At 37.2% G+C, this 128,335-nt stretch overlaps 6 protein-coding genes across 7 annotated transcripts; 3 read left to right on the top strand and 3 right to left on the bottom strand.

The window, feature by feature from the left end:
- Positions 1-858: 858 nt before the first annotated feature.
- Positions 859-10,549, top strand: tmem135 (transmembrane protein 135). The gene is made up of 15 exons (XM_059539248.1): positions 859-1,074; positions 2,979-3,106; positions 3,486-3,578; positions 3,831-3,864; positions 6,351-6,416; positions 6,836-6,882; positions 7,092-7,133; positions 7,285-7,452; positions 8,437-8,506; positions 8,725-8,892; positions 9,051-9,114; positions 9,197-9,273; positions 9,811-9,909; positions 10,235-10,302; positions 10,389-10,549. Exons 1-15 carry the CDS (start codon positions 934-936, stop codon positions 10,519-10,521), a joined length of 1,398 nt encoding a protein of 465 aa, XP_059395231.1. The 5' UTR covers positions 859-933; the 3' UTR covers positions 10,522-10,549.
- A 13,084-nt stretch (positions 10,550-23,633) lies between these two features.
- LOC132127470 (ras-related protein Rab-38-like) lies at positions 23,634-28,400 on the bottom strand. Its single transcript, XM_059539369.1, has 3 exons — positions 28,148-28,400; positions 25,451-25,731; positions 23,634-24,782 (listed from the first exon to the last, which is right to left on the bottom strand). The coding sequence occupies exons 1-3, from the start codon at positions 28,356-28,358 to the stop codon at positions 24,630-24,632; spliced, it is 645 nt and encodes a 214-aa protein (XP_059395352.1). The 5' UTR covers positions 28,359-28,400; the 3' UTR covers positions 23,634-24,629.
- A 1,068-nt stretch (positions 28,401-29,468) lies between these two features.
- LOC132127088 (metabotropic glutamate receptor 5-like) lies at positions 29,469-56,272 on the bottom strand. 2 transcript variants are annotated; one of them, XM_059538715.1, is made up of 9 exons: positions 56,131-56,272; positions 53,940-54,678; positions 48,275-48,524; positions 42,287-42,522; positions 41,285-41,531; positions 40,914-41,082; positions 39,579-39,705; positions 34,471-35,410; positions 29,469-31,974 (listed from the first exon to the last, which is right to left on the bottom strand). In XM_059538715.1, the coding sequence occupies exons 2-9, from the start codon at positions 54,622-54,624 to the stop codon at positions 31,092-31,094; spliced, it is 3,537 nt and encodes a 1,178-aa protein (XP_059394698.1). In that variant the 5' UTR covers positions 54,625-54,678; positions 56,131-56,272; the 3' UTR covers positions 29,469-31,091. The 2 variants fall into 2 exon arrangements, with proteins under 2 accessions (XP_059394698.1, XP_059394699.1); XM_059538716.1 differs by having other exon boundaries at positions 53,940-54,918; positions 56,131-56,226.
- A 1,125-nt stretch (positions 56,273-57,397) lies between these two features.
- Positions 57,398-60,459, top strand: kpna7 (karyopherin alpha 7 (importin alpha 8)). The gene is made up of 10 exons (XM_059538717.1): positions 57,398-57,599; positions 57,694-57,834; positions 57,911-57,996; positions 58,078-58,346; positions 58,503-58,585; positions 58,659-58,922; positions 58,993-59,226; positions 59,745-59,927; positions 60,055-60,201; positions 60,304-60,459. The coding sequence occupies exons 1-10, from the start codon at positions 57,534-57,536 to the stop codon at positions 60,391-60,393; spliced, it is 1,563 nt and encodes a 520-aa protein (XP_059394700.1). The 5' UTR covers positions 57,398-57,533; the 3' UTR covers positions 60,394-60,459.
- A 1,363-nt stretch (positions 60,460-61,822) lies between these two features.
- On the bottom strand, positions 61,823-64,826 carry LOC132127074 (cysteine and histidine-rich domain-containing protein 1-like). The gene is made up of 11 exons (XM_059538696.1): positions 64,653-64,826; positions 64,240-64,289; positions 64,073-64,129; positions 63,826-63,983; positions 63,510-63,613; positions 63,365-63,423; positions 63,194-63,264; positions 62,961-63,066; positions 62,629-62,748; positions 62,383-62,445; positions 61,823-62,091 (listed from the first exon to the last, which is right to left on the bottom strand). The coding sequence occupies exons 1-11, from the start codon at positions 64,714-64,716 to the stop codon at positions 61,927-61,929; spliced, it is 1,017 nt and encodes a 338-aa protein (XP_059394679.1). The 5' UTR covers positions 64,717-64,826; the 3' UTR covers positions 61,823-61,926.
- A 357-nt stretch (positions 64,827-65,183) lies between these two features.
- LOC132126942 (protocadherin Fat 3-like) lies at positions 65,184-114,958 on the top strand. Its single transcript, XM_059538573.1, has 32 exons — positions 65,184-65,416; positions 65,806-65,859; positions 66,014-69,313; positions 75,984-76,301; positions 79,261-79,322; positions 82,648-82,962; positions 83,066-83,276; positions 83,832-83,903; positions 84,528-84,664; positions 85,085-85,360; positions 85,738-85,948; positions 86,168-90,262; positions 90,777-90,973; positions 91,138-91,291; positions 92,844-93,077; positions 93,292-93,684; positions 94,311-94,525; positions 94,809-94,946; positions 95,169-95,312; positions 96,742-96,939; positions 98,027-98,304; positions 98,472-99,013; positions 100,109-100,240; positions 101,074-101,231; positions 102,100-102,574; positions 102,688-102,841; positions 105,650-106,434; positions 107,517-107,618; positions 109,731-109,790; positions 112,875-112,913; positions 113,172-113,237; positions 114,112-114,958. Exons 1-32 carry the CDS (start codon positions 65,377-65,379, stop codon positions 114,651-114,653), a joined length of 14,097 nt encoding a protein of 4,698 aa, XP_059394556.1. The 5' UTR covers positions 65,184-65,376; the 3' UTR covers positions 114,654-114,958.
- Positions 114,959-128,335: the final 13,377 nt, after the last annotated feature.

Here is a 128,335-nt window from a genome sequence, read left to right as displayed (position 1 = left end):
CTCCTCAAATGGCGCATCATGGATGATGTATTGTTGCAGTAGGCTAGCTGCCGATCACAATACACACATCTCACTTTATTTGGGGTTTCTAAATGGAAATGCTCCCACACCACAGATGTACGGCATCTCTTCTGGGGAGCTTCCATTTTATCTATCTATCCAAATCTATCTATCTATATATGAATCGATCTATGTATCTAGATATGTATCTATAATCTATGTATCTATATATGTATCTATCTATAATATATGTATTTATATATGTATCTATAATCTATCTATATATGTATCTATCTATAATATATGTATTTATATATGTATCTGTAATCTATCTATATATGTATCTATCTATTAATCTAGCTGTCTATATATATTTATATCTATGTATCTATTAATGTGTCACTATATGTATACTCTGTCTGTCTCTAGCCTCTCAGTCAATGTGTTGTGTAAATTTAAATGTAAGTCTAAATTGCCTATAACTAATCAAATCGCACTATGTCACTATATCACCAAAAATCCGCTATCTCAAAGTCAAACTCCTCTCACAAAAACCCACGAGGTCAAAATGCGTTTGTTTCACTTTTATACAGATGTGCGATTGTGTGGTATGTTCCCGACCGTTCCAATCAAACGCTGATTCGGCGGACCACACCTGATGAAACAATTAGTGAAACACTTCGAGGCTTCGTTTGGTCATAGTCACGTGACATGGGTGTTTCGAATCACGCTTCGGATCAGTGTTTCGACAGATCTGCGCTTCGGGATCTCGCAAAGCTTCGGAACGACTGTTTCGCTTCAGCCATCCTTAGCTTCGAACCATGGTTTCGAAACAAATGGTTCGCAAAGGTTTCGAAGCTTCATGAAGCAGCGCTTCAAAAGCGGCCATCACTAGAGACAGTGGAGGCGCGCTCCCGCGGTGCGCTGCTAAACATGGCTGCTCTCAGTAAGTCCATACCTCACAGCTGCTATGAGATAGGACACACATGGAGTTCCTCATGTACGACCTCCACCCTGCAGGTGACAGCCGGTGCTCTGGAGGTCTCCTTCAAGATATATGCACCTCTGTATCTGGTGAGTCGGGGCAAGGGCGCAGTTAGCCGGGCATCTAAACCAGAGTCCTGCGGGACGGAAAGTTGTTAAGAAATAAACACAAAGACTTCGGTCTCTGCCCGTCATGTTCTATATTTAACAGCATTCAAGGAGGAAAAATGTCGTTAAACTGGTGACAAGGTCAGATAAGCGACAGAGAGCTGCTGAATCAGAGATCAAATTGTCAGAAATTTTTTTTTGTGGATCTTTGTGCAATACTTAGGCACTTTAGCTTTTTGTTTCGTTCTTTTGCATAATGTTGTGAATTAAAATTTTGCGAGTCGCATTGAATTTGATGATCAACGGCCTAGTTTGTATATTACATGTGCAGTCATTCTCATTAAACCAAAACTGTTTACCTTCACCAAAGCTTGTTTGGTGGCGGATTTAGGTTAAGATTTTTTCCAGACTTAAATTGGCTCACATTAAAACTGACCAATAGTTATGTCTGATTCGTGAACAAATAGGATCTTTTCAATGAACCGTTCATAAATCGGTCTGAGCGAATTGCCCCTCATTAAACTGGTCATCATTAGTTACGTTTGTTTGTTTTCTGAATTAACTGTTAATGTAAGGCTGAACATTTTTTATATTGATATGTTTGATATTATAAATGTTACATTTTTTTCTTTTAGACATAACCTATTCATAATGATCAAAGCTGAACCGACCAGTGATCTAAGAGTAGACATTTTGAGATAAACATTTGAATGACTGGTGTGAAGTTATTTTTTATAGCATAAGTTTTAAACCAGTTCTGTTCAAAATAACCAAATTTTTTTTAAGGACACAAGAATGAGCCCTTAAATGGATACTCCACCCTAACATAAAAATTTTGTCATTAATCACTTACCCCCATGTTGTTCCAAACCCATAAAAGCTTTGTTCATCTTTGGAACACAATTCATGATATTTTGGATGAAAACCTGGAGGCTTGAGACTGTCCCATAGACTGCCGAGTAAATAACAGTGTCAGTCTATGGGATAGAGCTGTAATCGGGCCATAAAAGTTAGGCCCGACAGGACCCGAGCCCGACAAGTACATTTTGATTGACAGCTTTCTAAAAGCCCGAACCTGTTTACAGTCCGACATTATTCATTATACATGTTTTAACATAATTTATTCATAACTCGCAAACCGGAGCGCAAGCCCGAGCCCGGCCTGAGGCCGTGTAAGATGATATAAATTAAGCCCGAACCCGACTGAACCCGTCGGGTCCCATCAGGTCCTGTCGGGTTTGGGCAAAGATCTTCAGCTCTACTATGGGACAGTCTCAAGCCTCCAGGTTTTCATCCAAAATATCTTAAATTGTGTTCCGAAGACGAAAGGAGCTTTTACGGGTTTGAAACGACATGGGGGTCGGTGAATAATGACAAAATTTTTATTTTGGGATGGACTAACCCTTTAAGGTTAATTCCACTTTACCTCAGGTTGTTGGCTAAATTCCAAATTAGTAAATATATTCATCACAGAATGTTAACTTTTATTTCCTTGACTGTGATGACTTGGTATAACTGACTTTCAGTTTTTAAAGACTGGACAGAGGGATCATCATTGCGTCAACTTTGGATGCATTATTATCTTCCATTGCAAAACTGCAGTTAATGGCGCAACACCTGAGCTGAAGGGGTTGCAGAGTTCACATTCAATTCAGTTTCGCAAAAACTATGGCTCAGTATCAATAGACAGTAGGTCAGTGGTATTCGGGTGACAAACCACAGAGCATCAGCATATTGCCTAAAGAAACCAATGTGTTACATGAGTTACAGCCAATGTCTTTGCTTAAAATAGAGCACTTAAAGAAAAAAAATTCACAAATGGATTTCCTTGAATAACAGAACAATTCTCTAACATGCACATGAATTATTTTTTTACTGTGTTGTAGATAGCAGCAATTTTAAGAAGGAGGAAAAAGGATTATTACAAGAAAAGACTGCTTCCTGAGATCCTGCAATCTACATCTTTCCTGACCGCAAATGGAGGCCTCTACATTGCATTTTTCTGCATTCTCCGGTAGTCTTTACAAAATTCTGCTAACAAAGAATTCTTGGAAATGTTTGCTGTCCCACGTGTGTGACTGTTCGAACACGAGCAACCTTTGAATCCCTGTCCTTATCAGCCCTTTATAGTCTACGCACGTATCCATACAAATAGGATTGGAAAGACCTTTGACACATTAAATAAATTATGTTCTGAGATTTATGACTGGCATTCTGCATGACTGGACAACTCACTTGATTTGCGAATTAACTATTTTAATCCCTTCTAAATGATACAAATATTCAACCATGATATTGTCCTCAGCTGGAAGCATATCCAGTCCATTAGCTTATGATTATTAATGACCAGCTATTCTTTCCATTGTTGCCTCTCTCTTTCCTCTGTTAATCAGGAAGCTGTTGGGACGTTTCTACTCCTGGTCAGCCGGCTTTGGGGCAGCACTGCCGGCCTCATACATCGCCATACTAATAGAGCGGAAAAGCAGGTTAGCCCTGACATCTCCTCACAGATTTCCTTTGGTCTCGGTTTTATACAAATTTTATACAAATTATCCAAAGTTTAAACCAAATATACACTGAACTAGCATATGTAAATGCACTGATGGAAAAGAGTAAAGGCCCATTCAAACCAAGAATGACAACTAGAACAATAACTACATCAGTTTAGTAAAAATGTAAAAGTGATGCCGCAAAACTTCAATTAGTAGTTCTTATGTTTTGTCTGTTTTCTCATTCAGGAGAGGACTCCTAACAATTTACATGGCGAACCTGGTAAGACGATTCAGCATTGCTTCTTTTCAATTCCGCTGCATTATGTCTTGACAGTTCTTTCATAGTTGCATGACCATTTCCTGGCAGTAGTCAACATCACATCTGCTATCTGTCACTTCTGTTACTTATTCTCGGAAGCAGTGATCCAAATTGTCTGTTTCAATGAAACCTCTGCTGATTTTCATCTTAAAGGGATAGGTCACTCAAAAAAGAAAATTTGATGTTTATCTGTTTACCCCCATGTTGTAGGTGACTTTGTTTCGTCAGTAGAGCACAAACAGAGATTTTTACCACAAACCGTTGCAGACTGTCAGTCTTATAATTGATGTGAATATAACACCCCCCCCCCCCTCCCCCCAAAAAAACAATTTAAACCCTGCGGCTCGTGGCGATACACTGATGTGTAAAGACACAAAACAATCGGTCTGTGCAAGTAACTGACCAGTATTTATATTGATTTTTACCTCTTTGATTCACGCAATGTCCGATTCTCACCCAATTCTCCTGAGCGCGTTGTCAAGCAGACTCGTGAAGCTTCTTTTTGCTTTATGGTATATTGCAGACTTATAAGTGCATTACCAATGGTCAATGGTACACTTGAGAGATAGGTGGCGGTAATGCACTTATAAGTCTGCAATACACCATAAAGCAAGAAGAAGGTAATCAAAGGTAAAAAACTATATAAATACTGTTCAGTTTCTTGCACGCATTAAACGTTTTTTGTCTTTACACATCAATGTATCGTCACGAGCTGCAGGGTTAAATTATTATTTTTTTATTGTATGTTTTAGCCATGATTCTGTAATGAATGAGGTGGATCAGACACATGAGTATTTGTTATACTTAACAAATAGTGGACAATAACCCTCCCCAACATACAAAACATGCCAGAGAGAACCATGCCATGTAAGGTATCTATCCGCTGCATTTTTAATGGTCAAAATGCTCATTTATATTAAATGTTGATACCTATGGATGGTATTCGTGTAACCAGAATATTTAATAGTTTCTTCATCAACATCCAATCAAAGACCATAGGCAAGACATATAAAGATTGTTTGTTTATATCTGGAGTCCCTACTCATGCAGATTTTTGCTACATGCTCTGAGTAGTATTGTACAGTAAAGTTGTTTTCCTTAAACAGGAAAGTAGTGTTCTTAGAATTGACAGACAGTTGACCCTGAGAGGTTAAGTAAATACTTACAGTGGATCTAAATATATATATAATTAATCATAACTAGTTATGATTGATTATTCATATTTCCCTTTTTAGCTGATTCGCTACAATTCCCATCCACTTACATTTATAAGACTGATAGACTGCAACGGTTTTAAAAATCTTGGTTTGCATTCTACTGAAGAAACAAAGTCACCTACATCTTGGATGCCCTGGGGGTAGTGATGCACCGAAATGAAAATTCTGCACCGAAACCGAAAATTTAGGATGCACTTGGCCGAAAACCGAAACTGAAGCCGAAAATGGCTTCTTTTAAAAAAACGTGTATATATATTGCTTGGATTTAATGGATCTGAATTGAAAAATCACAATATAATAATCAAACTTTTATTAACAGTTACATAACAAAACATAAAATATTTTTTACAATAAATATAAATAATAATTATTATTCAAGTTTTATGTTCCATCAAATAAAATAGTTTTTTAAAAATAAAAAATAAAGAGATTTTTGCAGAACAAATGTTACATATTGCAACTTTGGTGTCCTCTCTTATAGGGCTGTCACTTTTGTGAAAAAAAAAATCCTGTTCGATTTTTGAGACAGGCAAAGTGTTCATTGAATCGTTAGTAAATTGCCTATATTTGGCGTTGATCCGTTTTTCAACGCCAAATATAGGCAAATCCACTGACAACTAAACAGGCATTAGGGCGAACGTAAAGAGGGCGCTTGAGACGCGCACAAGTCAGCAATGTGGACTGCCATAACATCAATGAAAAACATTACTGAAGGCTACATTGATATTATTCACTAATAGGCTCTGTGTGTGTGTGTGTGTGTGTGTGTGTGTCAGAACCTGCAGTTGCTGTGTGACGCGCGTTCGCTGCGAGCGTATAGTGACGAGCTGGACGCGCTCCGAGAGAAGGCCGTTAAAATCGATTCCCTGTTTTCGTTTTCGAAACTTGTGTTGGTTGGTCTGATCGATTGTGCAGCTTTTGTGACAAGCTTTTTTTGATTGTGACAGCCCTTTGACATGCTTAATCTTTGATAGGCAGACGCGTGATAACAGCTCGACCGTGAGTGAAACATAAGCGCTTGCTCACGGATGGGAGGGGCGGGTGACATTCATTTTCGGTTTACGTTTTCGGCTGTTTTTTTTATTTCGGCCCGAAACCGATAATGCCATTTCGGCCGAAAATTTCCGGCGGCCTAAATTTCGGTGCTCCCCTACCTGGGGGTAAGCAGATAAACTTCAAATTTTCATTTTTGGGTGAACTATCCCTTCAAGTGCTCTGTGTCATTTCCAGGCAACAGAGACCATTTTCCGGATGGCTGTCACAAGGGGTCTTGTTAAGCCTATGAAACACGGAGAGGTATGTTACATTTCATGATACCGGTCAGAGGTTTGGGGTTAGTACGTTTTTTTTTTTGAAAGAAATTACAGTTGCTGGAAAGTCAGCTTTGCCATCACAAATAAATAGCTTTTTTTTTTTTTTTTTTTGTAATTTCAATTGTAATAATAGTTCACAACATTACTGTTGTACTGTATTTAAAAAAAAAAAATAAATGCAGACTTCTTGAGCAGGAGGCAAAAAACCCCCCACAAAAAACAAATCATACTCACCCCAAGCAAGCAATAGTGCAAATAGACCTTATTATATCATGCACTGAGATCATTTAGTGCTATTGATGCAACACCACTTTACATACTTGTAAAAGCTTTATTACTGTGAACTAACCTTGACCTGATCATAAAGTTTCACGTGATGTCTCGGTCTCATCATTTTCCCAGGTGCTTCTGTTCTGCTTGACCTCATCTATCTACATGTTTTTTTTCAGGTGAGTTGGTCAGATTACTGCCACTCAGTCCTAGCCAAGCCCTAGTTATCTTATTTCTTTAACACATCATCTCATTAGTAGAGGCTCCTCCAAGACTCACTGAGGTCCTCCAGGATCATGATTTTGATGGACAGGCACAAATAAAAACATAGTCTTTCAATTACAAACATTGACCGTTTTAACTTTCTAACTTCTGGTTTTATATTCAGATGTAAAGATGGACTGAATGGCTTTGCATTCTCTGCCTTAAAGTAAGTTTATTTATTGATTTACATGACTTTACGTAGTTCTTAAATTCCCAAGGATTTGCCACTAATCTGAAGGCCCTAGGAAACACTCTGTTAAGAGCATAACCAACTCATGTCAGACTGTTAAAGGAGATTATGTGTCTGGCTGTGGCAGATTTATAGTTGGCAAGGAGGAGATCCCGACACACTCTTGTCTGGCTGAGCATGTGTACGGACCGGGTTCGGAGAGAGATGTGCAGCCACCAGATGAGAGACCAGAGCACACGCCTGCCTCCAGGGGCAGCTGCATCCGAGCATTGACACGCAAACTCCTCGACTCTATGTGAGTGAGAGAAATGCACACAGCAAGCATACATTTCAAACATGATTACAAGACACTGGTCTTTTTGACAGAAAATGTAATTATCTCCAATATAACCAGAAAATTCTTATAGAATTATCCATGAAAACTTACAGTTAAGGTAAACTGTATTGTGTATATATTTTTTTCTGGACATAATTATTTAAAGAATTTTAAAGTCTCTTTAATTCTTGAAAATACAAGGGAAAAAGTTAGCTTACAAAATAATTTAAGGCTTTCTAAGTAAAGATTTTCTAAGAAAATAATTAATTGTAACTATCAGTTTTATTAATAATATTAAATGTTTGAGATCAATTTTGTTTTATGGACTACAGTAAAAAATAAAATGTAAAACCAAATCTCCATATATATTTGTGAGGAAATGACATACCAAACTACACAACACTTACTCAGAAGTTAAAGTTTAGGCTTATAGGATTTTTTAAAACATGTTTTTAAAAGTGACAACCATAATATTGTAAAGTTTATTAAAGTTTGACCTTTTTTTCTGTTTTATTATATTTGGAATGCAATGTATCTATATGATGCAAAGCTGAATTTTCAGCATCATCGATCCAGTCTTCAGTGTCACATGATCCTTCAGAAATAATACTAATATTCTCTCTAAAAAAGGCACTTATTATCAGTGTTAAAAACACTTAATATATTTCTTGTGGAAACAGTGACACTTTTTCTTATTCTTTTTTTTTAGGATTCTTTGAATGGTGTTAAAAAAACATCATTTATGTTTTTATTATAAAAGCATTCATTTCTCTTCTTTCTTTTTTTTTAATTGTGACAAATTATTATACAACAATAGTGGGTAAAATCGTGTTTTACCTTGCATTTGAAACTTGAGTTAATATTCGTTACATCAGCTTTATTTTCATGCATGAATGTTCCCCTGCCTCATAACATATTTTGTGTTTGCATTAATTTTGTGTGTGTGTGTGTGGTACCCTTTAGATGCAAACATGGACCCAGGCATAGATGTTGCAAACACTATCAAGACAACTGCATCTCCTACTGTGTTAAAGTAAGCGTCTGAGACCTCCTAACCTGCCGTCTTTCAAACCACTCATGTTTGTTCTGAGCGTTTGTGTTTGAATGGGAGAGAGAGTATGTGAATGCATAAACGTGTTGTGTTTATCTGGGTTAAAAGCTCTGTCGATAAAGCAGTGCCCTTTGCTCATGACATGAAGTTGCGAGATGTTTTCTGAAGAGCAGCTTCTGAGATGCTTTGTGTTTTTGAAGGGCTTCATCCGAATGTTCAGCGTGGGTTACCTCATTCAGTGCTGTTTGAAGGTTCCATCAGCATTCAGACAGGCCTTTACCAAACCCTCTCGACTGCTCTGGCTGCTCTACAACAAAGAGAACTTCCAGCTAGGAGCTTTCTTGGGATCTTTTGTCAGTATATACAAGGTACTTCATCTCCACTAAGATCCAGTGCTGTTTTTTTTTCTCCGAGACAGCACGTTTCTCTGCAGGTTTTAGGGGGTTTTATTTTCTTTACCTCTCTCACTAACTTTTTTTCAGTTGTGAATTTTCTCTCGCTCTAACTCACTTCTGTTTTATGAAAGGGCACAAGCTGTTTACTGAGATGGATGCGTAACCTGGACGACGAACTCCATGCTCTCATAGCAGGTAAAGAGTGTTTTGAACCCTTTTCCCTTTGCACGGCCATTAGAGGTTCTCATCTCTCCCTTTTTTCCATCTATCTTTTCAGGTTTTCTTGCTGGCACCTCAATGTTCTTTTACAAGAGCACCACCATCTCCATGTACCTCTTTTCTAAACTAGTGGAGGTAGCAATTCTCTGGCTTTTTAGTGATTTTAAAGGAGTAGGTTTTGCTTCTCAATGATTTCTCTGGTGTCTCAGAGAATTGTGAAATAGACCAAATTTAAAGGGTTCTTCAAAAATGAAAATTCTTTAATCAACACTTTTCGTATTTTGAAAACCATTTGAATTTCATCCAGCTACTCTTCATGCAATATCATAACACCTGTGAAAATGCAAAATTGAAAAAAATGCATTTACTTACATGGAAAAACATAGAAATTTGTGTTTATATTAAAATGTATAAACCGGTTTAATATTTGTGTATGTGTGTGTGTATGTATATGTGTGTGTGTGTGTGTGTGTGTGTATATATATATATATATATATATATATATATATATATATTCATTTTTGTGGTCTGTAATTTACTATAAAAACCTTATATATTCAAAATGATTCTTAAACATTCTAACATTCTAAACAAATAACTTCTATATGGGTTGCAATATAAAAAGGCGTATACATAATATATGTGTATCTATTTTATCTTCTATCTTTTTAGACATTGTATTTCAAAGGGATCGAGGCAGGCAAGTTTCCGTACTTCCCTGAGGCCGACACAGTAATCTATGCCATCTCCACTGCCATCTGTTTTCAAGCGGTAAGTTTAAGATGTTTTTAAAATCTACCTAACTAAAAGCACCTTCTGCGTAACCAAGGACACTTTAACACCAAGGGAAAATATAAAGCACATTAAAATGCAGAAGCTGTTTGTGCCCGTGTGACTTATTGATGACTCAGTCATGAACTGAATGAGAATCGCACCGTGTATTTTTCAATTAACGAAACACTGCACCTTTAAAAGCCGAACAAATTAAGTTTGTCAGGTTTTAAATTATGGGGAATAGCTTTTCTGTGTAAACATGATAGAAACATGCCTATAGTTAAATGTGTTTGTTTAACATGTCCTGGGTGGATCTTTTCAGGCGGTTATGGAAGTGCAAAATCTGAGACCATCGTACTGGAAGTTTCTACTGCGGTTGACAAAGGGCAGGTGTGTATTAGTGGAAACTCTGATCAACAAGTCTCATTATGCACGTGAATTCTTGAACGCATCAAGTTATGGATTTCTCTGGCCAGGTTTGCTCTGATGAACAGAAAAGTGCTCGACGTTTTTGGGACCGAGGCTTCCAAAAAGTTCGGTGACTTCACACCTAAACTTGACCCCAGATACATGCTGTGCCCCATTGATATGGACGTGCAGCTGGGCTGACAGGCCCTTGTCTATCTGTGAGATGTCTTCCCATAAACCAACAATGGCATGAAGGCACGGAAAGCTCTTGCACTCAATCTCTCTCTCATACATTCTCTCGCCCTGGCGCTCTATGTCAATTAAATGTGAAGTGAAAGTGTGAAGCCAGTTATATGTTTGTTGATGTGGATCTGACACATTTTGCAATGTAATTACCGCAGGAAAGATGTGACCTTTTGTGTACGCTCTATATCAGCATCGGCTTGTCTGAAGATGATTTGAAGTTGGTTGCTTGTCGGATTTTCAAGGACAGAATGACAGAGCAGGAATGTATTCATGCCAACTCAGCAATTCCTGGACTGCTTGGGATCTGACCTGTGACCTCTGTTTCACAGTCTGCAGCGTTAACTAATCAGCTTTGAGACTATAAATATTAAACTATGTAATTTTTCTTTTTTTAAATCCAGGTAGGAAAGTACAGAGACATTTGTTTACAGAAGGTGATGCTGGATTATTTTTGGCCATTGTCATTTCATATCCTACCAAAAACGATCAAATCAGTAATGAACTGTCTGCCATAGTCAGTATATGCAGGTTAAGCCATGTAAAAAGACTTTACTGACATCAGGGTTGTGTATGATCTCTTCTATGTCTTTAGTGTACAAAAATGAATATATTGAGGCCTTCTCAAGTACAGGTTTTATGCAAAGTTATTAGTACAGAACTAAACATTTATTACCCACCTTTTATTGCAGATTTAATAGTCACAGATATTGTTTCGGGAGAGAAAAGCAGATTAAAACTCATCCTATGGACTTTCTTCGATGTTTGTATAAAAGCAAAAGCTTTATATTAAACAAATTCTGACAGAATAAGCTTTTAAGAATGTTTTATTTAATTACATCTCATGTTATGACAATTTTTTAAATTTATACATTATTATTATTATTAATTCTTATAACTAAACTTTTTATAAGGGCATTTTCTTGCATATAGATGCCCCTCCTAAATGCTGTTTTGAATTGTTAGTTGACAGATGCACTCACTTTAGACGAGTGATAGATTGCAAAAGTAACTGATTCGTGTAAACGTCCACTGGAGGGCGATGTTATACTGCGTTTAAATCGCAGGTCATCCACTATTTCAGTCCATCAATGCTCTTAATAGTTTACAAACATTAATAAGGTTGTTTATTTCCTCTAGCACACATGCATTTGACTGCATTTGGATGTTTAATACCGAATATTTGTTTATTTGCATACAAAAATAATTTAATGTAATTTTATGGTGTCTTAATGTACGGCCTTAAAGGACAATACTGTGTAATTTTCCATCGAGGAGAGGCTTTTCTCATTGTTGCCCTTTGTATTCATTTCACATGACCCTAACGCAGCACAAACTGTCTGCGAAATAGTTACAAATGGTTTTGTCTCGTCCTCTCACTTTCTCATTGTCTTCGTCTACAGAGAAGCTTCTGTGCGAAATGTTTCTCAGACTTCACTTTTCTGTCCAGTCTCCGTCCCTCTGAGAGAGCCAGTCAGTGTGATAGAGACTCTTGTGTAGTCCTGAGAGAGGATCTGCTCATGCCTGCGCACAAGGGAGCGAACAATGATTCATTCGAACTGGCAGAGAAGTGAAAACTCAGAGCCGCCCAAAAAATATTCTTGACCTCTAAAGTACATTTATTCGTTTGCCAGACTTTTATCCAAAAGTGCAACTCGCAGGGCTTAAAGAGCACATTTTATAAGTATGTGTTTTTGGAATCGAACCAGTGACCTTGACATTGCTGACGTCATGCGTATCAACTGAGTTAGATACAGAAATAAAATTGCATTCTTTTAGAAATTAATAACATTTCCAACTCGGTTCTAATGATGGAAAGGTAGTATAATTAAATGTGAGATGCTTTTAAGACTGTCCTTACTGCATCTCCAAGGAGAAATATTTTTTTGATATCGAATGATGATCTAACCCAAAAACTGCTGTTGTGGACAGAACTATACATCTGAAGACAGGTATCCATATCCGTTTTTTTTTTTAAGTTAAAGGCATAATTACAACTTTTAATTGATATAGTCAATTTGGGAATTGTAAACGATTAGAATTATACGTAAATAATAGGCCTATATTAAAATATGAGTTTGCAGAATTAGCGAGAAATGTTTCTTGTAATGTCACATTCAGTTATGTTATAGCCTACCTGAATTATAAACCGGTATTTTCAATTCAAAACGGCGAAATATGACAAACACTTCCAGCAATTTCCATCACATGATATTAGCCTACTGCTGGTCGTTTTATATTTCTATCATAAAACAGTCAAATATTAGCTAGTTTCATCTTCGCCCGCGTCGCGCTGGATTCATATAGCGAAAACTAAAACCAATTCGATTGGTTGAGCACTTGCCTAAACATTTAACTTTTAAAACGTTTTATCATCCTAACAACAAACAGAGCAGCGTACATATAAAATATAATAAGCAAGCAATTTGCCCATTTCTAGTTATTGGAAGGGACCCATCCCCCTCAGTGTCAATTGTGGACTAATTTCATCTGATGGTAGAACCGTCTTTAATTGTGCCAGTATTTTTACAATGACCTTCAGCTTATATCACGTGGTAAATGTAGCAAACTTTCTCCTGATCCACGTCCTTCATGCTGAGATTTCCCACAGGGCCTTTAAAAATACCCGGTTGATCTAGAAGTTTCAGTGAGCACTTTTCAGGTGCTGGCCAATCAATCATGTTCAGCTGTCTCCATGGCAACTGAATCTCATCAAACAGTGCGAAGTACCTCCGAGGATGAGAGTGTGAATATGTGCGGCCAGAGTGTGTGGTATTTATTGAAAATCATCTCCATACTGTACGCGCAGCATCCGAGGACTTCTCTAAATGTGCAGAAGCTGCGACGTTTCACCTTACACGGTTACTAGGAGTGCGGCAAACTCTCTTTGTCTCAGTTCCTGCGTTGCCTCTCTTCTTCACACTTGCCTGGGATCTGATCCAGATGAATCGAACCCAGGTGCAATGTCAAGCTGTCATGTTTGTTAGAAACCGGCGAGAGGAGTGTGTGTGTGTGTGTGTGTGTGTGTGGTTGGCCTCAGATGCACACCTAATCATGGCATGTCCTTTCTTGCCTCTGCCTCCAGGTTGTCAGGATCCATGGCAGAATGAGGCCACACAAACGCTCTGATCAAAGTGATGCAGTTATGTCTGCTTGCTGTTGTATTGATGTCGGTGTAGTCGTCTTGTGTTGGATTGATTTGGCTTGAGAATATTTCACCAGCTATTACCATGGCAGAACACCGTATTGAGTGGTCTGGCTGACTTGCAGGGGTTTTACTATATGGACCGCCACACAAAATCTATAATACAATCTAATCTACTTAAGCCTATTTTAACACATTTATTATATGAGACGCGAGATGTTAATGAGTCTGGCTGGTATCGAGTGAGGAATACTCCAGGCAGACTGTTGAGAAGATTAATACTACTCACCACGTTCATTAACTCATAATCCCTTCCTCATCTAAAGTCTGTTTTGTGAAAAGTAATGGGACATTTTGCATTGCAGCTTATTTGATTTTTAAATCAAACACCCCGAGGAAAGCCAATGTTATTATACAGTGGCCCCTAGAAGTATTTGGATATTAATATGCATGTAAAATATTGTATATTAATGTATATTAAATAACCAAAGAAAAGAAAAGAATTCTGGCTCAAGCAAAAAAAAAAAAAGTATATAGAGAATACAGTTTACTATTAAGATAACATACTGTATGGACACTTTCACGCGGTTAGACAGTTCTTCCTTCCTTCATTGAACTTCCTGCAATTGCGAATATATATCTCACAGTTCAGACTTTTCGTCTCAGAATCGCGAGTTTAGCTATATCTTGCAATTCTGAGAAAATTTGTGTGGAAAAAAAAGTCTCTCAACTGTGAGATACATACTCAGAATTGCTAGATATAAATACAGGACTGTATGAATTAATTGTGAATTTAAGTCGCAATTACATTTTTCAGTTTGCTATCCAGTTGCAGAAACATGCTTCCATATGTTATTTTTAACCCTGAACTCTGGTTGCTTTTAATGTTACAATTATGCTCTTGATTTGATTTTTTTGTTGTTTGAGTGAATGACGTATATTTGTAGACCATCTTCAAGTTTAAAACACTTTTAGCTTTTAGTTTTAGTATCTATTATGAAACTGTGCAGACTTTATGAGAAAAATATTGTAAACAAATCAAAAGCTAAATGCTTTTAATTACTGCTCAATACATCACTATTAAATATTCGATCAGCCCTCTGTAGCTCGTTCATCTCAGAGACTTCCAAATTCATTCTTTCTCTCTTTTAATTACACTCTTTTTCTATTAGACATGTCTGGAGGGCAAGGCCCAAGAGTGCCAAACAGAACAGAACGGGACACATGATGTCCTCTCTCATTCACTGGTGTTCTGTCTAATTACAGGAAAGAGCTGATTACTACACCTCTGCTCTATATGCACAATCCACTAAACCTAAACTGCAGATGGCTCTTATTTCTCTCATAACCGTTTGGATGCAGACTGAATGTCTTCTGATCCCTCATCGACCTAAACAGAGTTAAACATTACACATTACCGCTGTATGGACCTCATAAACCTGCAACACAACCATAAAATCTAGGACAGAATGTCACCCCCACTGACTTTGTCTGGTGCCATGGAGTGGATGAAGAGGCCAAGGCAGACAGGAATGAGCTTATTGGAGCCAGTGAGTCACTAGTGCAGCCAATATAGGGCATTATCTCTGGCCATGACACTGTCCTTGTGTTTTGTGGAAAAAGCTTCTCTTTTCTTGTCTGACTGTAGTCTCACTGTCTTGGGTTCAAAATCCTGGGCTCTAGGCTGGTTTTGCTGCAGCACCTGGATTTTACACTGGACATTAAAAGGTGGCAACTGAGTACAAAAATAGTTTATCTCACAAAGGTTAACAAAAACATCCCTTTTAAATCAAACATTTTGTTCATTTATATGAGTCCAGAAATATGAGTCTTTTAATTAACCATGCATTATGTAAAAACAAAGCAAAAGCTGTCATAACCTGTGCAAATCGATGGGATATTTGTTGATGTGGTTTTTTTGGGGTAAAAAATGTAAATATGATTATATATAAAATAATTAAAATAAAACGCTAAAAATATATATTTTATTTTATTTTATTTTATTTTAATTAATTAATAATTTTTTTCCAGAACACATCAGTGGTCCTCCAGGCAGTGTTATTCTATTATTATTAGCGCTATGGTATTTATTAAATATTTAAAATTGGCTTTTTTTTTTTTTTTTTTTTCATATTTATTTATTTTTAGTAATTTTATAGAATTGTTTATTTTTTTGGTCAGTTTTAAAGCTTTATTTCAGTTTTAATTCTGTTTTCAACATATTCATTATTTATTTTAAATATTTATTTAGTTGCTTATTGTCGAAAAAGTTGTTACACTTTATATTATATTATATTATATTATATTATATTATATTAATATTATATTAATGAAAATTCAATTTTAATTAACAAAAACAACAATGGCACCAGGTTAATGTAATTTTATTCTTTCCTCTTCCAGTTTACATAGCAATTTCAGTTTTATTTATTTATTATTTTTTTACAACAGACATTCTTCCCTTAATTTAGTACTACATGCAGAGCAGACTGGCCTCAGCGCTGTTGTAATTCTCAACCGGGAGCCTACATTGGACAGATGTGCTCTCTGAGCTCTGACGGCGTGTGCAGGCATACTGTACGGTCTGCACCTCATTTAACATGAATCTATATTCTATATTGAGCATTGGCTGCTCTTGATTGACTTTAGTCCGTTGAGAGTCCACTCTGGGGTCTATTTCAAATGTCCCACTTATTGAAGGAAGGAGGTGTGCTAGTCTTGCCTAAAGGAAATGACAGACCTGTCGTTTGAGCAGAATGGCAGACAATAGAGATCCCTGATCCAAAAATGAATCAATGAGTTCAAAATATGAAGCTGGACAATATGAATGCATCATTTTTAAACCAAATCAGTCTTTTTTTCCAAACTAACAAAGGATTTTTTAATCCTTGAAGTTTATTTTGAAGGTCCAACCTAACACTGATAGATCTCATTCAGGAAAACAGAAGCATGTCACACACATCAGCAATAAAGCTTTCAGCCTTCAATCAAGTCCTGTGCTCTGAGCTCTTGACTGATGTCACCACGCGTCCTCCAGCGCTGCACTTTAAGTGTTAGCAGTGTTTTGACTGACACATTTAGAGGGCTGTCAAACGTCTGTCACTTCAGACAGTAGACAGGAAGTGTGTTCATTGTTTCCTGAAATACTCCTGAGAGTTGATCCAATAACAGACACAACCTGCATCACGTCTCCATCCATTTCCTCCTCATAGGAAATTAAACTACAGTCATTTATGCAATAGGAGTGACTCGCCAACCTTATGAGAGATTGACACTTTGACCCATTTAAAGATTGTACAACTAGATTTATAGATTTTTCTGAAGAAATTATGAATGACTCTAGTCCAACTCCATTCCACAATGTTTTGTGTGTGGCTGCAAGGGTATTGCAGTGGTTGCTAGGGTTGCTTTTAGGTTATTAGGATGTTCTGGGTGCATTCTATGGTTGCTATGCAGTTGTTGGAATATTGTCATATATATATATATATATATATATATATATATATATATATATATATATATATATATACACACACACATACAGTCGTGGCCAAAAATATCGGCCCCCTTGGTAAATATGATCTAAGAAGGCTGTGAAAATTCATCTGCATTGTTAATCCTTTTGATCTTTTATTTAAAAAATTCACAAAAAAGTATCCTTTCATTGGATAATAAGAATTTAAAATGGGGGGAATGCCATTATGAAATAAAGGTTTTTCTCAAAACAATATATTTCTGATGTGCAGCAAAAGATAATTGAGTTTCACAAATTGGTGAAGTGGCTTTAGGAAAAGAGCTAGAGCAGTGAAAATTCCCATTTCCACCATCAGGGCAATAATCAAGAATTTCCAATCAACAGAAAATGTTACAAAACTACCTGGAAGAGGACGTGTGTCTATATCGTCCTAATGTGAGGTGAGAAGAAGAGTTTAAGTAGCTAAAGACTCTCCAAGGATCACAGCTGGAGAATTGCAGAAAATAGTTGAGTCTCGGGGTCAGAAAACCTTTGTCAAACAGAACCTACATCACCACATGTTGTTTGGGAGGGTTACAAGAAAATTATCCTAGCTCATCCAAAAACAAACTAAAGCATATTCAGTTATCAGACATGACTAACACTTTAAATGGGACTGGCTTCTATGGTCAGATGAAACTAGAAATGAGCTTTTTAGCAGCAAACACTCAAGATGGGTTTGGTGAACACAGAGATAAAAAGTACCCCATGTGTACAATGAAATATAGTGTAGTATTTTTGATGTTGTGGGCCTATATTTCTGCTGGAGGTCCTGGACATCTTGTTTAGACACATGGCATCATGGATTCTATCAAATACCAACAGATAAAAGAATCAGTAAGTGACTGACTCTGTTAGAAATCTTATAATGGGCCATATTTGGATCTTCCAACTGTACAATCACCCAAACACAAACCTAAAAAACAACACAGTCACTGAGCACAAAACCAAGCTTCTGCTATGGCCATTCCAGTCCTCTGACCTGAACCCAACAGAACATGAGAGGAGTGAACTGAAGAGGAGAAGCACCAACACGAAGCTGGGAATCTAAAGGGTCTGGAGTTATTCTGGATGAAGGAATGGTCTCTGATCTCCTGTCAGGTGTTTTCTAACCTCATCAGGCATTATAGGAGAACATTTAGACCTGTTAAACTGGCAAATGGAGGTTTCAAAAAGTATTGAATAAACGGGGGCCATTAATTGTGGCCAATGTGTATTAGAAAAAAACATTTATTTCATAATGATATTTCCCCCCATTTTAAATTCATATTATCCAAAGAAAGGACAAGTTTTTGTTAATTTAAAAAAAATAAAATATCAAAAGGATTAACAATGCATACGAATTTTCACAGCCTTCTTGATCATATTTACCAAGGGTGCCGATATTTTTGGCCACGACTGTATATACGTAGATGCCTCATTAGCGACTGTTACTATTCGTCATTCACCATAGTAATCACTGAATATTCGAAAGATGCCACAATCCTGCACAGAAGGCTCAATAGCTATGTGATTGCCAGTGAGCTCTGTGTGGTTGCTAGGTTTTGTATATGGTTGATCTGAGTGAGTTCTAGAGTAGCTATTTGGTTGCTAAGGAATTGTTGTCAAATAGTGGGGTTATTATGTGGTTGCTAATGTGTTCTAAGTGGTTGCTAGAGTTGCTTTTAGGTTGCTAGGATGTTGTAGGGTGAATTCTATGGTTGATATGCAAGTTCAAGTCCTGACTTGAGGACCTTTCCTGATCCCAACTCAGTTTGTTTATTTAAATGGAGTTAAAATAAATCAATTTCAACCACTTTGTATTTTTCACAATTTAGTAAATTCAATGAATTTTTTTTCAGTTTACTTTATAATCCAGTTTGTATAAAAATGTCATTTTTGGCAGTATGAGCAATAATAAATGAATAATATTTATATTGGTTCATTAGATTGCATTGTGGGTTTTAGTATTCCATGCGATATTCAGATTTTAGAAAATAAACAGGGCATCTGAGTTTTGCATGCATAAACATGTAGTACATAGTGCACTGCACACTGCAAAAATAGTGTGATGTAATGCTATTCTAAACACGTCTGATATCTTTCTATAGTTTCTCACACACAAAGTTTCTCTGTCCATGAAACCTCCTGTGAAACAGTCTGTTTTCTGACATTTGTTGTGACACTGACTGATAAGATTGGGACACGAGATGAACTACAGTTGGATATATGTTCTCTTCTGTTAGTTTTAATCTTTTATCTTTCTTTATCTCTCTGCCTGTCAACATTTTTCCTCTCACTGTGTGAGTCTGCCTGTGTGCCTACAGGGTCTGAATTGCACTACTGACTACCAGATGGATGGCACTCCAGATATAAATGTACTTCAAGAAGTGAGAAAGACATTTTTGAAACTGCAGTGTCCTTGCACATATTTCCATTTTAAAAGCAAGATATCTCTATTTTTACACATATTTGTGTGTGTGTGTGTGTGTGTGTGTGTATGTATATATATATATATATATATATATATATATATATATATATATATATATATAGCCTATATAATATTATTAATAATATGTAATAAAATAATGTATTAATATTTGTATTATTTTATATTTTAACATTTTGTTTTATAATAACAACAATAGTTATTATAACTGTTGTTCTTATTTTATGATCACTTTCATGTGCAAGGTAGCTCTACTGTGCATTTTTCTTATTATTACATTTATTATTGTAAGATATATCTGTATGCATTTGTATTGCATATAATAAAAATAATAATATAATAGTAATATGTATTATTATATATTAGATATTTCTACAGCATATGTTTTAGTATTTTGTTTATTATTAATATTATTATTACTGTTGTAGTTGTCATTGTTATTGTTACTTAAAAAAAAAATTCTTTAGAATTGTGAAGATGGACCTACTGCCCATTGTCTTTTCATATGCAATATTTATTTGTTTCATTCTTTTTTCCACAACAAAACCTGCTTTAGCATTTTAAATCTAGTTTTTTTTTGAAAATCTTGCTTGATGTTTAGTCTGATCCGATATCCAGTAATCTGCTTTAATCTAACGGTTCCTTATGTAATATAAGCACATCAAAATTTTATTTTCAGGCTGAAGCACTACATTGAATGCAGAGCAATGAGACAAACCACAAACAAAAGCACTAGTCATGGTGTCAAGGTTTTTTTTTTTTTGGCATCATAATAGCTGCATGTTTATCTTAGCACAAACCATAGCAGTGCATTATTTTTTGGACGTATCATGCAGTACCATCATAATCCTTGAAGTGTCTTTGAGTAGCCTACATCATCCCCTGTACACGGTTTTTCCACAGTATGGGGAAAAGTAATGAGAAAGAAAGAGCGATTTCTATCTCTATAATTCTGAACAATGCAAAGTATGTGAGTGGGAGGATGTTTATATGTGCTCATCTCCATCTAACCATTTGGGTTAGGTGTGTGTGTGTGTGTGTGTGTGTGTGTGTGTGTATGTGAGAGAGAGAGTGAATGTAGCTCTAGCCTATATAAGAGAGATTCAGCAGCTGTGTGGGTGTCTCTGTGTGGGATGCTCTCTCCGGCAAAGCTAATATGAAGTGTTCAGAGAAGCTCAAGAGAAGCGCATAGAGCTTTTAATAAACATAGGTAGCCATGCTAATGTCCACTCCCCCATAAACGCCACATTTAAAGCTCTTCTTTTCTATTTCAATAGCACTACCCGAATGCCAATCATGTCATTGAGCATCTTGTTTGATCTAAAAACATCCTGCGCAGGATGTGCAGAATCCGGCCACCCGTCTGTTTCACCCTTCCATCTCGATTTTCTGTTTTCATTGTTATCTCTGCGTATCTGTGTGAGTTGCAGAAATTGACAAAGGCACGGGGATGCTTCAGCAAATGAATTCGGGTGTTTAATTAGACTGTTTTTGAGGAAGCGCTGAGGAGGAATCTGCAGCTGGTATCTGTCACAGTTAGAGAGGAGTAACACCCTCACTCCCTCCATCACATTCACTCGTTTTCTCTCACCCACAATCCTTCTCATTCGCTCACTCGCTGGAATCAGAGACTTATAACTAGCAGTCTGCCTCTAAAGCTAGTTCCGGTGCATAAAGCATTTATATTCTGCTGATGAAATCATGGTAACAACGAAAGGAAGTATTTTAGGTTATTTTGAAATAAACTTAAAATGTAGGCTACTTAAAACGTTTCACGACTTAAACTGTGCCATTGTTGTTGCCTATTTAGAAGAAAATGACTTATTAAGAAGAATTGCCTTAAAAAGGGTATTTTAATTTTCAACTCTATTTAGCATTAAAAAGGGGAGCAATCTAGCGTGGCGCACCATGATAGCACACGCAGCATGGAGACTTCTGTTCGACTTCTGCATTTACATCTGCAAGACATAGTTTTTTAGTGTTTTCTCATCTGCAAAAAGCTACGTCTAGGACATTTCCATTCAGAAGTCAAATAAACGTCTATTAGATGTCTGTCTTTAAGAATGTATGTAAAAGTGACAGATGTGTCAGATGTTTGTACACAGCAGATGCTTTCCAGATCAAGTGATCTTTAACAGATATTTTGTGACAAATTTTGTGTTCATAATGCAAAAATACACTCATATTGTAGCCTAGCGTAATAAAGCGACAACTAACTAAACGCTTTGCGTAAAGGCTTATGAATTAATTTTTTTAGTTTATAAATTAAAACATTAGAGTCATCTAAATGACTCAAAAGTCCCCACCAACAACCCCAACTCCCCTGTTAAGTTCCTTGGTGTAACTTAAAATTCATAGAACAGTTTTTGACATAGGAGTTGTTATACATCTTAGGAAACTCATTGGTAAATTGAAATAGTCTCAATTCACAGAATTTATTTGTCTTCCTGCTTTTTTTTTTTGTAAATAGGCTATGCCCATCAAGTCATCAAGGACATTTTTTTTTTTTTCAGGAGTTCCGCATTACTATCAGAATCATTGTGGCTAACATGAGTCTACCAAAACCAAATAACTTGCCAGTTTGGGGAGAAAACAGTATGTTTAGAATATCTCAGACTAGTTTTAATGAGTCCTTGAGAATAATAGTACCTTACTTTTCATCTCTCTCTCTCTCTTCTCAAGCTCTTGTGTTCAGAGGAATGGCACTCATATGACTATGAGCAGGCCTGTCCATTTTCCAGCAAACTGTAGTCAAATCTAATTCCTGTGAGGAAAGCATATGCAGTCATGCAGTCGCATGCAGTCAATTAGTAGGACAGAGACGTTCTCATAGAGCTGTTGTCCTCGTCCATGAACATCTTGTGTAGCACAAATATACAAACGCACTAGAATCCTCATTCTGAAAGCATGTTTTTAAACTAGAAAAAGTGAGTGCTAGGTGTATTATTGATTAAGTTAATGTGTTCTAAGTGAATTCTCCGAAGTTTGGACGTCTAAAAGTGTTTCAGCTGAGAAGATTTCCAGGAACCTGATATGAAGTGCCTCCGTGCTCTATAAGGAATCGGAACACAAAAGTGTAGCCTGCAGAGGCAAAATAAAAAAAAAAGTGTCATGCAGTTGTCATGGTGATAACACTAGAGTTGAATATAGTTCTGGAAAGAACTACAAGGCTATAATTTGTCTAACCTTCCCAAAGCCCGTTATTCCACCCGAGTGATCATGTTTATGTTGTTATACACCCATTTAAATATAATTGGTGATGATAACTGTTATATTAGTAATGCTAGTCCTGTAAGAATGCAGTCAGTTAACAAAACAAAGGATTTTATTGTATTCAGCTATTATAAATGTACACTTAAAACATTTTTTCATTCATTTGTCGTAGCATAAAAATGTTTCTTTGTTACATTATACTGTAAAACCTCAAAAAAAAACAAAACAAAAAAAACAGACTTTCAAATGTCAAAGTGTTTCTTTATACCTTCACAACATATTGATGAAATAGCTCACGGACTAATACTGTATTTAATGATACAATACAATCCCACAACACAACACCTCCCACAGAGATACAAATAATATCTGAGAATAAAATCTGTGTTTGCAGCAGGTGCAGATGGATATGGAAAGCCAGTAGATCAATATACACATTAAAGGATTTGAATAAAGCACATGGTGATGTAGGGAATCATGGGAGATTTATATAATGTGAATGAGTCATACAGTGAATCATTGCAAAGGAGATGTGAGATGCAGAGATTGAAATAGGAGTGAAAAATGGGATGAAATGGAAGGATGGCAGTAGATAAGAAGAAGGGCCAGGATGTTCAAGGAGACAGAGCGATTGGGAAAGAGGTTGGCAGCTCTCTTTTTAAAGATATAATTTGAGAAATCTGTTTTGCACAAAAAATTAAGAGACATTTAACTTGATTATAAATACATGTTATTGCAGAATATCCTGTAAATTAAAACCACAAAAAGCCTGTAAAGAAGAATTTATTTTAGCATGACACCGTCAATGTGGTAAAACATGTATACTACAGAATAAACAGTAAACTGGTAGAGGTTAAATGCCCTGTCCATTAGATGTTGATTGGATGGAGGCGGACTGAATATTTAATTGAAACTTATGCGCGGATGAATTGTTCATAAGATCAATAACCTTCATTCAGAAATAGGTGAATGTTCCTGGCAACTTTCACAAAAGTAACGTTGCATTAAATTAAAATTAAAAATTAAATAAACAGTTTTTAAAATGAACTGCTTAAGAGTAAACCAAAGAAAAATACTGATGACTCGTCATGAACTACACTAATTTTGTCCAATCAAATGCTCTAGAGTGAACATGCCCCTCCCATAATACTACCTGCCACCAATTAGCAAGTAGCAAACTCTGGTTTGTGAATGTGAAGAAACTTAACCATAACCTCCTGTTTCAAATGTGAAAATGCAAAACCCAAATGCAATATATCTTTAAAATTTTTAGTGACATCAGATCAGGAATATATCTGAAATGCAAATGCAAAACACTTCTGAAAGTGACATTAAAGTCAAAAAAGTATAATGTTATTTTTCATATAACACTGGGGTTATTAAAACTCAGTCCACCAGAACCAGAAATGATAACTATATTTTGATTTACATACTGATAAAACATTTCTGTTTCTGAAAACATAGACAGCTATCTGTGTCTGACAGAAAGAAGTTCTAATCTTTTACCTTGTTCAGTCAAGCATGCCAGTCCAAAAATCCCCAGGTTTTGTTAGACATAAAAAACACAAAAAGACCAAAAAACGAAAAGTGCAGCTTCGGACATAAATACATTTACTCTGTGTTCAAGCTCAAAGTGTCTGTTATTAACAGACAGATCTCTGAGGTTGTTGCGGCTCTTCTGTGGTTGACCATAGTGCTGGAATCGGAGGGATGAGGCTCCCAGGACTACCAATACTGCTGCCATAGATTGCTGCCACCTTCTCTCAGGGTTTGAAACATGTAGAACAAGTCATTTCTTTATCAGAGTGGAGCTGAGGAGAGATGGTATCTGGAACCACTGATTTCAAGATATCATTCTCACTGGCAATTATGTGTTTCACGAGGAAGTTGGCAGCTTCATTAATGTTGACGTTTTCCTAAAATTTAGAGAGAAAGAACATACATTAAACATTTTTTAGACAACCAGATTTCAGATAGTTTGATTTGATCATTTGGAAATAAGACGTGTTTAATGCCAATGCACTTGACCTGTGAACAGTAAGGAATTATTAAAACCCATGAAAATGCTACTAGATGGAAGTCTGATTGGACTCTTCATTTAGTGCTGAAATAAAGAAATAAATCCCTTTGAAACCTCTCGACTGTATTTAATTAGACTGTCCCAATGTACCAACAGTCCATTCTCCCGTTTCCCTCGGCAACTGCTCTGCATGTGAGTGGCAGGTCTAATTAGCAAGCAAATATTAATAACCTTCAATCAGAAGCTTTAATCAAGCACTAAAGGCTCTGACAATACAAGTTCTGTCAAAAGATAGTCGTTAGACCACTGTCAGTGGGATAGAAAGGCTATTTTTATTGTACATATAGGTGGTTAGGATTAGCTAACCCTAACCTTGATACCATGGTACATGAATGCACTAATTAGTGAATGTACCACAATGACATATCAAATTACCATTGTATTAGCATCTGAAACCATCACTATGCCATAGTACTGTAGGTTTTTTTTTTTGTAGAAAGACACAAATATTCTCTGTCATTACGGTTGCTCTGTCTAAAATGATACCAAAATGCTATGCCTTACCTTAGCAGATGTCTCAAACCAGCCCACAAATCCATTCTCCTTGCAGTACTGGTCCATCTTCAAGCTGTTGTCAGTCAGAAAGTCTCTATTTTGGTCGCACTTATTGGCCAGGAGCACAGTGGCGATACTCTGGCCATTTGAAAGTATTAATTTTGAGTCCAGATCCTCCTTCCATTTGGAGACAGCCTCAAGCGTGGTGGGTCTAGAGACATCAAAAACAATGAACGCCCCCATGGCCTCCCGGTAATAAACCCGCGTCATGTTCCCGAACCGTTCCTGACCTTCCAGTGCAGATGGAAAGGGAGAAAATAGGTGTTAAACAATTGGGAAAAGCAGGACACACCAAGCCAAATTTCCCTTCCATTCAAAGGTTTGAGGTTGGATTTTTATTTTAAAGTTCTTGAAAGAAGTTTCATATGCTCACCAAAGCTGAATTTGTTTGGTGGAAAACACAGTAAATATAATGTGTTATTACTAAATTAAAGTCTGCCTAAAACTTTAGAACACTAGTGTACTGAATGCATAAATTGCTTAAACTTTAAGCAGCAGCTCATGGTCAAAAATTCTAAGAAAAAGCCTGTGCCAGGATAAATGTGGCATGATTACATTTAGTATAATGAATCTGCTGGTGAAGAACACATGACTCTTTTTTTTTTTTTTTTTTTTTTTTTGTGAATGCACTTTCCTGCAATGTGCATCGTTCTGGCACATTCCATCTGTGTGCCTTTCTCTTGTCTGACTCTGAATGCAGCCACTCATCTGGGCTGCCAGCATTATACAACATTCCCTAGGACAGCTGTTTCTCTCAGTTCTGTTATTTGTTCAAAATTAGAATCAGGAGGTGAATGTTGATCTCCGTGGGTCTGACAGCAGTCTGCTTTGCACTTGATGGACCACGAAACAAGAAATGCTGTATTAGCTTTGTTAATCCATATGGCCTTTTGAGATACTGCACAGGTGTTATACAATAAAATATGAATGTAAATCATCAGTCAAGTCTAAATGTATATCTTGCCTTTGCTTAATACGTTTATGAACAAAATGCAATTTTCAGGTTTGAATAAGAGTTTTTGCTGCTATTGTTGACTGAAAGTTGATGAAGCAACGTGGAATGCCTATTACATAAAGTGTGTAACTTGACAACTTGGCAAAATTGCTTCCTTTTGATGAAATCAATCACTAATAGGGAAAATGAACTCAGCGTGTTTCACTTCATGAAACTGTATGTCAGATGACTTCCTGGGCAGCAATGAGGAGTTTATGAATCCCACGAGGAGTTTATGACCATGAAAGTATGACTTCTGAGTCATTTCAGGATGAGAGTTACAAAAAGCCAGTCCTAACGATGACAGTATAGTAATGATGAAGAACAAATCCTTCAGCTCCTTGGTCCGGTTTAGAATATCAGTGGTTTACTACTGTACAACTGCATTAGGCATCATACACCATACAACTAGAGTGATGCAAACACAATGGCAGAAAGATATAGCTTCATATAGCCTACAGCTTGAAGGTGTTTTTTATGGTTCCAAAGTAATAAGAATAGCCTGGTGGAAATTAGGTGGAAATTAGGTTACCATGGTATATAAGCTTAATTGTGTTTCTATATTAATTTAGTAAACATTTTAAGAACTACATTGGTTACCTATGTAGGTTATATTTCTTATATGCCTTTTTGTCTTGAAATTGTGCTGTTGTTTCGAGCAGTGCTGTTTTAAAGTGAAATTGGCCGCAGCTGAGGACTGAGAACAGTAAGTGCTGGAAATACACTTGCCCGTGGTTTGTTTACAGAGATTTTCCCACAGTTTCATCCGCGTGCTTCATCTCTCAGTCTGGCTCACATGAGAGACCTCTCCGAGAGGGCACGCGGAGAACCAGTTCTCAGCGGCGCGTGCCTGACACGTGAGGAGGACGATTACAGGAACGAGCAAAAGTTTCTGGTTTGGGAACGTATTTTGTCGCAGATCAACTGACATTTAAATGAACGACGTTAAATCGTAATGGACTAATTTAATATTGACAAAGAGTTGCTCTTTAAAGTTTCACGGATCTCCACCTTACAAACCCAGCCCTTAAAATTAACCATGATTTTACTATAGTAAAAGTGTAGGCCAACATGTTTTAGCGGAATGATTAACGTTTGTATAAACAGTTTTACTACAAATCCCATTTTTAAACCATGGTTAGTGCAGCAAAATCATGGTTACCCTGTTTTTGTTTTGTTTTATTTGTAGCAAAACTAAGGTTAGTTTTCTGTATTTTAAAGTTTAAAGAAATACTATAAGGTCGTCAAATTTCAATTTTAGTGATAAAACTAATCCTATTAAATACAATTTATTTTAAAATAAAATACACATTTTTAACCTATGTACAGCCTATTCCATTAAAATTACGAATAGCCTATTTTTACATTGTACGTTTTAAGTGTACGAAGAGTTATTTATTTAGGTACTTGTGGTTAACCTCTCGGGTTTATTGCAGTAACAATAACTGTAACTATTACATTTTGGCTGAATCTATGGTGGTAACAGTTTTTAAAGAACAACGCATGACTATTTAGTGACAATTTCATCACGTGTTTTGTGTGCTACTTAAAAACAATAGCATTTTTATTTTTTTGCATTTCAGCATATTTTTAATAAATGCTGACACTGATGTCTAGGCTTTGACGCACTGCCATAGCATACTTTCTCTTACCTGCGATGTCCCACAGCTGCAGCCGGACCGTCTCTGAGTCCCAGTTGAGAACTTTGAGCGCAAAATCCACTCCGATTGTCGCTCTGTAGTTAGTGGAGTACGTCTGATGCACATACCGCTTGATGATGCTGGTCTTCCCTACTCCCAAATCACCGATGACAAGGATTTTGTACAAATGCTCTTTCCGATTGCTATGCATCGCTGAGGACATTTGTGTGCCCAGTGTTTATCACACTCACTAGTCATCTGTCATTGAACTTAATCTGGCACCGCCCAGGGCGTGGGGAAACTTGTGACCAGCTGTCAGACAAACTGCTCGTGCATTAAATATACTGCCATTCAGATTTTGTTTACTCATGATGACAGACGCAAAACTATCTATCTATCTATCTATCTATCTATCTATCTATCTATCTATCTATCTATCTATCTATCTATCTATCTATCTATCTATCTATCTATCTATCTATCTATCTATCTATCTATCTATCTATCTATCTATCTATCTATCTATCTATCTATCTGTCTGTCTGTCTGTATGCCTGTCTATCTGTCTATCTATCTATCTGTCTGTCTGTCTGTCTGTCTGTCTGTTGCATGTACTCTAACATAAAGATAGAGAGAAGTACATAAAGGAAGAGACTAAAGGGGGCCTGGAACTGCATTCCACACTTAATCATGGAAACTGTGAAAATAACACAACCATGAAACCTCTAGTCATGGTGCATAGCGTCTCCAAAGACTTCTTTTTGTGATTATATATATATATATATATATATATATATATATATATATATATATATATATATATATATATATATATATATATATATATATATATATATATATCACTCTCAAAGCTTCAAATGAGAGTAAAAATCAGCGCTTCCGATTCAATGTAACAGTGTCAGTCACCAGTTGTCGGGTACAAATTTTACGAATTATAACAATGCAATGAAGTGAAAACAACAACCAGTTTTTAAAAAGATTTGCTGTTTCTGGCATAAGTTAATAAAATAATCTTTCCCAAAGACAAGATCTTCGTGATTAGCTGTTCTGTCATAAGTGACGAGAGCGAATCAAAATAATAGGACACTAACGGACTCATGAGGTCAGAGCAGTGATAGCCAGTCCCTAGCAGGGGCGCTGCACAAGATCCCGGGCCCTAGGCAGTACACACACGCACACGCACACGCACACGCACGCACGCACACACACACACACACACACACACACACACACACACACACACACACACACACACACACACACACACACACACACACACACACACACACTCATATAATTAAAGAAAAAAACATTTGTAATTGAGTCCCCTTTAATAACACTCAGGTGAAACCAATATTTTTACAAGCTTTGAAGAGAGTTAAAAAAGGCTTATTCACATCATAACTAAAACCTCAAAGTAACAGATATATTGCAAGCTACATTCGTCCCACTGTCACAAAGCTTAATCCACTAAGACCATCATATTGAATCAGCACAAATAGTTAGTAGAAAAATACATCACACACACATGGCTGAAACCTACATTCTATGAATGTCTTGTCAGAAAAGGCAAAGAGCAAAAAATGCAAAAGACTTTTAGAAAATGTACAAAAGTTCTCAAAAGAACATTAAGCACTTATTTCAACTAATGGCACTACTTTGCATGCAAACATGTGACTTTAGTACATTACATCTATTCAAGAAGAATACTGCACATTGATTTAAAGAATAGATGTCTGTTGGTAGGTACAATCTTCATTCCTACTAAGTCTAAACAGTTAAACTTAAATAAGTTCATAAAGTTAATACAAAAATCCTGTCTTTAATTGAAGACTTCCATATGGTTTATAGGCTTTGCCAATGGAAACTGTAATGCCCTGTCCACAGTGTAATAAGAATGGGAATTTCGTTTTTGGCTAATCTACTGTATTTATGGATTTGGAACAAAAGCCTGAGTGGATTAAAAAAGGAAATTATTTGCAAATGGAATTATTCTATTTTTTGGAATAGGCCCTGCATTCACATATATTGCTTCATGTATATGTAATCTTTCTCACCCCAAAAATTTAAGTAGTATAAATAGTTGAGTTTTCTTGAATCTCCCATTAGTTTGTATCATTTCTCAAATTCCATCTTTCAAATAAAAGTGAAAGATTTATTATTAAATACTTCGAGTAATACTGGGATATGTTCATATAAATAAATCCAGTCATCTGAAAGACATATTATCTATATTAAAGTGTTAGATTTGTTCAATATCTAAATAAACCTTCCCTTACAATCCCCCCTTCTATTTGATTTATTATGAAAAATATAATAATAAATATGATTTTATCTGAAGTTATACGAAGTGGCAGAACATGCAACCTCTAAACTAGGAAACAACAAAAATGACCAATATTTAAACAAACTACTTTATGCTCAAAGGCTTCATTTGGTCCTACATTCAACCATTTGCGCTTCCGTTGTACGTGAAGAATCATGCAAGACGTTCAGGCATCTTGCAACAAGAGAGATAAAAAAAAGACATCGCCTGGAGCAGGAGTTTTGTCATTTTTCCCACCTGTGTAGATTGACGTCATTGGAATGTTATTAAGTAGCTGTAAAGCCATGAAAACTTGTGGTACACAAACTGACCAACATCAGTAACGTCTTGCCAAGAAGGACCATAAACTTGTCAGAGCGCTCTAGTGCATGAGAGCATTTCAAGTACATCCTTAATTATCTGAAAAGCAGTTTGGTGAAGTGTCTTTCCCTACGCAGATCGGTATTTTGAGGATGGGCTGGATTCCAAGCACCATAAAACGTCCTTAGTGAGTGCTTCTATATTAAGAGTTTACACTCCTTGACATTTACAGCTGGGTTTTGCAGTCTAAGCAGATGCAGGATCTCAGTAGCTGCCTCTCAATCTCCTTCCTGCGCTCCGAATAATCTCTCAGAGCGAAGAGGAGCTCTGGCTGTAGTGGCGAAACACCAGCTGGTCGTATATCGGGGAGCAGGGCTCACACAATGGCAGCTGTGAGGTTGGCGATGTGGGAGATTCACTGATCGAGTCCACGGAGGAGTCCCTAAATGGAGAAGGAGGTGTCAAGGCACCCAGGTCCTCAAAATCAGTGGTCCTGACCACACACGAAGAGTCATAGGTGCTGTCAAAAAGGCTGGCGGGTGAAGCAGGGCTACTCCCACCGGTGATGATGCCCCCAGCGATGCCAACTGCAGAGTGAGGGTTGGTGTTTGCTGCGGCCACCACGTCTGCGTAAGTGGTGACGGTGGTTGGATGTGGCCTTTCTTGCGGGTGGAGACGGAAAGTAGGGGAGCAGGGTCTTGGGACCGGGGCGGTGGCGACGTTTACGCCTGTTCCCGGCGGTGAACCAGGCAGCATCATGCTATTGAGTTCAGTGATGTTGGCTGTGAATCGACTTACCACACAGCTGATCTGATCCATGATGCAGGTCTGGGATGGGGCGCCATGCTGCAAGCGCTCAGTCAGGTATGAGGGTATAGCCACCACTGGTGCGCGCTCTTCATCTCGCTCTTCTATTTCCCGCCTCTGCATCGATGGCCGCTGGCAAACGGTTGGCAGCGGGGAAGGGGTTCGGGGGCAGTAGGTAACAGGGTAGCGCTGGTTTTTCTGAGACCCATCATATGCCAGCTTCACCCCAGATTCCGGAGGCCGATCACAGCCCTTTGAGAAGGGCTTAATAATGGCCGTCTGGTTGGCCTCTTCTTTTTTCTTAATGTGGATTGAGATCCGTTTCCACAGGTTTGGCCTGTAATTTCTCTCGTTCTGTGCCCAGGTCACTGTTTTGCCGTTGGAACTGTTGAAAGAAAACAGCAATGTGTATTTGATTCATTAAACATAAATACACGTTTAAACTTCATAAAAAAATTTTTTTTTTCAAATGTACAAATTATGAAAAAATGTTACGGTTAAACTTTAGAATAGGAAACACTTATTCACTATTAACTACGACTTTTACCTCAATAAATTCCCAATTTGCTGCTTATTAATAGTAATAAACAAATTAGTTAATAACCAACATGTCTGTGAATTATTATTATTATTTTTTTTTTTTTCAAATTGAGCTATGTCTACTAATAATAATCACTAAAATATATAAGGAGATAAAGTGGAAAAAAGGAGCATTGTAATTGATTGTAAAACTGTCTGCCTTTAAAACACGGAAAATTAGATTACATTTATGGACTAGTTTGGATTTATTCAGGCCACAGAATCACCTTTTTTAAAACAGTGAGGCGAGAGTGTCCTCACAATGCTGCTACACTCTTGCTAATGTGTAATACTACACCTTAAAGGCAAGAGAGAATAGATCCTGCTATTAGCCATTCCAATCCATTCATTCCAAGCACAATTACCACCCTCATTCAATCCTATATAAGTCAGACAGGAAATCTCTAACTTCACTTCTCCTAATGCACCTGGGGACTCATCGACCCAAATGTGCGTAACTCCGGAGTTGCTCCAGGAATGATTCACAGGCATACATTATAATTGGTTGGGGCTCTTTTTTCTCTTTCGAGGGGAATATTGGCGTTTTTTTTTTATGTGCTCTAAAATATGCTCAGTTGGGGAGTTGATTCATTTTCAGTGTAAACTCATTTTCATCCTCAAAAGCAAACCTTTGGCAGGCATTACTGGGAGATAAACAGATTTAATATATTTATTTTTCTGAAGCGGCTTCTTCTGCAACTGAGAGCAGTGACTGCACATCATATTCTTTTAAATAAATAAAAATATGGATTTTCAAAACTGACATGAAAAAGAATTGAGACGTCATGCCTCATTATCCTTAAATTCATTTAGTGTGAATTCCATTAAACCAAAGTTTAACCTCTTAAGTGCCACCGACCCATTGGTGGGGTCTCATTGGTCTTTTTATCTTAGTAATACTCATAACTGACATATCATTTGAAAACCTACAACCTCAAAATTCATCCTGTGAAAACCATTTTGAAATCGGACATTGCGTTACCATGGAAATGGTACTTTAATATCTTTTGGCAGTCTCCTTCCCCTTAGTGGGTGGAGTCAGGTGTCATATTACAAAATGTATTATGGATTTTTTTTATTTTAATCAAAACTTTTGATTTAAAAAAAAGGCTTAACAAAATACATACCATCGGAAAAGTCTGAGTCTCAAGATTCCATATTTTGTGATAGAAGTAATATTGATAGAAATATTTAGACATTTGTGACAGAAAAATGCATATAAAAAATTCTATGGAGTTTTGATGGCACCCAGTGGCTGTTTGTGGTATAATGCCCTAAATAAAATCTCTCAGGAATTTTTTTATATCAACTTCAAATTTGGAACATAAATTATTCAGACAAAGCTTTCAGTTTATAGCAGTTTTGGATTCAAAAATAATTTGAAAAATATTTATTTTATATAAAATAAAATAAAAATGGTACAGTGCATTTCTTTAAAAGTGAATTTAAATGTCTTTAACTATTTGATAATTTAATATTTTGAAATGATTCCACTTCTGCAATAATCTGCAGATTGTCTTCTTAAAAAAGAGTCCAACCTTAGGTCTGTGTTTCAAAGCGTCCATGAATTGGAGTAGTTTGAATAGTCAAGTTTAAAGTTTGAATAGTGCACTTTCTCATCTATTGTGGTGAGTTGGGCAGGGCCGAGGGACGTGGGAACAAGGAGGGAGGCCGGCAATGATTGGAAAATCAGTGACACCTGCGACCCACTGCCGGTCAATATATATTCAAAAATGGGGGGTGGCACTAAAAGGGTTAAAAGAACACTAAAGAAAAAGTAAAAAAACAACAAAAAAAACAACAACATATTTTTCAATTCCCAACCTTAGAGAGCTGAATAAATTAATCTCAATTCTGAAATTATGACCAAGCATTTATTGTACAGTTTTATTATTGACTAAAAACTCTTATATTTTTGGTTATTGAAAAAAAGCTAAATTAAATTTTAATTATGTGAAAAAAAATATATAAATAAGTATTGTAATATTAATGAACAAATAATAAATAAAATTAAATATTATGCATAATTAATAAAATATAAATAAACATTTAAAAATAAATATTAGATTTACTAAAAAATTACAACTAAAAAACTAAAAACTATAACTAAACAACAAATTACTCCTTATTAGTAATATTAAAAAAGAAAAACTAATAAAATTGACAAATGCACACACTGTAACAAACTAACTGAAAACCATAATTAAAATTGAAACTTAAATAAAAACTAAATTAAACTGTAATAGTATATAAAAATACTAAAATATAAATTAAATTAAAATAACACTGGCCTCATACTGACCTGACGGTGTCTGTGCCAGAGCCTCCTCGTCTGAACAGTTTAGCCAAGCTGCTAGACCGGCTAGCGGCCGAGGCAGCTTTCCCATCACCCACGTGCATCCTAACAACCGTCGACGTGGTGAAAGCACTGCGTACGTTCCTCTCAGGTTTGGCCAACATGATGTAGACTTTGGGCACAAACATGCAGCACAGCGCAGTGGTAGCGCTGAGGCTAACGGAGAAACACATGGTGATTATCTTGTAGTTTGACCCAAAATAAATTGGCACGAAAGCCAGCCAGATAATGCAGGTGGTGTACATGGTGAACGCGATGTATTTTGCTTCGTTGAAATTGGCGGGGACATTGCGGGTCTTAAAGGCGTAGAAGGTGCAGCTGAGGATGAGCAGCCCGTTGTAACCCAATGGCGCCACCACTCCGAGTGTTGTGGTGTTGCAGATGAGGTGCACCTCGCGTATGGACGGATAGTCGTAGATCACTTGCGGAGGTTCCATGATGAAGAGCGCCACAATGATGCCCAGCTGAATCAGGATCAGGATGAAGGCGATGACCAGCTGGGCACAGGCACTCATGAAACGAGGTTTCTTGGTGCAGATCTTCTTCTTGCTGCCGGCAAGGATGCGAGCGATGCGGTTGGTCTTGGTGACTAGGGCCGAGTAGCTCATGGCTGGCGAGAGCCCGATTCCCAGCCTCTGCAAGTAACAGTAGGCCACGTGCGGTTTGGCGATGAGGCAGAATGTACACAGGTACCCCAAACAGATGCCAGCCAAGATGATGAAGCACAGCTCCCTGCTGGAGGACTTTACCACCGGCGTATCGTGGAACCTGATGAAAACTAAAGTGACGAAGATGGTGGCGAGCAGGCCGAGGCAGGCAAAGACCACGGCGGCGATTGGCTCAGGATCTAGCCACAGAAGGTACTGAACTGGGATTGGCTCACAGCCTAAGGGACATAAATTTGAGACGTTAATGTAATTAGTAGGGCTGATTTAACATGTTAAATGGAAAAAAATGCATTAAAAGTACTTTGAAAATGAGATAGGTTACAAGCTACCCTATTTAAAATCTAATAAGTAGTGTAACTATTTAAATTACTTTATTAAAATAACTAATTTAATTTGATTACTTTTCTAAATTTCTCACAAATGTTTTAACTATTAAAGGCCTGTTTACACCAAGGAAGATAATGATAAAGATAACGATAAAGATAACAATAAAAATAAAGATATAGCTCTAAACTAAAAATCGTTCTCAGTATTAAAGAATAGAAGAGCCCACACCACAACTATAATGATAAATGCACAGAGAAACTATAATTGGAATCACTTTTCCTAAAAAATTTTTTTCCTGCTGATGAATGATAAAAACACTTGACACCTAATCAGAATCATTCCTGCTATAATGAGCTTTAGAATTTAATCCTTCTTCTAGAATTAATATTATAATAATTTAATTTCAAAACACAGCCACCACAAAATTATACTTTAGCACCTCTTTATACTTTGAGATTGTTCTGAGGTTAAATAAAGATTTAAAATCATAATAAGAAAACACTAGCATCTAATATAGCCTTGAAAAATAAACAGTTAATCTTAAAACAACAACAACATATAAACCCAAATAGGAAATAAAACAGTATGTGTCCTATTCTGTCCTAAACTCCTGAAACTTTGGTGTCTAATATTTTAAAGCGGTCAAAGCAATTTGGGAAAGAAATAAATCACATCTGTATGTGTGTAAAAAATATTCAGTTGCAAGTAACTGTAATTAATTTAATTATTAAGACAAAAAAAAATTCTCAGTAACTGTAACAGATTACAGTTACATTAGTTTTGAGTAAAACTTTATTTTTAGGTGTCCTTGTTGCATGTTACATGCACTTACTATTATGATAACAATTAATTATGAATAATTGCATGCAGGTAACCCTAAGCCAAAACCCTTTTCCTAACCCTAACCATATAGTCGTTAATTAATATTACTCAGTACTTAAATTTATAATTACAATGTAAAAATGAAATGTAACATTTTTGTAATTAACTTACAAAATTTAGTTAAAAAACAGTATTTCCAAACAAAGCCACAGCAGAACTGTTTTGCATTTCTTAAGCAACACAGTGGTGTTTCGATATTGAATGAGTCCATGTTTTTGAACTAATTAAGTAAGCCAATGATTCATTGACCCATTCATAGACAGTCACTTGCTTAGTTTGTGAATGAATCAGCTGTTTGAACAAACAATTTGAATGAATGACACTAAATGACTCACTCATTAAGAAATAGCTTACTGGTGGTTTTAGTTTCTGATTCGGAGTATCATTTAATTTCTTTTAATAATCTCATATTCCAATATTTAAAACCATTTATTATCATTATTTATGCAATGTTAAATATTGTATTTGGTCACACTTTTTTTAAAGTCAAATTCTCAATGACTTTTGCCTCAATAAATCCTAATTTGGTGCTTATTAATAGTAAAGTACAGTATTTTCCGGACTATAAGTCGCACTTTTTTTGCATAGTGTGGATGGTCCTGCGACTTATAGTCAGGTGCGACCTATTTATCAAAACTAATTTGACATGAACCGAGAGAACTGAACTAAGAGAAATGAACCAATAGAAAACATTACCGCCAACAGCCGCGAGAGGGCGCTCTTTGCCGCTCAGTGCTCCTGTAGTCTACACTGAAGGCATAGAGCGCACTCTCGCGGCTGTAGACGGTAATGTTTCTCTTGGTTCTAAATATATGCGACTTATAGTCCAGTGCGACTTGTAGTCCGAAAAATACGGTAGTTGTTACATTTAGGTATTTGGTAGGATTAAGGATGTAGAATATGATCATGCAGAATATGTGCTTTATAAGTACTAATAAACAGGCAATATGTTAATAAGAGGGGTGCTTATAAGCAACTGGTTAATAGTGTTAAAAGTGTTTTAAAAAAACATTTTATTTTTGTAAAATATTTATTTCTCAAATTACTTTGTGTAATATCTATTCAATGCTTTTTTCATCTAACACAATAAAGAATGAGAATTTCCTCCCAAAAGAATCATTTAAAGTCTAAAATGATCCTTTTGGGAGGAAATTCTCAATCATTTTTGATGTACAATTAATTTTCAATTAATTACATTAATAATTTAATGAATTAGATTAAAATTTGAATCACTTTTTGAATCAGAAATAAGGCATTACTATGAGTTGGCCCTGAAACTTCAAATAAAATGTTACCACTTGCATAAAGATCTATGTGCAAAGCAAACATAAATTTAGCTAGTCGGTATAGGGCCTATGTCAATGATTATTCAGAATCACTGATGTGTGGCATTAAAATTGTACAGAGAACAATGAACATCCAAATCCTTATGTAGATAACACAGTAAAACTGGTGGCTGAATTACCGTGCAACTTTACAAACCAAAAAAAATAAATAAATAAATTGTGCAAAAATAAACAAAACCATCCATTCAACCAAGCCATGCATTATGCATTAGAGGCTGACAAACAAGAGCTGATATATTTAGCATGTGCGATTTGCATCAACAGACAGTGAATGAGCATGAAACTGAGTCTTGGTTTGGATGGTTTTAATGTGGTTGGTCAAATGATACTGGAGGTTTGGTTCGTCTTTACAGGTCAGATTCATAAACCAGCAGCACCAAAAGCTACTCTGGAAAGTGATGGTTTTGATTATCAAAGGCTTTTGTGAAAGTGCCTTTAGGGCAAGTGGGCGTACTCGGCAGCCATATTTGTAATGCCCCTGGGCAGCTATTTTTAGTCATGCTCTGAAAGCTCTGTAAATGTTTGTCAAAATTACACTTCAATAACATGTTTCAATCAGGAATAAAATATGATACAAGCTGCACGATAAGCTGTGCTTCTTAAGCACTAAATACAGCATTTTTGAGGCTGGCCCAGCTAAAAATCAGGCATTAATGCTCATATTTGAGTATAAACATGAATACTTTACAGTAAGGTTCAATTCATTAACATTAGTATGAATCGACATGATTTAGTTTGAATTAAAAAAAAACTTGGAATCATGCACTCACAATTTATTAGATCAAGGATTCACAAGGTTTTAGTCAGCTGAACCCCTTTACACTTTTCCTGAAAATATTTTGAAATACTTACAAATACTTGATATTATGTAACAACAAATTTGCATGTAGGTTAACGGTCATATGACATGCAGGTAAACAATTTTCATTTATTTATTTATGTATTGATAGAAAGTTTATTTTTAATTATTTAATTGTCATTTTACATTTTTATTACTCAATTAACTATTACATTTTCATCACCAAGACTAATACTACTTTAATGTTAAATTATGAATGCACTATTGTTCATTATTAATTCACATTCATTCATTTACTAATGTTAATTTATACAACTCAGAATATTTTAACTATCTTAGCATATGTAGAAATCAACATAAACCAAGATCAATAAATGTGTTTATGAATTACTAAAATAGCTCATTGTTAATTTATGATATCTAATGAATTAACTAATGGTAAAGTGTTGGAGATTATTATAAAGTGCCACTGTTTACTCTTAAATATTAGTATTACCATATATGCACATTTGCTGAACTAGCCTGAAAAATAGAGTTGAGCTTAAAAAAAAGTAATTGGATGTTTTAAAAGTAATTTTAACATTTTAATTTCTTGTACAGTGAATAAATACAGTAAACACTAGTCCAAAACTACTAAATTAAAAAAGAACCGCAGAAACCCAAACTCAAAACCACCTGCTACTAAATGTCAAACATTGTCATTAAGGCTCTTGCATGAACAGCAGTGCGGCCTCAGCTCTCGGGAATGTACTACATGCTGAGAGACTGCTGCTTCAGGGCTTACGCTTGACAGCAATTCTGGAACATTCTGATGGGGACCCCCGCCAAGTCCAAATCTCTGTTTCTGGCATTAAGTTGCCATGGTCCAGATTCTCAAATAACGCTCTTAGAGATAAATGGGTCTCCAATGTTATTCCATGACCCAGATACTTATATCACACACTGCTTTACGAGATGATAAGCTTATGTGGCTTTGACTTCTGAATGAACTACAAGAAATACTTTGTGCACTGAAGGTGGATGTAGATTCACCTGTGAGGTCATCTGTAGGCCAAGATCCAAGCTCGCACATACGACAGGTGTATTCATCAAACACAAACTCATTTTCTTTACACGGAGTGCAGGTCCAGCAGCAGCTCACCTCACCCTTACGGATAACCTAAGGTGGTCAGAACAGAGATGTCAAGTTATGTAAGTTATAGAAAGAAAATACTTGCTCTCAAGGCTGCCACCACAATGCCAAAGTGTTGTGGGTGGTTTCAGTGCACTTCTATGCGGTTGCTACAGTGTTCGAAGTGGTTTTTAGTGCATTGCTAAACTGTCACCGTCCCGTATACGGGACGCCTAAATTTACTTCAATATATTACAATTATATCCTAATCTAATCATAACAAAATATATATCGTTGGAAAGGTCTAAGACTCCTTAATAGATATTTGACCCCTTTTTGTTGTTAAAAATTATGAAGGAACAGTAAAATATTAATTTATAAAAAGAGGGCACCTCAAAACATATACATCATAACAGGCGTTCTGACCTTTGTCACAAAAAATCTGCTCCGCTTCCTTTTTCCCTATCACATGTTTTAGTAATCATCATAAATTATATGTCATTTGAAAGCTTAAATACTCCAAATTCATCCTATGAAAACCATTTTGAAATCGGACACTGCGTTACCATGGAAATCGTACTTAAAATCTTTTAGCGTGCTCCCCCCCCTTAGTGGGAGGGGTCATATTCCAAATATATTACGGTCTTTTAGAATCAAAACTTTTCATAATCTTGACAAAATACATATCGTTGAAAAGGTCTGAGTCTCAAGATTCCATATTTGGTTCCATATTTTGTCATAGACATAATATTGAGAGAGAAATTGATACATTTGTGACAGAAAAATGCATCCAAAAAATTCAATGGAGTTTCAATGGCACCCGGTGGCTTTTTGTGGTATAACGCCTAAACAAAATTGCATATGAACCTACATTTTTTTTATATCAACTTCAAATTTGGAACACAACTTATTTAGACATATGGCTTTAATTTTATAGCAATTTTGGATTTAAACATATTTTATAAAATATTTATTTTTTATATAAAATATAATAAAAATTAAATAATAAATTTATTTACAGTAAATTTAAACTTCTATAACTTATTTATACTTTCATTTTTTGAAATGATTTCACTTCTGCAATAATCTGCAGATTGTCTTCTTTAAAAAGAGACCAACCGTTGGTCTGTATTCAAAAGCGTTTATGAATTATAACAATTTAAGTGTGAATAGTGTCCTTTCACGTCTATGTTCAAAAATGGGGGTGACAGTTAAAAGGTTAATATAAAAACACATATACACTGACACATTTTCACCTTTATCTGAGCTTTTTCACAGGGATCACTGCACACTGATCTGATGATCGCACTGCTATTGGCCCAAATCTCCTCGTCATCCATCTTCAGCCCACTGTTGTCCCAGCTGCCCACGTTGATGTAGCTATAGTCCTCCTCACTCATCTGTTTAAAGTTCATGATTTCATACCTGGAAAAACACATAAAAGCACTGTTATGGACGTGAAACTGTTAACCCAGCATCATTCATGTTTTGCTCATAAAGCCATTCAGTCTGAAGGAAGGTATTTTTGAAAATCACAATGACTCCAACAAGAGATTGTTTTCATTCTCTTTGAAAGGAGTTTAGAAGCACATTCTTGTGTTTGGAGTAAAATATGAATGATTCCTACCTCCCTGGGGAGTCTCCATTCTCATCAAACAGCACCACTTCTCCCGAGACGCCAGTGAAGTTTGTCCTCATGAGGAATTCTAAGAGTTTACCTCCATCAATCGGCCGCATGGCTTCACACAGACCTGCGTAGCCAGGACACAGAGACTTTTGCATGGCGTGCAGGCCATAAGCCATAGAGTAGATGGCATTGATCACAAATCCCATCTTCGTGTCCTGAGCATACTGGTGTCGGAGCGACTCTTTCTCTATGAGAAAACAAACAACAGAACAAACAATATGTTGAGTTCTAAAGACAATTTTTGTAATAGCTATTCAGTGCTTTCATCTGCTCTATTTACATTATATTTTTGTTGATTGTTATGCATTATTAGATAGATTAATGGATGGATGGACAAGTAGATGAAGCAGTGGAAGGACAAATGGAAGTATAATGGATAAAAAGATTGACAGATAGATTATGTATATATGAATGAACAGATGAAATAATGGAATGAAAGACTAATGAATGGATGAAAAACACAAAAGTACTGGAAGGATGGATGGACGAACAGATGAAGTAGTGGAAGTAAAAAAAAATGGATGGATGGAAGGAAGTATGGAAGACTAGATGGATGGATAGATAGAAAGATAGATAGATAGATAGATAGATAGATAGATAGATAGATAGATAGATAGATAGATAGATAGATAGATAGATAGATAGATAGTGGGAAGACAAATGGATGTATAAATGGGTGAATATATTTACAGATTGATGGATGGATGATGAATAAATGAATTGATGGAATGAAAGCTTGATGTATGTAAGAAGTATAGATGAATTGATGAAACGGCAGATATATATACAGTATGTATGGATGAAGATAGATAAAGAGATGAATAGAGGGATTGATGGACAGATGAATGGATGGATGAACTGATGGAAAGCCAGACATCCAGATAAACTGTCCCAAACTCATGTAATTTGTGGTGAGTTCATGTGAGAACATATTCCACTCACTGGTGCAGGTCTTGTTGTATTTGGTGTTCTCTTGAGGATGTCCCTTCAGCCGACATTGGAAGCGGTGCTGCCAGAACTCAGGGAACCAGGGGTTCCTGTGGTTTGTGTCCGGCTGCAGGTTCAAGTAGTAATCATCAAACCACGTGACGTAAGCAGACTGCAGCTTGATAGTGATTCCCCCAGCTGCCTCCCTCTGGAAGCCATCAGTGACATCATAGCGGTCCGCCCAACCATCGCTGCAAAGTGTGCAAGAGACAAGTGAGTAATGACTGGCTTTTATTTAGAACAAACCCCCGTGAGAGACAGTCAGGGAGCCTCCTGGTCCAAACTGACCCACATGAGTGACAGATGAGTCTTACCTTCTCCTTCCTCATTTCTCATATAAACAAGAAAAATAAACTAATTTTCAGCATACACCCTATCTATATGTTCTCGAACACTTCCTAAACTCATAGCGCTAAATGTTATACAACTCAGCAGTGTGTGGGAGGTATCATTTTTGTTCTCATGGTAGGTAAGGAGAGGCTTTCATAACTTGTCCTTGGAGGCAAAAGCAATGGGAGGGAAGCATAGAGGAGCATGTTTGTAGCAGCTTGAATCATCTCATGGAAAAGAGCTGAACAGATCAGTAAACCCACACGCTGACCCCAGCAGGTCAGCCTCCCTCTGCCCACTGCCACTGCAGGAAAACTTAAAAAAAAGACAACAAAAATGCCAATGCAAAGGCGCCACTGCATTTAAAAGATGTCTGACAGCATTTTAGAGCACATTAAAGCATACTGTAAAATTAGGGTTATGTTTGCAATATATCCATTTGATATTTAGCAACAAGTAGGACATTTCTTGCTTGTTCTTTGTACAATGAGAGCCCTAAAAGAGAGATATTTTAACAGTACATCTTATTTAAACCTCAGATTGAATTTGATTCAGTCATTTGATTCAATCACGTTTTGAACTGTTAGTTTAAATGAATCAGTTCAAAAAAGACTGATTCAGTGATTAGTTTGTGTTGGCATGCAAAGACATTTATGGAATTATTCAAAATTCCAAAGAAACTTCCTTAGATTGAATAAAAACCATAAATCCATCTCAACGCAAACACAATAATAACATTATGAATATCATCAATAATGATAACGAAAATGTTGAGAACTTTTTTTTTTGTTAAAGTCTTATATGCTTTATAGTGAACTAGTCACTATATGACTGTCATTATATTTCATAAATAGTCTAAATCATATTAATAATATTACTTTTACCTGCGCAACAGATAATTTATTATCAGGTATTTAAATATTTGTTTACACTTTACAATAAGGTTCTATTTGTAATTAGTTAACTACATTAAATAAATACAAACTAACAATAAAAAACCTAAAAAGCATTAAATTCAAAAGCAGTATCTGGTAATATTATTTAATGGACCTGAGCTTACATAAACTAACAATGAACAGTTGGAATTTAATTAACTTTATATACCTTAACAAATGTGTTGCTCATTATTAGTTATTGTTAGTTAATGCGGTAACTAATGTAAAATACCTTATTACAAAGTGTTGCCTTTTTAAATTCAACCAGATGTGGTCAGGTTTTATAACATAAAAATATGACATAATAATAAAATAATAAAAGTTTCTATGCTTTATGTCAACTTTCACACAAAAAAAAAATAAATAAAAAATTATGTGGGTGTTTCACATTTTGGATTCTAAACGGATCACACAGTTTTAATCTGTTAACAATTAGCCCACACAGGAATAACACACACAGATTTATGTGGGAAGCTACTGTATTAAAGAAAATAATACCAGATAATAATACCAGATTTACACGAACAAATGCTGCAAAGAAGCTGCAAAGTGAAACTGTTGATTAAATAAGTTAAATTAGTTTTAATTTTTATCCATCCCCAGCAGTGGGGTGTGGTGTGTCGGGGTGGGGGTGGTGGGTCAGATCAGCCCAATAGATCAGCTCTTGTGCACACTTCACTGATGAACACTTTGACAGATAATACAACAGAATACAGAAGTGTCCTCACACTAACTAAAGACAGATGGCTGGGCACAGTCTGCAAACTGCTCATTAGTAAATAACTGAAATTCATTCAGTTGTGAAACAGAGGAGCCTGGACATCACTGTTTCTGTGGCTGTCAATAGGCTGCTGAGTGGGGATGTTGACAAATAGCCTTTGGTAACAAAAATTATTTTTGTAAGGATCAACTCGTACTGCAGTCCCATATGCTAATACAAAATACCATATATATTTTAAACGTATTGTAGATATCTATTTTTGAAAATACATAAAAACATTTTTTTTTGCTAATTTAAATATTTTTTTGCCTTTTTTGTTGCTAATTTACATTTTGCATAAATATTTTTTTTTATGCTTTAGTTACGCATATTTATTCCTATATTTGTTGGACATTATTAAAATACTTTTTAAAAATTATTTGTATTTAGATTGTCAAAAAATATATATATACCAAATGTATACCAAAAATGTTTAATACTGGTCAATTAATATTAATATTTTAATTTTGGAAATGTATTTTCATGCCCCTTGAAATACATTATGTAGTATATTTTGGTGTTACAAACAAAATATATTTTTAATTAGAAGATTAAAATGGTTATAACATATTTAAACAATTTTTTCAATAAATTAATGCTAAATAAAGCAAACATGCATCCACCAAATCAGAAAGCAACCAATATACCAAATAAAGCACACTGAGGTTTTTTTTAGTTTTTTGTTACTGTCTTGAGACTTTTGTAGCCACATAGAGATCAAGAAACTGGAACAGAGACACAGTAGCCATATTCTCACTGAACCAAAGAAAAAAACTCAACATTCCCTACCTTCCCTGGAGCTGGTGTCTGACACCTCATCAAACACACACACACACACACACACACACACACACACACACACACACACACAAACTCGTTCATCCACTCATGCACATGCAAACACACCTCACCCACGCACAAACACCCAAACACACACACACACACACACACACACACACACACACACACACACACACACACACACACACACACACACACACACACACACACACACACACACAACACACTGGCACCCCCATAAACATGGCATCTTCAAGGCTGTGTGGAATGCCCAGAGGCCCAGAATAAAGACCATGACACCATTTTCTGAAATAGATCCTTTTTAAATATTCAGAAACTACATAAATAATCAAAATATAGGCCCCTACCACAAAACAAATTAACTGGCCTGTTAAACTTCACCAAAACAATGATTTTTCAGATGCATACTTTGATGTCATCTGGTTCTAAAGTTATTAAAATGACTCCAAAATATTGGAGTTTGTTTCGGCACTATAAAAATACCCCAAACATAATTAAAAGAGTGCACTTTATGAATTACAAAATGACAAAATTAAAAATTTTACAAAAAAGTTTTTTGCTTTGAAAAAACGTTTTGAAATGTTATTGGTGGTGTTTTTTTATATTGAATATTATAAACAAACAGACAAACAAACAAATAAATAATGATGCACATCATGCTTTATATGACATCATTTAGCAAAAAATAAAAAATAAATTGTTTGTGGGCGTTTCACATTTTGGGATCTACACGAATCACAGTTTTAATCCGTTAACAATTAACTCACAGAGAAATGACACATTTATGTGGGAAGCTGCTATATTAAGGACAACAAATAATGTCCAACAAGTACTATCTATTTAGCATATGTTTCAAAATATTTTGTTGAATAAAACCACTTTATTTACATGTTTTTAGGTTGCAATGTATATATTAGTAATTGTATTCTTTCCTCTCATTTCCATTTAGCAGAAGGTGGTCAATTTATAGTAACACTTTAGAATTCCATTAGTTAATGTTAATTAACTACTTTAGTTAACATGAACTAAGCAAAAACAATCTACAGCATTTATTAATTTCTGTCTATGTTAATTTCAACATTTACTAATGCAATATTTAAATCAAAAGTTGTGCTTGTTAACATTAGTTAATGCAGTGTGAATTAGCATGAACTAACAATGAATGACTGAATTTTCATTAACATTAAAAAAGATTAATAAATACAGTAAATGTATTGTTCATTGTTTGTTCATGTTAATTAATACATTAACATTGACTAATGGAACCTTATTCTAAAGTGTTACCAAGTTTATTGTAAGCTGGGTGAAGTGTCCACTTCTCCCAAACACTACCAACAGCAAAAAATCAACACCCTTCACCTCTAAATGTTTATAAAAACACGTCAACCAATGAGTGAACATCGAATTATCCAACCGAAGAGCTCCTGAACAGAAGCAGAAATTGAAGGGATTATTCTTAGTTTAATATCTCAAAGAGATAATACATTATTTCAGTCCGTAATATCCATAAGAGATTTATTAATGGAACAGCCAGAACTGAATCGGGGGTGAAGCTAAATATAGGTAATTTAGTTGTCACACTCCAGGAGATTGAAAATGGGAAGAATAATTTCTTACTTCATTTGACACTATGAATAGCACGTGCAAATTTTTCAAGATGTCGATGCCTAGTCAAGCTCTTAAAATATTCTTCTCACAGATTCTGTCACATACAGTTATATTCCTGTCAGTTATTGAATGGTGAATTAGTAATCTTTCACAAATAACCGAAGCATCTCTGATGTCTTTCTTCAATGGGAAGAGAACCCATTAGGTAAAGCTAAGGTGTGTGTTAGAGTATTTAAGAGACAATCTGTACTTGTAAAATCAGATCCAGCATTACAGTATTACTTCGGTGTGACTGAACCTCTCAAGTCCTCATTACAGAATCAACAGGCTTACTCAAGACATTATCATAACATGACTCAAGTGCTTATCACTGAAATAAACATAAATCACATACCTTGCTTCAGCAGTGGATGACTTTGATGGTGATGATGATGAGGATGATGATGATGGTGGTGATGGCAACATTTGTGGTGATAACAGACAGAAAGATGAGCCTTGCTTCCATGTTTTGATCCATCTGGATTTTGTCTCTCTCTCTCTCTCTCACACACACACACACACACACACACACACACACACACACACACACACACACACACACACACACACACACACACACACACACACACACACACGCACATGCACACGCACACACAAACACACACACACAAACACACACACACACACACACACACACACAAACACACACACACAAACACACAAACAAAGAGTTGCAGATGATGATCAACAGGCGTGGGTGGAAATTCAAAAGTATCTTTGAAAAACCTACAGAATTGGCCGATGGCTTGACCCTATCTGACTCACAATCTCTGTGGAAAAGGCACTAAATGAACACAAGATAACATGCAGTAAAGAAAATTCAGAAGACAGGGGTGACTGAGGCTAGTTGTCACACTGGAAAGTCATCACATGAGACACATCTCAGTAACTGTAAGGTTTTGAATTTGATTGAGACTTCAATCAAAATTACTTTAAATTGTAATAAAAGGCTGTACTGACAGCTTTTTAAATGGAAGTGTGAAAATAGTGTAATATACCCCATATAATATGATAAAATGCCTCAATAGCAGGAAATTTTTTCCTGGGCAATTACAGTGAAAATGTTTTAATTAGATTGTCATAGCTCTATGGTGAAACAAATATACTCAGAACAAATTATACTCTTGAGAAATAGTCACTGGAGTAAAACATGTGGCAACTACCCTCCATCTCCTCTACAATATTTCCCAAGCATGGTGCATAGTTGTTGTTTTTTTGCAGCAGTAAGTGTTATAGATGTACAGTAAGCTTTTCTAATACAAGTACACTTTGAGAAAAAAACCAAGATTTGTTTTCCAAACCTGCCAAGAGTGCTGGCCACAGCTAACAGGCACAATTTCAGGAGTGTTTTCTCGCCGCTGCTTTGATAAGAAATGTCTGCTAAAATATAAATCCATGTGCACAGAGTTCATGTTTTGGGTAGCTCACCTGCCAACCAACAGAAACTCTCCAACTAGGCGGCGGCGTCTCATGGCCATGAGGATGCCACGCACGGTCATGCCCTCACAGAAGCACGCCACCACACGAGCTTTGGGCAGGTGGCTCCTGAGCTTATCGAGAAGACGGTCGAAACTCTGCTCTCCAGCATTGCTGTAAATCTTGTCAGAGTGGGCGATACAGATGCCCTCCTTTGCTGCCATGTCTTTAAAGGCCTCCATTCCACTCTCACCGTAGTTCCCTAAAGATTGAGAGATTTAATGATTTTTAAGCTTGAAACATTTTCAAAAACTTTTCCATCACACCATCATACCCGTTTCAGTAACAATGCTAAAGTTTGTGGATATTTAAAGTATAAAATCATTCGATTATATGATATTATATTGATATTGTCTATAAAATATAGTTATATTTAATATCATTTTATTATAATTTAATTAAAAATGTATTTAATAAAACATTTATATCAAATAATTTATTGTTTTGAATATAAATTAGCTTGGAATTGTACAGCTACTGTATAATGAAACTGTGACAGCAATGGCCATCACAAATGTCTTTTGAATTGGTTCACAAAACAATCAGTTAAATGTGATGTGCAACCTGTTAAACTCATGCTGAAATGGCCTTGTTAAGATCTTCAGGAGAATATGAAAAGCAGTAGGTGCTACACACAGTCAGGAACAGCACATATTTTAACTAACTCTCCCACATTTTATTCTCGTCATAGTTCTTCTTGTGTTTACAAATAAAATCTTTCCTACTTCCTCATTATTACCATGACATGACTGGGTGGGTCAGCTGAGGGAGTAGAAAAACATTTGGTACAGTAGATTGAACACTAATTTTGAGGAATCATGGAAATTTTGATTTCTCATGAACTGTTTTGGTACTGCTGAACTTCAAGTCATTTAAATCGAAACAACATTTTATGGCAAAATCTCCGAAAATGTCATTTATTTGCTATAAAAGTGTCCTTGTTCAGTGCTTTGTTGAATATATTTAGTAAGAAATAAAAAGTTTGAAAAATGAATGAAAAACAGGCCATGGTGCCCCTCTTTCATAAAGCGTCAGGGGTAAACTCCCCCATAAAAATCAGGTCACCTACTTTTGTGTGAGGAATGTTCCCAGTCTTCACACATTTTACGAGGTGCGAAATTGATACAATTGCAAAGATGTCTTGATAAAGAGCAAACATACACCTTCATTTCACTCAAATACAGTAAATCGACTTTCATTGATTTTTACAAATCAATGCATAAGCATCTTAATTACACCCGAGATTATGAGTTCTGATAACAGAGATCACGAGTATTAAATCAACATTCACAAGATCGTTCCAGTGATGGAGCTTTGCTAAAAAAAATATTTGGAGTGAGCATAGTTCTTAACAGTCTGGACTTGTATCCTAAGGGTTGCAGGTTCAAATGATATGTGTGAACCCTAAAGTCACTGAGACCCCCATCACCATCACGTGACAGAGGAAAATGCTTAACCCCAGGTTGCTATTAGCATTCCAGTGAGTAAACTGTGTCTGCAAGGTGGGAAATGTCCATTGATGTTCATGAGAGTTTTGAGGAACTATACCCAGAAAATATGGAGGGCTTTTGCTAAAAATGCAGCAGATATTGGTCATTCCTTGTATGTAGTACATATTTGATTGGTTTCATGTACCCATCATATACATATGTTTCAGTATAATGATTTCAAAAGCTTGCAGTCAGTATGATTTAAGAAAATAAATTAACACTTTTATTCTGTAATTATGTATTATATTTATTAAAAGTGACACCATTTAAATGTTATAAGATTAATTTAAAATATATTTTTGCACTTTCTGTTTATCAATGAATCATGGTTTCAATAAAACAATGAAGTAACAGCTGTTCATAATGATAATAAATGTTTCTTGGGAAGCAAATCAGAATATTAAAATGATTTCCGAAGGATCATGTGACACTGAAGAGTGAAGTAATGGTGCTGAAAATTCAGCTTTTACATCAAAGGAATATATTACAGCTTAAAATATATTAAAACAGTAGACAGTTATTTTCAAGTGTAATAATATTTCACAATATTACTGTTTTTAGAATATTTTTAATCAAACAAACACAGCCTTGGTAAGCAAAAGAAATCTTAGCAAACCCGAAACCAGTGTCTAAATGATAAAATGTGAAATAATATTAATATTAAATATGATTGTAACACTTTTAAAATATCGTTTTGTAAACCCTTATCTAATTTTAAATATAATTTTGTTATCCTTTAACTAACAGATGCTAAACAATGACATCACCCTTCATTTTTCTCAACCTCCTTCACCTTCGATGGGGAAAAAAAAAATACAAGCATCAAGAATTAGCAATAAATTTTGATTTTTTTTTTGTAAGGATTCTGTGATGTTTTGTGATTTGTCTTACTCTCGAACATCTTGAACTGTTTGCCAAAACTAAAGAAATCAGTATGATGATACCAAAATTAGAAAAAATAAAAATAAAAAATGAAGAATGAGAATTGCTATTAATGAGCAATTTTTTTTTTGTATTTCCATTGTGTAAATAAGCAAGCGATAATTAATCAAATCTAAGAGCATAACCTATGCACAACTTGACTTGACTATCAAACACATCTCATTCTTCATCTCTGTGAAGTCTTAGATTTGAGAAGCGTACTTCCAAATGCGCATGACTTCATCTCTAATCTCTCTCCTCAGGGAAGATCTTCTTCAAATCTTTCACTCCATTCCTCTGTGCCAGTTCGGTGAATTAATTCCCTCGCTGCGCTCAAACTTCACTAGAACCTTCTGTCTCAGATAAAAATGGATATATAATAAAAAAAGGAGTTAGGCCTACATATAATTTTACTGGCAAGTTCATTAAGGGCAGGAAACAAGTGGTTCTGCAATTCAAAAGGTCGGTTACAAGAAGCAATAACAAATGTGGGTAAAATGACCTCTGCACACAATAACATCAGATATTCTGATGAGCTCAACTTTTCTTTCCCTCCTACAGAGAGACAGATGCTGCAGAAGCGATAAGTCTTTAAACAGTGTGTTGACTCGCACAGGAAAATTCATTAAACACCCACGGACACTGAAAACAGAGCTAAAGATGTAAATGATCATCATGATCGCCTTTCAGCTAATGATTTCTGTTTGTTCTATGGTCTGTCATGAGGCCAAAAAAGGTAACAAAAGCGCAACACAATACATGAGCATGTCTATTAACCATTCACTCTGTGTACGCTGCATGCAAAGCATCATGGGGTGTTTTCAAACAACAAAGACACTTTTGAACATGATGAAACAATATATAGACAAATCTGCAGAAAGGTATGATGCTACATTGTCTGAATGGCCTTAAAGGAAACTTTTGCATTTCAATACCTTTAATAAAATACGTTTTTATAAAAAAACAGTAAACCTCACTATTATACATACAGCTTTCATTAACATATGTCTTCAGTAATTGCACTGGCTATTTTCATGTTAAACATGCCATGTTTCTCCACGGGTGTTCAGCATGTTGATTGACAAGCTGGTTAAACACAAATCAGATGTGACTACAAACATCTGTTTTATTTTATCAATAGAGCCCACAGATAACAAATGTCAAAGGATGATATAATGCAAATGGAGATACAGATGCCAGCAAATGAATCAACATTATGGAGTATTTCACAGCTCCTTATTTTGTACGTGGGTGAAAACTGGGGTGGGCTCCACATTTAACTACCTGCTGGCAATTAACACCTGTCTGCGAGGCCATCAATCTTCTAGCCAAACAGCTTCAGTTTGTAGTATTCAGTAAACTATGAACCAGGGATAATATTTAACAGTAAAGTAAAACTAAAACCATGAACTACATTTTACGTTCCTTGAAATAAAATAAACAGTATAAAATAAAATATATGTGACCCTGGACGACAAAACCATTCATAAGGATCTTTTTGTTAAAATTGAGATTCATACAGCAATGAAAGCTGTATGAATAAAATATAAAATAAGCTTTCCATTGATGTATGGTTTATTAGGATAGGACAATTTTTGGGTGAGATACAACTATTTGAAAATCTGGAATCTGAGGGTGCAAAACAAAAAATATTGAAAAAACATCTTTAAAGTTGTCCAAATGAAGTTCTTAGCATTAATAATAATAATAATAATCCCTTACATTTATATAGCACCTTTTCTAAGCACTCAAAGCACTTTACATTGTCAGGGGTATCTCCTCATCCACCACCAGTGTGCCGCATCCACCTGGATGATGCCACAGTAGCCATATTGCGCCAGAACGCCCACCACACACCAGCTTTACTGGTGGAGAGGAGACAGAGTGATGAAGCCAATCAGCAGATATGGGGATTGTTAGGAGGCCATGATGGTCAGAGGCCAATGGGTGAATTTGGCCAGGATGCCGAGGTCACACCTCTATTCTTTTCGAAAGACATCCTGGGATTTTTGTTAATGACCACAGAGAGTCAGGACCTCGGTTTAACGTCTCATCCGAAGGACGGATCTTGTTGACAGTATAGTGTCCCCATCACTACACTGGGGCGCTAGGACCCACACAGACCACAGGGTGAGCACCCCCTGCTGGCCTCACTAGCACCTTCTTCCAGCAGAAACCTAGTTTTCCCAGGAGGTCTCCCATGCAGGTACTGAAAAGACTCAACCCTGCTTAGCTTCAGGGGGCAACCAGTCTTGGGCTACAGGGTGACATGGCTGCCAGCAATGAATATTACTAATCAAAAAAGTTTTGATATATTTACAGTAGAATATTTATAAAATATCTTCATGGAACATGATCTTTACATAATATACTAATGATTTTTGGCATAAAAGAAGAATTGATAATTGTGACCCATACATTGTATTGATGGCTATTGCTACAAATATACCTGTGCTACTTATGACCAGTTTTGTGGTCTAGAGTCACATGTATGTAAAAAAAATAAATTAAAATAAAAAGTTTGAGCTTGCTAAGATGAACTTGAAGTTATTAAGAAAATTTAAAATTATAAGATATCAAGTATGTTATATAAGAAGCTGCAATTGCTAAAACTTACCTCCCTTCAAATGCTAATAAGATAAAATCTCAGTGGTTACTAAATAGCATTGTTACACATTCAAGAAATAAAGTTTGAATTAATGCAGTTTAAATTGTGTTTAGTCATGTGGTGTAATAAACAAGTACATAATGATTAACAGATGCCTGGATTTTGACAACATGTGGCACATGCTGCATCAGAGACATAAACTCTTTATGAGGACTCCTTAAAAGATGTGACATTTCCTTCTCTGAATAATAAAGAGATTTCACTGTTTAGGCCAAGATAAAGGTGAACCGCAACAGACAGAGTGATACATTATCACCTAATAAAATTCCTCTGGAAAAGCTCTCACTTTGAGAACGTGTAAGATTTAACACTTTAAATAATAGTTTTACGTGCTTACAGAGATCTGCCATTCTCACTGGAAGACTTTTGTGAAATACTAATGCGAGGAAGAAATTAAAGCTCCAGAACTAAAAAATGAATAGGTTCAAAAGAAAAAGAAAAGAGTTGCGGGGCAGATTTAGCTCTTTTAAGAAGCGTTGTGGAAAATCTCATTGTAACGGTGAAGAAAAATGCTTCCCTGAGGAAAGACATCACGTACCTTCAGTGTGAATGGCAGATACGTAGGTCCAGTTGTATCTTTTGACGATGTCCACCATCGCTCTGGCCTGCTGGGCATCAGAAGGCACCACCCTCATAAAGTACTTGTACAAAGACTTATCGCTGAGATCCATACTGGTTGCCGAATACGCAATCTGGGGAATGTTGAAGAGCTGAAGGAGATTCTGAACCTGGATGGCCACAGAACTGGATCCAGGCCCGATCAGCCCAACAATGGGCTTCTTCCCTTTCATGGGAGTCCCTCCACCTTCGGTTGTACACTTAGACATGCCTTCTTCCTCCTCGGCTGAGACTAGAGTGTCCCGGATGAACTCGATGCTCTGCTCCAGAGCCACGGCCGAATGCCAGCAGGAGTCTCTGATCTCACAGCCCAGTGTGATGTTGGGTAGGATGAGCGGGTCTGCGTTGATGCGGTCCAGTGTGTGCATCATGGCCTCCACCCGCTGGATGCCATACTGCTCACGTACAGCGCCGCACTTGCGCTCATGAACCTTGTCGGCCGGCGGCTGATGATGGACAGAGAAAAGAGCCCCGATGATGATGTCACCAGGAATGTGTGCCAAGACGCGTCGCTCGCTGGCCTGGGCCTTCGCTAAAATGTCTGGCCGTGTAGGACCCAATCTGTCTCCGAGCAGCACAAACACCAGCAAATATAAAATCCCCATTTCCCCGGCCCTCAAAGATCAGAGTATCAAATACTGGTAGGTCCCTCAGGGCATCTGAAAGAGTCATAAGAAGCAGAAATCTTTAGAACAATATCCCTGGAGATCATCAGCCTCCCACTGAATCACAGAGGTGCATATTTGTGAGAATCGTGATAAGGATGAGCTGTCGCCAGGGCAACGTCTTATTTTTCTGCCTTCCTCTAAATATCTCGGGATCAAGAGGAAAACAAAGTTGAAACGCACATAAAGAAGTTCTGGTGGATCTCAGTAATGAGATGCATCATTAACAATGACCTGTTAGAAACAAAGAGCATGTAAATCTTAAAATATGTATTGATTCTGATTCATGTATTCGTTCAGAATCAAAACCTCAGAGATTTTCCACAACACAGAGACCCAGAGGATAATGATCTTTATGGAGATTTGCAGCCACTGAATATTTATATTGAATCTTTAACCTCTTTTCATTACTGTAAATGAATTATTAATTTCATTTAAATGAGTTACACAGTTTAGAGAGATAAATACAGAATTCCCAAGAATGATTTTTAGCTACTTATATGTGACCATTATATCATAAGATATAGTGGTGGTTTCTTCAGTTTAAAGGGTCTGAGGGCTATACCTCGTACTTTTACAGATCACTTAGGGAAAACATAATATATGTCATGGTTTATGAATTATTAAGTACCATAAGGGACTGTTTTTGATTTTTTTTTGTTTTTGTTGCAAAAGACTGATAGAAATGCACTGTATGAACACAGAACTCATGTATAACTTAATAAGATTGATTCTTCATACTCACCTCTGTGCTCAAAATGCAGAGTTGATATTGGTATATAAAAGTGCTATTTATGTTCTACTATTGCTAGGTTTTGCTCTCTGATTTCAAAGAAACTATGATTCATTTTTAAACAGCAGGACTGTATATCTTCAGCTTTCCAACTCAGCAGAAATCTCTGAATTCTTCTAACACAAAATTGTTGGACAAACTTATAAAGTGCATTCTGTTCAATTGGATCAGTGACAATTTAAACCACCAACAGTTGCTCAACAGTGCAGAGAAATGCATACTGCATAGAAAGCTTGATATGGTTGATGAGCTTGTTTTCTTTTTTTGTAGCTTCTGTTCATTAATTTATCTATGTAATTGTTCATTTAAACAATAAGTTAGAGACAAATTAATAACTGAAAAAGGTGCCAAACATAAAAGTTACTAGATTCAAGAAGCATTCGCTGCTGAGCTCTCCGTGGTGCTGAAATACAGTCTGAAGCGTCAGTCATAAACCAGTGAATTTGAATCAATGAATAACAATAATGTGGCGGAATACCACTTCATATTATGACATAACACATACTTAAGAACTTGATGAAAAAATAAAACATAACGTTCAAATGAACGGAAACAGAACCATGAACATAAGCGTGAAGCATCAGACCTCTGATGAAAAAGTGTTAAATAACATCGTTGATAATAATAAAAACTGCAATGATAATATAACTTACCGCTCGGTCGTTAATTTGGTCCATTGCTCGTGTTCTCACAACCGAGGTGTCTCTGGGTGTATGAGTGCGTGCGATGCGCGTTCACTTCAGCGACCACTCTCGCGCGCGTCACGTGACTATAATATGGGATATCTTTCTCGCAGTCCGTGACGAATATGAAACCATACAGAAGTAATCTGTTACTCTGAAACCAAAAGTAACAGAAAAGTCTAAACCTTTTATTAAAAATACATTTTAGTCGGTAGATGATTATTATTATCATTTGTGTGTCCATAAACATTTAAGATATAACTACAGGGCTATTTATTTTTCATTGGAGTTCCCGCACTATGTGTTTCATGAACATCTCAACCGATTAGTTGAGGTAAATATTTTTTTTTATTAAATGTCAAAATGAAAATGTTCGACAACTAGAAAACTCTAACTAGAAAACGCTTTTATTTGAATTTTTTCACTTATTTTTTGCAGTGACTAACAGAGCTGATGCAGAATTTCTGACCACTTACGTTTAGACATACGGGCACAGCGCCATCATCTGGTAAATCAGAATATTAGATTATTTATTACAGATTAGTATTACTTCAAACCTTTTTGTTTTTTGGAAATTACTGCTATAAATCACTTATATAAATCACGATATATCTAGTCATACTATTCAGGCCTAAATAAAATATGTAATAATAAAATATGTGATGCTTGCAAAGATGTTTTTCTGAAGAAAATGTTTTTAAACATTTATCATTAATAATATGCAATTTATATACAGGTTTAAGAGAAAGTTTTATAGACTTATTTTTGTGTACATTTTATATAAATAATTTTCGTGTTTTGTAAAATTTTTATGGAAATGTTTTATATAATTTATATACTTTTATATGAATGTTATTGTATATAATATATATAAAGTGATAACAAATTAACTGTATACAGTTCAATTAATCTGTCAGGTAATTTATGACCGGTACAGACATTTACAGCTCCTCTATAGTTTACTATATTACTTTTGGCCTCTAGATGGCAATAACATACTTTTTATTTTGTAGAAAACATTTTTTTTTTTTTTTTAAAGGTAAAAATCTTATTTTGTTCAGGTTGTGGCATCAGCTGGTTATCACTTGACTTTATTATTATACTGTTTTTGTGTGATCAAAAACATAAAACAACATCTGATTCACATCCTCTGATCTGGCGTGTGGCAAGGCTACAAATTATTATCACCTGATTCTAATTTACTGGTCTATTTAATGCTCTTTGCAGCTGATTGCCGGTCATTGCAGTTGAGATAGGTTTTGTATACTAACTCCTGCTCTCAGTTTGGTTTTATTGTTACCGTTTGGACTTAAAAACTATTGTGTTAGTTTGTTGGCTTTGATTAGCCTTTGGCTAGTGCATTGAGTGTCAAAATGCCTACTGAAAATCTGTCTGATAAACGCATGTCCAAGTTCAAAAATAAGGGCAAGGAGCCAACGGTGAGCTGTGTAGCTATTCTGGCAATTTTGTTCCCATTTTAACTGCTCCCATAAACTATTAATGTCTTTACTTACACCCTATCTATGCTTGCAGAAAATGCGTGACCGCAGAATTGCAGAGTGTGTTGAGCTTCGAAAGGCTCACAAGGTTGAAGGTATTATGAAGAGGAGAAATATTTCCTCTGTGGGAGATGAGGAGCCGTTATCACCGGAGTATAACACTGACAACAAACAGGTGTTTGCTAATTAAACCTTTAATTGGCATTCACATTTTTACAATACTCTTGAAACTCAGTTTTTATTTTGTTAAGGTCATATCTGAAGCGATTCAAGAAATTGTTGCCAATGTGAACAGTGACTGCTCGGAGAAGCAGAGACAAGGTTGTCAAGCAGCTAGGTACAGTAACTGGTCTTAACATCATCAGTGATCGCAAAACTTTTTATAAAGCATTACCAACCTTCAAACTGATGCCTACAGGAAGCTGCTTTCTCGGGAGCGAAACCCTCCCCTGAAGGAGATCGTAGAAGCAGGACTTCTGATTCGCTTTGTGGAGTTTCTAGGAAGGAATGATGACCCTACGCTGCAGTTTGAAGCTGCCTGGTCTCTGACTAATGTTGCATCTGGCACCTCCTGGCACACACAGCAGGTGGTAGAGCATGGGGCAGTGCCAGCCTTCATTGCCCTGCTGGCTTCACCAATGCTGAACATCAGTGAACAGGCTGTCTGGGCTCTAGGCAACATTGCAGGTGAGAATACTTTGAACTTCATCTATAAGTTCCTAAAAGAATGAGGCACTTGTACCTTAATGCTTGAGACTTTGGTACTCACATGTTCAGAAAGAATGTACTATATTCAAGTTTGGAAAACTGAAGCTATTTGCCAGTGTTCATTCACAATTTTAGGTGACGGTCCTTCATATCGAGATGCCCTGATTGACTGTGGTGTCATCCCTGCGCTGTTGGCACGGCTCACTCCAGATGCTCCTGTGAGTTACTTTTGGAGACCCTTCTGGATTTACAAATGTAAATGCACAATGTAACCCACAAAGTGTCTTGCAGGTGGGGTACCTTCGCAACCTTACATGGACCCTGTCAAACCTGTGTAGGAACAAGAATCCCTTCCCTCGTTTCAGTGCAGTCCAACAAATGCTCCCCTCCATAATCCAACTGCTCCACCACAGTGACAAATCCATCCTGTCTGATGCATGCTGGGCCATTTCATACCTCACTGATGGACCCAACGAGAGGATTGATGTGGTCATCAAGACTGGAGTCCTTCCACGGTTGGTTGAGCTCTTGGGATTTGAGGAACTCGCTGTGGTGGTAAGTACCATAGTGTTTTCAACTTTGTGGTTTTGAAGTAGAGTTGCTTAGTTTCTCCAATATGATCTAGACCCCAGCCCTGCGTTCGATTGGGAATATCGTGAGTGGTTCAGACCTGCAGACACAAGCAGCCATCGACGCAGGTGTGTTGAGTGCTTTGCCCCTGCTGATGCGACACCCTAAGTCCAGTGTTCAGAAGGAGGCAGCTTGGGCAGTGTCCAACATTGCAGCTGGGCCCTGCCAACAGATCCAGCAGCTCATCACGTGTGGATTGTTGGCTCCTCTAGTGGATCTCCTAAGGAATGTATGTCGTAACTGATGTTTTGCTGGCATGTTGAATGTCTTGCCCACGCAGAGTTGCCTATAAAATGTTCTGGCTTGAATTTTGATGGCTAGCTTCTCCTAAAGCGGAGCATAAAATGAGGCCAATTATACAAACAGCCCCTCCTGGGGCTTCTTGAAATGTTGCATTTACAGTTGGCAAAAATATACTTTAACATGCTTTGTCAAATCTTTTGAGGTAATTATATGGAAAGTTACACAAATGGCTATACTGAATTTGGTCTTGTGCAAGAATTTTTGAATGTTTCTGATGTTTGCAGTTATCATAATTTGACTCCGATAATTGCTGCTATGATAGTCTTTGACTTTTGCATGTTTACTAGCGTTAGTGTAACTGCTGCTAATTGGGATTCATAAATGGATGTTTACTTGGTAGACATAATGGGCAATGCATCTTCAAAGTCTAAACCCTCTTTTCAGTGTTAGACCAGGATCTGTGACTCATTGGGACACCCCGTACCTCTTCAAATTGTTATGCAGGGTGACTTCAAAACCCAGCGAGAGGCAGTATGGGCAGTGACCAACTACACGAGTGGTGGGACTGTGGACCAAGTTGTTCACTTGGTCAAGTGTGGCGCTCTAGAGGCCATCTTGAACTTGCTTCAAGCTAAAGATGCCAAGACTGTCCTGGTCATCCTAGATGCCATAAATAACATTTTCTTGGTGAGTCCGATTTGTTTTTTTTTTTTTTTTTTTTTTTTCTTCCACAGAATATTATGTAAAACACTACTGCAACTCCCAGTGCTTGGCGTTGGGAGGGATATGCTAAAATTAACTGTGCCTTCTGCAGGCTGCTGAGAAACTTGGGGAGGTGGATAAGCTTTGTTTGTTGGTGGAGGAAGTGGGAGGGCTTGATCGAATTGAGTTTCTTCAAAACCATGAGAACAATGCAGTTTATCGGGCAGCTCAAGCTCTTATTGAGAAGTATTTCAGTGAGGTGGGTATCTCAAGGGATTTTGTTAGGATGGGAAGTTTCTTGTCAAACCATTCGAATACATTTTGTGCAAATGCACTTATGTAAAATTGTTTATTCCCCCAGGATGGTGGTGATCAGTGTCTGACAACTGAAGCTACAGATTCAAACTTTGTCTTTGGAGCATCTGATGTCCAAAAGAGATTTGACTTCTGATTTTTTTTTTATTTAAGCTTCAACTGAATAAATAATTTTTGCAGTATGTTCTGGCGCATTTCTTTTGGGCTCAAATTTCAGGGCAAGGCAGTTCAAATTTGTAAAAGACTTCTATTGGCCATGCAGGGAAGGTAGCATAGTTTGAGACTTGTAGATGACACAACAGCCACCTTAATGTGATTTTAAATACCATCACAAATGGTATGTTTTGCTGGGTAACTGGTTTTGTGCCATTGTTAGTGTAAAGCTGGCTATTGGTGTATATGACCAGTCAAAACTCCTGAAAATGGACTTAAGCTGGCGGCACACTAGACCATTTTCAAATCTTAACAGATTAAAACCACAGACACTGTTCAACCAATTTTTTTTTTTTTTTTTTTTTTCAGCCTTATCCTCCAAATGCACACACTAGACAACTTGACCAGACCACGAAACCACATTCTTGATTGTAGGAATGATTGAAGTGACCACTGATCTCATGGAGACTCATGAGATCACACCTGACTAGCAAAGGAAAAATGAATCTAGGACTGTGTTGTCAGCTGATGCTTCTGTTCTGTTTCACAGTGGAGAAACTGTATAAAATGTACATGGGTACAGTTTACTGCTTTCATGGTGTGTTTGTGGCTGCCCAGTTTCAGCTACAGAAGCATGCAACATCTGGTAGGTGATGCTTGCATGCTCTAATTTGCAATCGCAGGGATCACGTCAGAGGCAGCTTGATCAATAGTAAACATCAAACATGTTTGATATTTATGATTTGAGTTTGGTGATGCTGTGTCTCGATCGGGAGCAAATAAATAACTGCGGTGACCCTGCAGAACAATTGTGTCAAAAATATTGAATCGGGCCACACCACTGATCGTTCGGGACTGCAAATCCGCCTTCAAATAGTCTACTGTGCAGCCAGCCTTAAGGATAATTTTAGGGTTGTGAAATACAATATTGATAAGGGATAGTTCACCCAAAAATTGAAATGTTTGGTCGTTACAACCATGAGTTTCTTTCTGTTGAACTTATTAAAAGGTATTTTGAATGTGAGCAAATAGTTTCTGGTCCTCATTTGCACCAGTGAGGTACTTTTTATTTATTTTTTATACTGGAGAAGCTGCAACCGTTTCACAGCACTTTTTTTGAATGCCAAGTAATCTTTCACAAGAAAACTTGCACTTTCACATCTTTGCAATAATGAACTCTTGCTCTGGATAAACTTGATATTAATGAACACCGCTTCTATGACTATTTGCATTGGCAAAAACAAAACCGTGAAATGCTCCATTTACTAGGACTGCACACATTTTGGTCTGAATCAAAATATTGTATTAAAGTAACTTAGTTCTTTGAGAGCTTTCTTTGAAAAACCCTCTAAACATGCCCTGTACAATAAATCTGTAGTTTGACCATGGACAAACATTAAGAGCTTTCAGAATTTATATAACACATTCATGCTTCATTATGTACCAAACCTTAGAACCACAGAAAATGATTCCCAATCCTATTCTGAGAATAGTAGTTCTCTTACAGTCTCTTAATTTAATCATCACATTCGTCCTCACTGTCATCATCTTTTTCCTTTTCCTTTGGTGGAGCTACAGGTGGAAGATCTAGTCGGGACCATGACATCGGTTCTGCCTTCTTCAACACAACCTCAATTTTGGTAGCCATCATGTTCACCAAACTTTTACTTGCATCAATAACCTAAAGGAAAAGCAAATGGAAAAGGTCTTAGTTAATTTGATGCATTATTTGTATTGTGGTGATAAAGTTTCTTTTAAAGCAATAAGCCTCAAAAGCTGTGATTTACACTAATTTTAGAACAGCTAGGTGTTGCTAGGAAGAATGTGGAGTGTAAATATGAAAATATGAAATAGTGTAATATTAAAATACATTCTCCTACCCAATTTAATAAGCAGATACAACTATACGTATGTATACACTTCAGCTTTAATGAAAGAGTATTATATAAGTACTTTAAAAGTTTATACTTACCCCCCACAAACTGATCTGCTGTTCAAATTCTTTCTCTCCTTCAAATATAATGTGGATTTTAAGCTGCAAGAATAAAATTCATTTTAAATTAGCGCTATGCAGAATCTTGCAAATAAATGTAAAATTATACAGTAAAATATTGAGCACAGGAGTTGGTAAAAAATAAAATAAAAATACATTTACACCTATTAGACTTTCTATGTAATGTCAGCATAAAATCCAACAGAAATGACCTTGGTGCCTTACCACAGTGCTGTTCCCCTCCACTAAGCTCAGCTCTGGTACTGAATTTTTGGCATAAATGGAAATGATGACCTGACTTCCTGTTTGGTGCCAATCAAACCTGCATGGCACAACCTTCTTTCCCTATGTATAAACAGAAAAATTGCATCCTCTGCTTAAAATAGGATTCACATGTACGTTTTTAACATTATGGCCTTCAACAAATTAGTTGGTAATTTGGAACTTGGATAGGGGCCTGCAAAAGGCCAGATGCTCTAAAAAAAATTATTGGACAGGATGTAAAAAAATAAAAATAAAAAATGCTTTGACTTTTAAATCTCAGGGTAGACACTTACGGTATCTTTTTTCTTCCATTGATGCTTTCCTCGGGTACAGCCCTCCTGAGACAGAAACGTATTGAAGTCTGAGGTTTTCCTCTTACAACAGATCCAATATTTCATCCTTTTTGGAGGAAGGATAAAAAGAGGACTTAATTGCAGAGTCCGCGGATATATCTAAAATTTCTTTAGTAGGATTATTATTCAGCTCCATTCAGTTATTATTCAGTTATGATCAGGTGCAAATTTACCCTTCATGGAAGATAGGTACACCAGAATGATACAAACATGTCTCTTCATCACTGTTTGGTCCGTTAAATGTCTGAAAAACAGAATAATGAGAATCCATTGTTTATAATGGACTAAAGAAACTCAACGTGCCATGGTTTCTAATCGGGAGAAGCAAGCAGAGAGAACAGTACCTTACTGCAGCCTCCATTCTTACAGGACGTCCCTATCTTAATTTCATCACTATCCTCCTCTATAATACAATAAAGAGAATAAAATGCATCAGAATAAAAAAACAAATATAAAAAGGTGGGGAAGAGATGGTCGGGCTATTCTTACCCTTAATCTCCTGTCCATTTTCCTCAGTTAATTTGAGTTTTTCTAAAGCCTGTTTGAGCGAAGGAGAGATCTTCTGTTGTAGAATGGAGAAGGGTTCATCTGGACTAAAAAGACAATTTAAAATGGCTGTTTTCAGTCATTTATCCTTAAGAGGTTGTAACATCAATGTGGGGTTTGGCTGGGTGAAATGTTAATGAGAAGAACTCATTCTCTACAGTAGATTTAATGCTGCATTACTTTATCTTCAGAACAGCTGAAGTAATAAGTCAAAAAATACAAATGGGGAAGACCCTGTCCTCTTCGAGTGTGCTTTTACCTTGGTCGCTGAATAGCCTCTAGAGGTTTTGGTGCTTTGGTGATGCATTCAGTAAACTTTGGCTTAACATCATTCACAGTCTTTTCCACAGACACCTTCACTTCTGGTTTAACAGGCTCAGAGGGCTTGTCCTGATTATGAGGGCCTTTTGTGCAACCCTAAAATAATCATACAACTGTTTTAAGACTCCAGCCACAACTCTATCTACAAAAACACTCATTCAGTCTCATCACAGGCAAGCACTCACAGCAATACTGAGGAAATCTGAAAAGTCAGTTGTTCGTCTCTTGCAGCAAGACCAACCCTAGGAAGCAAAGACAGACACAATTTAATCGGTTAAATTATGAGTAACATAACAATGGAACGGTTAAATTTCACATTAACAAGTAAACTGATCTTCTTGCATGTCCATACCTTCAATGCATCATGAAACACTGGCACTCCGGGGTGGTATGTGCATGCGTCTTTGGATAAGAAGAGATTGATAGCGTGAAATGTGACGTCAGAAGAATATAGTCACATGTCGGTTTGGATAAAGTTTGCGACTCCAACAACAACCATGTGTAACCTTAATAATAATTGACAAATTCGGAACTATTGATTAAGCATCATTCAAACGATAATGAGTGAAGATGCCTCCCTAAATTAACAAACGAAATGACTTTTAAATAAAAAATAATATCTGACACTTGAGAGGCTATCGTGTGTCGGTAATACTACGTGTAACGTAAATAAATAAATGTTATTAAAAATAAAAGGTTTTCTTTCTGCATTTTTCCGGCTATCAACCATAGCAATCCGGCTATCGTTAGCCTGTTAAGTCTTACCATCTGAATTCTTGTCGGGATCAAAACGTTGTCCACATCCCTTATTATAACACAGTACAGACATAATGTATGACAGAAATTAAAACGTATATTGTACTACGTGGTCAAGAGGGAATGAACAGAAGTCTTGACTAGCTCGCTGCTGCTTCCCGTCGTGAGGTCCCTTCCGGAATCTTTCGTGAATTTCCGTAAATTATCGTGCTGCACTTCGGTTCCAATCGTCTATTTTCGGAATGTCTCGGAATTAGTTGGAATGATAGGATCATAGAGAGTGAGAGATGGGATGCACCACCTAACGGAGTTGCGAATTAAAAACAGACAAGGCAGTGCATGAAAATGAACCCTGCTAAATTTTATTTCACGCTGTCACACCCCCCCCCATCCCGAACAAAAAAAATCGAATTATTATGAATATGTTATTTTTATGTTGCAATAATCCTAAATGCGTTTTGAACGACATTTCAAACATTATTTTGCGCACTCTATTTAGCGTAAACACGTTAATCTAATTGTCTAATGTTTGCGTGAGATCAGGTTTAGATCATTTTGTTGCTATGGGACAGCAGCAACAACACCGGTTTCGTTTGCGCATTCACGGGATAAGGTGCACTCGTGAGCGCGCTTTAGAAGGTGCGCGCTCCCCTGATTACAGTCAACTGTGAGTGCCACCGAGTCCTGTGTGGCAAAGAAGTGAATGATGTAGTTTCACGAAGCGGGCTCTTGGATGTCTGCAGAGCAGAGACTTCTTTCTCTCAAAGCCAGAGGTAAGAGCTCATTCACATATTTTGATGCACTAAATATCGAAGAACAACTGACTGCTCGGTCTCCGTAGCAAACATATTTTACTAGACTCCACAGCGTTGAAAGTTTCTTTTGATTACAATCGCATTTTAATGAAGACTCGTCCTTTAATAAAAGGGAATCAGTTTTGTTTTACATGATCAAAGTTATTTACTTCACAAGCAATACAAATATATAATGCAAAACTGTAGTGTTATGTGTCTTTTATTCACATTTTCTGTTGTTGCACTTTTACTGCACTGTTTTAGAACAATTGAATATTATTTGAATATTATTTGTTTTAACTGTATGTCACATATATATGGCTATTAACCCTCGTTTTTGCTCTTCATTGCTGTTATCAATCTTGCAGTGAGATTACCATTTTGTGAAAGGGTATTACTGAGTCCATTGAGAACAGGGTCAGGTATTTATTTATTTTTTGACAATTTAATCCAAACCAAGGGCTTCTTAATAAATAACTGCCTTCACATTTATGTGAGCAATAGGATGTCTTTGTGAGATGAATGCTCTAGATTGAAATGGTTCACTGCATATATGCATATATATCTCTTTTGCAGGATACCTGGACGATGGCATGGCTATAAACAGCTGCTCTGGGGGGAGCATGAGGATCTGTCTCACTAGTTTCTTCTTATTTCTCCTCTACCTGCTTCCTTGTTTGGGGCAACTGCAGGAGCCAGGGTCCTCCTCCTTTCAATTTACCGCCACCATCTACAATGCCACCATTTATGAGAACTCTGCAGCTCGGACATACATTAGGACTGAGGTTAAAATGGGCATTCCTCTATCTAAGTTTGGTCCTTTGGATATTAAATATTCCATTGAATCTGGAGATGATGAGGGGCTATTTCATGCTGAGGAATTTGTGTTGGGGGACTTTTGCTTTCTTCGCATACGGACTAATGGTGGGAGTGCTGCCATTCTGAACCGCGAAGTGCAGAATAATTATACATTAATGGTGAGGGCTACTGGCAAAGGTGGCCTGGAGGCTTACGTGACAGTTAATGTGCAAATTATGGATATGAATGACCTCCGACCTTTGTTCTCGCCCACTTCCTATACCATTGATATTTCAGAAAGTTCTCTGCTAGGAGCAAGTGTGGCTCAGGTGACTGCCACTGATGCAGATATTGGCTCCAATGGCGAGTTTTACTATTTCTTTAAGGTAGACGTGGAGGAGTTTGCTGTCCACCCAACCAGTGGGGTGGTATCGCTCACAGCTAAGCTAAATGCAGATAAGAAAAGCAGATTTGACCTTGAGGTTTTAGCAGTGGATCGTGGAATGAAGGTTTATGGGAACAGTGGTATTAGCAGTACAGCCAAACTAGTGATCAGTGTTGTGCGTATCAATGAGTTCGCTCCAACGCTGACTGCAGTCGCATGTTATCCTTTAATATCAGACAAAGAGCCAGTTTACGCCATTGTTACTGTAGAAGATTTGGACGAGGGACCCAATGGAGAAATTGAATGGGTTGCCATCATTGCAGGTGACCCACAGGAGCAATTTGTCCTTGACAGAGCTCCACTTGGAAATGAATACAAGCTGAAGATGTCTGAACCAGTCAACTGGGATAAATTTCCTTATGGTTGCAATCTCACTTTTCAAGCCAAAGACCGTGGAACACCACCAAGACTCTCCAACACTCAGTCTGTTCAGCTCTTAGTGAAAAAACCAGAGTCTGTGCATGTGAGTTTCGAAAAAAAGATTTACAAAACCTCTGTTATTGAGATTGCAACACCAGGGACTATAATAGAGACTGTGAGGATATCTCCAAGACCGCCTGTCTTCAGCTATGCTCTAAGCCTGACCTCAGATTCAATTTATTTTATCATTAATCCACTCACCGGTGTCATCTCAACAGCACAACGGTTTACCACATTAAAACAGGAGCTCTTCAATTTAGAGGTGAAGGAGACCGTAAGTGGCATGACAGCAAAGGTGCAAATCACTGTTGAGGATGCTAACAACAACTACCCAGTGTTTACCAGCAAATCTTATGAAGTCTCTATCAATGAGAGCATCCCCACTGGCACTGTCATTCTCACTATATCAGCGGTGGATGATGATAAAGGTGATAATGGGTGCATAACATACAGCATAGCCAGCCTTCAGCCCCTTCCATTTGTCATCAACCAAAATACAGGAGAGCTGACGATATCCAAGGAACTGGATTTTGAATCATCTTTGGAGACTTACATGTTCGCCGTCCGAGCCTCAGACTGGGGATCACCTTACAGACGAGAAAGTGAAGTCAATGTCACGGTACAGGTGTTGAACATTAATGATAACCAACCTCTTTTTGAGCGTGTGTCATGTAAAGGTACTATAGGACGCGATTTTCCTGTGGGTCAGACGATCATCATAATGTCTGCCATTGATATCGATGAGCTTGGGTTGGTTAAATATAATATTCTGTCTGGAAATGAGCAAGATGTCTTCACTCTTAACCCGGACTCAGGGATTTTGTCATTAAAAAGAACCCTCTCCTCAAAGAATGTAAAGAATGAACAGTTCAGCTTAAAAATAGCTGCGTCAGATGGGGAGCTCCTCTCCACACCCACCTTTGTAAATATATCATTGGTCAGAGGCAGAATGCCAGCAAGAAGTTTCAATTGTCGAGACACAAAAGTGGCACAGAAGTTAGCTGAGAAACTTCTGAAAAGAGCCACTGCCATTAGCAAATCCAAAGTGGAGGATGGCTACAGCGATCTATTTTCTGTCAACAGACAGACGCCTCAATTTGAATCCTTTCCTTCCGACATTGTAGTTCGTGAGGACATGCCCCTGGGAGCCAGTGTCCTTCAAGTGAAAACAAATGACGGTGACACAGGCTTCAATGGACTCATTCTGCATGCCATATCAGATGGGAACATTGACAACTGCTTCAATATTGGCATGGAAAGTGGCTTAATATACATCTATGAGCCTCTGGACCGTGAACGATCAGATCGGTACCTTCTCAACATAACCATCTATGACTTGGGTGTTCCACAGAGATCCAGCTGGAGATTGCTGACAGTTAACATTGATGATGTGAATGATAATAGCCCAAAATTCTCCCTTGAGTGCTATACTGCCATTATACCAGAGAATGCAGCTATTGGCACGGAAGTGATTCAAGTCACAGCCACAGATGAAGATCTCGGTCAGAACGGTGAAATCTCATACACCTTGTTAACCAACACCCCTTTATTTGCCATTAACAGCGAGACCGGCTCTGTTTATGCGTGTAGTCTCTTGGACAGGGAGTCTGTTTCGGATTTCACCATCAAAATTCAGGCCAGGGATAAGGCAGAAAGAGGGAATCAGATGTTCTCAGAGACAACACTGAGAGTGTACCTCGAGGATGTAAATGACTGTGCCCCTATGTTTATTCCCAGGAGCTATAGTTGCCATGTATTGGAGGACCTCCCTATAGGTGCAGTTATAGCTTGGGTGCAAACGCAAGATCCTGACATCGGATCTGGAGGATGGGTGAGATACTCCCTGCCCAATGATTTCAATGGAACATTTAAGATCCATCCTGAAAGTGGTGCCATTAAAGTGGCCAAAGACCTGGACTATGAGAAGCAACAATTTTACAATCTCTCAGTGGTGGCGGAGGACTTGGGTTTTCCAGTCAAGCTTCACTCTGAGTCTTATCTTGAAGTGGAAGTCATTGACGTCAATGAGAACCTCAACAAGCCATATTTCTCAGAATTCGCAATGAGAGGCACTGTGAAAGAAAACTCTCGGCACGGAACGAGTGTCCTCCAGGTGACTGCTCAAGATGATGACAAGGGCAGACATGAAGTGATCAGATACTCTATCAAAGCTAGAAGTGGTCTTGGAAGGTTCTCTATTGATGAAGAAACAGGTATCTATTGTTTGATTCTTTATGTGCCTCTTGGTTGTGCTGTCTGCTATTCTTTGTCTTTTTTGAATACTAACCAGTCCTGAGTCGATGTTTGCACCATAAAACAAAACCTGTGAAAACGGTTGTGAATTTATGCCTTAACATTTTACTGCAGTGTGCTGACTGAATGGTATTAAAAGGTCACAGTGACGTTATTTCTCTTGGCAATGAATTTGTGCTCTGAGTCTACAATTGCCTCTGAAATTGCCGTCACTGGAGAAGACCACTGACCTAGAAAGGTAGGACTTGACCTGTGTGGTTTGAAAAGGTGTTCTTTTCACAGTCTGTAATTTTCAGAATGCTGTAAGATCTGGTGATTGTAACACTAAAGAAGAAAAAATACTTAGTTGCTTAGTTATGACTTGTTATGTGGTGCCAACTTCACTATTAATTACAACTAATGACTATTGATTAGAGAACTACAACGGGCAGTAGGATTTAACTGTGGTCCTCCATTCACATGTCAGCTAATTAGGCTGAGCCTGTTAATCAGGTCCCTGTTTAAAGTAAGCAAGTGGTGCAAGCTTGTGCCAGAACCTCAAATGAGCATGGATTTTCCACAGAGAATTGAATGCCCTAACAGCAGCAAAAGACAAGTTGTAGGGGAAGCGGATACATGAGAACAAGAGTTGTCTTTCATCTTCAAAGTAAAACTTCTGGGACAAGTATGGACAGTGGCGTTGGCTCAGCACACCCACTACATATCCACCTACCAAGATCCATTTAGCTGCCATGTTGCCTGGTGTGTTATGAGTCCTTGTCATTGTCACTTGATTTTGAGGTGATTGAACGTGGGCAGTTCATGCAATAGACAAACAAACATGAGGAAATAAAAACCACTTGATCTCGGCTACCAGTTGAGACGTGTTGGGTTGAAGTTGTGTGTATTTAAAGTGATTCCTATATACAAAGTCTTATTGCTCAGATGCAAGTGTGAACTAAAAACGCTGGTGGGATTTATGAAGGCCTTATCGGCAGAGCTCTCTGCTGCTTTGAGCAAGCATTGGTATTCCTGCCCACACTTTGGGAAATAAATCAGAGTGCACTCTCACTCAGACGCCTGTCGAGAAACAAGTTCAGCTCTAATTTGCCTCTGAGATTTGGCCTCTTTTTCTCCAGAGTCAGGTTAAGTCCTTTATGTCAAAATCTCTCAGACACCTATGCGAAGGGCTGCTTGTGCTTCACATCCCCACACACTGCACAAGACTGATGTATTCTGTTTTTCTTTTTGAAAGATAACATATTTTTGGAGCATAAGGGAGTCGAGGATCTTTACCACAAGCCCACTTCCTCTTACAGATTTCTTGAACTTTGATTGTAATTCAGCGGATATATTAAGGGTTTTCCTATTGATGCCTGCATGGCGTACAGAGGAAACTTCTCTCCAACCGTAACACAAATGCAGATTTGGAATAGAATGAAAGACACAGAGAAAAGATTTATGCTGAAAGAGAAAAATGCCTTTTCAGCATGTTTAGGTGCGATGCTTGTGAACTCCAGATAATTCAAGATGCCTGGCATAAAAAGAACTGCCCTTGATCTTGTTTGTAGACATGAAGGATGAGTTGATGGCTTAGTTCTGCTTGATTATGTTCTAAATTCAGGAAAAACTATGAATATTTCATTGTTTACCTCTTAAAATATAAATAAACATTTTTCAAGGAATTTGAAATTAAAATGGTGACACCAAATGTTAAGAATATTATGAAGTTGCATTATGGCTACCATTACACTTGCGGCAAAACATCTGCTATTAAACTAAATGGCATTCGTGTCAATGTGACATTTGAAATGGTTATTTTCTCTAATTTGCAAGTTCTTAGAGGATAATTGGGAACTCTTTGTGATACTGCTAACCACAAAACACATAATCATCCTTTTAAATATGTTGCAGTTGAAGGACACAGCACCGATTTTCTGCCTTCTAGCTCCATAAGCAGTCCTTGATGTTTATAATACACACCTGTTGGTTGACTCTCATGAATAATGATAAATGCTAAAAGCAATGGCTTGTAAAGCTAAAGACGCAGATGGATTTAGTGCTGCTTTCAATGACATGATCAGTGGTTTGAGATTCACAATCAGCTGAAAGTCAATTGCAGCGTGTCAAATCGTTTTCATTGCTCTAGTCCCTTTCGCGACAGCAAATTAGTTTCTTGTGTTCAAATGCTTTACAAAATCAAGCACTTAGTGTAAATCTGTGTCTCTTTAAATTGAGCTGGAACAGGCCTCGTGTTTTATAAAATTTCTGAGCCTCAGCATCAGAACCTGTGGGACTCCCATCGAAACAATCTCAGCTTCAAAGCTAGGATCTTTGAATCAAAACTGTGGAAAACATGTCTGAGTCTGCAGAGTCCTGTTCCAGACAGCATTGAAACCTTGTGTCACATTTTAATGCGTTTTGTCATATTTATGACACGACTGATGTGGTTTCTCAGTATATGAATGTATATAGTGTGCTGTATTCTCAGTGTGATCATTGCTTTTTTTTTTTTTTTTTTTTTACAGCAGTTTGGCATAAAGTTTATTTTTATTTATTTTTTATATATGATGAAAGCATGTAATATTGTATGATGATGTCAAATAACTTTTTGGGTTATATAGTTATCTCATGTATGGGTTTAAAAAAAGCCAACTTCATACATTTTTAACATCTTGACGAATTTCAAAGGCTGCTTACTCCTGGAAAACTCTATGTTAGTAGATGATATGTTTTCTTTATTCTCGGAGTTGCAAGAGGTAAATGTAATAAGAGTACTTTTGGCTGTATTTCAGACTGAATTGCACCCCAATTTACTCCTATTGCAATATAAAAAAATCCAAAGAAACGGCTCATTAGCGAACCTTCTCTCCATCCATCAAATTCAATTTAACTGGAACTATCTAGATTAATTGGTACACTTTTCATTTAACCCTCATTTGCTGTTTGGGTCTGAAAGGCTCCTATTTTTAGCTCAAATTGCTTATCATTTAAGTGCCTGGTTGATACGTGTTGACTTTTGCTAATCTCATGAGAACTGATCATAAAGAAACCTTTCAGCTTGATAACCTGCTTCAAATGGACCAATCTTATTTAGTGCCTATCTGAAAGTCTCTAAGTCCTAAAGTTATTTATGACCTAAATTAAAGGTTTAATCATTTCTCTCTGCTGGGTTTTGATTAGTCATAGGAAGACTGGAGGGATCAAAGACCGAAAAAGAGGTTAATTTCATTTCAATTTATTATTTTGTAGCCTTCATGTTTAGAAATTCTGAGACTTTAGACATACAGTAATACTGTTAGAATTTAGAGTTGCAAATACACATACAGTGCTCTTAATACAGTCTCATATATATCTCATATATATCACATGCTGTTGTATAATATATGTTATATAATTTGGTGTTTTTACACAAAAATCAGGTTTCTTTTCTTTAAAAAAATTCTTTTTCAAGTTTCTAATTTAGTATAAAGTAAAACTTTGACTATTGACACATGAGCAGCTGGCAAATGAGAGGTCTGCAACAAGACCATGTAAACACAATAAAAAACATTTGATGTGTTTTGAACTGGTTTGATAATAGTGCTGCAGGGGTAACATTTTTGTAGGCCAAAACCTAGAAATTAGTTAAAATTTCAGCACTTTAAATTGCATTGTCCTGAAGGGATTTTTCAGTGTGTTTATGCTTAAATGCCAGAAATAAGGTCTGTGGTTGCACAAGTTCAAGGTATTTTCACATTCTATTTTATGACTTAAATACATTAGTAATACCCTGTGTGAGTTTTTAAGGAACACTGACAAAGTCTGGGTCATAGGTCATAGTTTGTGCATATTTTATTTAAATTACTAGCTGTGGGCAAGTGCTCCCTCATTATAATCCAGATTCAACATTAGAATGTGGACATGCAATAGAATGCAACGTGAATCCGTCTGAAATTTTGCATAAAAAACATACTAGCGGTACCATGGTTTTGGCGTCATGGTTCGGTATGGTTTCAGTAGCCTACAGCAGGGGGAAAACATAAAACACTAAACGTTAAATTGCTCTTCATATATATATATACTGTATATATATAAAAGCGTTTTATTGAACAAATTGCTCTCTCCTTGAAAATTTTTATTATAATTAAAATTTTCTTAGGGATAAAAATCTACCTCAGTTTACAATTAACAACAGCACCCAAACTTAAATCTAATTTTAAATACAATAATCAACACTCAACTAAAAAAAAAATTGTATACAAACATGTACATTGCACATAATGCAGATTTTAAATTTACTTCTAAATTATAAAATGTCTAATTGTTGTTGAAATATATTTTTTTACACAACTTTTAATAACAGATTTATTTAAACTACATTAAACTATTAAGACAGGTAAAGTAAAATATAACGAGTCTAATATTTCGTGAAATGCTCTTCGCTAGACTATTGAACTAAAGAGCTGTTGACTGATAACTTGCGTGAGGTAAATTAAATGCTACGTGACATTTTGTTTACAAGCAGTTTTATTGACGTCTTTACACGGTTGAAAGACTGATTGAGGGATTAAATGAGGCATGAGTTGCTCATTCATGTTTTTTTTGCATTAAACTAGTAGAAAGGAGGAAACACTGCCGTTTGAACTGAAGCATTTATACAGCGATATCACTCCACATCAAAAACTGTCAAATCACCACTTATTGTTTGAATTACCTAAAAAATTGACAGGATTTGAAAGATGAGACTTTGTTTCTTATCAAAAGTACCAATATATAAAATGTCTAATGCATGTAACATTACACCCCTAGAACATACAAAAATTATTATACACAAAATTTTAGTGAATGAGGTCAGAGTACTTTTTGAGACAGTGTTTGTCTGCTTCATCTGTGTGTTTTGTGCTTTCCCTCTCTGTTTAACAGGTTGATCAAAAAGTAAAATAAGGGGAACTGTTTTGTTTTTCTTTGAAGGTGTGTATTGTGAATATAGCAGATTTCCTTCAGGCAAACTGACCTGTCACACTGTGTTAGCTCACTGAGCAACCATTCAGTCAGCTTCAGATGTCCCTGTTTAGTTTTCACCCTTATCCTTTGTGTCTTTGTCCCCTCGGGTGTCCTACTTCTCAATGCTTTTAAGGTTTTAGTAAGAATCAGGGACCTGCATGCTGTGTGAGTTCTCCTCTTTTTTTTTTCCCAGCTTCTGCTGGCTGTGAGGGTCGGAATCCCCTCGGCTGAATCACTTCACGGCCGGGTGGTTTTGTTCTGTGCCATGGTTGATCGATCGACTCATTGCATTGCATTGCACAGCCATGAAATGGGTCATTCTGTCAGCGATGCCCCTTCCTACCAGTGACCATATTTACATGTGCCCCTGATGCAATGTCGAAGTGCTCCTAATCACAGAATGGCAGAGCCAGCACTTTGGTCAGGAATGATTAGATGTGCTGTGCTGAAGACCTGAAGGTCATACAGTCTCTGAGTGGAACTATTGTACCCTGCGGTGGGATTCCCAGCCCATCTAAAGTTAGTGGTATGTCCAAGATGTCAGTTTGGATTGGACACCACCAGCTAAAAATCTGTCCGCTCAGCAAATATGTCCCCTGCAAAGTGTAACTTTATTATAAACAGACCATTTGACACAGTGTTATATAGAGGAGACCAGGGCTAATTGTCACACTTTTCACTTCAGTAAATTTCTGTGTCTTGCTGTCTCACATCTCATGTAGCCTACTGTATTACATCACCACAGTATTTTTTTTCTAACATAAAATATTATGGTTTACGTTGTACTGTAGGGCTGCAAATTGTTTTATGATGATTTAATGAATTAGCATAAACAGAGGCATTTATTATAGACTTAATTATACATCTGGTTAATTTATCATATAGTATAACTTATCACTAAATTAAGATATTAAATTGACAGCCCTGTATATTATAATGCATACATTTATTTAATTTACATTTTTAATCTACACAAAATATTAGAAAATACTACGTTCACACAATATGTAGAAACACTGTTGAAAACCTTTTGTGACAACTAGCCCCTTTGAATCCTATAACAGTGATTTCTATGTAGCTCATGCCACATTTAATAATTTATTGCAGATTCTTTTATATGTATCTAATCGTTTCACAATTGAGTTGTGGGCAATAGACTGTAGTAAGAGAACAAACCTCTGCAAAAAAAGCATTTTCACTAAATTGCTTTAGGTTGGTCTCAGGTATCGTTGACAGTTGAGTAAATTTCCCCGGAGAAAATCTGAAGAGAAATTACACTTTTAGGCAGACCACACCGGCTCTGGTTTTGAAACACTCTGCTGAACTGACTCTGGTTTCTGGGAGTGTGTGTCTAAAAACATTAATCTTTCAGCCTGACTGTAATCTCTTCCAAATGTTAGGCACATTACAGTTTAATAAAGTTTGACACCAAAGTTTGACTCATGGTAGGGTTGGATGCTTTTGATGTGTAGTTGAATCACAAACCAAGTTATGGATAGCTTGAAAATTAAGTGAATGTTCCCAGCTCACTCAGGCCAGAGTACTGATAGTGGTTGATGTGTCATAAAAAATGTCATAAACGCTCACAAAGTGTGAGATGTACTTCTTGTTGAATTCATCAAACAGGTGATCGATATTAAATATGTGTTTTCTCTGTTCTTACAGGAATGATTTACACCACTGGCAGCCTAGACTGTGAGACTCAGGATTCATACTGGCTAACGGTGTATGCAACAGACCGTGGGGTGGTGCCGCTCTCTGCCTCTGTTGAGGTATTTATCCAGGTGGAGGATGTGAATGATAATGCACCTTTGACCTCTGAACCCGTCTACCACCCGTACGTCATGGAGAACTCTCCCAAAGACGTGTCTGTGGTCCGTATCCAAGCCCAGGACCCGGACGTTACCGCTTCAGATAGCCGTCTCATGTATCGTATCTCGGCTGGGAATCCTCAGAACTTCTTTTCCATCGATTCCAACACAGGTAATACATTTTTTTTTCTTCTTTTCCTTTTTGAAGAAACAGAAAAACTCATAAAATCTTTTATTTTTCATTATATTACCAATGCTGCGATTTTATTTTATTTTTTTTCAATTAATTACAGGTTAAATAAGGCAAATCACATTTAGTCGCATATATCAATTTTTGCTGGAAATTACAAAGGATTTAAATTATGAAGGTAATTCAACAATGAAAGACAAAACTTTAATTATAGACTTTTGTTAATTTATTTTTTGATTTTTTTCTTACATTTAGTTCTTTGATGCACTTTCTAAATGAACACAATACATTTATTTAGGAATTAATAAGTGATCTATATAAATGCATGTACATTTATGCAATTTACATTTTATGTAACTTAAATTTTTAATATACAAATAAAAAACATGCTGAAGTCTAACTAAAGATATACTAAAGATTTGATTGTGTTAAAATGGAACTATTACAAGGAAAATCTCTGGATATTATTAAAATGTCATACAGTCCTCATCAATAGTGACATTAAAATACATTTTAGGCTTAATATTAAGAAATTTGCATTGCGTACAAGTAGTACACCAAATAAAGTTTAATTATAATTTTTATATTAGTAGTTATATCAGTAATAGATTTGAACTATACTTAGTATGAAATAAATGTATTAAATATATTACTTTTGTACTAGGGATATGAGATAATATTATTTTTAAAATAAAAATAAGAATTTAGTATTATATGCGAGATTGTACTGCAAGCATTTCTAGTTTACATTTAAAATATAAAAACAAACATTTAGTCATATATGTGAGATTATATGGCTCAAATTTGTAATTTACATTTTTAATATAAAAATAAACATTAGTAATATGAGATTATTCTGCATCAATTTATATCATTTACATTTTCAACCTACAGAAAATAAGCAGATCTATGGGAAATAAATAATAAATAATTTATTTCCCTCTGAATATGAGCAAATAATCTTTGATCATATTTTCCTTTGAATTTCCAGTGCGCTGTCCTCCAGTCCAATCTCCCATCTATTGCGTTCACGAACACTTTCACAAGTACTACTAAACAAACTGAGCAGCACAGGCTGTAATCTGCTCAGTGTCAGGACATTCTAGTGTGAAGTGTTAACACACATGCAGAGCTCTGATCCCATGGCATGCTGGGTGCATGCTGCACTGCTGATTACACCGAGGTGCTGCTTTCCTTGTCATTTGAGAAGTGAGTCATGGGAGCTTATGTATGCAGCTGTAGTCAGTGAATTAATTAAACAAGGTTTGGTTGCCAGCAGGAAAGCTTTTCATTCTACTATCGGCAAATCCCTCCAAGGCAGCATGTGGCACCACATATTTACACTGGAATACAGAGGTTTAAGCTCAATAAATCTTACTCAATATATATAATGAGATGTGAGCGAGTGTGTGCATGCATTTATATGTAGTGAGCAGAGAGGTAACACTGTATTTCACTCTGTATGAAAGCCTTTGAGTGTTCAAGGATGAAATATATGAAAAACAATGCGTGGAAGGAAATGAAATTATGGCCGAATCAACCCAAAAGTATCAAACCTTGAACATTTTATATTTTGACCATGGACTGCAGTCATAGATTCTACTTTAGCTTCAGCCACTGCTGGGAAAAAGCCGTTGTAATTGCTCCCCACTTATCTTGCTCTCTTTTTGTGATTGTCTGTTAAACTCAGCCTAAGTGTTCAGATAAATTGCATTGTGAGCTCTTTTATAAAAACAAATGTGCTTTGACTAAGCCAGCAACCAATTACTGCACACTGAAAATAGAGAGTGCATGTTTGATTATTAGTGTAAGACGCTTGCCTCTAATAGAGTCATATCTTGTAGGAATTATTTTAGTTACAAATGTCCTCCCGACAATTTTAGAATACTTAAATGAAAGGCTTATGAGTGAAAATCCTTTACTTGTTGTGCTTCAGTCCCTCATCGGCTTTGTGAGTTCATAGCTTCTCTAATTTCTCTAATTGAGTCTCTCGTGGTGACACACATTATGGAATACTGTGGATTCCAGCGGAGCGCTTCAACCTGTGCCATCAGGAGGTCTTTTGTTGCCATGGTTATATTTCACAGCGAATCCGAGGCTCAGAAAGCACATACAATAGATTTATGTTAGGTAAATAATGGGAACTTGTGCTGAAATGGTTGCAGTGTTCTACAAAATTATGAAATTTGCAGTATGTTTGTACATGGTGTATATACTTTTTAAAAACAGATTAGCTGAAAATCTCACATATCACTTTGTGTGGAACACCGAATGAGAAATGTACTCTTCAAAAAGGATGCAAAAACACCACAGAAGTGTCAACTATATTACTGATGTGCACACGCTGGATGAGAAACTGACTCAAATATAAGTTATACATTCTTCAAACTTTTCTTTTCGTGATCGACGGAAGAGAAAAAGTCATATGGGCTTTGAACAAGAGATGAGGATGGGTAAATATGTTTTTGTTCTCTATTTCTTTTTGGGATTCTCAAGCCCTCTACAGCTTGTCAGTATCCACAGCAGGAATTGTTGACTAACCCATAGACCTGCTTAAAATTATTTACCTTCAGACTCCAGCATCCAGATGTCTTGTGCCTTAAGGAAGCATTTATATTCAGGAATGTCTTCCTGTTCTCAATCTTTGCTGTTCTTTCTGCAATGAAGTGTTTTTAAAGCCACTAGGGGTTTGAAAAATAACCCTATGCATTCACCACATGTCATCTGTGGGCTTACGCCAAAGGCCCTTGTGTCGTGAGCGGCTGTTTTTCTGCAATAAACAAACGGTGTTGTGTAAATGTATGCATCCTTGCTGACATGTTATTAATCATTGTCGAGTGGAGTGGCTTTCCATGGTGATTGTTGCAGCTCTTTCATTGCACAGTTGTCAAAGAAGTTTGCAGCTTATTCAGTTTTATCATTTTTAAAAAATGTTTTTCAGGACTCATCACCACCACATCAAGGAAACTGGACAGAGAGCAACAAGCAGAGCACTTCTTAGAGGTACTGAATTCTTCTTTAGAGGGGTAATTTAAACAAGAAAAGAAAAACTGCCATTATTAATGATGCTTTCCATTTGAACTTCAGTTTGGGATATTCCATCTTGATATCACCATTTTAATATATTCTAAAATTTAATTTACTCCTGTGATGGCGAAGCTGATTAGCAGTGTTCAGTGTCACATGATGTCTCAGAAATCATTCTAATATGCTGGTTTGGAGCTTAAGAATTATTTCTTATTATTATCAATGATGAAAACAAATAATATACTATATTTGCATTTTGCTTTCAAAAGACTTAACGCTCTTATCAAAAGACAACCTAAATTACATGTTAAGAAGGATGACGTTAAACAGTGTATTTGAATGTGAACATGAAATTTAATGGAGGGAACGATTTACAGCGAAAAATTACTTCAGTTATTTCCTGAGTAATATTGTAAGACTTCAGAAGACTTGGAATATATAGAGATGAATACATACTAGGGGTGGGTGATATGACCAATATAGCACAATATGAGTAATTTCATTTCATGGTACTGATATATATAACAATATAGTTATTTTTGCTTTAAATAAGGTCTTTATGATTTTTGATCCAATAGAAATGTTATAATTCTTGCCACCACCAATATCAATTCCTTCTGTTATGTTGTTTGTCTTGTTGTTGGGCCTAGAGCCTGTAATAAAGTTTTTATATAATATATAAATATCTAAAAAAACTAATACTAATCTAAATAATAATAATAATAAAAAAAAAACTCACGCTCAATGAAAACAAGTAAACAATCCGTGATTTAAATAAGAATAGGAAACAAATTATTAGCAATAGGACAAGAAAAAAAAGAACAAATAAATATGAAATGGTACATAACATACATTGTATAAAATAATCAAATGTATAAAAACTGCATATTCTACACTGTGTAAATTGCAAATTTCTTCTTATTAAAGTTACAAAAGAGGTTTGGTCAAGAGCAGTGAGAGATTTTCTCTCTTTTGTTGTTTGATTAACATGACAGACATCAGGAATATTAGACTGCTGTTACTTTAAGAACTGCCCAGATCCAATATTCTGTTACAGATGTGTTTTCTTTCTCAGTTGTTTGCTCTCACTTAAGACTTAAATTACTGTTTTATAAAGATACTTGCAAAGACAAAATTTTGACACATACAGTATAAGTGTGTGTATTTAACCATTCAAGGCCTATAAAGAGGCAAAAAATAAACTCAGGTTCAATACTCCCATGCTCTATGTCTTCATGTGAGTATCCATTAACTTTTAAATGACATGAATGCAAGTAAATAGTTCCAGATTTTATTTTTGGGTGAACTATCCCTTTAAGAGCAAATACATTGAGTCATCGATTCTCAAGGGCAGTTTTATTAGTTCATAAAATAAAGTCATGTAATAGTCATAAGTGACAAAACTATGATGTAACTGCTGTACAAAGCAGCCTAAAATGATTACCGATCAACAGCCTCAAGAATTTTATTGACTATCATCATACACACACTGACTTATTAATTGATCTGTTTTAGGAACACATTCGTCTGTCCAATTAAAAAGCGAGATGCTACCAGTAACCTATTTTATTAATTTATTTATTTTATTAATTTATTTAATTTACCGAATTTATTTGAATATAAGGAGAATTAGTTGTAGTATCTATGGTGAGGAATTGATTTACACATATAAAGGCAACAGTGTTTCCATGTGCTTTTTTATTTCTAATGTCTTATAATGAGTTGCAGTACAGCAAATGACTTGTCTACATTTGCATTATGAGTGACAGATAGGATAAACGCAGTGCTTACTGACCAAGGACTCTTATTTAACACCAAAACACGTGCAGATGTGCAAATTTTCATACAGTCTGGTGAGCAGCTCTTAAATGACTGATCAGTCATTGAGGGCAGTACAGTAGCATTGATCAATGGGATGGGTGTGGCTCCCCGTGATCCCTGCTCTACATGGACCGAGCGGAATGAGGGCCATTGATTTTTGTGTTCGGCAAATGATGATTCACTCTGCAGCAGGCTTCAAGTTCCAAAGTTCATATCATACATCTAGTGCCTCAAGGTGCCTGCTTTGACAGCCACCCAGGCATCAGCGTCTCCAGCGTGTGGCGCTGACGGCGGATGGTGGCCATTAAAGATTTAGTTCGTAGAAGCTTTCATGAGCCGCTGCTTCTGACTTTTGCATTGGTGTAATATACCCCTGGCCCCAATTTTGTGGCCAATGTCTGATCTCCAGTGGAGCTCCATGAAGAAGAATGATATCAGTTGGCTCATTGTGTTGTTTTCTGAAGAAGTTGTATTGATGTATTTTTCTATTCATTTATTTTAAATAGAGGGTGAGTAGGGACTGGTTTGTTTATCATTTTAGTCTTTTTATTTATCTGGAGAACAGAGAGAGAGATATGCAGAGTTGCTGTAAAGTTGCTAAGGTGTGTGAATGGTTTTTGGCTCATTGCTGTCAAGTCACAAGTCAAAAGAAGCCATCCTCAAAGCCCTAGATATGGCTGGAGTCACTCTTTTGATGTAAATCTGAGGTTATAATGTCTGCTTGCCAGAAATCTGGTTTGTTGCTTAACTTGAGCTTTCAGTACAAATGACATGGGATGAGATACAAGATTTAAAGAACAGAAGTAAAATATACTCTAAAATGTGCAATATGTTATGACAAAGTATATTGTTTTGATTGGATAAAACTAATTAATTATTAATTAAAATTTATAGATGCAAATCAAATACTAGTTTATAAGTTTTGGGATCTGCAAAATTTTTACAATGTTTTTTGAGGTATTTTTTATTAAATTAAATTTTATTAAATATTTTATAAAAAAATATAGGAAAACAGTATTGCGAAATATTACTATTACTTAAGATAAATTTAACTAATCTTTGCTGAAGAAAAATATAATTTATATCAAATAAAAATCTTACTAACCCCAAATATATATATATTAGTATACATATATTATACACACACACACGCACACATATATACATATTGTGTGTATATATATATATATATATATATATATATATATATATATATATATATATATTGTATGTATATATATATATATATATATATTGTATTGTATATATATATATATATATTAGTCATGAAGAAGTGAGTGAAAAGATATGTACATGATTGCATGAATGAAGGTATGAAGAGACAACAAGGAAATGTTAAAACTCCATTTGCAGCTTCCTTGACCTGTTAATATTGAAGATTGGCACTGAAATGAAAATGCACTGCTTACTTTATCTTCAGAAGACTTTTCACCATATTTTTTTCTATGTGTTTATCTAGGTTACAGTTATGGATGGAGGAGGGATCTTCAGGCAGTCCACTGTCTGGGTGATAGTGCATGTTCAAGATGAGAATGACAATACGCCTGAATTCAAAGAGTCTGTGTACCGCATCAGCCTTCCAGAGCGGGACCGTAACAAACGTGGTGATCCAGTCTACAGAGTCTTCGCTTACGATCGAGATGAAGGGTCCAATGCAGATCTCACGTACAGCATCGTGGATGGAAATGACGACGGCAAATTCATAATCGATGCCAAGACAGCCATGGTGTCTTCCAGGAAGATGGTCACAGCTGGTGGCTATGATATGCTCACAGTAAAGTATCATACATATGGGCACTTCAGTGGATATTAAAGAAAGTTTTTCTTTAAAGCAGCATAATGTTTTCAGCCTTAATATTTACTTAATTTTTTCTCAGATAAAAGCCATTGACAATGGGACCCCTCAGAAGTGGTCGACCGCCCGTTTGCATGTTGAATGGATTCGGAAGCCCGTGCCTTCGCAACTAGCCTTGCGATTTACCGCAGCCGTTTACAACTTCACAGTGGTGGAAAACGCCAAAGTGTATGAGTCAGTTGGAGAGGTCTCTGTTTGGCAGAGAGAAACTCCTTTATGGTTCGACATCATTGGTGAGCATCATCAATAATGCAGCAGTTCCAGTCATAAATTAAGTCAGGATGCAAACTTTAATGTCCCTGATATTACTGATGTTACTGTCTGCTTTGGCTGAATAATTTGTGTTGTAGCATTCCTCATTTACTTTAGATAAAACCGTGCGGATAAATGAGTAAAAGTAAATGTAATTTAAAGGAGTGGATATCCGTGGTAAACTATTCTGACAATGATTTACTCCATTTGCTTGTTGCTTACAGCTCTACTACATATTTATAATTTGCACCTGTACTTTCTACTCAACAGAAGATGCACAGATGCTTAAGTTAGTCAACTGCAAAGAGGGTATTTTTGATTAAACCCTCTCAGTATTTGGGATTCGCTGAGCTTTGCAGATGTTGTCCCGCATATTGGAATTGCTTGTGTAAAGTTTAGTTGGAAAACTCCTGAATGAATTAGCATTTAAAAGCTAGTTGTTTTTGAATTTGTTTAACTTAACATGAGCTTTTGTCTTCAATGTCAGTTTTCTGTTTTGTTTTTCTCTCTGTTCATCTGTATCTGTTTCTGAGAAGGTGGAAGAACGTCCCGGGAGATGTTTTATATCCCACAGAGCTCCTGTGGTGGAAACTGTTCATCTGACAGTGGTAGGCTAACTGTCAGTATTTTGTAGTTATTTTCCTAAATGGAAAAAATTGGCTGGTTTATCTGATAGTTTTAGATACTCGCTTTAAAAACTCCATTTGCTGCAGGGCAAACGTGAAGCACTCAATCCTGTAAACACTTTCAGTGCTGAGATACCTTACAGGCTTAGGGTCTTCTGATCTCACTTAAGTGCAGTGGAAATTGAGTGGAATTGGAACAGATGCATGCAATGCATACTAAAGATGCTCAGAAAGTTTGCCCTTATCCTTCAGAATGAACCTGAATTAATGATTTGAGAATCTGCCGTGAAGAGGCCTGAACTTGACACAGATGTTTGTGGGAGTCGAAGATAAGAGACCTGAAGCTGATGGGAAAGATCCCAACATAAAGCGGTTGATGTTTCGAAAGCTGTGAAACTTTGATGAATCACTGTGAAACATAAAAAATGTATTACTCACAGACATGCCAAACTGCATGACAGTTCGATTGGTAGAGTGTTTACCTTGATCCTTTTCTGCTAAACATTTAGCCTACCTCTTCGTTGGATTTGTAAGTGCATTCAAAGCATTTTCTATCACTTCTCATTTATTTATTTCATGCTAACTGTGATTTTTTTGGTGTAATAGGTGACTACAATGGTCCATTTGATATTCAGAGACGGATGGGGACCATATTAATAGCCAGACCTCTAGATGCTGAGACACAGTCACTATACAACATGACGGTACAGGTGACAGATGGGAAAAACACAGCTACTACACAGGTAGGTGTATTTTTATGCAAACCTCTTGGAAATTTTTCCTAACAGATGTTACAAGTCTGCTAACTTTGCCAGAAACACGAATATTCCTGGCAGATGTGGTTGAAATTTCCAAGAGAGAAACGTCTATAGGATTTTAAGCAGCGTGCCATCTTTTATCTAATTTTATCAATACAAGTTTGCTGTGTGAAAGAGATATCTTTATAATCTTCACTGAAAATGTCTTCAGATAGGCCAGGGGCTGCTGAGTATTAAAGTGTCCCAGAAACCTACATTGAATTGTCACTCTAGCATGTGCATTTTCTGTTTCTTATTTAAGCTGTTTTGACAAGTGCCTATTGCAACAGTGTAGGTTACTCATGTATTTGTTTAACTAAGATTGAATGTCTCTGTGAAAAATGACTCAGTCTGCTGTATCTACAGATTTACATAAAAGTTTTGGACAGCAATGACAACAGTCCCATTTTCTCTGAGCGTACATATGAAGTCTCTGTGTCTGAGGATACGCCAGCCGACACTGAGATCTTGCGTGTCCGGGCCAGGGACAAGGATGAACGGGCAAAGTTGAGCTATTCTATCCATGGCAGCGTTGATCCAGCAAGCATGCGGTTGTTTAAGATCAATCCTGGTACTGGTGTCATGTACATAGCAGATCGACTGGACTATGAGATCCGCTCTCAGCACATCCTTACTGTTATGGTGAGAAACACCATAAATTTATAAATAACTAAAAATATATTAAAATGTTCACAAATTATTTTTTTATATGGCTCAAAATTATAAGCTTTATATTTGTTTCCAGATATTTTGATCAGTGTGGACTCTTGAACTCCACTGTACTTTTACTGTATATAATATATATATGATAATCATAAATATAGCCCAGCATACCAGATTTTAAGTTTTGACAATTTACATTTTTAACTGTTCCTTTCTGTCTGCTGTCTCTTTTTTTATTTTATTTTATTTTTTATACTTTTTCCCTCTTTTTACTTGTTTCCTCACAAATCTTTTCCATGCAAAATCTTAGTTTTTCTCCTCAGGTCTGTTGCCCTGTCTCTCCTCCTCTTTTTTAGGTGAAAGATCAAGAATTTCCCTATTATAGAGACCTGGCACGGATTATTGTGACCTTGGAGGATGCCAATGACCAGCCTCCTTTTTTTACTCGCACTATTTATGAGAGTACAGTGTTTGAGTCTTCTCCTCCAGGAATGTCAGCTTTGCAGGTGGTCGCACTAGACAGAGACTCAGGGAGAAATGGGGAGATAGTTTACTCAATTGTTGCAGGTAAACATCATGTTCTCATCTCTTGAATTTATTAGATTCCCTGATAATATTTCCATTGTTCAGCTGTTTTGAGTAAAACTGATTGTCTGTTCCACAGAGTGTGATGCATTAGCTCATTCTTTTAACCTGTCATGAATCTTAAGATTTATCTTTGATGTATCCTTTACCCGACATGCACTTTTCATCATGAACTGACAGACACATCTCATTTTTTCACAGGAAACACTGGTGGCATATTTGGAGTAGATCCATTATCTGGTTTAATTTCAGTAGCCAGAGAGCTGGACCTTACAACTGTGGGTTTTTATACCCTTACTGTGATAGCCACCGATGGAGGTACTCCGGCATTAAGTAGCACAACTACAGCTAAGATCGCCATATCTCTGTCTGATTTCTCCAGTCCAAAGTTTGCCCAGCAAGAATACCAGGCTGAGATCAAAGAGAATGTGGCTATTGGGACTTTTGTCATATTGGTCTGTGCAATTAGCCAAACCACACTGATTTATGACATTATACAAGGAAATGATCAAAGGAGGTTTAAAATAAACCGTTACACAGGTGTCATCACAACACAAAGGAATTTTGACTTTGAGATGACCTCGTCATATATGCTAGTGATCCAGGCTGTAAACATGGCTGGGATTGCCTCCAGTGTCACTGTCTGCATTCAAGTGGTTGATGAAAATGATAATCTTCCAGTTTTTCAGGAGCTCACATATACAGGGACCGTCAGTGAGGCAGCCCCCATCAATAGTGTGGTGATAAGTGAGGATGGAAAGCCCCTGGTAATTGAAGCCACAGATGCTGACAAGAATCACAATGCCCTCCTGGTCTTCCAGATTGTGGAGGACACAGCTAAATTGTTCTTTACTGTGGACTCAGGAACAGGCTCCGTCAGAACTATAGCTAAACTGGACTATGAAAAATTCAGTGCTTTTTATTTTTCTGTTAATGTGAAGGACAGTGGCAGGCCTCAGCTAACAGCAGAGAAGCCAGCCAAGGTCCTAATCAGGGTTGTGAACATCAATGACTCTCCCCCTCAGTTCTCACAAGAAGCTTATGACACCGTTTTGCTTCTTCCAACATACGTTGGGGTTGAGGTTCTGAGAGTAGAAGCCACTGATCCAGACATGACTACTGATCTGATGTATTCCTTGGCTGATAGCAACTTGGAGCACTTTGAAATGGATTCATCAGCAGGCATACTTACGGTCAAAAACAATAAACTCTCCAAAGACCGTTATCGTTTCAGTGTCAAGGTGTCAGACGGGCGGGACTTTTGCACAGCACTCGTGACTGTGTTAGTAAAAGAGGCAATGGACAGTGGCCTCCTCTTCAGTCAAACCACATACTCCTCTTCTGTACTGGAGAACAGTGTGAACATTACCACCGTGAGCATTGTAAATGCTGTAGGAAATCGCTTAAATGAACCACTAAAGTACACGCTTTTGAATGCAGGGACACACTTTACAATTCGTCCCACATCAGGAGTCATTCAAACCACAGGAGTCCCTTTCGATCGAGAACAACAGGAACGGTATGAGCTGGTGGTTGAGGCGAGTAGAGAATACGACCAGCTGCGAGTTGCTAGAGTAACCATCAGAGTAGAAGTTGAGGATGTTAACGACAATGCCCCTGAGTTTCTAGGCCTTCCATATTATGCGGCTGTGCAGGTTGATGCAGAACCTGGCTCATCCATCTTCCAGGTGTCTGCGACAGATTTGGACAAAGGGATAAATGGAGCTGTATATTACGAGCTTAAGGAAGACCATCCACATTTTGAGATAAATAAGCTCACTGGGGAGCTTAGTCTTAAAAGGGCCTTTGATGCAGACTTGTCCAATGTTGAATATCCACTGGTTGTCCTTGCACGTGATGCAGGCTACCCTTCCCTCTTCACTGTTGTCGAGCTTCCAGTTACAGTTGTGAACAGGGCCATGCCTGTTTTTGACAAGTCATTTTATGGCATATCAGTTAGAGAGGATATTGCAGTGTCAACTCCCATATTATGCATAAATGCCACCAGCCCAGAGGGCCAAAACATTATATATACTATTGTGGAAGGGGATCCTTCCTTCCAATTTGACATTGGCTTTGACAATGGTATGATTAGTGTCATATATCCTTTAGACTATGAAACCACTCCCTACTACAGGCTAACCATCAGGTCTACAGACACTCTCACTGGAGCCAGATCCGAAGTAGATGTGGACATAGTTGTGGTGGATGTAAATGACAATGCCCCTGCATTTCGTAATGCATCATACACCACCACTTTGCCAGAAAACTCAATGATCGGGTATAGCGTGATACAGCTTTGGGCGGCCGACAAGGATTCTGAAAGAAACAGTGTGATAAGCTATCAAATCCTCTCTGATGGATTTAATAGCACAGACTACTTCCACATTGACAGCACTAGTGGACTCGTGTTAACAACATGTCTTCTGGACTATGAACTTACACAGAGCTTTAGCTTTATCGTTAGAGCAACAGACAATGGTTTCCCATTACAGAGCAGTGAGGTCACGGTCACCGTCTTAGTGAGTGATGTGAATGACAACCCACCATCCTTCAGCCAGCCACTTTACGAAGCTTTTGTGAGTGAACTGGCTCCCAGAGGGCACATTGTGACATGTGTCCAAGCTTCTGATGCAGACAGCTCAGATGCCGAGAGTTTGAGGTACAGCATACTCTCTGGAGATGAAAAAATGAACTTTATAATAGACTCTCAGACAGGTGTCATTTACTTGTCCAGTCAGCGCAGACAAGGGATACAGCCAGCATACAACCTCAATGTGTCTGTATCAGATGGGGTCTTCACCAACACTGCACAGGTGAACATTCGAGTCATGGGGGCCAATCTTTACAGCCCTGTCTTTAGTCAAAGGTTCTACTTGGCGGAGGTTCGTGAGAATGCCCCAGGAGGTACCAAAGTCATTCAGGTGCGTGCCACAGATGAGGACTCAGGGATGTTTGGTCAGGTCATGTATTCTTTTATCAATGACCTTGGAAAGACTCAGTTTTACATAGGAGCTGATGGCCTGATAACTACAGCTCAGAAACTTGACAGAGAAAATCCAATAAACAGAGACATTTTGCTAACTGTTATGGCGCTTGATGGTGGGGGAAGAGCATCCTTCTGCACCGTTAGGGTAATTCTTGCTGACGAAAATGATAATGCACCACGTTTCATGGCTATGGAGTATAGAGTTAGCATAAAGGCTAATGTGCCAATGGGATCGCTGGTGACTCAAATCCAGGCTCAAGACCCAGATTCTGGGGATAATGGCAGAGTTAGTTACTCGCTGTACAGTGAGGCAAGGCTTCCTCTTGTGGATGTGTTGGAGATTGAGCCTGACAGTGGCTGGATGGTCACAAAGGGAAGCATGGCACATTTAAGAGGAACGGTTCTCTCCTTTTTTGTCAAAGCTACTGATGGAGGTGTTCCAGCCAAACATTCCCTTGTGTCTGCATTTATTCATGTCTTACCACCTGATGCAAATGTGCCCTCCTTCACCCAACCCCAGTACTCCTACACTGTCCCAGAGGACACACCTGTTGGGACAATCTTGGGATCAGTGTACTTAAGTCCTGGCCAGACAGCTTTCTTTTCTGTGGTAAATGGAGAGACTGGGGAGAGTAACCAGGGTGGGACATTTTTAGTTGAGAGAGAAACTGGACTTCTAAGGCTTGTAAACCCCCTTGATTATGAACTCATCAACATTTACCGTTTCAAAGTTGCAGCCACCATGAGACAGGCACTGGTTGAGTCCATGTCTGTAGTGGATGTAGAAGTCAAGGTGCTGGATGTGAATGACAACAAACCGTTATTCGAAACCAATGCTTATGTGGCCATGGTTATGGAAGGTATGCCTAGGGGTACACGGGTTATCCAGGTACGAGCACTTGACCCTGATTGGGGATCTAACGGACAGGTTAATTACAGCCTTGGACCAACCCTAAACCAAGAATCGGACAAAGCTAGTAGATCTAAATCTGCCGCTCATGCCATGTTTGTTATTGACAGCAAGACTGGATGGATCACCACTCTTGATGACCTGGATCATGAGATGTGCCCATCTTACACCTTCAACGTGGTGGCATCTGATCTAGGAGAGGGTGTCTCACATTCCTCCACTGTTCTAGTGACCGTTGCAATTGCAGACGTTAATGACAACCCCCCTACCTTCGAGAGAGAGTACTACAGAGGTGCTGTGCTTGAGAGCGACCCTCTGGGAGAAGTGGTTTCAGTGCTGAGCACTCGTGACAGGGACAGCTCTGATCAGAATCGGCTTGTCAGCTTCCATATTACAGGTGCGTATTAAAGTAGGCCACTGGAGGATGATTAATGGCTCACGGAGGCTCTCCGGGAAAGATAATCACATTGAAAGGGTTTAATTTAATGAACTAAGTGTGCAAAAGCTATATGAGTAAAGAGCCATCTGCTTTATGTGTCACATTACTTTGTTTAAAGCTCATCTGGGAATGTGAACAGATTGTTAGAATTAAGCTCAGTTTATTGTTTCCAATAACTTGGGATAAAATATATACCCTCTCCAAAAGTGTCCCTAAGTGTTCGGGTCCACTTAACATGCTCTTAGAGTTATTTTGATGTGTGTAAGCACATTTTAATTTGATGTGTTCGATACAGTTTTGAAATACATGCAGTTTGTTTTATTCTACATAAAGAACAATAGCACCTTACAGCATATAAACATTGTAATGTGCTTTTGGAAATGATGGTTTGGTCTCTGTGCAGGCCATCACAGAGATACACAAATCTACCTAGCTCATTTATCTCAATTCAGTTGCCATCTTTTTGACTCAGGAGGAAACCCCAAGGGGGTATTTGCGCTGGCTCCTGTTCAGGGGGAGTGGAAGGTCTTGGTGAAGCAGCCTTTGGATAGAGAGGAGCAGGATCGATACCTGCTCAATATCACAGCCAGCGACGGCCTGTTTGTAACCCGCATAGGCGTGGAGGTCACTGTCATGGATGCCAATGACAACAGCCCCATCTGCAATCAGGTCTGAGCAATTGATTTAGGCTGGTATTTGTCATCTTATACAGGCCAAGTTAACAACTACCATGTTTAATGCATGCATACTGATGTCATTAATGAAGTTTTGGTATGCAAAAGTATTAAGAATTCAATACACTATTTGAATAAATTTTTATCTTTATTTTTTAGGCGCAATATGAGGCCTCATTTCCAGAAGATGTGCCTGTTAATACTGCTATTCTGTCGGTTGGAGCAACAGACTTGGACAGTGGTGTTAATGCAGAAATTCAGTATTCTCTGTTTGGCATTGGTGTTGAAGATTTTTACATGGATGCAAATACTGGTATTTCTGTACAAACTCCTTTTGACGTGCTTTTATACTTTTGACATTTAATTTTTTCAATTTCTTAAGTCTTGAATGAATACACTACATGAATTTCTTGGAAAAAACACTAATACATACACTTCCACATAATTACAAATTGCAACAATACAAGACGGTTCATATTTAATCTAGCCACTTAATCTGTACACATACAAAATCTTTAAGTAATACAAACACTTTTAAGAATCCTTAATAAAATTCAAACTGCAAATATGAATGGCTTTTGGTAAATACTTCTAAGCCGTCTACCAGTAGGCCATTGTCTCAGAGTGCAAGGGGTGAGTGTCATTAATCATCATGAAAATTCAGTTAGGCTCCGGAGTGGAACACCAGTTATTTCTGAGCAAATTCGAACTATATTTTGGAGGCGATTCTTATTCTTAATAGAAATAGATGCAAACTGAAAAACTTAAAATTCTCTCTATAAAAGTATTATAAAATACACACAAAATAGATTTTTGTATACAAAAAGAATTTTGTTTCCTCAGGGCAAATATTCTTTGGTGAACCCTCTTGATAATAGCCTCCGTATTCTGCTGAAACTTTAAAGTTGTGTCAAAAATGGTACCAAGGTATTTGTACTCTTCTACTCTATCCTCCTCTCTGTCTTGAATAAGTAGTGTTTGCACTATTGGAGCATTTTCTTCTGAAATCAATAACCATCTCTTTTGTTTTTGTAATATTTAGTCTCAGCTTTGTTGCACCTTGTAATAAACTTAAGAATTGCATGGCTATTGTCACGTTTTGAGCTTGATAGCAAGGATAGAAAAACTGTATTGTCTGTATGTTGAACAACATAATAGTTATCCTCATAACACATTTGTATAAATGATAAAAGAACTGATGACGGTACACAGCCCTGTGGAGACCCAATGGATGTACAGAGTGTATCTGATAAAACTCTATTCATATTCTATTCAAGTTAAAAAATCCAGGATCCATAAAACCAGGCCATGACTAACGCTGAACTCATATACTTTACAAATGTTGGTGGAGAGTGTTTGGAGTTGACAGTTTTACCTAGATTTCATATGACAGATTATGATTCTTTAATTTCTGAAGATATCAAACATGTTTGATATTTTGAGCTGATTAGAGAGTATATGCACAAGTGTATGATTCTTGCTTTAGTTTATGATGACCATTTTTTCTCTGTGTGTTGGAAAAGTTGTGTAGTGAATTCCAGCCTTTAATTTATTTTAATAAATTGACTATTTTTTAGGTTTTCAGATATCTTTAATACAAGTTTGCCTGTTATCCCAGATTGACAGAAAAGTTGAAAGTATCTTTAGATAGATGACAGAAATTTAGTAATTAATTTAATGACATCATAAGTCTTGATTGAATGAAACATTTATGACAGATAAATATTTAGCACGATCCTCTGTCACTTACAATATCTTTTATTCATCTGACCGAAGTTTTTACTTAATGTAGCTCTGGCCCATGGTTCTGAAATCCATCCTGTGAGTCTTTGCACTTTTCTTATATCTCTCTGTTTTGTTGCCAGGTGAGCTGAAGACAGCCTCTTTATTGGACCGTGAGAAAACTGCAGGTTATAAGTTGATAGCACAGGCTACAGATGGAGGAGGGCTGTTCTGTCGCTCTGAAATTTCTCTGACCATTCTGGATGTTAATGATAATGCACCGTCATTTGCCTTCACACGGTTCATGGCGAGTGTATATGAAAATGCGGCACCCAAGGCTTTGCTCACACGCATTCGGGCTAATGATCCAGATGAAGGTAAGTATTTCACATGTGTAACATTTAGGTTCAACTTTATATGAGTGTATAAGAGGTTCTGTGACTGATGATGTTTTCCTCCACCACTTTATTTTAAATAGTCCTGCAATGTGATATTTTTTCCCCAATGATCCAAGTTGCTTTATGGATCATAAAACTGATGTATACTTTTCATTTTAGTAAAATTATAGTCCAAAAATATGCCTTCTCCCAGGTCTAAACAGGAAGATCGTGTACTCACTTGTTGACTCTGCTGGTGGCATGTTCTCCACTGACCCATTCTCCGGTGTGGTGATCCTGGAGAAGCCTCTGGACCGAGAGGTGCAAAATTCGTATCAGATCAGTATCAAGGCTACTGACCGAGCAGGGGGCGATGGCTCTCTCTCCACCGAGGTGGACCTCACCATCATGGTTATGGACGTGAACGACAACCCACCTTTGTTTCAAAAGCTAGATTACGCGGTCACAGTGCCTGAAGATGTAACAGTAGGAACAGAAGTCCTGCGAGTCTGTGCCACAAGTAGAGACATTGGAGTGAATGCAGAAATCTACTATAGATTCTTGTCCGGAAATGAGCTGGGGAAGTTTTCCATTGATGATTCAACAGGCAAGGCAGAGAGACGCACGTTTTCTGCATAAATAAAATGTATTTCTGGTCTAGCAATATTTTGTTAGAATTCTTCTGGGAGCTCACTTGTGATTAATACAGACAAAGGCTTATTGTCAGTTCATTTATCACTGCTTTTTCACGAATCATTGAAACAAATGTAAGAAAGTCCATTGACTGTAGAAAAGACATTATGATTTGATAAATTGTGTCTGTTAAAACAGCACAATATAAGTGCAGCGAATGGGAAAATTAGTTATGAATGCTCCACGAAACTTTAATAACAGTGCTTAACATGCAGAAAACATGTGAGCGGTTATTGAGAGTTCTCTTTGTGTCTTAAAAAGATGTGGGCAGTCTTTGGAATCCAAATCATTTTTATATATATATTACTTTATAGTTATATCACAAAAGTGTAAAGTGCTTTACTTTATACTTTAAAAGAATTAACCTCTTAAAGGTGCAGCTGGGAAGTACTTTCTTTTGGATATTTTGCATGAACTAAATATTCAGGCTTTTATTGCGTCCCAAGGAGCCTTTGTATTGCGAGTTATGTAACTGTGTTGTCTGTCATTTTCATAGAAATTAATTGGCTTTACTCTGGCTCATGTCTCGCATGATTTCAGGCATCATTTCTGTGGCGGATGATCTTGACTATGAGCTCTGCAAGGATTTTTTCTTGAATGTCGAGGCCTTTGATGGTGGAACGCCTCCCTTGAGAGCCACGACAATAGTGACCATAGAGCTTCTGGACGTCAATGACAACTCGCCTTCATTCAGCGAGGACATCTACAATGTTCTGATCAGCGAGGACCTAGCCATCGGAGAAACGGTCACGAGGGTAAAGTTCTCTCATTAGCCGAGCCACTTCACTGGCATTTAATTAACAGCAGACATAATTTCAATTTCACAGCTAGCGTATAATTTAGCGTATTGCTCGCATAAATCCCCTTAATGAACTTACATTAGTTATTCATTTGTACTGTGTACTTGAGCTGTAATATTATTTACAGTAGGAGGGTGTAATTTGCTTCATGATCTGTATAAATTCAGGGAGTTTTAGCCTCTTTGCTCTCAAATATATGCTAGAATTTATAAGTTTGTTATCTGTTTGTTATGTGCAGCTGTTTGCAGAAGACCTGGACAGTCAGATCAATGGGCGAATCACTTATTCCATTCTGAAAGGGGACCGTGAAAATCAGTTTTGGATCGACCCTGTCACCGGGCTTCTGCAAGTTAACAAGGCACTGGACAGAGAGACGGTTAGTCCTTGGAATGAGCTCGGTTTTTGACTTAGGCTAATGAATCTTGACATCCTTGCGCTGTGGCTCTTCTAGACACTCTCCTGAGATATTGTATGATTTTTGAGTGACTGTGGGTGAGCGAACAGTCCTGTTCTTTAAAAAAAAAAGACATTTATCGAGAGTTGAGTCATTGTGAACTGTTTTTGCCTGACATTTATCCTCCTGTCTCGGTTGCTTAAGGTCTCCAGCTATTCATTGTCTGTGCAAGCGTTTGACAGCGGGTCACCTGCCAAGTCAACCACTGTGAATGTCAATATCGAGATTGCTGATGTGAATGACAACCCACCTGTCTTCTCTCCCGCTAATGCTTCAGCTGTTATTCAGGTGTGAGAGACCATTTGAACTCATTTGTTTGCAACAATAGACATTGATACATACATGTATGCAGTTACTGTTTCTTGTGCTTAGAGTTAGGGATTTCAGTGAAACCTGAAACCAGGACTGAATGATATTTTGAATACATCGTAATAATATATTCACAACATATAATGGTTATCATCAAGAATGTGTCATTCGATTAGATATAATCTACATGATTGTTAGGGCGGAGATGTTTTAATTAATAGCATCTCTGATCTAAACTTCAATAGCAAAAATGGTTTTAGAATTTGTAAGTTTATTATTATTGTTTTTGTGAATCAGTTTAAACTGCCTGTTTTGGTTCCATCAGTTCAGAACTTGAAATATTTGAGCTGTGACATTTTAATTGTATTTAAATGCTTTAGTAAAATGTATACTGCCATTTGGGGTTGGTAAGATTTTTGAAAGTTCTTGAAATTAGTGACATATGGCCAAAGAAGGATTTATTTATCAATAATACAGAAAAAAAACATAAAAAAAATAATACTGGGAAATATTATTACAGTTTAAAATAACTTTTTCGATTAAAAAAGTTTTTTTTAAATTTTTTATTTTTATTCCTGTGATTCCAAAGCTGCGTTTTTGCTGCAGTCTTAAGTGTCACATGATCCTTTAGAAATCAATCTAATATTCTGATTTGATGCTCAAGAAGTATTTCTTATCATCAATGTTGAAACAGATGTGCTGCTTAGTTTTTTTTTTTTTTTTGTGGAAACCATGATTTTTTGATAAAATAGAAAGTTAAAAAAACAGCATTTATTTGAAATAGAAATCTTTTTATTTTATTTATTATTATTTATTTTTTTTATAGTGTAAATGTTTTTTATCAGTTTAATGCACCCTTGAATAAAAGGTTGAAAATAAGTGTACTCTTTTAAAAAAAAAATCACCCTTTCAAGCCATTTTGGTGCAAATTCATAAATATTGAGATATATTGTAAAAAGGCAAAAAATATGGAAATACTGTTCCCCTACTTTTAAGTATTACATTTCGGCACATATCTCATCTCCCTATGGAAATGAATTGTACTGCTTGTTGAGGAGAGGTGTTCTGTGACTTATGATCTACCCCTGCTGGATGATAAAGTGTCTCAAATATCTCATAGACTTACTTTAAAGGAAGTACTTGTATATATATATATATATATATATATATATATATATATATGGAATGTCATATAAATTTAGGGTGGATGTTTTGAATAGGTCTAGGATATAACCACCTAGCAATACCCCTGGACACCAGGCAACCAGCAATAGCACACTAGCATTGTATTATAAACTTTTGTATGGTCAAGCATCGCTCACTTCACTCACATTTTCTTTAGAAAATATGAAAACCTTACAATATAGACCTTTTTTTTGAATGTCTTTTTTTTCTTTTTTTTCTCAAGTTGAACAAGCCTGCAGGAACTACCATCCTCTCACTATCAGTTTTTGATAAGGACTCCTCTAGAAATGGTGCTCCTTTTGAGTTTCGCATTGTGTCTGGAAATGAGGCCAATGCTTTCAGTCTGGACCAGAATGGAGAATTACGGACAAGCCGAGTATTTGGTCCTGATGCAACACGAGAGTATACGCTTGAAATACAGGTGAGTGCAACAGCTCAAAAAAAATGAACTGTCAGTTAAAAGTGAATTCAGAATTAAAGAATTCTCATGTAGGTGTTAATTCAACTACACTCTCAGAATTAAAGGTACAAAAGCTTTCACTGGGGCAGTACCTTTTCAAAAGGTACATGTTTGGACCTAAAGGGTCCTTTTTGGTATTTTAAAGTGTACATATTAGAACTTATTAGGTTCAAAATTGTACTGCTTGAAAAGGTACTGCCCCAGGTACTGTACAGCTTTTCTACCTTTATTTCTGAGAGTGTATGAGCACCTTTGACCTCTGTAAACACATTTTTACAGAATACAATGTCTGACTTCTTTGATTTTTGAAGGTTTATTTTATAACAAATTTTACATATAGTAGTCAACATTTGAAGTGGATCAAAAAAGTTCATTAAAGTTGTCCTAAAACAAGAATGCATTTTGGTTTAAGGTCAACTTTGAAGAAAGGTTTTGATCCACTTCAAATGTTCACTCGTGTATATTAAATACATTCTAAATAATGTATATAACAAAATTTGACTAAACTGGAATTTTATTATTATGTATAAAAAAACATACATAACAATATTCTGTTCCCAAGTTAAATTTACCTTGATTTCTTTTTATGTCACAAAATCACAGGTCCCATATTTCATAACAAGTATGCTCTTCACTGATACTGGTAATAGTTAATAAAATTGGTTTATCTCCTTGTTTGATTACCATGGTTTTAGATATAATTCTTATTTTATGATGGATTGTCATATTTTATGACAAAAGTCTTGGTTTATGAACAATGCTTAAACAATAAAAGTGTATAATAATAATAATAATAATAATAATAATTGGAAAATAAAAATACTAAATAAATAGACAAAAGGTTCTTATGCAACTTTAATGTGATCTTCATATAACAGAAAGAGAAATCTGTTTAAATAAAAATCAACCTCTGGAATCTACTGCCTGTAGATGAAGAAACGCCCATGTAGCTGCTGTGACATTTCTAAGGGATTTAATTTATTTCTTTAGTTTAATGAAGCTTTGAATTGTTAGAATTGTACAGTTTGATCTTGTTCTTGTCAACAAGGCGCGTGACTCAGGGAAGCCTCGTCTGTCCTCCACATCCTTTGTGTTTGTGCGTGTCATCGGAGACAGCCTCTTCAAACCTGTGGCCTTCCCACTGGAAATCAACATTGTCATGGCAGCAGATGTGTTTCCTGGCGGGATTATAGGGAAGATCTATGCCACAGACCGAGATGAGAATGATGTTCTGTCTTTCAGTCAGAGATCACAAATAAAGAGTCTTTTCAAAATAAACAGACAGGACGGGAAGATTGTGGCACTAAATGGCCTGGAGCCTGGAAGGTAAAATAAATGCAAATTTAATTTGAAATGTATATTTCTTCAATTATGGGCTATTTTGGCCTGTGGACCTTAATAAAAAAATAATTTCCCTAAAACTCTTTCATACATTCAATGTTTTATTTAAATAGCAGTAATGCTCAGAAACATTATTATTATTATTTTTTCAGATACTCCCTAAATGCTACAGTCAGTGATGGGCGGTTTTCTGTGACCGTGGGTGTTAGCGTCCAAGTGGAGCAAGCCACAGATGAGATGGTGCAGAATGCAGTCACTCTACGTTTCCAAGACCTGTCCCCTGAGGATTTTGTGGGTGTGTACATGGAAGAGCTAAAGAAGGTGCTCCGTACCTCTCTGGTTGGTGATGGGACGGGTGTTATTGATGGACCAGACCCTCTTCACATCTTGGGAGTGCAGCCACTGAGTCGCTCCAGTCAGCTGGAGGTGCTCCTTGCCGTGGAGACACCAGATGGGGGTTATATGGGTCCAGGAGAGCTGGCTCTCAAGCTGGAGGAGGTGAAGGGTTTCCTAAAGGGAGCACTGAGGGTGGTCAGCGTCTTGGATCAGAGCTGCTCAGGAGAGCTTGAGTGCGGGGAGAGAGACTGTGAGCTCACCCTTAGTCTCGACCCCATCAGCTTGGTCTCCTACACCACCTCCAGAGTGAGCTTTGTGTCTCCACGCTTCAGCAGGAAAGAGATGTGCACGTGTCCAGGTTCGTGATTTGATTTAGTCTCAAAACTGATTCAGATTCATTCCAGGGTTGCCAGATCTCAAACATTTGGCGTGAGACACATGCTTTCATGTTCACATGCTAACCTTAATAAATCCCAGTGAAATAACAAGAAAATGCTAAATGCTTGACCTACATTATATTCTTATATTCTTTATTCTGAAAAAAGTTATGACTTCAAAGTCAGGTGCATATTTCCATTTCACAAAACATAAGAGCAAGCAAATAGCAGCTAACTTTAAACATCAAATACATATAATAAAGCAGAGAACAGAGAAAAATGAGCGATAATTTAGAATAAACATTCGAAATTTCATCAAATATTGTTTTTGAACATCAAATTATTTGTATAGGGAGTATGTTTTATTGGAACAGTAACTATAATGGAATCTCAACTCTCATGTTATGTTCTGGTCATTTATTTGTCCTGGAGAGGATTTTCTTTCCCCCCAAAATGCTAGTTAATTTATTGCATTAGACTAAAATTTGTTGACTTTGCTCTTACAGAGTATAACAGCATCACTTTTCTTTCTTTTTTTTATATTTGTTTTTACTTTTTTGAGGATTTTAGTTATACTTCTGGCATATTGCATATACATTTCTCATTATGCTATATTATTACCTGTCTTTTTATCAACTTGTTTTCTTTCAATCAGTTTTTGAGTAAATATTGCCCATATTATCCGGAAATTATGCCTTTTTCCATAACTATTGCTTTAGCATTATTATTATTATTATTAATATTACTTGCTGGTTCCCCTTTAAAACACTACCATGCACTTCAGTATTGAAAACTGTATAAATACTGTATATTATACTAAAGTAACCTTAAGTATTATGATGAAATACAAAAAAATAATTGTTGCCTCCTCAAAACCTCAAATAGGTGTCTGTAATTGATCTGCCCATTCCATCAAAATCTCACGCCAGCCAGGTAACCAAAGTAGGCAACCCTGTTTATTGTAGGATGCATTTCATAGTGTGCATTATTTATCCTGGTTGATTAAATTCAAACAGTAGCTTGAGTGGCAGAATTTCCATTTGCTTGCTTTCTAACTTTTTTTGAACCCACTGCAGGAGGAATATGTCCATCTTCTCTGGAGCTCTGTGATGGCCAAACGTGTCAGTCTGACATGCAGTGTGTGCGCAGCGGGCCTGCAGCACCATCTCTCTGCCAGTGTCTACCTGACACGCTGGACAAGTGCGCAGGTTCGATCAAATAGCCTTTTCACGCTGCTCTTTTTAAACCCTGGCTTAAGGCCGTGTGTAATGTAAAGGTAAAGCAACATTTTATATTTCAAAAAGAGGGTTTGCAACACTTTCAACACATGCGAGCTGGTAAATATTCAAATGCTTTTTCACATTTAATTGTAGCATATAAGAGAAGATGAAAAATGATAGCAAATACAAAATTACAAATAACATATATTACAGATATTTATTTGATAATGTAAAAATTTAGTTAGAGAATAGAGAATAGATTTTCACCTAACAAATATTGTCTTAAAATTCAAGTGCATTTATTTAAATATTATACTTTACTAGTGTAAAATTTCAAAACATGCAAAAAAAAAAGTCTTACTACATCATATTTTTAATCATTTTAAAGCAAATGGAGATTGATGTATTTATGAAAACATTTGATATGTAAGGCAAAGATGTCTACTTGTTTTTACTTTGGGGAAAACCATATAGCATGATATAATACGAGTGATGTCATATCAAAATGTTTATTTCGAGCCCCTCAGGCAGCTCCAAGTGTGTCACTACTAATAAATAGGAAAAAATACAGAATGCATTTTACTTTAGCTTGATGTGTTGGGCAGAAGTTATGTAAACATTCATTTCCCTTCAAAATAAAGGTTCCCTCTTGTGGAATATCCTGAGGGTGTGTCAAACATATATATTTAAATGACATTTTTTCATACGTGATTAAGGCCAAACACTTCTGTGAATATCTTTTGTGAAAGTGTGTATAAATAGTAGATTTTGAAATATGGTGTTAGCACTTGACTGACTGATTTCTGTACCTGTGCTGGCAGGCCAAACATCTCTGAGCTTTGCAGGGAAGAGTTACATCAAATACAGAGTGACGGACAGTGATAGGAGCGGAGACATGAAGCTGGGCTTGAGAATCAGAACGCTGCACAGCCAAGGAGTCATCATGTACACACGCGCTGACCCCTGCATACTGCTCAAGGTCAGACGGATACAGAGATATGTCATTACATTAGATTATTCATGCATTACTAAGCACAATTTTACTACCGTTCAAAAGTCTAGAGCTGGTAGGAAGTCTCTTATGCTCACCAAGGATTATTTATTTGATCAAAAATACAGTAAAAACAGCAATATTGTGCAATATTACAATTTAAAATAAGTGTATTCTATAATATGTTATGCAAATTATTCCTGTGATGCAAAGCTGAATTTTCATCATCATTACTCAAGTCTTTAGTGTCGCATGATCCTTCAGAAATCATTCTATTATGCTGATTTGCTGCTATAATTCTATACTATAGTATAAATGTTGAAAAGATTAAAAAAGTTCTGCTGCTTTTTTTATATAATTTTTTGGGTAAACTGTTTTAGGATCTTTGAACAGTGGCCTTGCTAAATCAAAGAATTGCTTTTTTTCTCAAAAAAAAAAAAAAAAAGACGAAGAAATAAAACATTTTACTAACCTGAACTATTAAACGGTAGTGTATCTATAGATGTATGTCATATTTAGAAATTTTGGGGGGGCATTATTAAGTACATGTTATTGTAGGTAGGTACTTAAATTTATGTTGATTTCATCTGGTTTTCTGAACAACATTATTGAAGTAAACCAATTGCAAAAATGACATTATGGTACACAATATTACATTTATACAATATTAAGTGAAATAAATAATAGTTTATATATTATTTATATATATATATATATATATATATATATATATATATATATATATATATATATATATATATATATATATATAATTGTATTATTGATCCTGCCATTGTGAGCTTTCTGTGCATTTGTGTTTGCTCTAGTGAGTGGTTGTGTATTTGTGTTTGTTCAGATTGAGGAAGGGCGTCTGTGGTTCCAGATGGACTGTGACAACAGGTTGGACATCCTGGGCATCTCAGGGCGTCCAATCAATGATGGGTCCTGGCACGCCGTGACCCTGGAGCTCACCAGTAACTACACTCTCCTTTCACTGGACGACAGCTATGTAGAGCGCCGGCGTTCCGCGCGGGCCCCTGTCCGCATCTGGCCCTTGGCCGCAGACGGATCGCTGTTCTTTGGGGCTCAGGTGTTGCACGGACCAGTGGGCAGAGGCGGTCAGAGGCCCCCACGGGCACAAGAAGGCTTCCAGGGGTGCCTGGGGTCCATCATGCTCAATGGGAATGAACTCCCTCTTCAGAATAAGAGGAGCCGGTATGCAGAGGTTGCTGGGCTGAGTGATGTGAAGCTGGGATGTGTTTTATACCCTGATCCGTGCCTCGGAGGACCATGCCAGAATGGAGCTTCTTGTACAAAGCTGCCCTCTGGTGGTGAGAAATGAATACATCAATACATAAATAACAGCCAAATTTTCAGATTTGAGTCCTTAGCTCTGTATTAGCTCTGTTTACGAAGTCTTGTTTCTCTTTGAATTTGTCCCCAGACTTCTCATGCAGCTGCCTGCCACAGTTCACGGGGTCCCGCTGTGAGATGGAGGTGACGTCCTGTGTGCCCTCACCTTGTCAGAATGGGGGTGATTGTAAGGCTGTGGGAAACACCTTCCTCTGCAGTTGCCTCAAAGGCTTTACGGGACTCATGTGAGATATTTTATTTCATTATATTCTACTTGTAGGATTTACCATTAAGCTTGCATACATTTCAGACCTTTAAGATGTCAGACCGCAGACAGTTTGGTAGTAACTGAGACAAATGATAACACATAAGACATCAAGTAAAAATGCCAATTTCTCTGGAAGGACTACACAGTACACTGAAAAACAGTAGATACTATTATTTTAGTAATTTTCCTGTGAAATTTTTTTTATGTAATATATTGTATGTAATATACTGTAATATAAAACCAATTATTTTGAAAATAACTTGACAAAAATAATTAGCTCCCAGACATTCAAATTTGGTAATTTATACGTATTTCCATATGTTTTAAATGTATATTAGTGCATATACATATTATTTTATTGGTGTTACCCAATAGATTGTCTATGGGCAATTTTAACCATTCTTCAGTACATTTTTAACTGAATATCGCATCTCTCTCTCTCTCTCTCTCTCTGCTGCACTCTCTCTCTCTCTCTCTCTCTCTCTCTCACTCACAAACAGACACACTTTTTTTTGACAATCAAAAACAATCACAGCTGTGCTAATGATTTTTATTTTTTCATTTTTTAAATTGCTTTGACAATGGTATTTAAAAAAGTGCTTAGACATGGTATTTATTTTTATCTTAACAAAAGCCAAACATTTTAAGGGGCATTTTTTTCTCTCGTTCCAGTGGTTTAACACTCAATGTCGTTAATGAAGAAAAATAGTTTTTCTTCTGAAATCCGTTTGGTAAGGCCATCCTGCATTTAAACAGAATTGGTAATCAGCAGCTTATTTTAATTGCACTCTCTGAAAGACTTGGCATTCACCTGCTGTTTTCCATCTCAGACCTTGATTGTTTGAACTGCTGGTCGAATACATACAGTACATGACACAGTAAAATAGGTATGTTGTTTGCTTGTGTTAATTAGACCTTTCTCACTAATTTCTAAAATCGTTTATTAAATAAATAACAGATTTTAGAGCAGTCCATCAATAATCCCATTAAGGCTTCTCTAATATATACATATATATTTACAATGCAGTTATTCGGTTATTCAGTCATTCAGTTATTTCTCCACTAGAGGATGCTGTTGTTTCTTTTTAGAGGCAAATCTAAGCCTATACTTAACTGACTGAGAAAACTGGGATACTGGGACCTGTGCACTTTTCCTCTCGGTCCTTTTATGTAGCGGGGAGAAAGTAATGAAAATCGAATTGCTTTATATAACTACTATATAACTACTTTCTCTGCTTTACCAGCTGTGCCATTATGTTACGCAATACAAACAACCCTCTCATTATGCTCTCTTATGCTCGCTTGAGAGATTTGTTGAACTTTCTCATAATCAAGAGTACATATAAAGAGTTCTCTGAGCAAACAGATCATCACATATCTGCTGTCTGCAGCACTTAGTGGAGTTCAATTAAATGTGAAAATGTACGAATCATAAGGCAACAAGAATCCTCTTTCTCTCTGCTTCTAAGAACTAATTAGATAATGAGAGAAACACTGGCTGTGTTCAGAATAACAATATTCTTATTATTCATGCAGTTACAAAATGTGCATATTAGAATGATTTTTTTTAAGGATCATGTGACACTGGAAACCGGAGTAATGACTGCTGAAAATTCTGCTTCACATGAATAAAAAAACAGTTGAATTAAATACTAATAATTTTTTAACAATGTTACAGTTTTACTGTTTTTTTTGTTGTTTGTTTGTTTTTTTTCCTTGATCAAATAAATGCAACCAAAAGTGGGCATAACAGAATTATTTCAAAAACACACAAAAAGCTTACTGCCCCCAAACTTTTGAACAATAGTGTGGATACTTAGATGACCTGCTGCATTTGCCAGAATGAGCTGTAGTCACTTCTTGTGTGCGAAAATGTGTACTGTCAAAGAAGGTTCTACATCTGATGAAGAATTGAACTACACTAAAAAGTATTTATGTGTGTGAGTAATATGATTTCAATCTGGTCATACTTCATCTGGCATGTTGTCGTGTGATCTACATAATCACAGTTTTACAGTTCTGCACTATTTATGAATATAACAAAGGCTCTCCTGTGATAGCAAGTGTGTGCTTTGGATGCACATTTCTTCAGGAGTAGTAGGTCATCCATCCATCATCAACAGTTCTAGAAACCAAACATAATTATGAGAGGTACTGCTTTTCACTTACTTTATAGTTGGTATTATATCTCAATATTGTGTCCCGCAATGCATTTGACTTGACCTATTCCCTTCCAGAGTGATGAATGAACTTAATATCTATCAGTCCCATCAAATAAGTCAGAGAGCCAATCAGCAGACGTAATTAATCCAAAATTGAACTGAAAAAGCCAAAATAACACAATGTAGCATACAATTGTTTAAAACAAGAAATCATGCATTTTTTAAAAGGATACTCTACCAAAAAGTTTAAAAAATCTTTTACTCTACACTCAAGTGGTCCTAGATGTATATGACTATTTTTTTATAAAGGAATGAATGCATATAATTCAAGTGGATTGTAACCCAAAAGTGGACATTTCAAAACCAGTCATAAGTAAAGATCATTTTCCATGATTATTTTGATATTTTGTAAATTTACTACCATAAATATATCAAAACTTTTTTATTAGAAATATGCATTGCTAAGGACTTAATTTGGACAACTTTAAAGGCGATTTTCTCAATATTTAGATTTTTTTGCACCCTCAGATTCCAGATTTTCAAATAGTTGGTATACTTTACAGTATATAGTATATAGCTAGTATTTAATTCCCAAAAGTTTGACACAATCCTTCTGTCCACAGATGCGACGAGGATGTGAACGAGTGTGAGAGGGAGGAGTGTGAGAACGGAGGGGCATGTGTGAACACATTCGGAGCCTTCTACTGTAACTGCACCATGGGTTTCGAAGGTCAATTCTGTGGCCAGACTTCTCTGGACGGCCCAGACACTCAGGCTGAGGCCCTGTCATACGTTGGACCGGGAGAGATCATCGGCATCGGCGTGTTGCTCTTTGTGGTGTTGGTCCTGCTGTCCCTGCTGGCTGCGTTCCGCAAAAAAATCCTCCGGAAGGACTGGAGCCGCGGGGAGGCAGTGGGAATCTCCACAGAGACCAACTACATGCTGCATAAGACAGGCATGGGAGCCGAGGGCATCGAATTCAAAGCTGTGCGGGTCAGCGGCGAGGGTCGCACCAGCCTCTATCAGAATGACAGCGCTGGAGGGCCGCCGCAGGTCATGGTGCGGCCCACAGCTTACACGCTTCCCCACTGCCAGGGAATCCTTCGAGGGGAAACGGAAAAGACAGAGGGAGGGCTGGCCACCCTCTCCTGCCCTTCTCAGATGAGCACCTTCCAGGCGGATCCACCACACATCCTCGGGATGACGCGGAGAGGTGTGGCCGTCTGCAGCGTGGCACCCAATCTTCCCCTGTCTTTGTCCCCGAACCCGTCCGAATGCAGCCCTATCCACAAACCTCCGTGGGAAGAGGACCACGATGAGGACAGTGCTATGGAGCATCAAGTCCAAGTTCTGGAGTGGGAAGACAGGGGTTATCAGGCGGACAGAGAGGAAGCGTACAGAGCAGAGGGTAATGATTTGGCAAATCGGCAGTACGTTAGCATGGCTCCATAACTCCCCGTGGCCAATTAAATGCCAGTCTTTGTGTGGATGAGATTATACATATGCACCACAGTCTCCATTTGGAAAATCCATCTTACAATAATGTGTGACGGAGTGTAATTACCTTAGAGATAACACAAGGGTTTCACACAAAAGGAGAAAGTAAAGCATTTAGAGTGAATCCTCAAGATTCAAACAGAAACATCCATCCACATTGTGATAAACACTATGCATAATGCTTTAATCGTAATAATGTATATTAAAAAACTCAGTTTTAATCTAATCTCCCTTCAAAATGAGTTTCTTTTTAATGATTTCATATTCAGCATTCTTGCGATTTTTCATATCTTGAAAATTGACCAGGGACTCAAAACTTGTTTTACAACAAACCAAACAGGAGCCTTTCTCCTTATAAAATACAGCAGCTAGTGCTTATAGTATGTTAGGGTGATTACACTTCCGCTTGTGGAAATGCATTACCTATGTAATGTAAGTTTTCTCTTCGATTTGTGTTCTCAAGTGGATGACCTTGGTCTTGTTAGTGTTTTCTTCAAGCAGAAACTCATTTGTCATGGACTAGTTGTTAGCTTTGTGTGTAGTCTGGGATAAATATAGGACGGATATTACTGCTCTTTCACTTTAGCAGATTTGAAAGATTTTTTTGCAGTAGAGAGTATTAAGCTGTAAATGCGGTTTTGTTTGTGTATGTGCTAGTCTGGTTTTTGGATATTAAATGTCTGTTTAGTGAATGCAATTGGGCCAGTAGTTCAGACTCAACATGGCAGTATTTTCAATTTCTTAAAAATATTTTGTAGTTCATACAGAAGTGACCATAAACACAAAAACTGTTTTCAGTGATGAAAAATAATAAGAAATGCTTCTTGAACAGACACCGTGACAACTTTCAAGCTGTCCCTGAACCATCCCTATTGTTGAGCCCTGTTGTGTGTACTGTAAAGAGTGATTGTATAGTGTGAATGCGTAGCACAGCTGCATGCATTTGCATGTGTGTGGCTCTGTATAAGATTCTGCTGTTGTATTCTTCTGCAGAAGCTGGAAATGCACCAGAAGAGGTCACCTGCTTCTCCGACAGCAGCACGAGCGAGGCACACTCCCTCAGGTCCTTCCAGTCCGATTCCTGCGACGACAACGGTGAGAAACATGCATTGCAAGACCCAAAGTCCTTAACATATCCTCCAAACAACCTTCAAAAACTTTCTCTGCTCAAAATAATATTTAATGTTTAACTATGGAAAAGTTTAGAAATGGTTTTTAAGGTGGATTTTTTAGTGCATCATATTCTGTCATGGTTTAACCATTACTGTAATCATACATAAACATTTCCCAATCCCATATGATCCCAGAACAATCATTAGGCCAAGACTGCAATTTTTGAATAAACCACAGAGCAATTAGATAACATACTGAATGAACACTATGCGTTGATGTTTTCTCACTTCTTGTTAAGCCTGATCTCTTTGCACTCATTAGCTATTTGTATGAGTCTGCCTTGATAAGCTTAATAGTGCTGGCAGTTGATTAAAAGAACTGTATACACTACCGGTCAAAAGTTTGGGATAAGACTTGTAATGTTTTTAAAGAAGTCTCTTATGCTCATCAAGGCTGCTTTTTTTAAATCAAAAACCTTTTAATATAACCTTTTAAATTTATTTATGTGATGCAAAGCTTTTTGCATGTTCCCAAAAAATATTAAGGAGCACAACAGTTTCCAGCACTGATAATAAATCAGTATATTAGAATGATCTCCAAGGGATCTTGTGACACTGAAGACTGGAGTAATGATGCTGAAAATTCAGCTTTGCATCACAGGAATAAATTAAATTTTCATGTATATTAAAATAGAATGAGCTTTAAGCATGACGAGCATAAGAAACTCCTGTAAAATCATTAAAAATGATTCTGATCCCAAACGTTTGACCAGTAGTGTATATCACTTTCTGTATATAAATAACCACTATAGAGATTAATAACTGATGGTTTTCAGTGACTAACAGGAACAGTGTGAAGTTTATCATTTAGTCTTTGGTTTGATTCACTCATGCAAAAACAGCAGTAAACCACTTTCCAACAAAAAGCATCTGTACATGAGACCTTAAATATTACACAGATCACAGGTTGTGTAATCCAATTTCAGATTCTTATGTTTCGTGAGGTTAGTTTATAATTTTTATGATGTTTATTAGCTCTAAAAACAGCAGTATCTCTCTTGTGATTGATGGACAGAAGTCCAGTTGTTTCTCATTAATTAAATATGACAGTGACGCATGTTAAGGGGTGAGTCTAGGGGAAACTGTAACCTCACCATTCTTCTGATTTCAAATCCGGCATTTTGGAAGAATATAAAAGAAAAATTGTTTCTGTAGAGTAACCTCTCATATGTGTAAATATTAAGACCGTTTGCTTCTCCATTTAATAACCCCTTTAATGACATCTACTGCCTAAATTGCAAGTTCTTAGATTTTTTTTAATTATTAACAATTACAGAACATTATTAAAAAACATATGATTAAAAAAATAATAATTTAAGAAATCATAAAATAATAAATCCATAAACTAATAACAATAAAAACATTTAGCCTTTAACGTTTAATATTTAGTTAACATTTAACATTTTAAAAATAAATGCATAAATAATAATAAAATTTAAAAAAAAGCGCATAAGAACAAGTCTTCTGGACTAGAGCCATATGATAGTTTTGAGTGCTGGACAGACTCCAATTAACTCCAATTTGAGTCACTTCCTGCTTTTATATACTAAAAAGACCTGATTAAAAACATGCAACAATATCACAGTAAAATATACTGTACATAAACTCTCACGCACCCAGCTGCATTATAATGACCTAATCTCCTAATTAAGATGACTTACAGTGTCTGATCTTTCCAAAAGGAAATCATGAGGATTAGTAATAACCCTACACTGCTTTAACAAAGTGACAGCCTAAATAGGTCAGAGCAGTAATTGCAATCCATCTGCCTTTGATATGCTCTCCAAACGCCATTGCTATCTTGACTCAGTAGTGTAGTATCACTTCGGCTGTACAAAAGAGATGCCAGACTGACACATCAGAAGTCCACTTGCTTCTGTTTAGCAGATTTCATAATGCTGGAAGGATTACAAATGGGTCATAGTGATTTATATAAATGCTTGTGTAAGGTTTTATTGAGTGTTTGATGTTTGTTTGAAATGTTTGATCATTGATTCAATTGTTGCCTGACATTTTACTCTTGGTTATGCCCTAGCCTCCATAGTGACGGTCATACGACAGGTGAACAATGCAGTGGACACCATTGAAAATGAAGGTATGAGTCAGTTTCTATTACATGACTCATTAAATACCCAACAAAATCAAAATTAGAATAGAATTTTGCAGCTTTTACTAATAGTAAAAGCATAGTGTACTGCTAAATGTTGACAAAATAAACTATGAACTTTCTCTTAGTAATTTTGCCCAGTATTTTCCTTTCTTTCTTTTTTTCTTTCTTTTTCTTTCTTTCTTTCTTACTTTTCTGCATTATCTCTATCATCCATCCATCTTTCTTTCTTTCTTTCTTTCTTTCTTTCTTTCTTTCCTGCACTATCTATCTATCTATCTATCTATCCATCCATCCATCCATCCATCCATCCATCCATCCATCCATCCATCCATCCATCCATCCATCCATCCATCCATCCATCCATCCCAAATATTATTCTATTTTCTGCATTATTTCTTTCTGTTTGTTTGTTTGTTTCTTATTTATTTATTTTTAATAAACATTATTCTTTATTTTCTGCATTATTATTAGTAGTAGTAGTATTTCCATCAGTCTATCTTTCTTTCTTTCTCTTTCTTTTTTTTATAAACATTATTATTTATTTTCTGCATTATTATTATTATCATTATTATTATTTCCTTCCATATATCCGTCCGTCCATCTTTGGGTCTGTCTCTCTTTTAGTAAACGATTTAATAATGTATTTTTAAATGTTGAAATCACGTTAATCAACTTTAATTGTTCATTCATGTTACTGGTGTTGACGAATGTCAACAAATGAAACCTTATTGTTAAGTATAATAATTTTAGAAATATTGTCATGTTGTAGTGTATTATTTAGAAATATTGTAGGCATAATTGCAAAATAAACCCAATAACTCATCAGGACAATGATGCAAAGCAGAACGTCCTGCTTATTAGATAGCTTCTAGGTAAATGAATAAATAAATGGATGTGAAATATTGATATGCGGTGAAAGTATTTTATTGTGTCAGAAGAAAGAAAGGTATAGATCGAGACATCTGGCACTGCAAGGAAATCGGTTGCCTGGATACAACAGTCAATTACACCGTTTAGCATCATTATAGAAGAAAAACTGACCATAGAATGCTGCAACTGACAGAATGAAATATAGAGCTGTAGAGTCAGGTAGAGTGCCATTTAGTAATATCTTATAGTGTTATTCAGTTTAAATGTTAGAGGAAACATGAAAAGATGAAGATGAAATCCCAGAGCACAGGAACTGAAGTGTCCATTCATGCAGGAGTTCAGTCCACGCTGGACAAAGTAGGATTAGAGTCGTTAATTAAACTGCACAACTCTGGACTTGAATAAAACCAGGGTTTAGATTTGCTCTTTAATCAATCACATAATCCAGCATTGAAAACCTGAACTATTTAAGTAGCGTTTAGTTAGTGAAGAACAGCATCCCTGTCCGTGGCTTAGCTGCAGTGACCTGTTTTTGAGGCGCACCAGAGCCAGTCTCTAATTAAACCTGCTCTAGACCAAAGCTGTTTCCAATCAGTGCGAAAACAAGCTGTTTGCTTGAAAGTCTCACACGCTATGGTAATTTTTGCTGTCTGAGGAGTTCCGGCTCCACCTTCTTTCTCAGAGGTCTGGATGAAAGTGGACTGTTTTTGTTGGTTACGCTAAACAGCACAATGTGATTTATCCAAGTAGGACATGTTCCTGGATCAACAACATTTTTGGGTCTTGGACCAGCATTCTTAAACTTTAAAATGGGTAAACTTTCAGTTGTTGCCTTGAGAAAATATTTTTGTTGCTACTCATTTCTATGTATTATCTTATTAATTACTTTTGTATTAATGATTATTTCTAAATAACTTTCTTGTAACCTAAAGTAGTCAGGTTGATTTAAGTTATAATAAGTATGTGTATATGTATTTTAAATGTATACATTTAATACAATTTATATATTACAAATATGTTAAACAATATTATTTGAATAAAATAATTTTAAATAAATTTAAATATTAATTAATTTTAAATATAACTTTATATCATAAATATTATATAAATATAAATTAGCTAATATTTTTCTTAAAAGTTATTTTGAATTTAGATTGAATACAGTTTATATCTTACAAATATATTTTAAAATAGTATTTGAATAATAAATGTAAATTATGATTAATTTAAAATATAATAAAACTTTATAACTATATTATAAATATTATATAAATATAATAAATTTAAATATATTTTATATGATTTAAATATTAATTAGCTAATATTTCTTTTATAAATTAAATTGAGAAAAATACATTTTTATTTAATTAATGAATTGCCCCTTAATAACTTACTGTTTATTCTATTTATTGCTATTATATTCATTACTATTTATAAATAACTGGTGTAACTTAATTAGTCAGGTTGATTTGATTTAAGTTATATTAACAAATATATAATTTGCATATGTTTTTTAAATGTATAAATGTAATAAAATGTATATTTTATGACTAGAAATATTTTAAACTTATTTTGGTATAATTAAAAAAATATTAATATTTTTAAAATAATCAAATGGTAATTATTTATTTTTAATGGAATGAAGCATTTTAATTCTAATTATTTTCTCTAATTAAAATGTTCACATTTTCAGCTGTTACTTTGTTATATTTCGGTTGTTAAATATTTATTTATTCAATATTTATATAGTAATATTTATTTAAGAATTTTCCATTATTACTATTTCATTAAAATATATAATTATATAATTATAATATAATTAATATATATATATATATATATATATATATATATATATATAATAATATTAATATATAATAAATATATAATAAAATTAATATAAACAACGTATGTATTTTAAATCCATACATTTAATGCATTTTATCCTCCAAATGCATTTTAAGATTAATTTTAAATATATTAAAATATACTTTTATTATTAATTAAATAAGAATTAGTTATTTTTTTTAATTCTAATTAAAATGTTTAATTTAACTAATTACTATTAAACGCTTATATGTTATATACAGTTAAAATCTGATGAAACATGTTTATAAAAACAAGGATGTTGAGTAGGTCACATAAAACAAGCTAAGCATAAGCAGTGATATATGGTGTGTTTTCATCTTCTCCTAACAGTTGCAGGTCTGGGTGACGTGCAGCCTCACAGTAGCACCTGTGAGTCCTCTTTATGTTTGGTTTATTGTCCCATTTTACTTTAATTTCTGTTCATCTTTTTCACTTGGTCAGACATATTTCTAAACCTTTACATGCATCGCATATTAAAACATTCCATCTTTAATATTTCATCAAGCATGAACAGGTTGATTGTTCTGACTGTTTTGTTTTTGATTTGGCTCTTGATTATTTGTTTCTATCTCATAACTCATTAAAACGCTCCCCCTGAAACATTTTCCATTTTATGTCTCTACACAGCAAGCCCACACCTCCACTGTGAGGATGAGATATGCATGGAATTCATCAAAGAGTATTTTTTGAATTGTAAGACTTTATATCTTCATTAACTCTACTAAACTAGAGATCTTGTCTATTTCAATATCAAGGTCCCATGACAGTTTGTATTTTCTACTCGAAACAAATTCAAGAAAACAATTCACAGAAAAAAAAAAGTTTGAAATAAGTGTGTATAATAACTGAATAAATAAGCTTTCCATTAAAGTATGTTTTCTTAGGATAATAAAATATTTTACAATATTTGGCCGAGATACAACTATTTGAAAATCTGGACTATGAGGCTGCAAAAAAATAAAAATAATAATAATATTGAGAAAATCACCTTTAAAGTTGTCCAAATGAAGTTCTTAGATATGTATGTCAATAAACAGAAATTAAGTTTGGATATATTTACTGTAGAAAATTTACAAAATATCTTCATGGAACATGATCTTTGCTTAATATCCTAATTTTTTTTTTTTGGCATTAAAGAAAAATCTATCATTTTGACCCATAATAATGTATAATAATAATAATGTCTATTGCTACAAATATACTGTGCTACTTATGATGGATTTTGTGGTCCAGGATCACAAATAATAATAATAATAATTATTTTTAGTATTATTATAATATTACAATAATAAAGGTTTAAATAAAATTCTATAAAGATATAGTATAAAAAAACAACAACAACACAAGTACAAGTTAAGCAGAAAAAACTTTTCAACATTGATGTTTCTTGAGCACTAAATCTGCATATTAGAATGATTTCTGAAGGGGAATGTGATGCTGAAGACTAATAATAATAAATATATAAAGTCATACATAAACTCTTTTACAAATGACATATATAAATCCGCATGTAATGAAAGTTGCATATGCTCAAGCACTTTTTTGATACTCTGAATGTATTTTCCAGCCTATCAATGGCAAACCTCGGAGTGGTTTGATACGTGTCTTCCAGGACTGGAATCACCACCCCGAGACCAGACCCCTACACCACCTCCTCCACCCCTTCCTGCTCCTCCACCTCCCCTGACCCCTACACGGCTGGGCGGCAGCGTGCGGTTGGATGGCAGCACTCTATCGCTGCAGACTGGCTACCCATTACGACGATACCAGGGCCAGAGAGATTTCCACACGTCCCTAACCCTGGACGACAACAGCTCGCCTGTATATGAAGAATACCATCACCCGGATCACTACGACAACGCCTCTACTGTTCAACCGCTGGATTTTAGTGAGGGCCGATCCAGACCCGACTATCATCACTCTAGCCAGTACCTGCTCTCTCACCCTCCTCTACTGGCCTGGGAGGAGCGTCCGCGTGTCTGGGAGGATGCACACCCCTTCGGCAGCCAGCAGGAGATCGACAGACTAGGCAGGATTTCACTTCGGGCCCAACGACTGCGTAGTCAGAGCCCAAAGACTTCTTTGTCTGGCATGAGAGAGTACTACTGACCGTTATCTGGACAAAGAGTCCTTAATTATACTGAAAGCTTGTGATCATGCAACTAAGGACTCGCCCTGAAAATGTGTGCTGATCTGTCTGGAATGGAAAAGTCTAGACTCTCACAGTGTCAACCATACTGTACACTAGTGATTATTCTTCACGTACTTCATTTAAAGGAATAGCTCACCCAAAAATGAGAATTCTGTCATCATTTACTCACTCTCTTGTCGTTTCAACTTATACAACTTTCTTGTGTATAACACAAAAGAAGGTATTTTTATCTTATTTTTAACTTTTTTTCTCTCCATACAAAGAGTAATTATTCTTTATTTAGAATAATGACATTACACAAATATCTTCTTTTGTTTTTTTACTGAAGAAGGTCATACAGATTTGGAACCATGTAAAGGTGAGTACATTTTTGTTTTTGGGTGAACTATCCTTTAACTAGATATGTGTGAGATTGACATTATTAACTCATACTTTTCCATGATCACATCTGAAAAACACGGTGATGGGGGTTTGTGTGCTAGGAATGCTACTGTTTTTATTGAGAAACGACATATTTTATTGATGGAATCCATATACAGCTCTGGTTCTCAACCAGGAGGCCTCAGAAAATGTACAAGGGGGTCTCAGGAAGATTTCAAAAGATTTAAAAACAAGAGAATGCTCTTTTAACCCCCCTCAACATCTTTTTATGTGGAAAAAAAAACAGTTAATGGAAATTAGTGAATGCTTAAAATGCCATGAAATAATTATTTTATCAGGTAGACATTGAGTAAAAACATAAAAAAAAACTGGATATAAAGTCTTAGTTTTAGTAAAACGTCTTGGGGCCTTTGAATATTGCTGTAGACAATGGGCAACCTTGGAGTCAAAAAGGTTAAGTACTGCTGATATTTATGAGTAAAGAGGCCCAAATCTTCCAAGTATGTCTTTGGGCAGCAAGTGTTTTGCTATGACAATAGTCTTGAAGGACAGAGGAAACCGGTTTCATTCCATGGACTATATAGAAGCTGTGGAGAAAAACAAGTTCATGTAATTACATTTTTGTCAAAGCTTCAAGCTTTGTAATGTATGCGTACTCAAAATGATTCCAGGAATGAAAGCACACAGGTGTGTTTTACATAAATGAAGAGCTGTTTATTTAGAGCTGTTTGTATACATGACAAGTACATATAGTATTTATCTCTCATTGCACATCTGGCATTTAAGTGTTTTGCTGTTGTTTTTGTGATTTTGATTTAGTTTAGGAGGGAGCATTTTTGACACTTCAGAAACATATGTTAACTGTTTAGAATGTTATAGACTTAGTGTATGTTGAAGAAAAAAGTTCTCATTAAGGTTGATTTGAGGTTGTGGCTACAAATGGGATTTGTTTTTCAGACTATGCCTATTATATCTCTGTTTTCCTTCATCCCCAGTAGCAATTGCCCATATAATATATACAGTATACAAATCATACTGAAAATCTAAATCTGAAATTTTACTTGGATTATGACACGAATATTATTTTGTTTGTCCTTGATAAATATTTTAGAAAAGGTTAATACCTCATTTGAGTGCTAATGCATAGACTATATGGAATTATTATTTGTATAATTTTTTTTTATTGTTTTTATAGCACCAGAGTCCAGAGCCATTTTACAAGGCATGATAAGCTAATAGGAAAGAGCATGAAGAATGTTTTATTTAATTTTATTTTTAGTTTGTTTCTGTAAACAAACCAGATAATATTTTATTAAAGCAATAAATCTGATTATTTTAATGTTTTTCAGGATGACCCTGTGGGTCAGAGGTTTTGATGATCTGTGTTGTGCTCGTACATGTCAGTATTGTCCATTTAATGTGTAGAAATCACCTTGTATGTATGAATAGAATACATTGTCCAATGTAAAAATAAAAAATTACTACAGCTACCAAAATATATCATCTTTACATCGATTTAAAAAGGATTACTGAGTATATCTCAATAGTAAAGATGTTTCGGCACAAATGCACATCACATAATCTTTTCATGGCTATACAATTAAGTCGTATTTATGTCATTCTTCTAAGAGAGAAGCTTCTGTTCTCTGAAAAACACACATACACAGTTACTTTATGCAAATGTATGTGATTTGACAGTTCATGAAAATTTCTAGTCCTATTAAAATAGTCCTGATTGACACTTAATTGAACAGTTAGACTGACGTTATCACACATAATGAGCTAAACAAATCTTTGCAAGAGCCAATCTTCCCTTTGCACTACAGAAAGCCACAAGAGTACAGTTGAAGATAACAGCGTTATACACAATGTTCCTGTTTTTTTTTATTATATAGTCGTTACATCATTATTTGTGTTCCATCTTTTGTGAAAGAAGTGCACAAAAGTCCGCTCTTGTTAAACGCAAACAATTTAAGACACTCTAGAATTTCCAAATGCATTATTTGTGCGTTTAAAGAGGCAACTGTACAGGAGACAACACAATCCAGTTGCATGATCCAAAGCTTGTTTATGGGCAAGTTTCCAGGAATCCGGCTTATATGATCGAAACATAATGACACTTTTTATTTCTGGGCCTTCTCTCTTTGTTGTAGAGGGACTTCTCCAAGAATACAATGATTTCATCAGAGATGAGGTTTTGTAAACACTGTGTTTCTGTGCGTTTATGCTCTGGGTGCATCAGTGAGCATGACCACTTTTTCTTTTCAGGTTTGGAAGTGTGCTGTTCAAAACTGCAGTAAACTATCTTTAGTGTATTATCTTTTGTAAATCACTTTGGCCCCAAGTCAGTTAGGTGGTGTTACAAACACGCCAGGTTCCACCTCCAAGCAATCACTACGCACGCCCTCACCGGAATACTAAGCACATCCACCTGATCCTCATCACCACCCAATCACCTCAGCACCATAAAAACCACACACACGCACTCAATCGACGTCCAGTCTTGTTCGCAACAAGGTCTTACCTGTATGCTAACTCTAAGGACTAACTCTTCTTCTACTTACCTCTCTCCAGCGATTCTCTGGATCCAGATCCCCAGTGTGTGTGTGTTTGTGGTTCACCTTCCTCCTCTGACGTCTTCACCCAGACTGCACGGATCCATCCCTCACTCCACCCTACACTACCTGCTCCTCTGCTTGTGTCTGTCCAATAAATCATTCTGTCTGTTACTCCTCAGCCTCCCGAGTGATCCGTAACAGAAGACCGGACCAACACCGCCAGGCACAAGCATGAGCCTCACAGACCCCTTTCAAGATCTGGTTAATGCACTCCGAAGGACACTCACGGCTACAACTGCATCCCCAACACCAGCGAGCATTTCTGTCAACGATGCCAGCACTTCATCACCTTTCGTTCACGCCAGTCCCATGGCCCGGCCAGCGCCCTACTCTGGTGCGGCGGAGGAATTCAGCGGTTTCGTCCTACAATGCTCGCTGGTCCTGGAGATGCAACCGCACTTGTACCCCACTGAGAGATCTAAGAAAGCCTTTGTAATTTCTCAACTGCAAGGTAAAGCACTACTGTGGGCAGATTCAATACGGACTCAAAATAACCCAGTTATCCAGTCTTATTCCAGCTTCATCGACCATTTCCGTGAAGTTTTCGGCAGACCAGCTTGGGACTCTTCCATTGGTGAGAAGCTGTATAATCTCAAACAGGGGAAAATGTCTGTCAATGAATATGCCCTTCAGTTTAGGACTCTAGCGGCCTCCAGTGGATGGAACGAACAGTCTTTACTGACTACCTACCGTCAGGGATTGGAACCTCGAGTGCGGTTGCATCTCGTTGCATACGAGGACACCATCGGGCTAGAACGATTCATCCAGCTGTCCATCCGCTTCGCCACTCGTATGCAGTCGTGCCTCGAAGAGCACCAGGGACAGGCGTATTCCTCTACGCCACTCTGCCGACCAGAGGCCGTCAGCTCCCCAGAACCAGCCAGTGAACCCATTCTACTAGACTCCTTTCGTCTCTCTATGGCTGAACGACAAAGACGGCTGGCCCAGAATCTGTGCCTCTACTGTGCAGCCCCGGGGCATGCCATTGCTGTATGCCCCGTCCGTCCTCCTCGTCCCATGGTGAGTGCCATTCTCCCTTCAAGATACCAAATGAAACCTCTCACCACTGTTGTGACACTTACTGCCGCTGACATATCTCTTCCAGTTTCCACCCTCCTCGATTCTGGGTCAGCTGGCAACTTCATCTCTGGCACCCTCTGCCGTCAGCTCAAGCTCGCTACCACGGCAACGCCGTCAGCCTACCAAGTCCACACTATCACCGGCAAGCCGTTAAGCAGGACATGCGTGCGCCATAGTGTGGGTCCCATATCCCTCTAAACCGGACTACTCCATCACGAGGAAATCCATCTGCTGGTTCTGGAGGAATCCACCGCTGATGTGATTCTAGGGCGCCCGTGGTTAGAGCAGCACAACCCTGTAATCTCCTGGAAGACGGGTGAAGTCCTGAAGTGGGGCGACGCCTGTTTCAAGAGCTGCATCTCAGGTTGTCCAGTTCCAGCCACACCTTCCCCTGAACCTCTTCCATTCTGTTCCACATCAGTAGAGAGCCCAGTGGAAAACCAATCCATCGCCATCCCTCACTGCTACGCCCCCTTCAGTGACGTCTTCTGCCCCAAACGGGCCTCCAAGCTGCCTCCACACTGGCCGTGGGTCTGTGCAATCGATCTGCTGCCAGGTGAACCAGTGCCTAAAGGAAGGATATACCCCCTATCCATTCCTGAGGAGAAGGCCATGGAGGAGTACATCAAGGAGGCGCTGGCTCAGGGTTATATTCGTCCATCGACCTCCCCTGCTGCTTCGAGTTTCTTCTTTGTGGAGAAAAAGGACGGAGGTTTAAGACCATGCATTGATTATCGGGCTCTCAACAATATAACAGTGAAGTTCAGGTACCCACTTCCCCTCGTCCCAGCTGCCTTGGAACATCTCCGTGGTGCCACTGTGTTCATCAAGTTGGACCTCCGCAGCACCTACAACCTCATCCGTATACGAGAGGGGGACGAGGGGAAGACCGCCTTCATAACCCCTACAGGCCACTATGAATACTGCGTGATGCCGTATGGACTTGTTAACGCCCCCTCCGTATTCCAGGACTTCATTCACGAGGTGCTCCGGGAGTTCCTCCACAAGTTCATCCTAGTCTACATTGATGATATCCTCATCTTCTCCCGGAGCCTGGCAGAACATCAACGCCACGTTGCGGGGGTCCTGCAAAGCCTGAGGGCCTACCAACTGTATCTCAAGGCCGAAAAGTGCTCTTTCCATCAGCCCTCAGTGACCCCAGCAGTTCCTTGGATACAACATCAGCAGCAGTGGCATCCGGATGGACGAGGGGAAGGTAAACGCCGTCAGAGATTGGCCCACTCCAACCACCATCAAGGAGTTACAGCGGTTCCTTGGCTTTGCCAACTTCTATAGACGGTTTATACAAAACTTCAGTACCATCACCAGCCCTCTCACCAGTCTCCTCTGTAACAAACCCAAATCTCTCTCCTGGACTCCTACCGCCACAGAGGCCTTCCACATCCTTAAGGAGGCCTTTACGACCGCCCCACTCCTGGTCCATCCCGACCAACCCTTCGTCGTGGAAGTCGATGCCTCAACCACCGGAGTGGGAGCGGTCCTTTCTCAGCAGCAGGGGAATCCCAGTCGCCTCCACCCATGCGCCTTCTTCTCCCGGAAACTTAACCCGGCAGGAGGTCAACTATGATATCGGCAACCGGGAACTGTTGGCCATCAAACTGGCCTTGGAAGAATGGAGGCATTGGTTGGAGGGAGCAATACACCCCTTTCTGGTCCTAACAGATCATAAGAACTTAGAGTATCTTCGAGTGGCCAAAAGATTAAATCCGAGACAAGCCCGCTGGGCGTTATTCTTCACCCGCTTCCATTTCACCATCTCATACCGCCCAGGGGTGAAAAATGTGAAGGCTGACGCCCTCTCCAGGTGTTACGCCCCCGAAGAGAATCCCGAAACTCCGGAAACCATTCTTCCAGAAAGAGTCATCGTCTCTCCTATTACCTGGTCCGCTGAGACCCTTCCTCCTACCAAAGCCTACCACCAACACCCCGCCGGGTTGCCCACCGGAACTTCATTATATTCCCAGGACATGGCGCACTCCAATCATACACTCCGCTCACACATGGCATCACACACCGCTTGGCATTGGTCACCCGGGGGTCAATGAAACCCTCTTGTTGCTGAAGGAACGCTTCTGGTGGCCCAACATGGCCTCGGATATCAGGAGGTACGTGAATGGATGTACAAGGACGGACCGAGGCCCCCAGTTCATCTCCCGGGTATGGAAGGCTTTCCACTCACTCCTAGGTGTGGCCATCAGCCTGTCCTCCGGGTACCATACCCAGTCAAACGGGCAGACGGAGAGGAAGGTTCAGGAGATTGGACGCTTCCTCCGTACCTTCTGTCACGGCCACCAGAACTCCTGGAACCAGTTCCTTGGGTGGGCCGAGTACGCACAAAACTCCCTTTGTCAACCTACCACCGGACTCACTCTATTCCAGTGCATACTCTGCTACCGACCACCTCTATTCCCCTGGTCAGGTGAACCCTCAGATGTCCCCGCCATTGACTACTGGTTCCGGGAGAGCGAGAGGGTCCCAGATTCATTGGCCCATTCACCATCATCCAGCAGATCAATCCGGTCACGTACAAACTCAAGTTACCCCCTGAATACCGGATTCACCCCACATTCCATGTGTCTCTCCTTAAACCTCACCATCCTTCTGTCTCTCCCTCCACAGAACCTGGCGAAACGGAAGCCGGAAGCCCCCCCCCCCACTCCTCCTAGACGACGGCGTGTGCCTATGCAGTGAGTGACATCCTGGACTCCCGGCGGCATGGTGGACAACTGGAATATCTAGTGGACTGGGAAGGATACGGTCCAGAGGAAGGTTCCTGGGTCCCACGCAACGACATCCTGGATCCTAACTTACTTGACACCTTTCACTCCAATCATCCTGACCGACCAGCTCCCAGGGGAAGAGGACGTCCACCACGTCGTCGGGGTCCTCGGCCCTCAGGAGCGGGCCGTGGGGAGGGGGGTACTGTTACCAACACGCCAGTTTCCACCTCCACGCAATCACTACGCATGCCCTCGCCGAAATACTAAGCACATCCACCTGATCCTCATCACCACCCAATCACCTCAGCACCATAAAAACCACACACACGCACTCAATCGATGTCCGGTCTCGTTCGCGACAAGGTCTTACCTGTATGCTAACTCTAAGGACTAACTCTTCTTCTACTTACCTCTCTCCAGCGATTCTCCGAAGATCCAGATCCCCAGTGTGCGTGTGTGTGGTTCACCTTCCTCCTCTGATGTCTTCACCCAGCCTGCACGGATCCATCCCTGACTCCACCCTACACTACCTGCTCCTCTGCTTGTGTCATTTCAATAAACCATTCTGTCTGTTACTCCTCAGCCTCCCGAGTGATCCGTAACAGGTGGGAGGTTAGTTGTAAAATGGGTTACATGGCCAGCTGAACGTGCATTCACACTATAATACTTTCAACACACTATCATGGCAATTCTGAACTATTTTAAATATAACCTTTGCTGCCAGAGAATAAAAAAATAAATGCAAAGTAAATGCAACTTTTTTCCTTACAATTCTGACTTTGTTTTTTAAAGATGCATCACACATAAACTCGCTATTCTGCATGGTTTTAACTCAGAATTCTGAATTATTCTTGTAGTTACCAGTTTATATCTTGCAATTCTGACTTTTTTTGGTTTTGCCACAGAATTAATACATTTAAAAACAAAAAAAGTCATTTTAACATTTTCTAACAGTTTTGAGTTTTCATCATAATTGCGAGCGTGTATCTCAAAATATGACTTTTCAATTCAGAATTGCAATTCAGAGTTTATATCTTGTAATTCTTACATTTTTATTTTCAGAATTGCACAAGAAATTTAGTGATTATTAAATATAAACCCTGACTTGTGTAAAAAAAAAAGTCAGAACGGTGAGACAATAAGTTACCTTTTTATCTTGTGGTGGAAACAGTCTTCCATAATTCTACTGTTTTGGCAAATAACTAGCTATGAATTATATACGACCTGCTGTTAGCTGTTTTTTTTTTTTTTTTCTAAAATCATACATATCCGTTTTAATCACATTGTATAAAATAATATGAAATAAGCTCATAAAATAGTCAAGTTTTATCATAAGATTGGGTTGGATACTTCTGTTTTATTGCGCAAATTCACAATAACATTGTTACATCTATATTTTCTATAGTCTCTCTCTCTTGTGAGTGAAGTGATTTCACTGCTTTCCAAAAATATGCCAATCACATTCTAACACTGAAGACTGATGGGTAATTAAGCCTAAACACAGTGCATCCACAAGGTCAAACTGCCACAATCTCACAGATGAGTCGACTTCCACTAAATCAAACGTGTAACACAGAATCCCAGGAGGATAATTTACAAGGAAATGAAACTAGACGTAATCCCTCTGAATTAATACTGGTGTTTACATCTTTAAGCATACCCAACCACTAGAGAATCCACACTCCTTCAGTACCACTTCCTTTGACTTTTAAAACAAGTGAGAGCGAGCCGTTGGACTGACAGAAAGACGGCTGGTTATATAAGCAGTGGGAGAAAGATGCTGGATTATCGTTCCCCTGTTTCTGCTCGGAGACATGAGAGAGTTAGGGGTGATTATACCCACACAGTCTACTGAATAATACCCAGATTAGACACACTAACCAGGCCTCATCTCCACACAAAACATCTGCCTTTGCCTCTAGACAGACACACACACACGCTCTGGCACCGTGGATGTTAAACCCACCACTTTGGAACAGATGCTGCTGGTATACGTCACAAGCTTATAACACCACGCACCAGAAACAGAGAAGTACCGACAGAAGAGGCATGTTTACAGAGTACTTAGCTGTGCCAAATTCTCCCTTTTTGTCTTTTGCTGACACATGTAGCTATAGAGAAAATCTTCCCAGACTGTTTAAATGGGGAAATTGTTCATTTTATGAGGGGATAATTGGGGAAAGTTTCTACTACATTTCAGACAACATCAACAAAATTTGAGGAAACTTACGACAAAGTCAATGTGAATATTCTTATATTGGTAGGCTAATTATTTTATGATTGTTAGTGGAGGCTTTATAGAAGTATTCAGAAATTAACTATTCAGTTGTATCTCAAAGGCTGCATCCTTTATGAAAATTAACCATATTTAATTATGGTTCACTATCGGGGGGGGGGGGGGGGGGATGGGGGGTATTGATTAACTTTTGTATAACCACAATTTTACTACAAAAGCATGGTTAAGCTATGGTTAGTGTATCAAAACCATATTTTATTTGTGGTAAAACCACGGTTAATGTTTGTAATGATTTCCTCGTTCGAAATATGAATATTGATTATGTGGATGACATTAAACATAGCATTTTATTTTTTAATATAACTCTGCTAAAGGAAATATAATTAGGCCTACAGTACTTGAATATAGATTGGTACATTTTATTTGACAAGGTAAAAAAATTGTCTCATTTACTTTTTGTAAATTTGTATATACAAATTGTTGTGTAAAACATTTTACAAACATCATGATTTACCAGTAATGGTAAATCACCAGTTTTACTAAAATGTATTATAAATTTACAAAAAATGTAGGAACCACACATATGCAAAGTCCACATACTGTGGGTGGCCTTATAATTGTGTAATGAAATGCCATTTTAAATACTTGTAAGCTAGCTAGAGCTTCTATAGGTTTCTCTATGAAACAGCAGATACTGTAACAAGGAGTCGGAGGCGTTCGGATCCATATGCAGCATTTATTAAACAGAATGGCCATACAGGCAGAGATCAGGAATGGCGTCAGGTGTGTCAGGGATAACCAGAATCGTAATCAGAAACAAGCAGGGATCGGGACAGGCAGCGGAGAATCAGAGTCGGAATAAACAGTCCAAAGGTAAAAACACAGGAATAATAAACACAGGGAAAACGCTCGGAAATGTCAGACTGGCTAAACAAGACTTCGCCGTGAGAGTGAGTGTGCTGCTTTTATGTGTGTGTGTAAATGAGGTGCAGGTGTGGCAAGGAAATTGGCTGATGAATGAGGTGCAGGTGTGGCAGGGTGATTGTGATGCAGTGACTCATGGGTAATGTAGTTCGGGTGTGGTGCAACAGTTTGAGAGGTGCTAGTGTCCAAGTGACAACTGGTGGTGAATGGGTGGAATGGTCCTGACTGGAGTGCCCTCTACTGAAGCTTATGGGCACTCCATCTAATGATCGTGACAGATACGCGTACGCACAGCTGGCTAATGAGAGGTCTGTAGCCTGGGTCTGCATATGTTTATTGTGTTTGACCTGGTTTTGAGGGTGGCACACTTGACATTGCTAGAGGTTCTTGCTGCAAGCTCGTCTTTACAGAGCAGCTTTTGCTCGCCGAGAGTGATTGAAGGTTGTGGTGAAAGCCCAAATATAGAGATGGTTTGGCCATGTTTTATGCAAATGACTAACATTGGCTCTGTTAGAATACTCCATATTCATTAACATTAAGCTGAATTTTTTTTTCCTGTGCATAGTATTAGTAAATGAGATGCATTGTGAATTGTTTGTGAACCACGCTCTAGATCCTTCTCCCTTCTCCCGGTCGACACAGTTGAATTATCCACAATGTTTCGTAAACCATACATTTATTTTATACCTTACTAAACTGACCAATATTGGAAGGTCGAATTACACAATTGAAGGTAATGCATTAATTATTTTTTGTCATTTATTTTTAGTGAGGCGTGTTGAAATACAATTTTTTTTTCCACATTTACAGCCAGTCAGCTTTCTGTATCATTTCCGCATCACCAAACATGCTAGATTGTGACCTTTAAACTATCGCTGGAACCAAAATCACTTAATGATCTCAAAACATGTTCTCATAACAGTTCTAAACGAAGCTAAAGAAGTCTTAACTATTATGCCTATGAAAGTCTGTTTATAAATGGGCCTGGCTGAATTAATGATTCAATGACTTGCTCTGACATGCTGTGTTAGTGTGTAAGATAATGATTATTTTAAAACTACATTGTACATTAAGAACTCAGGGTGGGAAATGGCATTCTTTTTTCTGATAAATAAGTGTTGTGTAATATCTATTTGTTTCAAATTATCATCAGATCATGAATAATTCCACAGACAAAATAAAAGAACACCATGTCGAAATAAAGCTGAATAAGGGACGCTTGAGGCTGGTTCGGATTATGTTGTTCTGTTATTCTTTGTTTTGCACTTTCTGTCTGATAGGCTTTTAGCTTGGAGCCATGTTCCAGCTTGTAAATAACTTCAGCTATTCAAACGAATCCAAACTGACTCCATGGTGTCCTTAAATAACCAAAGTAAGATACATGGCAATTAATCCAGGCATAATCATATTTGCATTTGACCAAAGTTTGTTCTATGCTTATTTCATTTCTCACTAGCACACAGCCTGCAGTCAGTGTCACACACTAATTGACTAGATGGGTCGAGTAAAGCACAGTCCTGTTCTATGACAGGATGTGCGCATTCACTTGTTTGTTCACATTAAAATAATATTTTCTTAACAGCACTTTTGACAAAAAGCCTGGAGATTGTGGAGCATAAATGAATAACAGCCCATTACCTTTTATAAAGCAGTTGTCCTGACTTGCTCTTCACAGCTAGGTTTGGGTTCCGGATTTATATGAGAAAAAATAACTGCACTGCAATGATTCAGAGCCTGTGACACCAATTTCCCATTTTCCCCCACTGAATCTTCCTGTTTAGCTAGTCTATCTATAAATAAGTGGCAGGTTATTAGTGTCACTCATGGATTTCCTATATACTCCTGTTTACCTCAAAGGTATGACAGCTCTTAGCTCATTGAACATGAGGGTCAAAATCTGAATTCAGTTCTAACACTTTGGCTCCGTTCCAAAATATAGTGAACTGCCTTGCTTTCTACTGCCTACAGGCAGCAACCTATAGCTGAAATGGAACTTTGTATAAGACATTTTGAACACAATGCATATGCAATTCACCTGAAGTGGAGGAGTTTCTATTGACTTTAGGAGAGTTTGACAACTAGTATAGTTACAAATTTCTCACTTTGTTCACCATCTTTTTCCACTGAGCTTGTCACAGTGAATTTATTATGGGTTTGTTTGCTTACTCAGTGAAAATTAATTTGCCTTACAGTTTGGTGAATAATTCTAAAAGGCATGCAGTATAAAGGCTGTTTTTTTTTTTTTTGCATTTAAAAAACGTAAGACAGTGTAGTGGAATGGGGGGGGGGGGTGTAATGTCTAGACGAGACACATTTTTTTAAATGTTAAAGCACCATAAGCACAATGGTCAAACATGTCTGACAAGCATTTTTACACGGAGAATAAAAAATGTATAAAAAATGCAAGGTGCGGGGTAATGGAATAAAAAAATCACAAGGTCCAGAGACACATTTAAAGTTGAACTTTTTACATAATCACAACATTTTTGTAATTTAAATGTGTTTGCACAAAGACGTTACTATCAAACGAAAAAGCTGCATAGCAGAATGCAAAACCACAAAATGCAGGGAAGTAAGTTAAATTAGTGTAATTTTAAAAAAAGCAAGGTCTAAAGAATTTTTTTAAAAGCTGAACTTATTTTCATTTGAACGCCGTGCTTTTAGAATGATGTGATATGGAAGATGGTACAAAAGACACAAAACCCAGCACAATGATCAAATGTGTCCATCTGGTGCATGTTTACATAGAAAACAATTGAAAAACACAAAAACAAATGAAACATTGAAATTGAAAAGCAGTGTACAGTGAACAGTATGCATTTAAAACAGCCTTTGCATGGCAAGATATAAAATTCTCTTCTTTTTTTATTTCTTTTTTTTTATTAATGTAAATGGGATCAGAGCACATGTTTTCTGCTCTTGTTTAAGTCATCTACAGATCTTCTCATTAAACTGATCTCCTGCAGGGATGGAGATCCATCTACCAGTGTGATTCGCCTTGAGAACACTGAGTCTAATCATCCCTATTATCCAATGCATTTCCTCAGTCTCTAGAGGTTGTGCTTTAAAAACAATTGATGATTATCCTGAAAAAACATAGTTAGTGCAGCCAACCCTTGGTATTTATGCGATAAAATGCTTAATTAATACATTTCTGTGTGAAAAAGTCTCCAACAGATGCTTGTGGTGAGTTAAAAGGCACAGCACTGTTGCAAACAGAGCAGAAACAATTGCTTTGTGTGCTACGCCTGCAAATTTCATATCCTTGTTTTCCCTATTTTAGCAGCTTGTGAAGTATAGAGCACAGTTCAGACACTCTTCCAGCTTCCCACATTTTCTTTGAATATACCACTTGCCAAGCTGTCTCAATTCAAGTCTGTATGCTACTTTGTAGTGGGAATGAAGAAAAATACCCTGAGGATATTTTCAACAGACCCGAGTGTCCATGGGTGAGGAGGCTTAGATCAATGCAGAGTAATTACACATGCTTCCGTCCAGTATTACTGAACTCTGTAGGGTTTAAGAGGGACAGAGGGAAAAAACATTCTTTCGCCGTATCAGACTGTCATGCCTGTCAGTGATATTCTATAGTGATTATCTATTATGAACAGCTAATAATTAAACAAGTATTATTCGACACAAAGATGTCGCAAATGCAG

Source organism: Carassius carassius, chromosome 45 (assembly GCF_963082965.1).
Source record: "Carassius carassius chromosome 45, fCarCar2.1, whole genome shotgun sequence".
Classification (NCBI taxonomy): domain Eukaryota; kingdom Metazoa; phylum Chordata; class Actinopteri; order Cypriniformes; family Cyprinidae; genus Carassius; species Carassius carassius.
This window is presented reverse-complemented; position numbering and strand designations above follow the sequence as displayed.

Bases quoted from the DNA above. Each gene is read 5' to 3' on its own strand.
- LOC132127074 (XM_059538696.1), bottom strand. From the start codon at position 64,716: ATGTCTGTACTGTGTTATAATAAGGGATGTGGACAACGTTTTGATCCC. The intron at 64,130-64,239 runs GTATGGACATGC...TTTGCTTCCTAG, and splicing joins TGTTTCATGATGCATTGAAG to GGTTGGTCTTGCTGCAAGAG. The intron at 63,614-63,825 runs GTAAAAGCACAC...TTGTCTTTTTAG, and splicing joins GAGGCTATTCAGCGACCAAG to TCCAGATGAACCCTTCTCCA.
- kpna7 (XM_059538717.1), top strand. From the start codon at position 57,534: ATGCCTACTGAAAATCTGTCTGATAAACGCATGTCCAAGTTCAAAAAT. The intron at 57,835-57,910 runs GTGTTTGCTAAT...TATTTTGTTAAG, and splicing joins ATAACACTGACAACAAACAG to GTCATATCTGAAGCGATTCA. The intron at 59,928-60,054 runs GTGAGTCCGATT...TGCCTTCTGCAG, and splicing joins CCATAAATAACATTTTCTTG to GCTGCTGAGAAACTTGGGGA.
- LOC132126942 (XM_059538573.1), top strand. From the start codon at position 65,377: ATGTCTGCAGAGCAGAGACTTCTTTCTCTCAAAGCCAGAG. The intron at 79,323-82,647 runs GTACTGAATTCT...GTGTTTATCTAG, and splicing joins AAGCAGAGCACTTCTTAGAG to GTTACAGTTATGGATGGAGG. The intron at 106,435-107,516 runs GTAATGATTTGG...ATTCTTCTGCAG, and splicing joins GGAAGCGTACAGAGCAGAGG to AAGCTGGAAATGCACCAGAA.
- LOC132127088 (XM_059538715.1), bottom strand. From the start codon at position 54,624: ATGGGGATTTTATATTTGCTGGTGTTTGTGCTGCTCGGAGACAGATTG. The intron at 42,523-48,274 runs GTGAGCTACCCA...CACACTTTGCAG, and splicing joins GAGTTTCTGTTGGTTGGCAG to CGATGGTTGGGCGGACCGCT. The intron at 35,411-39,578 runs GTGAATCTACAT...TATGTCCCTTAG, and splicing joins GCCTACAGATGACCTCACAG to GCTGTGAGCCAATCCCAGTT.
- LOC132127470 (XM_059539369.1), bottom strand. From the start codon at position 28,358: ATGTCCTCAGCGATGCATAGCAATCGGAAAGAGCATTTGTACAAAATC. The intron at 25,732-28,147 runs GTAAGAGAAAGT...CTGCACTGGAAG, and splicing joins GCAGCTGTGGGACATCGCAG to GTCAGGAACGGTTCGGGAAC. The intron at 24,783-25,450 runs GTAAGGCATAGC...TCTAAATTTTAG, and splicing joins GGTTTGAGACATCTGCTAAG to GAAAACGTCAACATTAATGA.
- tmem135 (XM_059539248.1), top strand. From the start codon at position 934: ATGGCTGCTCTCAGTAAGTCCATACCTCACAGCTGCTATGAGATAGGA. The intron at 1,075-2,978 runs GTGAGTCGGGGC...ACTGTGTTGTAG, and splicing joins TATATGCACCTCTGTATCTG to ATAGCAGCAATTTTAAGAAG. The intron at 3,579-3,830 runs GTTAGCCCTGAC...TTTCTCATTCAG, and splicing joins CTAATAGAGCGGAAAAGCAG to GAGAGGACTCCTAACAATTT.